The 144,179-nt window shown below is 35.5% G+C and overlaps 1 protein-coding gene across 6 annotated transcripts; it reads left to right on the forward strand.

The window, feature by feature from the left end:
• Positions 1 to 4,700: 4,700 nt before the first annotated feature.
• Positions 4,701 to 94,814, forward strand: Trappc8 (trafficking protein particle complex subunit 8). Of its 6 annotated transcripts, none has more exons than XM_076836910.2 (30): positions 4,701 to 5,212; positions 12,147 to 12,341; positions 17,148 to 17,231; positions 20,413 to 20,502; positions 22,622 to 22,796; positions 25,289 to 25,442; positions 27,943 to 28,036; positions 28,719 to 28,978; positions 29,416 to 29,531; positions 30,297 to 30,447; positions 31,629 to 31,729; positions 35,393 to 35,498; positions 43,126 to 43,257; positions 50,931 to 51,155; positions 52,095 to 52,203; positions 54,931 to 55,125; positions 55,518 to 55,648; positions 58,805 to 58,879; positions 59,377 to 59,503; positions 61,972 to 62,126; positions 66,433 to 66,875; positions 68,109 to 68,256; positions 69,589 to 69,685; positions 70,844 to 70,912; positions 71,003 to 71,061; positions 73,639 to 73,812; positions 78,379 to 78,480; positions 87,014 to 87,159; positions 93,124 to 93,213; positions 93,660 to 94,814. In XM_076836910.2, exons 1-30 carry the CDS (start codon positions 5,056 to 5,058, stop codon positions 93,892 to 93,894), a joined length of 4,395 nt encoding a protein of 1,464 aa, XP_076693025.1. In that variant the 5' UTR covers positions 4,701 to 5,055; the 3' UTR covers positions 93,895 to 94,814. The 6 variants fall into 6 exon arrangements, with proteins under 6 accessions (XP_076693025.1, XP_076693026.1, XP_076693027.1 ...); XM_076836911.2 differs by having other exon boundaries at positions 28,722 to 28,978; XM_076836912.2 differs by lacking the exon at positions 17,148 to 17,231.
• Positions 94,815 to 144,179: the final 49,365 nt, after the last annotated feature.

The following is a 144,179-nucleotide window of genomic DNA, read 5'->3' on the forward strand; positions in this document are numbered from 1 at the left end:
ATGACCTATGCCCAGCTAGTGATACCCATCCCCCCTGAAAATTGCTAGATTCAGGGAAAAGCATATGGTACAAGTGGAGCAGATCAGAAACTTTTTCTGGGATTGATATATGGATTTTGGGAATTAAAAAAAAATCAATTTTTGCTTAATTTGTTAAGCTGAGAAGATATGATCTGGTAATGTAGGCAGACCCTTCCATGTGGAGAGCTTCTTCCTGAAGAAGGAAACCAAACAGGGAGAATTAGAGATGAGAGATAAAGTCCACAGATGTTAAGTCCTGGGCTTTGTTTCCTAAAGCCCATATTCTTGTAGCTTTTCTCTTTTTTCTGAGAGCTTTAGTCCACTTTTACTCGAAGTTACATGAGTCATAACATTCCCCACTTTGCTTAAATTAGTATAAGTTTAATTTGTTTTGATGTTGAAAGAATCTTGACAAAAGGTTGTCACTGTGACCACTGTAAATATCTGTTTTCAGGGGTATTCACAGTTAAAACCGTACCTGCCAAAAGTTAAAAATAAAAGAGACCAGGATATACTAGGATTATAGATTTTAATAGATTCTTTTTTTTTAAATTAATTTTTATTGTAGGTTGTTCAAAACATTACATAGTTCTTGATATATCATATTTCACACTTTGATTCAAGTGGGATATGAGCTCCCATTTTTACCCCATATACAGATTGCAGAATCACAGTGAAGTTTTTTTTAACCAGAAACCAAGCAAGTTGTTGTTGTTATGTCCCTTCCATCTCCCATCCCCTTCCCCTGTGCTGGGAATTGAAATGAGGGCCAGTGAAATTACTCACTACAAACACACCAGGTGTGCCTATTAGACAAAATTTATTTAGGCTCCACAATAAAAAGGGATGATTTCTGCTACATGAATGCACGTTGGAAACATTTTATGAAACCTAAGAAGTCAGACACAATAGGCTTTATATTGTATGTTTTCATTTATATGAAATGTCCAGAATAGGGAAATTATAGAGACAGAAAATAGATTGGTATTGCCAGAGATTGGAGGTATGGGAGGATGGAATGACTGGTAATGCCAGAATTCTTTTGGAAATGATGAAATGTTCTGGAATTAGTAGTACTGATTGTGCACTTCAAAGGGTGAATTTTATGGTTTGTGAAATGTATCTCAAAAATCCACATAGGCTAAATTATCCTGGAAAGTTCTTTTCCTAGAGTTCAACACAACATGCATGTGGGCTTCACCACAACATCAGCCCAGCACCCCTGCATCTGGGTCCCATGTGGCCACACGTTGACGTTGACCAGCGAGGACCATGGAGACTAACAGTTATACACCAGAGACTCTGGAATGGTTAACAGCCCTCCAGGCAGTTGTTGTTCCTTCTATCAAAGTGAGGGAAGGATCTACTGGAATTTTGTTGTTGGAAAAGAAATAAGAAACAAATGACTATCACTATTAAGATGACCAACTTTAGAAGCAACTCTGCCATTCTTTACAAAATAAAGATATCCCCTGAATGAGAATGAAAAGCAGAAATCTCTTTTACTTCTAAAATGCATGAGAGATGATACTCTAGTTATCATTGCAATCTAAGAAGTGAGCTGTCACAAGCAGAATTCCTGACAAGGCTAACTCTGGGCATACTGGTCACTTGGACATTTCTGGGGACACCTTTAGCTTCCTCCAGTTTGTCACTCCTGGTGGGCTAACCCCCCAATCATATAGACATTCCCTCCATCAACTCTTTCTTTTAGGGAAGGCTCTGGATGTCATCTTCACTGTGACAAAAGCTGGATCACAGTAACAGCCTTGTTTCCTGCTGATTCTCCCCCCACCACACCTAAACAAAAGCTGAAAACCTTAAGCTAGGCAGGTGGGTGTTGGGTGTTAGCCGGTGGGTATTGGCCAAAGGTCAGGCATTAGCCAGCAGGTAAAGGAGGAAAATATTCAGGCAGGAAAACACTCCCAGTGTTTCTGGAATTACAGAGACAGGTGTGCATGTATCCGTGAGTGTGCACCTGTTTGTGAGCGATGCCCCAAGTAAGAGAACTCCTGTGGAATACAAGCCTTGTCCACCCCATAAATTTGCAGGTTTATGGCAGTGTTTAAGCCCCACTAAACATCAGGTGTGCAAGGCCCAAAAGAATTATCTTCCGTTTTCTTTGAGGGAACAAATTTCACTTAAACAATCACACAAGAAGCAAACTCTTTGTTGAAGAGAAGCTTCAACACAAAGATGCCTTTTGAAACCTTGTTTTGGAAATAACCCAATCAACAAATGGGCAAGGGAACTGAATAGTTCACGCTAGAAATATGATCGGTCAATAAATATATAAAAAATGTTCAACATCACAAGTAATTAGAGAAATGCAAATTAAAACTACATTGAGATTTCATCTCATTCCAGTCAAAATGGCAATTAACAAGAATACAAATAAATGTTGATGAGGATGTGGGGAAGAAGGTACATTCATACATTGCTGATGGAACTGCAAATTGGTGCAACCACTCTGGAAAGCAGTATGGAGATGCCTCAGAAAACTTGAAATGGTAACCACCACTTGACCCAGTTATCCCACTCCTCAGCATATACCCAAAGGACTTAAAATCAGTATACTACAGTGATGCAGCCACATCAATGTTTACAGCAACTCAATTCACAATAGCTAAGCTATGGAACCAATCTAGGTCCCCTTCAACAAGAAAATGTGGTACATATACACAGTGGAATGTTACTCAGCCATAAAGAAGAATGAAATTATAGCATTTGCAGTGAATAGATGAAACTGAAAACTGTCATGCTAAGTGAAATAAGCCAATTCCAAAACACCAAAGGTGGAATGTTCTCTCTGATATGTGGATGTTGACTCACATTAGGTGTGTGTGTGGGGGGGTAGTGGAGGTTCACTGGATTGAGGGGGAGAGAGGGATGGGAATGGGAAAGTCAGCAGAATGAATCGGGCATAAGTTTCCTAGGTTCATATATGAATACACTGCCAGTGTAACTCCATATCATGTACAACCACAAGAATGGAAAGTTATACTCCATGTATGTATTATAAGTCAAAATATATTCTACTGTCAGGTATAACTAAAAAGAACAAATAAAAAATAAAAAAAGAAAAGAGTCCAACACAGCTAGTTTTATCTTCTTCATAAAAGGAAATTGTCTTTTTAATTAAAAAAAAAACAGCTAATAAAACTGCTTTTCTTCTTTTAGTGTTATGGATGGAATCCTGAGCCTTGTGCATGCTAGGCAAGTGCTCTACCACTGAGTTATACCCTATCCTTTTAACTTTTCTTTCTTTCTTTCTTTTTTTTTATGTGGTTCGGAGGATCCCTTGCACATGCTAGGCAAGCGCTCTACTGCTGAGCCCCAACCCCAGCCCCCTTAACTTTTTTTTTCATTGAGTATTACAGAAAGCAATATATTTGCATGTAGGAGTTCTGTTACAAAACTGTATCATAACTTGTCTCTCTCAGTTGTAGAAGATTCTCACATTATAAAATGCAAGGGATTGAAATTAGATACATTCAAAAGGGATTATGTGTATATAAGACTTTCTAAATTGTATAGGTACAGGTAATTATAAGGAAATGAATTTTTAGATCTTAACTTGCAAGTGGTTTTCTTATTCTAAATTGATCTCTGGCCAAGTTGTCATGTAATTTTAATCTATTGTCCTTCCCTACTTCCCGATTCTCAATTTTTACAAAAAATCCTTCACTTATCATAAATTTTTGCCATAGTAAAAACCTGAGTGTCCAAAAGTAGGGCAATTTAAGATACTAATGTTCGGGAAGCCTCATTTAATAAAGGCTCCACAAACCCAGAACACAACTTTGCGTTTTTCCTTGCCTTATGTTTTTGGCACGTAATTCAGAGGGATTTCAAAAAACTCAGAGAGAAAATGGTAAAATTCATTTCATTCACCTCAATTTATAGGAACACTATAAAAATGAAAATTAAGAATGGAAACCAGTTCAGGATTCTACACAGTAAACACTGGTTTCCTGCACTTCCACCACTACGAAGTAAACACACTAACAGAGGCTAAAGGAAGAGGCTGAAGAAGAAAAACTCGGGCGCTTGCAGACACACCCTTTTCCAGAGAGTCACAAAAATGCAGTAAGTAGTTCAAGAGTTTCCCCTTACACTTGTGTTAATTGCAAGCACATTTTCTGTTCAGTGGCTGGGGCCCACATACATAGCAGTTCATTTCTATAAGTATGGTTGTGTTCAAAGGATACACAGTCTGTCCTGAGCAGCACCAGACAAACTCCTTAAGCACCCCGTGGGCAGCGCACCCTCTGGCAGAGTGAGAGGGCAGGATGCAGCGCGAAGGGCACATCAGTTGCTCACTGCAGCAGCCTTTTGGGAAGTCAAAGAGGACAAGCCTGAGAAGATGAGCCGGGGTCTTCATCACTGTGACTGCACCTAATTAGGGAGAGAACTTGATAGCTTGCCTGCAACACCTGGCTGGGCTCTGTCAAACACTAGCGCTAAGAACACCTCCTAAAGCCGCGTACCTGCCCCGCCCGGCTCCGCCCTTTCCGCTCGTAGCCCCGCCCACTAAGACTCTTCCGTCACACCACTTCCGGCTCAACTTCCCTACCGGCCTCCGTCGCTTCTCAGTTCCTTTACCTCAGCTCTTTTCCCCGCCCCTACCGCCTTCTTTGACAGTCACGTGAGGGGCGACCGCAGGGATTGCCGGGAGTAGTACTGCCGGCGGGTCAGGGTTCGGCCTCAACATGGCGGTTCCGGTCGGACAGTGACCAAGGTTTTGCTGTCGGGAGGACTGAGTGGCGATTGTTGGAATCTCCACCTATTAGGGTGGAATGTGAGGACGCCGGGGAGAGCGCTGAGGGGCGGCGGTGACGGGGAGGGGCTCTGTGGTGTTTGCCCTGAGAGCAGAGGCGGCGTCGTCTGTTCCTTCTACTTGTCTCCAGGCTCCAGTGTGGGGCCCCGCCCGGCCGGGGAGGCCGGCGGGCGGCGGCGGTAGCTGCTGCAGCCAGAGGATCTGCTCTGAGGGTGGGCCGGAGGGCGGGCGCCACCGCTGCTTCTGCCGCGGCTATGGCCCAGTGCGTACAGTCAGTGCAGGAGCTAATCCCGGACTCCTTCGTTCCTTGTGTCGCCGCGCTATGCAGCGACGAAGCAGAGCGGCTTACTCGTCTCAATCATCTCAGCTTCGCGGAGCTGCTTAAGCCTTTTTCTCGCCTCACTTCCGAGGGTATGTGGTGTCCTCCCTGTTTCTCTGGGAGAAGGAAGTTGGGGGCGGGTAGGGGAGAGAAGGGCGGTGTTTATGTTCCGGAGCCGGTAGAGTGGTGGCTGCGGCTGTGGTCCCGCGGTGCCCCAGGTGGCGGCCGGAGGAGGGGCCTTGCATGAGATTGTCAAGACAGAGCGCTCCTAACCTCCAGCTTTTCTAGGCATTTGCTTCCTCTAACAAGCCGCGTCGTTAAGTAATTGATATTAAACGAAAACCTGAGTTTCAAGAAGGGCACTGGGACTGTTCGCACGAGCTATAGGGAAGGAATCAGACACATTTGCAAGGCAGCAGTTTAGCAAGATGTTGCTTATTAAGTCGTCAATGTGTAAAGAACAAGGAAGATTTATCATCCTCCGCTGAGTGTTGGTGGGGTTCTTTTTTTTTTTTTTTTGTCTTTTTTGGAACTGGGGGGTCGAACCCAGGGTTTTGCGAAGGCAAGGCAGACGCTTTGCCACGGAGCTACATCCCAGCCCCTCCGCTGAGTGTTGAACTGGAGTTTTCAAAGTTATTTTGATTATTATTTAACGTTGAGGCTTATCGGTCTAAACTTCTGATTAACTATTTTTTTCTTTGAACATTTAAATATTAGGTATATAGTATAACCTCTCGAGAAAAAAAATGTGTTATATGAATAATAAAACTTGTAACAACTTTTTGCCTGAAAGATGAGGAAGTTAAGGATAATTGTGATTCATTTAGATATTTGAAGTTATTTAGATTTGTAGCAATAGAAAAGTTCTAAGTTTTGGTTTTCCAATAGTCGTTTAATTATAGAAACATGTGTTTTCTTTGAAGACTTATCTATTTTCTCTAGCTTTAGATTCTTCATTAAGGCAAAAGATACTGGTTAAACCATTCATAATTTTATTTGATCGGGTAATAAGTGTGGTTTAAACCAGTATCTTGCAAACAGAACATTGCAAAAAGTACAAGTTCTTTGTTAAGGTTTATATAAATGAAGGGTTCTGTAATAAACCTTTTGTCAAGTGAATGACTGATGTTGATTTGGTTAGGGTGACTTCTCCACCCAAAACAGTGCTTCACCATAAATTTCATGTATTTACATGCTACAGGTGTTCCTCAGAATAATAGCTCCAATTTTGCTCTGTATTTAAAGAGGGACCTGTCTCAAAAAAGAAAGAAAGAAACAATGCAAAAGCCTCAAAGTTTGGAAACTCTTGGATTTTCTTGTGTTTCTACCTTAGCCATTAGTCTCAGCTCCTCTGATGTTGAACTAGGTCAACAAGAACAACAACATTTTTACAAATTCTTAAAAAACACACGAGTGTCAGTTTGATTTTGATGTGTGTAGTCTTTCCTATGTTATTAATAAAAACAATAATGCTAATACCTGATACCTGGTTTTTGTGGCTTTTCTCTCTTAATATTCATTGAATCCTTCATTATTATTGTCATTTAAAATTTGAGGACATTGAGGCACAGTGGTCTTGTCCACAGTTTTACATTTGGGAAAGATTTAAAAAATATGCAGCGTAACTCAAGACATTGTGTTTCCAATCATCATATCTCCTGTCAATGTCGAGAATTACTTATTTATATTGAAGTACAGTCCTGTCCAATAGAAATATAATCCCAGGGACTGGAGATGTAGCTCAGTGGTAGAGCACTTGCCTGGCATGCAGGAGGCACTGACTTTGATCCCTAGCACCAGCTCCCCTAAGATAATATGAGTCATCAATATAATTAAAATGTTTTAGTAACTACATTGAATAACTAAAAGAGAAATGGTGAGGGTGTTTTTTTTTGGGTGTGTGTGTGTGTGTGTGTGTGTATGTATGTATGTTTGTGTTGGTGATTGAATGCAAGGCTTCTTGAATACTGAACAATCTCTCTGCTACTTTAGCTACAGATATACTATTTAAACTAATGTCACCCAGCCAGGTGAGATTAGTTTAAATAGTATATCTTATTTAAGTCTTTACCATTTTAATAGACATTCAGTGTAAGATATTAAAAGGATATTTTACATTCATTTTTATTGCTAGATCTTTGAAACTTGGCATGTTTTACACTTAAATTTCTACTTGGTGTAGAAATATTTCAAGGGCTCAGTAAGCCACAGGTGCCTTCTGTATTAACCGTGCAGTGATATTCAGTATCAGTACACTTCTGGTTTTACAGACTGAAAAGATTTAAGGAGCGAACATAATGAAGTATATGTTAATGATAGTTGGAGAGGTGGTGGATATGAAAGGGCAATCATTCCCTACGGGGGAGAGGATTTTGGGGTCAGAATGGTAAGGGCAAAAGGTATAAATTATGATTGAGTGGTTGAGGAACAGTGGGGAAACTGTTTCTGTTGGGGATAGTAAGGCAGAATACCAAGATAAGGAGGACCTTGGATTCTAGGAAGAGGATTTTTAGATTTCATATCTAATGGTAAATGTGAGGCAAGGCAGTGAAATTTTGGGAGGTAAATGAGTGGTGTGGTTTACAAGAATGATAAGAGTTGATATAAATTTTAACATTTAACATGATTAAGATATGGACTATGGTGGTGGCATTAGAAATTTGGATTTAATTTTTCTGCGGTTTAGGTTTCTTTCTGGTAAATATGTTTTGGGATTTTTTTTTTTTTTGGCGGGGGGCGGGGTACTAGGGAGTGAACTCAGGGGTGCTTAACCACTGATCCACATCCCCAGCCCCATTTCATATTTTTTACTTAGAGACAGGGTTTCACTGAGTTGCTAGGCTGGCTTTGAACTTTGATCCTCCAGTCTAAACCTCTGTGCCACTGGGATTACAGGCATGCACCACCACGCCTGGCATGTTTTGGGATTTTTAACAATTGGAACAGGCACCTTTTATGTTACCTGTGGTGATTCCTCAAAGATAGCTTTTGTTTAGGCAGTAAGACATGAAAATATCATTTCAGCAATATTATTTAAGAATATATCTATAATAAGTTAATACTTTCTTACAAAGAGAAAGGGATGTTAAAAAAAAAAAAAAGACGACTAGATTCCATTGCTGGCCTGCAGGTATGCTGTTACTTATGGTAAAAATTTGCTTTGAATGCCAGCATCAGGTATTGTCAATCCAGTGCTAAGTATTTTTGTGAGACTTATTTTTAGGTTTCAGTGGGAAAATGTAGTTTAAAGTTATAATTGAGAGAGGGTTGTTAGAACAAATTTGAGTACCATTTATGTGTATGACCTTAATAATGTTTAGGCTTGAAGTCTTAGTCAATGTGAGAGCCATTTTAGGCTTTTTATATACACTTTTAAAACCTGAAGTGTATTAAATTATTTTAAAAATGGTTCTTTGGGTTGGGGCTGTGGCTCGCAGTATAAGTGCTCACCTAGCATGTGTGAGGTGCTGGGTTCGATCCTCAACACCACATAAAAATAAATAAAGGTATTGGTATTGTGTCTTATGTCCAACTACAAATAAAAATATATAAAAAAAAGTGGTTCTTTTTAAAAAGTTTTTTTTTGTTTGTTTGTTTTGTTTTTGTTTTTTGGTACTGGGAATTGAACCCAGGGGCACTTAAGCACTGAGCCACATCCCCAGCTCTTTTTTTGTATTTTATTTAGAGATAGGGTCTCAGAATTGTTTAGTGCCTTGCTAAGTTGCTGAGACTGGCTTTGAACTCATGATCCTCCTACTTCAGCCTACCGAACCTCTGGGATTAGAGGTATGCGTCACTGTACCCAGCTATTTTTTTATATTAAATGTTGGAGACTTACTGATAAACTCGTTGTTCAGTACACATGTTGTGATTGTAATACCTTTTTTCCCCACCTGTGGTGTTAAGGATTAAGCTCAGGGCCTTGTGTATGCACTCCACCACTGAGCTGCATATCCCCTTAACATTTTTTGAAGAATCTCTACTGGCCATTTGTTTTGAAGAGTGGTAGTGTTAGTATTAATTAGCCAAGCCTTGTTGTTTTTGCTTACCAATAGTTCTTTGATAATTCTAAGCAGTGGTTCAACATATCATTTAGAAAGTTTATAAGTTTTAAGAAACTTTCACTTAAACACTAGCTTTTGAAATATATGGCTCTCATTTTTTTTTAATATTTATTTTTTAGTTTTAGGTGGACAAATATCTTTATTTTTATGTGGTGTTGAGGATTGAACCCAGCGCCTCATGCATGGTGGGTGAGCATGTACCACCGAGCCACAACCCCAGCCCCTGGCTTTCATTTTTGATAGGTGTTATTATTTCAAAATTGATTAGACTTAAAGAATGAAAAAGATTGGAATGAATTTTTTTTTCATAAATCTTGAGTAGTTTATGAACTAGGAAAACTGGCGATTAAAGTAGGAAATAATCTTTGTAAGATACTCTGTGCCTCTTGTTTTCTCAAATATTGTTAGGAACATTTCATCTTAACTACCATGTTGTTGTAACTAGGTAATTAATCTCCAAGGTTTTCAAGTATCAAACTCAGTAAAATTCAAGTCAACTTCTGTGTGTGTGTGTGTGTTGATGGTATAGGGGATTAAATTTAAGAATACAACTAAATTGAACAATTCTGAACCAGTGTTTATAAATCTCATAGACTGAAGCAAGGACTATAGCAGGGTGGAGGTACTGGAGTGAGAAAAGGGATTTGGGCACTGATTATTTTAAAGAAGACATTTTATTTTTTATACCAGTGGAGTGCTAGGCAAGCATTCTACTGTAGAGCTACATCCCTATCCCCCAAAGGAAGGTTTAATACATACATGGCTACTTAGGTTGTTTGATAATTATGGTCCAAATTTAAGGAAAATACTTTTTCAGTATGTTTCTAAAGATATCAGAAGTGTATCAGTACTCTTAGGATTGGTTGGTTTGTTTCTGTTACATAATTAGACCAGCTGGGAAGTTTAATTAGGGAGAGAGGCATGTATGTGTTTATTTAAACTAGGAAACATAACAATTACAGAAGAATGTAGAGAATTCAAGAAGCATCCAGCTCTCCATTTAATAAATATTAACCCTCTGTCATATTTGCTTTTTATCTTTTCCTTTAAAAGGAAAGCAAATATCATTACAGATGAGGGTGAAGTCCCCTTTCTGCATCACATTGGTCTCATTTCATCCTTCCATAACCATAGGTAACCACTCTGAATGGATTTGTGTATACGTGTGTGTACATATATTTACAATATAGGTGCATATCATGACTTATTTAGTATTTTAAAATTTTTAGTCTTGCTTTTGACTAAAAATTTTTAGAAATCAGTGGAGAGATCATAGGATATTTATAAAGACTTGAAGTATAGGTAAGTCTGACCTTTAAAAAGCTTGTTTGGTATAAAGCATTTTCCACTGAGGAAAAAGAAAATATTTTTGTGTGGGTAGGTACCCCAAACCAGTAATCCCAGTGTACTGCTGAGCTACATCTGCAACCCTTTCTACTTTTATTTTGAAGCAGGTCTTGCTAAATTGTCTCTTCGTATAGGATAATCCATGATGCAGTCAGAATAGATGATGATGGACCTCCTACTTTCTGAAATAAATCCTTAAAATAACCCCTTGAAGTAGATAGTAATCACATGCAACAGATGAGGAAATTGAAACATACAAAAGTTAAGGAAGTTTTCAGTATAATCCAGATAATAAGTGATGTGTTGGGATTTTAATTAAGGTGTGACTCCACAAGCTAGTTCTTTAATCTTTATAATGGACTGCTCCTAATATTACTCTGGAAACTAACCATCTTGTTTGATTATGTGAAAAAGATATGCTTATATTTTTAAACTGTGTACTTTGGGTACTGTGTTGCTACAGTCATTTCAGAATCTATTTCTTGTCCTGCAACTCTGAACCACTGTTTATAAATGTTAGAGACTGAAGCAAGGATGTAGCAGAGTGGAGGTACTGGAGTGAGAGAAGGAATTTCAGTGTTGATTATTTTAAAGAAGATGCTTTATTTATTTATTTATTTATTTGCTGGGTATCAAACCAGCAAAAAAAAAAATGTTATAAAATATGCACAGATGCATAATCTTTTATGAGTGCTTCTTAATCAGATTTAAATGGTAAACTTTTTCATAACAAGACTGATAAGTGAAATAATGTATTGATTTGTATAAGTTAGCTGCATTTGTCATGTAAGGTGAGCATTCTACCAGCTGAGGTGTATCCTCAGCCACAGGAGATGTTTTATTTTTTCTACCAGTTTTAGGGTTACAGCATAATTGTGCAGGAAGTATAGTTCCCACATATACCTGTTACTATACATGCCCAGTCTCCCTCACTATCAATCTTTTATGCCACAGTAAGAATTGATTTTTTTTTGTTTTTGTTTTGATACTGGAGATTGAATCCAGAGGCACTTTACCACTGAGCTACATTTGCAACCTTTTCTGTTTTTATTTTGAGGCAGGGTCTTGCTAAGTTGTCCAGCTTCCCTCCCGAGTCACTGGAATTATAGGCATGAACCACCTCATCAGGCTGAGCACTGATTTTTATGATAGTAAATTAAAATGAAGACGGAAGACTAAGAAAAGAATAGTGAAGTTCATTTACAGCATTTAACTTCCTTTTATTGATTACCTGTACTGCAATTTGCAGTGAGACATAGAGACCACCATAGACCTTACTCTGCTGGACCATTCTTAGGGTGAGGTCAAATTAGAGATTTGAATGGATGGTGGTTAGTTTCCAGCAACTCTAAATATAGAAGAAAGGAAAGTACCTACTGTAGGGAAATTATGAGCAGCAGCATAATGTGAGAGGAAGTAATCTTATGGTTAATAGACTATCTAGCTCTTTTGATATGGAGGGGAATATTATAAACCACTTGTATTTCTGAAAGTGTTCCACTTGGAATTCCTAGTTTCTGATTGGAGTAGGCTTTTTGTTTGAAAGCCATTAAACCAATTTTGATTTATTGTGCATTATAGAATTAATTTCGTGTTTTTTTCCTTTCTTTTAAAGTTCATATGAGAGATCCTAATAATCAGCTTCACATAATTAAAAATTTGAAGATAGCAGTGAGCAACATTATTACCCAACCACCTCAGCCTGGAGCCATTCGGAAGCTTTTGAATGATGTTGTTTCTGGCAGTCAGCCTGCAGAAGGATTAGTAGCTAATGTGATTACAGCAGGAGATTATGACCTTAACATCAGCGGTATGTAATAAGGTTTATTATTATTTCTTAAATGAAAATTACTTTTGTTAGAAAAAGTAATTCTGTGAAATCATTGAAGATCATTTAATAAATATTTAAGTATATGAAGTGCTGGAGCCTGGTCCTATAGGACAATATTTAGAAATAATCCCAGGAATTTTGGCTCTTTATTTTATTCTGGTACCTAATACCCAGAACATGTATTTAATAAATATTTAATCAATGAAAAACAGTAGATAACATTTTTTTTTGGTGACATAATAATATTATAATTAAATAAAAATATTGTTATTTTAATCTTGTTTGGTGATAAGTGGAGGAAATGTTTATAAAATATGCACAAATGCATAATCTTTTGTGAATGCTTCTCAATCTGATTTAAATGGTAAACTTTTTCATAACAAGACTGATAAGTGAAATAATATATTGATTTGTATAATAAGTTAGCTGCATTTGATATGATTTTTTTCCATTATTAAAGTCTTAAGTTTACTGAAAGAGGATGGGACAGGTTTTTAGAGGAAAAGTATCAGAAATACATCACCTGGTTACAGTCTTTCAACAACCTTATAAAATAATCTTTTTAGGCCAATATAATTTATCTAATGCTTTAATATCTCCTAATAACATATTAATAAACATTTTTCTGCACCTGTAGAGAATTTAAGTAGCATGTTTTACGTCACAAAGATAGTTGCGTTTGCATGGTTAGCAATATTTGTAAAATTATTTTGTTTAAATGTCCTGTAATTTCTTCTTTCTTTGCCATTAGTTTTAGTTTCAGTAGCTTAGGTTAATTTGGTAATTTAATTTTCTTATTTTTGGTGTGGGGGATAGACTCAGCGCCTTGTACATGGTAAGGCCACACTCTACTACTGAGAGAGATTCAGTTTGATTTAGAATATTATGATTATCTTTACTAGTCAAAAAAATCTGAATTTTAGGGTACATATTTGATAAGTACCCAGCATTTATTTTATTTTTGTGCTTTTGAGTATTGAACCCAGTGTTGCTCTACCACTGAGCTACACACTAGCTCTTTTTAATTTTTATTTTGAGACAGGATCTCACTAAATTGCCCAAGTGGCCTTAAATTTGTGATTCTCCTCTCTTCAGCCTCTGGAATAGCTGGGATTACAAGTGTGTAAGTTGGCCACTAGTCCCACCTGAACAATGTTTTCAACATGATGTGGAAACTTGAATATTTCTCAGAGAAAGTCGTGAAGTTTGAATTTTGTCTGCCATAGTTTGTAGTGTGAATGATAATGAATCAAATGCTAAAGTGTCTTTTAAGTTTTTATACTCCAATATCCTTAGTTAGTTAGATGACTTGAATAAATCACTTAGTGTTTCTAGACTTTATTTCAATCTTTGAAAACAAACGTTTCACTAATTGTTTCTTTAGACCTTTCTCAGACCTTTAATCTGGTAATTCCATTTTATGGGGTCTTAACATGTTTGTTATTCATTCAGCAAATATTTATTGATTTCCTGCTTTATGCTTTACATTGTGATATAGAGATGCTTTTTTTAGAGAGATATGACATGTTTTATCAGTTCTTAGTCTAGTAGGGAGACAATCAGTAATCATAATACATCTATTTGATAATACATTATAGTCACAATATGTTGTAAATACAGATATGGAATATCTGATATGCTAAAGTGCTAAGGGGACACAGTTATTACCTATCATATATTAAAAATGAAAGTATCGATTTTATAATATAAATATTTCCCTGACCTCCAAAGCTCCTCTCCTCTTTTCTTTTAAAACATGTTTGTCAAAATGATGTATACGCATAGGCATAATGCTAAAAAGACCTATATGAAAAAATAGCAATGCTCTGCTTTCTGCTGTCTGCCATACAATTTCCCTTAGTGTTTTCCTCTAGTATTATATGTTCTAAGTAATATTTTTATAGTGTTGTCTATGTTTTAATTTTAAATTTTATTTATTAACTTCTAATTATGTTTAAGGAGTTCTTAGCTTTATCACTTCTCTTCCTTTTTTCTTCATGTTCCATATACAGTTTCCATGATTTCTGCTTAATATTCACTGTGGTCTCTCAAAATTCCTCAGGAGAATTTTAAAATTTGATTAATTTGTAAAATAATATGTTTATTCTCCTTGCAGAAATCTTCCTATTTCATGTGTTTTTAGTAAGGATGATATTATCTGCAAGTGAACTGAAACTTGCTTTTTGGAGGGGCCAGAAACTTTTGGCTATTATAATAGTTTTGGTTTTTCAAAGGCTTATGTTCCATGTATTTTTTAAAAAATTTGGGGGCTGCGTTTGGTGGTACAACATGTAATGTCAGCTACTCAGGGGACTGAGGAAGGAGGAATGCAAGTTTGAGGCCAATCTGGGTAATTTATTGAGACCCTATCTGAAAACCGAAGAAAAAGTGCTGGGGATAAAGCTCAGTGGTAGAGCACTTGCCTGCCTGATAATTTGTAAGGCCCTAGGTCAATCTCAAGTAATGTTAAAAAAAAAAAAAAGTATATTGGCAGGTAGGGACTGGGATGTAGCTTAGTGGTAAAGCATGAACTTAACATATTGAAGCCTGGTTTGGATCTTTAGCACTGCAAAAAAAAAAAAAAAAAAAAAAAAAAGTTGAGGAGAGGGAGTGATTAGGAAAAACATTGAAAATCACTCATTGGGGAAAGATAATGAAAAAAAAGTTGATAAACACTGCTCTGCTGTCTTTGGGACTGTTTATTCTCCCAGGCTTACTCCATAGCTGTCATCCTGGGGATTTCTTTCCCTTTTTACGTCACTGTATTTCATTCATACCTTTGTGTGCATTTCATTGATTTGGTGAAGGAGATGTCTCCAATAACTGCCTGAGAAGAAAGGCAAATTTTTAAGGCAGTTAAAAATTTTGAAGCCAGGCATGGTGATGGACAACTGTAATCCCAGTGGTTTGGGAGTCTGAGACAGGAGGATTGTGAATTCAAAATTAGCCTTAGCAAAATGAGGAACTAAGCTACTCAGTGAGACCATATCTCTAAATAAAATACAAAATAGGGCTGGGGATGTGTGGCTCAGTAGTTGAGAGCCGCTGAGTTCAATCCCCAGTGCTCTGTCCCCACCACAACCCCCCCCAAAAAAATTGAGAATTGAATATCTGAGAAAATATATAAATTTTTTTAAAAGAGAGAGTGTGAGAGAGAATTTTAATATTTATTTTTTAGTTTTTCGGCAGACACAACATCTTTGTTTGTATGTGGTGCTGAGGATTGAACCTGGGCCGCACGCGTGCCAGGCGAGCGCGCTACCGCTTGAGCCACATCCCCAACCCATGAGAAAATATTTTTATTTCATATAGTTTATTGATTGTTTGAATGTATACAGTATTAGTTAAAAATCTTTTCCCTAAGAATTCATTCTCTTTTTTTCTAGCTTCTGGTTTTGCTCTTAAGAAGCTAGAACTATTATGATACATATTCTCTCCATCCCTTCAACTTTTAGAAGATTTTAGAAATTTATTATCCCTGCCGTTTTGAAATTCCATGTTGGGCCTGTTATGACTCGTCCTTCACTTTTACTTTGAGCCCACTCCTTTTTGCAGTCTGGCTATTTACACTCTTTAGTCTAAAGAAATTGTGCTCTTAGAAATTCTTCATTGCTTGCTTCCTGGTTGTTTTGTGCTGCTCTTTCTGGAAACACTGTTAGTAGACTGTAGAACTTCTTTAAGGGTCTTATCTTTTTTTTTTTTTTTTTAACATCTATTTTCTGAATTTTTCTTTTTTTGTGCCATCTTGTTCTTGGTATCTTAACCCTGAGGATGTTAATAAATTTTTATTAGTTTTTTATTGTAAAGTTTTTTCCTATTTTTTTCCCTTCTCTTACTTTTGTTTTTCAAGTTTGTTTTGATCTCTTTTATTTTGGAGACTTTCCTCAAACATTTAGTAAAAGCCCTTAGTGTTATTTTCTATTTCAAATTGAAACATTAAAACCCTGACTGGGCATAAGAAAAGCTTTATCAGTTAGTGGAATTGGATGATGAGGCTGGGAATAAGCTTGAGCATTGCCCAGTTTTTATTATTTATAGCTCTTTTCCTTGGGGCCATTTAGTTTCTCCAGGGAAGGATTCTCAGATCTGTTGTCTGGCTATCTGTGTATGAGGGGCCTTGTTTCTTTTAGTAGTTTATAAAGTGGGTTAGTAGTTGATAGGAAGAATGTAGTCATTATTTGATTGTGAGAAATTATTTTATCTAATTATGTTATCTGCATTCTCAGGGTCCTGCCAACATCTCTATACAAAGCATGATTGAGTATTATTTGCCTTTAAAAGCAGGTGGAGGCACTATTAGCTAAACTCTTTAGGAAGATTTTTAAAAGAATTCCAAGTGTTGAGGATAAATAGCAAAAGAAAACTATTTTTTTTGCTTTTTCCCTGATACTTATGGCACCTTCTTTTAGCTTTATTTATGTATTTATTTTCATACTGGGGATTGAACCTAGCATCCTGAGCATGCTAAGCACATGCCCTCTACTACTGAGCCACAAACCCAGCCCACAGATTTATTTTTGTGGCTTTGAAAACTGGGAATGAAATATGATAAGGTATTTAATTCATTTGAATAAAATTCCATTATACAGAATAGTGCTCTTTGGAGATTATTAAAAGGAATTTAATCTATTTTAATAAGGTGTTAATTATATGTCCAGAAGTATGCTTCTGATTTTTACTTAATGTAAGTCAGCATACTCTTCATCCATTCTGTTTAAGAAATAAATAGATGTTAGATATTTACCTCACAAGCCTAGCTTAACAGTGCCATATTTTCTTCATCAGATCGGTCAATTAAAGCTAGTGTTCCTTGGTACAGTAATTGGAAAGACACATTGATGGAATTGAAAGAATCCTCGTTATATACAGGTATTTCTTGTGGTGGTCTCAGTTTTCCAGATTGTTTTCTCTTTGCTCCTTGTCTATTGTCTCTTTTCCCACTCAGCTACTACTTTTCATGTTCTTCCCAATTAAGGTCTAATTTTTCTAAAGTGAAGGAGGTCTGATGGTATCTGTTCATCTTTTGTTAAATATCCTGTTACTTATTGTGTTTACTCTTGATTTACAACATATTTACTAAATCCAGGTTTTGTCCTTGAATAGTGAGTTTGGACTGTGTCTTATTTTTGAAAAGGAAAAATATACTACCCTTCTTTACCAAGACAAAGTACTTTCTGCACAGAGAAACTTCAGTAGGATAACAGGGTTGCTCTTTCAGTTTCTAAGAAAGAACATACAGAGATGGAAAGGGTATGCAAAATAGTGATTTTTATCTCCAAATAAATACTAGAGAATTTTTTTTTTTAAGGAGAAGAAATTGGCACTAAGTATTACAGTCTCCTGTTAACATGAACAGTTTTTTTTTTTTTTTTTTAAAGAATAAGTCTTTTAGGAGAGAGAGAGAGAGAGAGAGAGTTTTAATATTTATTTTTTAGTTTTCGGCGGACACAACATCTTTGTTTGTATGTGGTGCTGGGATCGAACCCGGGCTGCACGCATGCCAGGCGAGCGCGCTACCGCTTGAGCCACATCCCTAGCCCAACATGAACAGTTTTTAAAGTATCACCCCCCCTACTTTCTGCAAAACAAACAAACAAAAACCAAAATAAAACGTCATTTGAACAATTATAAAAACAGAATGATGTCCTTGATTTATTGGCATTTAGCAAAATTAAAGGAGGACAAAAGAACCACAGTGTATACATCTTCACAGCCCTTTAGGGGAACATATGGCTGAAAGAAAAACTTGCCTTATTAACCTGACTGTGGCCTATCTTAAGGATGAAAGCTCATTTCTGTCGTATATAATTTTAAATTATTCCTTTGCTTCTCACATCCTTAGTTGAGTACCCAGTATCTTTTTGCATCAGTATATAGAAAATTATTAATTCAAGAACTTGTATCTTTGCTTGGTTTTTCTTTTTGATTTAAATTTAAATCCTACATACATTTCCATGGTTTCAAAGTCAAAGCTATAAAACAGTGTATAGGAGGTCTAGGCACTGTCTATGTTCTTTTCCCTTTCTCAACTTCTTTCTTTTTCTTCTTCCTGTCCTGTACAGATAATTAATTGTATTAGTTTTTTTTTTTTTTTTTGTTTTTGTTTTGTTTTGTTGGCTTTGGTGGTACTGAGGGTTGAACTCAGGGCTTCATGAATGCTAGGCAAGCACTCTACCACAGAGTTACAACCCCAGCACATATGTATTAGATTTATTCTTCTGTTATTTTTTTAATGTAAATAAATACATGTATTGCTCTTTGTTTTCTTCCTTTTCTTACACAAAGTGCATACTTTTCTCTTACTTTTTTAATTTAAAACTTAACATATTTAAGAGAGCACTTGCAGCACATAGAGACCTTCCACTTTCCCCACAGCTGCTTAAGTGTGCTTTTTAATGGTCGTACCATAGTTTATATAACCTCTCTCCTCCTGATGACATGAGGGTTTTCTAGTATTTTTGTTATTGCAGGTAATGTTATGATGAATAGCTGTTTTGAAAGATCTATTTTTTAATTTAGAATTCTCAATCCCCACTATAAAATATATTCCTTCTCATGACAATGTGTCTATAATTTAAGTTTAAGCAACAATGATTCAAGAAGGTAAAGAGAATGATAATTAAAATATATACAAATCTGTAGTCACGTAACCATATTTGTGGAGAAACCTTCTTATTTAACTAGTTTTATTGTCTCTTTTTCTTGCTATTGGTACTAAATGAAAATATAATGTTAATTTTGAGGCAGAAACTATTTTTGACTTATTGACAGGATATGTTATTAGTGAGAACATTGGTTTTCTTTGTGAATAGATACTAGTCTATCACTCATTCTCCAATTTTTTGTCATTTTTTGGGTATAGATATATTTGTAGGGATATTTTTCCTCTTTTATAGTAGAGAACATGAAATATGCCTCCTAATCAGACTACAATATATGTGTTGTTCTCACATTGTATTTGTTGGAATTAAATTTTTGTATATTTGGCACCAGGTACACTGTTTGGTCAAAATGTATGGCTTTTTTCTTCAACCCTCCAGTCATTTAAGTGGTATTATAAGCTGAAAACATATTTGCTGTGTTTCAAAAGTTAAGATGAAAACAAAGAGAATGCAAGGTTTGTTATTCAGTACATGTAGTAAAAACAGAATTTCCTTTTAGTGAAACTGTGATTTAGATAATCTGCTTTAGCCTCATAAAGCCAAATAAGTTCAAATGAAAAAAGACTAGATGTAATATAAAGTGATTAGAATGGAGCAAGAAAGAGTTGGCACTCCAAGAATCATGTTATATACAATTATACAAAAAATGAAAATATGCAGCTTTGTATTTGATAAGGTAAGTGTCCTTTGAAATTCCCTTTGAAGAGGCTTTATTGTAGTCATACTCAAAGAATCAAATTCTAGAGTTTATCCACCACACCAATATTGACATTTTGAGCCAGATAATTCTTTGTCCGGGGATAACCTTGTCTTGTCCTGTGCATTGTAAAATGTTTTCATTTTCCTTACCTCTTTCTGTAGAGGCCAGTAGGCACGCCCCTGCCCCCCGGCCCCCCCCCCCCCCCCCCCCCCCCGCCTCCAGTTGTAACGACCAGAAATACTTCCAGACTCTGCCAGATGTTTTCTCAGGGGTTAAAATCAGTTGAGAACCAGTGCTCTAAAGTAGTGTTTATGAGTAGGATCTGCTTATGACAGTGTGATTAGTAACACTGAACTTTGGTTCTGAAATATTTTTATTCACATAAGTTATATTAGAGCAGTAATAGGTAAGTGGGTAGTGGGAACATTGTGGAGATTTGAGAATAACTCGATTTTATTTTCAAATACATATACTCTAATGTATGAATTATATTTGGGTGAATGACTCAATATGTGTGTGTGTGTGTGTGTGTGTGTGTATGTGATATGTATCTTAAGGGACAACTGAATATGCTTGCTTAATGATAAAATTATCATTTTTAAATATCTTTTAAGAATATGGAATTGAAATTTCATTTGTTGTAAACTGATTTTACTGAGGAATTCTAACTATATATTGTTAATTTTAGCTACTACTCCATGGTTTGAGTCTTATAGAGAGACCTTTCTTCAGTCGATGCCAGCATCAGATCATGAATTTCTGAACCACTATTTAGCATGTATCCTTTACTTCAATTCTCTTAAAATCAAATATTATGGACGTTATTACTCTCAGAAATAATTGAATGAAGGCAAAATTATTGAAAGGCTATATGGAGTACAGAAATTATTATTATTTTTGGCAGTACTGGGTACTGAACTCAGGGCCTGGAGCATGGTAGGCACACATTCTACTACTGAGGTGTATTCCCAGGCTGATAAGTAGTAATTAGAATTAACATTTATAAAAATAATTATTATTTTTGGTACTGGGGCTCAAACCCAGGGATACTTTACCACTGATCTACATCTCTAGTTCTTTAAAATATTTTTGTAACAGAGTCTCCTAAGTTGCTGAGGGTCTTGCTAAATTGTTCAGACTGGCCTTGAACTTGCAGTCCTTCTGCCTCAACCTTCCAAGTCGCTAGGATTATAGGTGTGTATCACTGTGTCCAGTGAGAAATTATTTTTTATTGATGATATATCAAGTTTTTGTTATTGTTATTTTGTTAAATGGCATACTTGATGTATAATTGCTATAATAAATTAGTTTTTGATTTATTTTGATTATAAGACTTATATTGCTTATTATTTTTCTAACTTGAGTATATCGTGCTTAATTAAATTTTTTTAAAATTTTAATTTGTTATATAAGACAATAGAATGCATTACAATTCATATTACACATATAGAGCACAATTTTTTATATCTCTGGTGTTATACAAAGTAGAGTTACATCTTTCGTGTCTTCATACATGTACTTAGGGTAATGATGACCATCACATTCCACCATCTTTCCTACCCCTATGGCTCCTCCCTTCCCCTCCCGCCCATTTTCCCCTTTGCCCTGTCTAGAGTTCATTTAATCTTCCCAACCCCCTCTATCTCCCCAGTGTATTATGAATTAACATCCTTAAATCTGTGAAATCATTCAGGACTTGTTTTTTGGGGATTGGCTAATTTCACTTAGCATTATATTCTCCAGATCCATCCATTTACCTGCAAATGCCATGATTTCATTCTTTTATTGCTCAGTAACATTCCATTGTGTATATATACTACAATTTCTTTGTCTTCATATATTGAAGGGCATCTAGGTTGGTTCCATAGTTTAGCTATTGTGAATTGTGCTGCTAAAAACATTGATGTGGCTGTGTCCCTGTAGTTTGCTGTATTTAAGTCCTTTGGATATAGACCTAGGAGTGGGATAGCTGGGTCAAATGGTGGTTCCATTCCAAGTTTTCCAAGGATTCTCCATACTGCTTTCCATATTGGTGCACCGTCAATGTGTGAGTGTGCCTTTTCCCCCACATCCTTGCCAACACTTATTGTTGTTTATACTCATAATAGCTGCCATTTTGACTGGAGTGAGATAAAATCTTGGAGTATTTTTGATTTGCATTTCTCTAATTGCTAGAGATGTTGAACATGTTTTCATATATTTATTTATTGATTGTATATCATATTCTGAGAAGTGTCCAGTTCCATGGCCCATTTATTGATCGCGTTATTTGGTTTTTTCGTGTTAAGATTTTTGATTCTTTATGTATTCTAGAGATTAGTGCTCTGACGTGCATGTGGTAAGAATTTGTTCCCAATTAGTAGGCTCTCTGTTCACCTCACTGATTGTTTCTTTTGCTGAGAAGAAGCTTTTTAGTTTGAATCCATCTCATTTATTGATTCTTGATATTAATTCTTGTGCTATAGAATTCTTATTAAGGAAGTTGGGGCCTAATCCGACATGATGGAGATTTGGGCCTACTTTTTCTTCTAATAGACGCAGTATCTCTGGTTTAATTCCTAGATCCTTGATCCACTTTGAGTGGATGAAATTGCACTGAGGCAGAATGGAGATAAGCATGATGTACAAGAATCTGTCATTATGTTGATAGTTATATAATTTTGATATTATCTATTTTAGGAATTTCCTATTGAACATGTAAATAACCTAAAAACTCTGAACAAAAAATCTTTAAGATTTAGAACTTTGATGACTTGGAGAAATTATTTTGTGCTTGTAGTGAAAATCTATGAAATCATATTTTTTTCTGGTTGGGAAATATCTCCTTAAAGTTTATCTTAATAAGATGATCATATTCTGCAATAAGTGATAATTACCTTAATAATATGGTTTACAAGGTATGTTGGTAGCATCATCTAATGAAGTTGAACCTATGGAACAGTTTTCAAAATTGTCACAAGAGCAGCATCGGATTCAGCACAACAATGATTATTCGTACCCTAAGTGGTTTATACCAAATACACTAAAATATTATGTACTTTTACATGATGTAAGCGCAGGAGATGAACAGAGGTAAGTTTTATTTTTAATTTTTTTCTTATTTAATGATTTAACATTAATTTGGACATGGCTTGTTTAAGTTTTGGATTTATTTTTTACATAAAAAGTAAAAATTTGTTGTAGTGTAAATTTATTAATAATAGAATTAGTTTTATCTTTTTTTCTGGAGTTACATCCAACAATTGAATCATTTAATGTAGCTTTCATATATTTACCCAAACTCTCTTCAAGAGCTATCTCTTACATAGTCTTTGTATATAAAACACTTGAGGTTCTATACCAGTAGACCTTAATTGTTATTGCTTACATTATGTAAAATTATTTCTCATTTCTTTTCCCTGTCCCAGTTTTGCCTTTAACTTTTCACTGCCTGCTACTTATAGGCACCTCGGTTTTCACTGTTTCCTTTCTTGTCCAGCCTTGGTTTTCTTCACATTCTCAAAAACATCCAAACAGCCAGGTGTGGTGGCGCACACCTGTAATCCCAGTGACTTGGGAGGCTGAGATAGGAGGATCACAAGTTCGAGGCCAGCCTCAGCAATTTAGTGAGACCCTCAACATCTTGTGGAGACTGTGTCTCAAAATAAAACATTAAAAGGACTGGGAATGTAGCTCATTGATAAAGTGCCTCTGGGTTCAGTCCTCAATACCAAAAAACAAAACAACAACAACAAAAAAAACCAAGCCTTTTTTTTATGTTTCCTTTAGTATTCGTTATTAGCGATTTGCAGTAATACTTTTACCTCTGGGATTCATGAGTCAGTTGTATTAAAAAAAATTCTTGAAAAATAAATATTAAAAGCAGTTTATTATTCTTTTATTTGTAGTTTATTTTGGTCTTTTTCAAGGTGTGGATCAAATTAATCTGTTGTTTTATTATTCCAATGTAAGTGCTGTACCACTAAGCCATGTCCCCAGCCCCTGTTATTCTGATACTTCGGTACCATTTAGGATATCTAATTTTATAATAATTTCTTACCTGTGTTATGAGCACAAACCATTATTCATTGGGTGCTGGGTATTGAACCTCGATCTTGGGTATGCTAAGCACATGTTTTACACTGGGCTACATCCTTTGCCTCATTTTTAAAATAAATTAAAATAAATTAAACTCAATAGAACCACAGAATTACTTTGAGGTTTGTCTTTAGAATTTTTGGAAATGTCTGTAGCCTTATTGGATAAAGAATACTATTTAAATAGTAATAATTTGAACTGTCTATTAAAATTAGTTTCTATGAGTTCTTTAGGGTTTATATCTTATGTATTAAATGGTGGTTATGAGGATATTTAAGTAGTAATTGAAATAATTAGATCAGTGGTTTTATTTTTAGTGGTATCATTGGTACAGTGAGCTGGAGTTTGATTTATTGAACTTGAGTATGTGTATACATATTTTTATATTTATATAATTTTTAATTAATTTTATTAATTTAGACTTTATAGAGTATGATATGATTTAGTTGTTTGCTCGACTTGTTTTGTGTAATATCAGCATTTGCAGTTGAATAATTCAGGTGTTTTTTTTTTGGTTCCACTCCCAAGTTAGCTGATTGACTGAAAAACACCCATTTTAACTGGTTTAGCCTTGTGAACCCAAAAGTTCATTTCTCATAGTTTGTACTATTTGCTTCTTAGGCCATTTTATAATTTGAATTGAATTATCTTCCCTGTGAGAGCAACCTAGTACACTAGTATATTTAGTATATTATTTTTTTTTAAGGTATGTAATCAGAATTTATTTTGTTGCACCTGAGAAACAGCTCATGGATTCATCTGCTATAAATTTTGTAAGAAAAATAGGTGGATTTTATGTAATAAATGCCTTGTTTTCTTCTACTTCTTCTGAACTCTGTCCTGTTTTGTAATATTTTGGAGGTCGATCCTCCCCCCTCGCTACTGCCCCTGCTGGATTGAACCCGGGCAGTTCACCTCTGAACTCCATCCTCAATCCTTTTAATTCTTTATTTTGAGGTAGGATCTTGCTAAATTGCTGAGGTTGACCTCAAATTTGTGATCCTCCTGATTTAGCCTCCCTTAAGTAGTAGAGATTATAGGCATGTGCCACTGTGCGCAGCTAATTTTCTATGTTAGCACTTTGGTTTGTTGAAAAATGTTCTCTAAGAATTCCTTCAGGTGCTGGTTTATGAGTTTAAGCTGGGTTGGTAAATGATAGTGTGTATTGTCTAATAGAAAGCTCAGAGGTGGATTCCTGTAAGGAAATTCTTTTTTTTTTTTTTTTTTTTTTTTTTAGTTTCCCCAAACTAGTTTGATTACCTAGATTTTCTTTTGAGTAACAGGAATATGTTTCTTTTGGATAACAGATTTTTTTACTCCATGGAACCTACTTTGGTAACTCCACTTTACTATTTAATCCTAATTTTGTTTTGCCTTTTTTTGAGTATTATTTTTATATTAAGATCTTTTATCTAAAGTCTGCTCCCCAATTACTATGATGCTCTTTCTTTTTTTCTTAAATTTTTTAATTTTTTTTTAAATTTCAGAGCTGAATTAATTTATGAAGAAATGAAACAGAAATATGGAACTCAGGGTTGCTATTTGCTTAAAATTAATTCTCGAACGTCAAATCGAGCATCAGATGAACAGATACCAGATCCTTGGAGTCAGTATCTCCAGAAAAGTAGTATTCAAAACCAGGTATATGTAAAACAACAACAACAACAACAACAATAATAATGAAGCAAACCACAAAAGTTGTATTTCAGTTTTATGACATAATAGTATGAATGTAGGATTTTTTTATGTTTTTTTTTTTAAACTGGTACAGTTACTAATATTTATTTCGTGGAATCTGGCTATCTGCTGTGAGCTTTTAAATCAGATTCAAGAGTTCATAACCCAATTGAGTCAAATGTATGAAAGATGATATATCATGAGCTCTGTAATGTTTTGAACAATCAATTAAAAAAAATCAGATTCAAAAGCTGTTTTTAACCAACTGCAACTCTTCTCAGGTGTATAATAGTGTTAATTGCTCTTTTTTCTGAAAAGATTAAAAATGAATTACACAATGAAAACTGAATTAGATTGGCTAGACACGAATATAATAGAATTTTTTACTTGTCCAGTAAATTTATTGTAAATGCTCACAGTTATTATCCACATGCTCTGGGGTTGCTGTCTACATTTTCAACATGATGTTCTTTTGGATTTTGGAGCTCATGCCTTTCAGTTGGGTGGGCTTTTCCTTCTAAGCTTTCCTTTGGTTTCATTTTCTTCTGAATTTTTAGGAAGTGTTATTTTTCTTCCCTCACTCCTTTCTTAATCTGTAGTCCTGGACTTAATTAATTGTCTTTTGACCAAAGTGGGTAGGAGTAAGGTTTTAAGTGTTTTCAAACATCTAAGTTTACAGTTGTATGCCCTTGGTAATAGGGAAATGCAAGTTCCTTTGCTTAGGTAGATAATCAAAATTTTTTTTGTTGTTGTTTAGGAAAATAAGCTGTATTTTGTGCTCTTTATGTGACATTATTTTAAAGACATCAATTATAAAATGAAGTATTGATCTTCTAATTGAGTATTGATCTTCTAATTGGATATTGTTTAAAGATTTATTTAAGTTGTTTATATAATATGAAATTTTTAGTCTAGACATTGTGCTATTCCAATATTTCACTCATTTAAATATTGAAATATTTGCTAACCTTCTTTGAGATACGTTGGGGAAAATTCTTTAGGCAAAAAAGAACCAGTTGTATGTTAACAAGTTTTGAGTTTTAAAAATAGCCTTTCAGGGCCATCCTCAGAATAGAAACAATACTGAAAGTTTTGATTTAGAGTTTAGCCATGTAAAGGGAAATGTAAATCAAGTTGTCCTGTTTGAGAACTTTTAATGGAAGACATAGATATCAATCTCCGATCCATGTTATAGTTTCCTTTAAATCTATGAAGTACTGATAGCACTTGCTATCTCCTTAAGTAACCAGTTGTATTTCAGAACAGCTTGAAGTTGAGGGTCATCCTAACATTTTCACTGTTTATTCACATTGGTCCTTTTGTGGGGGGCATATCAGTTTTTCATTGTCAGCTTTCAAAATGTAGAAGGATAGCTCTCTGTCCCCTTTTATATTTTTCTAGACTAACTATACTCAGTTTTTTGGTCTTTCACAAGAGGTTGTTTCAGATAGTTTCCTTAAGAAATTATAGTTTACATATTTTCCTCAAAGTGTGGCACTCAGAATAATTTCGTATTTACTGTTCTCATGGAGTAGCTTGTGTATTTTAATTTTTCTTTGTTGACTGAGAAAGCAGTGCCTTTGTACCAGTGAACTTTGTACCAGTGTACTTTGCATTTGATATTTTTTCAAAACACTTGAATATATTCATAATCCACTCAAACATGCTAGCACTGTGAACATGACTTAGGAGATTTTATACTCCTTTGTCTTTTTGCCCCCTGACTCTAGTAGTACATTCCTTGCCATCATTCCTTTAGATTCATAGACATTTGTATATACCTATATATAATATCTGTGTATATTCATATGTATATATATGTATATATCACATGTAAATAAATTGAGATAGAGGTCATTTAAATTCAGAAGAATTAGACTAGTAAATTGAGTGGTGAAAAATTTAAAACTTTATCAGAAATGCCTTTATGGCTGTCACATCCCAACTACCTTTCTTTCAAATTCTACTCATCAGATATTCCAAGAAACCTTCTCTCACCACTTCTGGGCTTGTTCATACTGTGTATTCAAAATCTCCACCATCCACCCCCACCCCATCCTGGACTGTTACTTAATTCTTAATTAAGGAGTTAAGTGGATTGGAGTGTTAGAATAAAATACATAAGGCTGGGTATGGTGGTGCATGCCTGTAATCACAGCTACTTGAGGGGATCACAAGTTCAAGGCCAGCCTGGGCAACTGTTTCAAAATAAAACAAAAATAGAGTTGAGGAATGTAGCTCAGTGGTAGGATAGTTGTCCAGCTTGATTGAGGTCCTGGGATCAATTCCCAGTCCTGCAAAAACAAACAAACAACAACGACAAAAGAACATGGAAGAAGGTAGAAATTTAGAGGACTAGAAGAAAAGACTATCATTAGCAGAGTAATCATACTTGTTGATGAATTTGGTGGTATCTTAAACATGATAAAATGATTGTTAATGCTGTTTTATTTTATTTTGCTAGGAATCATATGAAGATGGCCCTTGTACTATAACTTCAAATAAAAATTCTGATAGTAACTTGCTTTCATTGGATGGATTAGATAACGAAGTCAAAGGTCTTGATATACTTTCTCTGAATTCTCTTTTGATAGAAAACATAATGTTGTCAAAGCATGCTAACCTTTATAGATAAAAGATGGGGAAATTTTTGTAAAACAAAAAGATAATGAGCAGGTTAGCTTTTCTTCTGAAGTGTTTATTGAATCCTTTGAGTTTGATTTTTGACCTTTAAAGTTTGTTTTATAAGAATAATATATCAGTTTTTTTTAAAAAAATATTCGTGGAAAGCAAGGGAAGATGTGATGTATGACATTAATTATTTCCCCAATTTAAATGATTTTGAGAGCTGTATTTCTGTATTTTTAATTACAGTTTTGGTAATAATAGCTCTAAATATTTTTTGTTGTAATTTTTCTTATGGCTTAGTTGTGATATTTTAAAATAATTCTTTATATTAATTTAAAACTATTTTTCTTTATTTCCCAATTTATCTGAATTCTTAAATTTCTATTATATGTAGCAAGTATAAGCTCAAACCCTTTAAATGTAGGGGTGAAAATGTTAACGATTAACGATTAAATGTTAATCTTAGACATCTAAGGTGTATGGAGAGATTGTAGGGTTCCAGTTTTCTGTTTTTCTTTTTTTTTCCTTTTTTAAGTTTAGTAGAGTGGGGTAGTAGTTTTCCCATTTTCTCTTGCATTCTGAGAGTAAAAGAAAGATTTTTTTTTTTTTCAGTAGATGGCTTACCAAATAACTTTAGAGCTCACCCACTTCAGTTGGACCAATCCAGTGACCCTTCTAACAGCATTGATGGCCCAGATCATGTAAAATCTGCTTCATCATTACATGAAACAAAGAAAGCAAATACTGGAATAATTCATGGTGCATGTTTAACACTTACCGATCATGATAGAATTCGACAATTTATACAAGAGTTTACATTTCGGGGCCTTTTGCCACATATAGAGAAAACAATTCGGCAATTAAATGATCAGGTAACACTTAACTTTTTGGATTTTATTTTTCAAATTTAAGTAAATACTAAAGAATGTAATATAAATTATTTAAAGAATTTTAAGATTTTTGTTTTGCAGCAGGCCATTGTTAGGACTTACTGAAATTACTATCAGTGATGAAGCTCTATTCAGTCCTAGAAGAAACTTATTCATTTTCAGTTTTTTACCAGCATATTAGTTTGTGTGTGTGGTCCTGAGAACTGAACCCAGGGCCTCATTTGTGCTAGGCAAATGCTCTACCACTGAGCTACATTCCTAGCTCTTTAGGTAGTTTTTAAAGAAAAAAATCAGTGTTATTATAATCATTGTTTACCCACTACTAAAACTTTTTAAAGGTTATTTAAAAATTTTTTTGTATGTAAACAAAAAATATTAAATCCTTCTTATTTGTCAACATATTTAATCTTTTTTCTTAGCTAATATCAAGAAAAGGTTTGAGTCGATCTTTATTTTCTGCAACTAAAAAATGGTTTAGTGGCAGTAAAGTTCCAGAAAAGAGCATTAATGAGCTGAAAAATACATCTGGGTTGCTGTGAGTAAAATATTGCTGTTTTAAATCTTTCCTGTTTTTTGTTTTAACTTTGTCTAGTGTTTGATTATGTGTTGTCATGCAAACAATAACTACCTTCATAGTTTCTTAGTTTCATAACGTCAAACATTCAGGTAGATAAGAGCAGTGACTGTAAGTTAGTTATTTAATTTTAAAAAATATGTAATTTGGACATCTAAAAATAAACTCTAAAGATAACTGGGAAAGTCACTTTGTTTTGAGACTGTTTCCCTATTTGCATGAAGATGGAATTAGATTAGATATTCGTTAATAACCCTTTTGTATCTTAAAGGTTGTAGTCTATGATTCTAACACATGGCACATATTTTATAAATTTTGTTTTATAAAAAAATCTTGTTTTAAGGGAGAATAAAATTAATCTATTTGGATTTTAATTATTTTTCCTGATGTAATTCCTGGAATTAACCATTTTATTCACTTTATAACTTTATCATGGAGAAAATACTTGTCTGCTGTTAAGAAATTCCCACAGTTATAAATTAAATAAAGTAACTTTTTGTTTCCAAATAGTTCTGAAACTTGACACTCTTCTTGGGGGAAGAATTCTTGTTAAAGAGGATCAGTTTTCTTCATATTCTGGATAGTTGAATAGCTTGTTATACATTTTATATTTAATGGAGTTGAGCGTAATAAATTATATATATATATATATATATATATATATATATATATATATATTTTTTTTTTTTTTTTTTTTTTTTTTTTTTTTACTTATTGTATATACAGGTATCCACCTGAAGCACCAGAACTTCAAATCAGGAAAATGGCTGACTTATGTTTTTTGGTGCAACATTATGATTTGGCTTACAGTTGCTATCATACTGCAAAGAAGGATTTTCTTAATGATCAAGCAATGCTTTATGCAGCTGGTGCCTTGGTTGGTATTTATTTTTTTATTTTTGCTTTGTGGGGAATTTAACCCAGGGCCTCATACATGTTAGACAAGTGCTTTACCACTGAGCTACATCTCCAGCCCTTGTTTGCATTTTAAGAAAATAAAAACTAAATGCCTATATTTTGATGTATACAGACTTCCTCTCCAGAGAAGTACACCTCAAGCCTTGCATAGCATTGGGCTCAGTGCAGACTACACTTTTTCCCATGTTCACCCTACATAGTAGTTTTGCCTGTTAGGAGGTCCTTTTCTTTGTTTCCATCTCTGCCAGGATTTACATGTTGGTATTTTTTATATTCCCTAAGATAACCTCCAGTCATACTAAGCTGCCTTTCTAGATTATGTAGGTCACCCTCCAACATGCCATTAAATAATTTTGTTAGTGCTTTGATTACACAGATGAATAGGCCTCAGAAGGACTGTCCTAACCATTTTTTTCTGAGGTTTATTACTCTTAGGGCAGCTTGTACAACCCCAGTTATTTTCAGGTATGCATATATCATGTTATAGTAGACATGCCTTTATTTTTTACTGCTAATCTATTTCTTTCATATAGCTGCTATCTCTATTTAAATAGCTTAGAGGTAATATTTATCAGATAATAGATAAAATTGGAAAAAAGATGCAGTCATACGTTGCACAACAAGGTTTAAATGGACTATGTTGGTGTCATATAAGCATATTGCTTTAAAAAATTATACCACCTAGTAATATTGTAAACCCATTATTCTGTCCATACTACAAGGAAACACGTGAGTGCAATTTCTCCAAACGTATCCTTGCCGTTAAATGATGCATGACTATATTGTCTTTGTATAATTCCATCATTGGTCTATTCTGTGCTCTTGGAAAAACTGGGAGGAGGTGTACCTGAAATCTTAAGCTAAGTTCACTTGATGTTTTATTTACACCAAGAACCAAAGTTAACTAGGTCTTCTTGGAAATCTCATTTAAATATTTAATTAAAGACTTGAATTTGACTGGAGAATTTTAAGATGAAAGCATATAAATATATTTTTTGAGTCTGCTTTAAGCTATGCAATTTATTTATATGTACAATAAGAAATTCTAACAAATTTCATTCTAAGTTTTAGCTTCCTGAATGTTAAATTATAAGACTTTTTCTCCTTTTGAAATAGTATACATTTTGTCTTTTCCCTTAGGAAATGGCAGCAGTGTCAGCTTTTCTTCAACCAGGAGCACCCAGGCCATACCCTGCTCATTACATGGATACAGCAATTCAAACATATAGGGATATCTGCAGGTAGGTGACTATAATATTTATATTTTGCCCATTTAGAGGTAAGTTTAACAGTTTTTTAAAAAATTTATATTTCGACATTTATATTTCTAAATTTTTTTTCTTTTTTTTTTTTAGAGAGAGAGAGAGAGAGAGAATTTTTTAATATTTATTTTTTAGTTTTCGGCGGACACAACATCTTTGTATGTGGTGCTGAGGATCGAACCTGGGCAGCACGCATGCCAGGCAAGCGCACTACCGCTTGAGCCACATCCCCAGCCCCTATATTTTTAATTATAAATAGTTCTTTTTGTTTTTCATGCTTTAGACTCTCAAGTTAATGTAGTGAGACAAATTGAGGTGAAAAAAATTAATATTTTATTACTACGTCTTTCTTATTTGGTTTTGATTAGGAATGTTTAGCTTATGTTATATTGAGGGTGCATTATATTGTAGGGACATTTCTGAACATACCTACTATTTAGCCAGGAATTAGCTATTTTGAATTTTCCTTATTAATTAAGAGTTAAGTAACAGTCCAGGGTAGGGTAGAGGTGGGTGGTGGAGATGAAAAATATTTTGAATGCACAGTACTATTAAAAGTATTTTGAATACACAGTATTATTAGAAGGAGATTATGAACAAGCTCAAAAGTGGTGAGAGGAGGTTTCTTGGGATATTTGATGAGTAGAATTTGAAAGAAAGGTAGTTGGGATGTGATAGCCATAAAGGCATGTCTGGAATTGTGATTTTTAGAAATAATGTTGTGGTTACATCATTATTAGTGAAAGGATATAGATCTCTGTCTAGGTCAAAGCAATTATATATTTGGAAAGTGTTGACTGATAAATTTGGAACAAGGGTTTGATATAAATTAGTGTGAGGAGGGGTTATCATTTATAATGATTATTCTTAAGCTGTAATTAAGATGTATATAGTAGTAAATGGGAGATTGAGTAGAGCCTTGACATTATAAAAGTTATTTTTCAGAATGATCAATCTGACATTTTTTTTTCCCTTGTAGTGCTGGGGATCAAACCCAGGGCCTTGCTTGCTCATTTTAGGCAAACATTCTACAACTGAGCTACACTCCAACTCCTTTATTTTTCTATTGTAGAATGGATGCATTGGGGAAGAAAGAGATACGAAAGCCATTTTGAGTCCTATAATGTTTATCACTTAGAAGTAGTAATTGTAATAGCAATATGTGTACAATATAGCAACATTCCTATTTTTTAAAAGTTAATGTTTAATTGAGTGATTGGTACCTCCGCTCACTATGTCCAAGTAATTTACACTTCATTTAATCATTAAAACAAACCTATAACATGGTAGGTGGTATTATTTCTGCTTTATAAACAAGGAAATGGAAACTTCAAAAATTTAATTTACCCAAGGGTATAAAGCTAATAAGTGGTAGAACCACTATCAAATCCTACCTTTTATACATTATAATCTATTCAATAACATATTAAGAGATTTTAGCAGAAGATATTGTAGCCCTGTGAAAAAGGAACTACTAAAAGGGATTGAGAGGAGAGATTCTAAAGGCAGAACTAGTACAGTGAAATCAGAATAGTACCAGAGAAATCAGAATAGTGAAAGTTTCAAGAAGTTTGAATATTTGTTCTCTGAAAAGATCTTCCTTGTCTTTATGAAGTATAGAACTTGTGGAGATATGCAGGTAGAATGCCTCAAAAGAAAAGACTGTGTAGTGACCTAGATAAATGTTGGTAATCCTTTCCACAACAGACTATATGTGTTTCTGAATCCCTATATACTGTTATGCATTATTTACCTTATAATCCTCATTCTAAATTGTCATAATTGATAAGATTTGTCAGCAGTTTAGTAGTTGGGATAAATTAGAAACATTGTATCAATTACATGTAGCAATTTTAAGAAGCTCCCTGATCTTGGAAATATTAAAATGTAAATAAATTTTCTTCAAATACAGTCAGCACAATATTTAGCCCTCTTAGAATTGCCTCTTATGAATGCCCTCTTAGAATTCTGTGTTCTACTTTTGAATTGATGAGATTCTATTTCTCTTATAAGACTTTTGTTGAATTTTTTCTTTTGGCTACTGGGGATTAAACCCAGGGTAAAAGCATGTGCTGGTGCACACCTATAATCCCAGTGTTTCGGGATGTTGAGGCAGGAGGATCGCTAGTTCAAAGCCAGCCTCAGCAACAGCAAGGTGCTAAGCAACTAAAACCCTGTCTCTAAATAAAATACAAAATAGGGCTGGGGACATGGGCTCAGTGGTCGAGTTCCCCTAGTTCAATTCTCAGTACCTTCCTCCCCCCAAAAAGGCATGTGCTGTATTACTGAGGTATACCCCCCCACCCTTAATTTTTTTTTCTTTCATGAAGCCATCCTTCTCTCTCCTCAAAACACAATAAAAATCAGTTATTGACTGTTTATTCTCTTTTGTATCAGTTTCTACTTTTAATATAGAATTGTGTCCTAGAAATATTTGAATTCTCAGCCTTCACTCTGCTGATACGATGTTTTGTTTTGCTTTTTGTGTGTGTGTGCAAATTAAAAAAAATTGCTTGAATTGACAGATTATTTTAATAAAGTCCTGGACTTGTAGCCATTGGCAAAATGAGTAAGGAATAAAAAAATAAATAAAAATAATAGTGTTAAGACCTGAGAGATTTTATAAAATTTATTTAAGGAAAGTAAGTATTATATATGAACAATACTGGTAAATAGAAATTAAGTCTTTTTTACTCATTAATAATCTTAGGTATTTATAAATTCTAACCCTACATATAAAAAATATGTTTTGTAGAAAGTTTATGACAGATCACCACAAATAATTTGAGACTAATATATTTTATTCTAAAAATATTGTTCACAGTGGCATTCCATAGTGGGTTTGAGTTAATAAGCTTTGGTTGTTATTTTAAAGTCAAGTAAAATTCTGATATAAGGAATAGAAGTTAAAAGAAAAATCTTTTGCTGATATTTTCCAAAGAAGGATTCAATCTTGTCATTTCACAGAAGAAATGTTTTCATTTAGTTTATTGTTTTTGAAAATGAATAATCTAATTCTGGATTTCTGATATAGAAGTCCACAAAGAAAAACCAACTGATTAGGTATTTTTACCAAAAAAAAAAAAAAAGTTTGACTCGCATCACTCAGGCAACTCTGGTCCTTCGCTGTCTCCAGTTTAAACACATTACAGTGGTAACTACCATAGGGAAAATGTCTAAATAGTCCTATAAGTAGCCAGTAAATGAAACAAAAGTAACTAGAGTTTGCAGTGAGAACCAAAAAAAAAAAAAAAAAAAAAAAAAAAATACCCCAAAACAACAACAACAACAACAACAAAAAATATTGTTGACATGCTTATATTCTTTTGTGTTCAAATCAGTTTATGTTAACTGGCTATTCGTTCATAGTTACCAAGTTAATTCTAGCTTTTTTACACTCAGGAATGGTAATTTTGCATTGTATTCTTACTACAAAAATTTGTGATTAATAAAAGTTAGGTGAGTTATGGGAATTCTCTGTATTTTTTTTTTTTTAACACTTTTTTGATATGTGGGTAATAAGGATGTAGACTGTTTTTACTCAAAGTCTATAATTGTAATCTTTTGCTGAATATATGTTAACTTTGATGTGCTAAGGTATTGTTATTGTTGATAATATTTCTCTCATTTATTTTTCTTTAGGAATATGGTATTGGCTGAAAGATGTGTATTGCTTAGTGCCGAAATTCTAAAAAGCCAAAGCAAATATTCAGAAGCTGCAGCTCTCTTAATACGGTTGACTAGTGAGGTACTGAAACTGTGTAACATTTGATTTAATATACATTATTTTGTAAGCATGTATCTTTTTTCATGAGAAGGTGTACAAAACATAAAATTAGGAGCAGCATCCCTTTGGGATTTATAACATAGCTTTTTAAGTTATTTGTTGAATTAATTTTAAGTATAATTTTTATAAATTGAATTTATTTTATTTAGACATTTTAACTCCACACTGTATTATTATTAACCACAAATATGTATTGGGCATCTCCTATGACTTAGGTTCTATCTTATATGTAATGGTTTTTGAAACAACATGTATTTGCATCATTCCTCAACTTTAAAACAATGGCCACTGATGAATTTTCAATCTTGTTTACGATTAGTATGAATTTTTTTTTGGTACTGGGGATTGAACCCAGGGGCGTTTCACTACGGAACCACATTCCCAGGCCTTTTTATTTTTTATTTTGAAACAGGGTCTCACTGAGTTGCTTAGGGCCTCACTAAGTTGCCGAGGCTGGCTTGGAACTTGTGATCCTCCTACCTCAGCCTCTTGAATCGCTGGGATTATAGGCATGTGCCACCGCACCCGGCTAGTATGAACTTTTAAAGAAAATCATCTTAATCGTTTAAAAAATTTTATTATGAATATTTCAAAACTGAGAAATGTAACCCATTTATAGTTGCTATTGAAGGTTATACAATAGAATTATTGAATTGCTTTCACCATAGATGTGTAAAAACGGTAGTATTCTTTCGTAAGTATGGTTAAAGACATTTTGTAGAATACTCAAGAACAAAGGAACATAATCAAATATGTATTTTACCCCTTAAATTATCACTGTTCTGTTTTCACTCTATACAGTTTTAGGACACTCTTGTTCACAGTTGTGATTTTCACACTCAACCTATTCCAAATCCTGACTTCTTGAATTTTAGATTAGTTTGGCCACTTTAAAAATGACATATCTACTTAAATGTTTTCAAGATATCTTAAGTTAAAATATCAAGAAATTCAATTTTTTTTTTTTTTTTTTTGTGTGTGTGTTTGTGTGTGTTTTGATGCAGAACTGGGAACAGAACCCAGGGCCTCATGTAGGCTTGCAGTCTAGGTCAATACTTTACCAGTGAACTATCATCTCAGCCCTAAATTTGAAATTTCACATCTGATGTTATCACCAGCAAACTCTGTTTGTTCTAACAGAAACTGCTTGAAGTACTCCTGTATTCATGCTTCCTGTTAGTAACACAGTGGTGTGTGTGTGTGTGTGTGGGGGGGGTGTGTTTCATTTTTTTAAATATATTTTTGATTTTATCTCAAAATGGTTTACTAATCTCCTAGTCTCCCAAGTCCTAGTTCTCATCCTTAATATCTTTTATCTGGACTAGGACTTTTTTCCTTTTGCTTTACTAAATTTACTTGTTCTTCATTAGTCCTTTATTAGTCATGTCTTTCAGATAGTCTTTCCCACTACCGTAGGTCTCCTTTCTGCTCTCTCACATAGTGCTATAAATCTTGACTTGTTCTGTTGTATTATATTGGAAGTTATATCTAAGATGTTAGCTGCTTGACTGCAAGGAATTGGTCTTCCCTCTATATTTTTATCCCTGGTAACTAACACTTGTCTTGACACATGGTACTCTACAAATGTTTGTTGACCTGAATTAGTAAGTTCTTTCTAAGAAGAGGGGTTTGAATGTGTTGCTGTGTTTTTCACACTAGAGATATCAGTGAATATAAAAATTAATGGTCCAGGAGCTTGAATAGAATTTTTTTTTTTTTTGCTTAAATGTTTTTAATTACCTTTCTACCTGCATATGTGAATAAAATTTCTTTTTTTTGGTACCGGGGCTTGAATTCAGGGTTACTTGACCACTGAGCCATGCCCCCAGTCCTTTTTTGTATTTTATTTAGAGACAGTGTCTTACTGAGTTGCTTATTAGTGCCTCTCCATTGCTGAAGCTGGCTTTGAACTCATGATTCTCCTAAGTCTCTTGAGCCACTGGGATTATAGGCGTGCTCCACTGTGCCCTGCTAAATAAAATTTCTTTAGAGTAAATTCTTCTGCTTGCATTTTAGCCTTGTTATTTTCTGTTGTTCTTTTCAACTCTTGTTTTCAATTTTCTTTCTCAAGTCCATTTGATTTATTTTGTCATGAAAGTCTAGAAAATGTATCACTGTCATTTACTGCTGTAGGGTAGTGGGTGGGAGCAGGTACTTTGAATTTTGCCAGAAGTTGTGATTTACAGTGGCTTGTTCTGCTATAGTTCTCATATTTTTTTGTGACAAAAATAAAGATTACTAGGCATAATGTGTATAAAATTAATATTAAATCTTAACTAGTAATTTATGTAATGGCACACTTTGCTATCTGTGTGTATTTTATTAACTAGAAATTATTAACTAGAAATTTTTTATTAACATGAAAAACATACTTGTCTCAAGAATAGAGAATATAATCATATACTGTTGATATAATTGAATTGCGTTCCCTAAATTTTTGCCAGTACCAATTGACAGCTATAACACTGGGTGAAAAAGTTGTGCTTTGAGTTGATTTTTTTAGAACTGCAAATTTATGGACAGATTATTGTTTTATGCTTTGGGATTCTCAGAATGGCAGTGCACAGCCTAGTCTAATGGGGGAAAAAAATATCACGTTTACCACTATGTAGCATAATATATCTAAATTTGGTATTTTGAGACATTCTTACTTAAGTGTTTTTATGTTGAACACTAATCTGGTCTTATAATTCTTTTTATGTGTCACTACATTTAAATATCTTACTTTTTTATGTGTGTGTGGCACTGGGGGATTGAACCCAAGGCTTCACACGTGCCAGGGAAGTGCTTACTGCTAAACTATATATTCTGAACTACATTTAAATATGATAAATCAGTTTTAGACATAGTAATGGAAGTTTTTTTGGGGGGGTGCCGAGGATTGAACTCAGGGGTGCTTGGCCACTGAGTCACATTCCCAGCCCTATTTTGTATTTTATTTAGAGACTGGGTCTCACTGAGTTGCTTAGCACCTCACCATTGCTGAGGTTGGCTTTGAACTAGTGATTCTCCTGTCTCAGTGCCAGGAGACATGGGATTACAGGCATGTGCCACCATGCCTGGCAGAAGTTTTTTTTAAATAAGTTTTTTTTCATCTTGGAAGCAACTGTTCCTGTTGGAAATTGATCAGCTGATAGTACCTTCCCTAGTAACTTCACAATTATGTGAAGAAAAAAAAATCTTAAAATATTAGATCCATTATTTGTTTGAAATTTGATTCTATGCAGTAGCTGCAACAGATGCCTTTATCAACTTTTTTAAATATATTTTTTAGTTGTAGTTGGACACAATACCTTTATTTTTTATTTGTTTTTATTTTTATGTGGTGCTGAGGATTGAACCCCAGCGCCCTCGCACGTGCTAGGTGAGCGCTCTACTACTGAGCCACAGCCTTAGCCCTCAACTGGTTTTATGGAAATATTTATTGAGGTCTTTTTTTTAGTCTCTTTTAAAGTTTGCTATAATAATACCATAGACTAGGTAATTTATAAACAGTATGAATTTATTTGGCTTATGGTTCTGGAAAAAGGGAAGTTCGTGGCACTGGTACCTGGTGAGAGTCTTCCTGCTGCCTCATCCCAAGGTGAAAAGCAGAAAGGCAAGGGAGTTTGGGAGCAAGAGGAAAAGAGAGGGCTGAATTCACTTTCATGACGAATCTAATTTCCCAGTCACCCATACCTGTGATAATGACATTAATTCATTTATAAGACCTCTTGTGGCTGGATGACCATTTATTAGGTTCCACATCATATCACTATTGTAGCAAGTATTAAATTTTCAACATGTGAACTTAAGGAGATGGGGGATACATTCCAATTATAATAAAGTCTATGCTTCAGATTTTTTTTCAATACATATCCTCATATTTTAAGTTACCGTTGCCTTTTCAGATTTTGTTAAAATTATCTCTTGACTGTGGCAAAATTTTCCTACGCTGAAATTCTTGCCAAAATGATATCACAGGTTTCTTTTTCTTAGTTCCTCATATTGCACATATGCTAGTCTTACAGATATGAACTATTTAAAAACTTTATTTTTCAATTCATTCAAAGCCTTCACTTTCTAGATAAAATCATCCTTTGTAAAAGTCCTTTGATTTCTTATCCATCAATATCAACGACAGACTTTTTTTAGGCCCATTTTATCTTTTCAGAACAATGTTTTTACTATTTTGGGTGTCACTGTAAGAGAAGCTAATGAAGACTAGAGCTAAAGTGAGATATGAAAGTAGGGTATTCAGCATTGCAAACTGATTCTTTCTCAGTCAATAGTCTGTTGCATGTTGGAGTCAAAATTTTGTTTCAGCTAAATTAATATCTGATATGAACTTGCAGGTCTCTCTTGAATTGGTTAGTTTTTGAGTGTTAAATTTGAGAATTCTTGGGTTTATTATTGCTAGTTCTCAACTGGATTATATATTAGAATCGTCTAAAAACCATCACGGAAACTGAGGGCATATTCTTTATGTATTTATAATGAACAGGATTCTTGTCTGTCCTACTTTTGCAGTTTAATGAGGCTTTATAGGAAATTAAAAATAGGTATATATATTTATGCTTTCTGTGCACATATTCATATGTTAAGAATAAACATATAGAACTTAAAGAAAAACTGTGAAACTGTTGAAACCTAAACAAAGTTCTGAAATAAAAATGTTAATTAGAGGGAATTACATCTTCTAGATATTAGAATGTATTAATGAGGCTACAGAAGTTAAAACTGTTTATATTTGATAGGAATAGACACATTAATGGTATAGGATTGGAATTTCATACTGCATATGATTTAAGATATCATTTAAAAATTAGTGGAGAGGGCTGGGGATGTGGCTCAAGCGGTAACGATCGCCTGGCATGCGTGCGGCCCGGGTTCGATCCTCAGCACCACATACAAACAAAGATGTTGTGTCTGCTGAAAACTAGAAAATAAATATTAAAATTCTCTCTCTCTCTCTCTTAAAAAAAAAAAAACAATCAGTGGAGAAAGCTAGGTTATTTATAAATGGTATTGTGACATCAGACAAGCTATTTTGGTTGGATTCCTATTTGTTTTTTATATGATAACATATAAAAAAGAAACCAGTGTAATATAGAAGATACACAACACACACACATGTTATTTATCTTGAAGAAAATACTAAGAGAACATTTTTAAAAATCTGGTAGTGATAATATCCTTTCTTAGTTTGATGCAATATCTTGAAACTATAAAAGCAGAAATAGTGTACTTTACTACAAAAGAGTAAACTCTTTCATGTTAAAACTGGGAAATAATATTTGTAAAATGTATGCTAAAAGACTAAAATTGACTAAGTATCCAAAGGGCTGTGACAAATATGAAAATCCATTTACAAAAAGATATTAACAGGCAATGCCAAGGCTCCCTAAATGTATAAAATGATTAATAGCCTTACTATTACAGGAATACATATATAGGAGCAGAGGTGTCATTTTTCTTTTATTGGACAAAAATTTTTAGAAAGAGTTTTTGACTTAGTGAAGTGAAAATGTGAACTCTTGTTGATGAGAGTATATAATGGTACACTTTTTTTGGTAGCAGTTTGACTGCATTGGTCCAAATTTGAAATATATGCATGGCTTTCATTAACTTAGTGGTTCTACTTCCAGAAATCGAACTAGTAAAAATGTTTGAATAATTAATCAAAATGTTTTTATAAAGATACTTATTAATTATGAAATAATAATTGGGGCTATATTAAATTATGGCACATTTATATAATAGAATACAGTGTAGATTTAAAAGACATGAGAGATGTAGATGTTTTGGAAAGATGTCCATGATATTAAGTGAATGAACCCAAATATGTATTAAAAATGTGTAGTTTTAAAAAATATATGTATTAGGCATATACATGTACATATACATATATGGAGAAAGATACACACACACTAAAGCTATGAATAGTTGTTATCTCTGGCAAATGAGATAAAGCATGGGATGGGAAAGAAAGACGTTCATTGTTTTCTTTAAACATTCTTTAGCTGGGCATGGTGGTGCACGCCTGTAATCCCAGCTACTTGGGAGACTGAGGCAGGAGGATCACAAGTTTGAGGCCAGCCTCAGCAACTTAGTGAGGCCTTAAGCAACTTAGTGAGGCCTTAAGCAACTTAGTGAGACCCTGTCTCAAAATAAAAATAAATGAACAGATAGATAAATAAATAAATACAAGCACTGGGCATATGGCTCAGAGGTTAACTGCCACTGGGTTAAATCCCCAGTACCACCCTCACCCCCCTCCCCCAAAAAAAAATCTTTGAAAAAATATATTTTAATAATTCTTTTAAAGTAATGATTTTCCTTAAAATAAAATTTATTCCCAAGATACCCGAAGTCATTCTGATGCAAATTTTTTGTTAAGAATCATTCCTGATTAAGAATCAATTCCTGATTTTTCTACTTAATAGATTGGATATTAATTTCTTAGAGAAATCATCTGATTGTTTAGTTTTTTTGATGAGGGGTTTGAAGTAATAATAGCTGCCAGTTATTGAATACAATCTAGGTGGATTCCTCAAATGTGTTTAAACTCTAATATTTTAGGATTGCTACAGAGCTAGTTTATAATAATGGTCTGTGAACACTTTTTGATGTAACTATAATTTGTTTAAATTATTGCATTTAAAGTCAATGTTTTCTGTTTTCAACTTTCCCTGGGGAAAATAATGGCAGCAGAACACATGGAAGGGCATGGTAAGTTCAGCTTGAGAATAGCTGAAAACCTAGAGAAAGTTTCGGTGAAAATGTTGTTGATACTGAATCAGCAACCTTCAGCACTTTCTCAGTTCTTTATAAAGTGATGACTTATTTAAAAGGTTGTTTTTATATAGTGATTATGTTAATATAGTGTGCAGTTTTTGTAGTCATTGTGTTTGTAAGGGTCAGTTGAAGCAGAAACTGATTTGAGTTGTACTATTTGCTAATGTATGATTGGTAGGTGAAGAGAGACTATTTGGAGATCTTCATGACTTTTTAATGAAAAGCAGTCATTTAACCCTCTCAAATTATAGCAAAAATTGAGGATTCCTTTAAATACAAGAAAACTACAGAGAATAAAATAGTAGATAAGATATTTTGTAATCTGTGCACATTCATTTGTATCTTTTTTTATCTTGGGTTGATAGAAATATGCCATTAGAAGTCACAGACTAATTTCTGGAAGAAATTAGAGTGGTCTAAGTCCATTTTTTCTATGCTTTTGTTATTTTACTTTATATTTAACCAGTATAGCTGTATTAAATTCCCAGTTTCTGCCCCTTTTTTGGGGGGCATTTGGGAAGAGATTACAGTTCTTCAGAGATTTATTACATGGTACATATTATTATCAGGCATCTGCTTACGCAAAGCAAAATAATTCATGGTGAAAGTTTTGGGTTTTGGCTTTTTAAGTGAAATTTGTGCTTTTTGGAAGAAAACAAACAAAATTGATTTGCCCCTTTATCTCTGTCCTCATATATTCTTAAGTTAAGCTTTGAATATGCCATTTGCTAAGAGCGTAAATGCTTGTTTTTTAACCAGTTATCTTTTAATTTTGTGAAACTAACCATTGTTTCTTCTAAACATTCAATAGGATTCTGATCTTCGAAGTGCACTTCTTTTGGAACAGGCAGCACATTGCTTTATAAACATGAAGAGTCCCATGGTTAGAAAATATGCATTTCATATGATATTGGCAGGCCATCGGTTTAGTAAAGCAGGACAGGTGAGTGTATTTTCTTTAAAATGAAAAGGTTCTATTTATTTATTTTAAAACATGTCATTTGTCAATTTTTTATGATTGAAATTAATCGTAAAAGCTGAAATAAAACTTTGTTCTGAATTATTCTGTTGGTAAAAGTATAGCATTTGGGGCTGGACCTACAGTTCAGGGTAGAACACTTGCCTCGAAGGTGTGAGGCCTGGGTTCGATCCTCAGCACCACATAAAAAATAAACAAATAAATAAATAAAGATATCATGTCCATCTACAACTTAAAAAAAAAAAAAGTATGGGTTCGGATTTAGACAAATATGGGCTTAGATCTTATTCTGTTCACAGTTTGACTTTGGCCAAGTTGCTTATCTTCTCTGAACCTGTTATTTTATTTATAAAATTTTGCAATTTTACCCAAATTTTTAATGAGGCTAAATGAAATTGTATATGTTAAGGGCCAGATACACTGTGCATTCAAGAAGGGCTGAATGTTCCCTACTTGAACGTCTGGTCTTCTCTTGTATTTGAGAATGCTTTTAATGGTTATTGACTAAATTTCTAATGTGTAGAGTTCTGTTTCTTGTCTCTCAAAGCATTTGAATTGGAGGGATCTTTATTTATACTGAGAGATTTCTATATCCCTAGTTGGAGCGAGCTTTGCTGGAGGGTGAGCAGCATTGAGATAATGGTTTACTGTAAGTATAAATAGAGATGCGTATTGAATAATAATCTCTATATTACAGGAACCAGAAATTGAACATATACCCATAAAATCAACATGGTGTTGCCTTTTAAGGAGTTTTCCATCTAGGAGAGGGGAATAGGATTTTTAAAAATTTAGTTAATACTGTAAGTTTTTGGTGGTACTGGGGATTGCATTCAGGGACTCACATGTGTTAGGTAAGTGCTCTACCACTGAGTTACATTCTCAGTCTTAATATGTTTTAATGAACATACTTAACATTTTTATAAGTCTTTGCTAACAAAACTTGCCAGTGCTGTAAATGTTATTTCAAAGGTACAAAGAGGGCTGGGATTGTGGCTCAGTGGTAGAGTACTTGCCTAGCATATATGAGGCCCTGAGTTGAATCCTCAGCATCACATAAAAATAAACAAATAAAATTATGTCAATGTACAATTAAAATAAATATATATATATATATATACACACACACACACACACACCTTTATTTAGAAAAGGTGCGAAGAAAGATATTTAAAAATTCCTCTCAATTTTATGTGAAAGTTTTCTCTCTCTTTTTTTTTTTTTTTACTTTGTACTAGGGATTGGACCAGGTTACTTCACCACTGACCTATATACTTAGTCCTTTTTATTTTAATATGGTCTTACTAAGTTGCTGAGACTCTCACTATGTTGTGGAGGCTGGTCTTGAAATTGGAATCATCCCTCCTCAGCCTCCCAAGGTGCTGGAACTACAGGTGTACACAAAAAACTTGGCAAATTCTTCTAATTTTTAGTAAGCAACTTTTTTTTTTTTTTTTTGTACTAGGGATTGAACCAGAGATACTTAACCACTGAATCACATCCTCATCCCCCCTTTTTAAAAAATATTTATTTTTTTAGTTGTAGTTGGATACAATACCTTTATTTTATTTATTTATTTTTATGTGGTACCGAGGATCATACCCAGGTCCTTGCACCTGCTATGCGAGTGCTCTACCATTGAGCCATCATTCTAGCACATCAGCCCTTTTTTATATTTATTTAGAGACCGATCTCACTGAGTTGCTTAGGCCCTTGCTGAATTGCTGAGGTTGGCTTTGAACTTACATTGCTCCTGCCTCAGCCTCCTGAGGTGCTGGGATTACAGGCATGTGCTACCACGCCCAGCAATAAACAACATTTTTATATTGGGTTCCTCCTCTATTTTTGGAGCCTGTGAAAAAGTAGGAAATATGTGAACTTATTGTATTTAAATAAAAAACCTTTAAAATGTTTGCATAAAATTAATTTTATAATAATTGATATACTTTATCAATTAGAATTTCTCAGACTCTAAAGTGGGGAAAAAACATTAAAAACAAACTTATTTTTCATGACCCTACTTCTATAGTAAGTGAAAATGCCTCTGAAACACGTAGTAAGTGAAAATGCTTCTGAAACACATTCTACTGTTTGTCTTTGAAAGTTTTGTATTTTAAAAATGATGAATTAATAATATTAAGCATGTAATCTTTGTTTAGGAAAAAATATGTCTTTTTCTATGTATGTGTCCACTTTTGTGAATATTTTTATTTGTGAGAATGGTAGTGTCATTGGAACTCTAAACAGTTGCTTGTTTTTATCTTCTCAAATTATAGGGTTTGTTGCTTCTAGGAAATGCCTAGCAAGTTAAAATGCTGCATTTGTGTAGGTTGAGATATTTTGCTATGTGACTTTATAATATCTAACTGTAGTTACCTTACCCTGTGGAGTTGATGATTCCAAGTTGTCTGGGTTTGTTGTTTTATGCCACACTGTATACTCCAAACCCAGAAAAACTCTTTCAAAGACAGTCTGTGGAACCTGAGAGTATGACTAGGAATAAGGATCTGCTGGATTAGCCAATATGTGCTCTATTGAAGTTAGAAGACAGAGCACATGGATTACATAATTTTGACTAAGACCATCTTATTTCTGAGAAACACTAACTTTTTCATATTTCCGCTGAAAACCCAGGGTGTGTAGGTAGGCATAAGTGAGGTGGAGAGAAGAGATTACCTAGTAATGCCATTTCTCTTAGTCCTGTTTCCGCTTCAGTGTTCTTCCTGAATTCTTTGTCTTGTTCAAGGACTGTTTATTCTGAGTATTAGCAAGTCCGGGTGTTTAAAATAAAAAAGAGAACTGGCATTATGAAAATTTAGTCAGTGAAAAATGTTTAGGAAAGTGCTGAGGAAGGTGGATATGATTTTTAAGTATAACCTGGACTATTTTACTTTCTGTTTTTACTTTAAAAGATAGATTTTAAGACCGGTGCTGTGGCACACACCTGTAATCCCAGTGGCTTGCAAGGCTGAGGCAGGAGGATCGTGAGTTCAAAGCCAGCCTCAGCAAAAGTGAGGTGCTAAGGAACTCAGTGAAACCCTGTCTCTAAATAAAATGCAAAATAGGGCTGGGGATATGGCTCAGTGGTTGAGTTCCCCTGAGTTCAATCCCCAGTAAATTCCCTGCCTCCTACCAAAAAAATAAAGACAGATTTTAAATCTTTTTTTTTTTAAATATTTATTCTTAAATTTTAGGTGGACACAGTATCTTTATTTTACGTTTATATAGTGTTAAGGATTGAGCCCAGTGTCTCCTGCATGCTAGGCGGGCTCTCTACCACAACCCCAGCTCCAGATTTTAAATCTTTATTTAAAAATTTTAAATCTTTTTAGCTACTTTTCCAAGAAATCTTAAAAAATGCACTTGAAAATGCACTTAGGCATTTTCAGTTGTTTTCTATATCAGTGTTTACAATTGTGTTGCTTTACCAAATGCTCATACAGATTAGCTTGTTTTTTCTCCCAAGAAATATTATTTAAAAATTAGTTTGAAACAATTTCGAACTTAGAAAAAAATTGCAAGTTCAGTTCAGAAATTGTTTATCTGCACCAAATCAAGAAATTGGCAATGATACGGTGCTCCTATCTAATCCTCAGACCCCATTTATGGTTTTTTAAAAATATGTTTTTTAGTTTAGATGAACACAATATCTTTATTTATTTTTATGTGGTGCTGAGGATCAAACCCAGTGCCCCACTCATGCTAGGCAAACGCTCTACCGCTGAGCTACAGCCCTAGCCCCCCCATTCATGTTTTGATCATTGTACCACAAGTATCCTTTACTAAAAGATATAGGATCTTTTGTCCTTTTTTACTCAAAGAATTCCTTAACTTCATGAACTTGTCACTTTTGAAGATCATAGGCCAATTTTGTAGCATGTCCATCAAATTAGGTTTTCCTGGTATTTTTTTTTTTTTCATTAGATTCATTTCAAGTGGGTATCTTTATGGAAATGTCACAAAAGAGACACTATTTTGAATGCTATCAGGTGGCATGTGATTTGGCTTTGATTTCATTAACAATCCAGTCAGTATTTCTTAAAAAGCCCACAAAGACATCTCTGACTATAATTAGTACAAAGTTTATAATTCCAGTTTTGGAAAGCAGTAAATATAAGAGTGTGCTGTGAGCCAGATGCAGTGGCACACACCTATGGGGATTGGCTAACTTCACTTAGCATAATCTGCTCTAATGCCATCCATTTCCCTGCAAATGCCATGATCTTGTTACTTTTTAGTGCTGAGTAATATTCCATTGTGCATAAACGCCACATTTTTTTAATCCATTCATCCATTGAAGGGCCTCTAGGTTGGCCCCACAGTCTAGCTATTGTGAATTGTGCTGCTATAAACATTGATGTGGCTGTGTCCCTGTAATATGCCGTTTTTAGGTCTTTTGAGTATAGTCCGAGAAGAGGAATAGCTGGGTCAAATGGTGGTTCCATTCCCAGTTTTCCAAGGAATCTCCATACTGCTTTTCAAATTGGCTGCACCAATTTGCAGTCACACCAGCAATGTATGAGTGTACCTTTTCCCCCCATCCTCACCAGCACTTGTTGTTTGACTTCATAATGGCTGCCATTCTTACTTACTTAGAGTAGTTTTAATTTGCATTTCTCTGATTGCTAGTGATGGTGAGCATTTTTTTGTGTATTTGTTGATTAATTGTGTATCCTCTTCTGAGAAGTGTCTGTTCAGGTCCTTGGCCCATTTGTTGATTGGGTTATTTGTTTTTTTGTTGTTTAACTTTTTGAGTTCTTTGTATATCCTAGAGATTAGAGCTCTATCTGATGTGTGAGGAGTAAAAATTTGTTCCCAGGATGTAGGCTCCCTATTTACTTCACATATTATTTCTCTTGCTGAGAAAAAACTTTTTAGTTTGAATTTATCCCATTTGTTGATTCTTGGTTTTAATTCTTGTGCCATAGGTGTCTTATTAAGGAACTTGGCGCCTAACGCCACGTGATAGAGATTGGGGCATACTTTTTCTTCTATTAGACGCAGAGTCTCTGATTTGATTCCTAGTTCCTTGATTCATTTTGAATTAACTTTTGTGCATGGTGAGAGATAGGGATTCAATTTCATTTTGTTGCATATGGATTTTCAGTTCTCCCAGCACCATTTGATGAAGATGCTATCCTTTCTCCAATGCATGCTTTTAGCACCTTTGTCTAATATAAGGTAGTTGTAATTTTGTGGATTGGTCTCTGTGTCCTCTATTCTGTACCATTGGTCTACCAGCCTATTTAGGTGCCAGTACCTTGCTGTTTTTGTTACTATTGCTCTGTAGTATAGTTTAAGATCTGGAATAGTGATACCACCTGTTTCACTCTTCCTGCTTAGAATTGCTTTAGCTATTTTGGGTCTCTTATTCCAGATGAATTTCATAATTGCTTTTTCTATTTCTGTGAGGAATGCTGTTGGGATTTTGATTGTAATCACGTTAAATCTGTAGAGTGCTTTTGGTAATATGGCCATTTTAATAATATTAATTCTGCCTATCCATGAGCAAGGTATATCTTTCCATCTTCTAAGATCTTCTTCTATTTCTCTCTTTAGGGTTCTATAGTTTTCATTGTATAGATCTTTCACCTCTTTTGTTAAGTTGATTCCCAAGTTTTTTTTTTTTTTTTTTTTTGAGGATATTGTGAATGGGATAATTTTCCTCATTTCCATTTCAGAGGACTTGTCACTGAACAATATCACCTTTCTTGTAGATTCATATGTATGTGTCCAAAGAAATAAGTCCATGTTTTCTAAAAGGCCTAGAGAATGTATTTCAGGTAACTCTTTCTTTTTGTGTTTATCCTTTTGGTGAGTTACTGAAAGATGGTGGTTCTGGTTGAAAGGTTCTTTAGAGTTGTTCACACCCCCACCCCACCCCTTAATTTTGATTTTCATCTGAGATTCCTGATATTGAAAACCAGCCTTCAGCTTTGTAATCCTCTTTCCTTTTTCTAAAATCACAAGATTCTTTTGCTGAAGCATCTTTTCAAAGTGGCCACTTTATTCATTCACTGGGTCATGATGGCAGGGTGGTTGGTACCTGATGAGTCCAGAGCCAGATCTAGAGAAAAGCTCTCCATTATCACTTATGAAACTTGGGTTTTTTTCTTTGAGATTTTATTTTTATGTAAAGATATGGCAAGTCTTTTCTGATTTTCTGTTAAAAGGACTGCTGTACTCTACCTGCTTTTCAAGCTTGCTTGCTTTTTCTTTTTTCAGGAATTGAGGATAGAACCCAAGGGTGCTTTACTACTGAGACACATCCCCAGCTCTCATTAAGTTACTGCGGGGGGTCTCGATAAGTTGCTGAGGGTGTCCTTGAATTTGCTATCATCCTGCCTCAGACTTCCAAGTGTCTGTGATTATAGGTGTGCACCATTGTGTCCAGTGCTTTCTAAAAGTTCTCTGTAGTATGTGTGGTTAATGCAAATTTTCACCTCCTGATTTTTTTATTATCTTTTCTATGAAGCATACTATTGTACTCCTGTAAGAATGTGGTGATATGTACCTCTCTTGTGTGTATGGTGACATTTATTGCCATAAATGTTGCAGTTTTACTGTAATCCTTACAGATTTTGGCATTCTGCACTATTTCCGTTCTGAGCACATTTCTTGTGTAGCATATAGTCGGTTTTAATTCCTTGCTGTTCTCAGTATTGCAGTAAGTGTGCTGAACAACAGGTTGTACACATTAATTCTTGTAGAGACCACCTTGAATAGGAACCTGTGCTGTCATCTGATGCTGCCAGAAAACCCTGCCATGTCATGCCTAGGCAGTATTCACTGTGCTGCTGTCCTAGTCCACTATTTGAAAGGTATAGTGCACTACCTCATGGTTGTCAGGGCACTGGCCAGTGAGTTATGGTTGGCAGGCTGGTGAGGATCAGCATGTCAGGGCTGATATGTGAATTTTAATATAAAAAAGTAAGGTTTACTTATATTTCATGTAAATCTCTATGTGACATGGCCCACATAAATTAAATGCATATTTTTGGTTTAGCCAAGGGGGGAAAGTTTAGCATTTTTTCAGTTGATAGAAAAGAAAGTTCTTTGAAAATATAGTACACTATGAGTACTGATTTTCATCATAATACTAACAAAATCTACCCATCTTAGATGTTGAAAACTGTTAGTTTATATAGGCCCTGCCTTCCAGAAAGAATTTGAAATAAATAAAGCAAAATTGAGAACTGAGCATTTTCTTTTAAAGTTTACCTTTTTTTTTTTTTTTTTTTGTGTGGTGCTGGGGATTGAACCTAGGGCCTTGTGCATGCAAGGCCCAATTGAGCTATATCCCCAACCCTAAAGTTGACCTTTTAAGGTGGCGCTCAGAGAAGTAGTGAGTAGAGGTCAGACTGGTCTTCCTTTCTCTTTCTTCATCCCTACACCTCTGCACCATAAACATACCCTCTCACACACCCTTCGGATGACTGAGGAATCTTTATATTCTATATGTGATTATATAATTTTGAAGAGGTTATCATAAATACTAGTTTTATTTTCTCTAACATCCTATTCTCTATTAGAGAAAGAACCACTTACTTAATTTTGTATACATGTGTGTGAGAGATTTATTTTATCCAGTCCAAGACAAATATGGATTGTACTTTGTTTTCTTTGTTTTCTTACAGAAGAAGCATGCTTTACGCTGCTATTGTCAAGCCATGCAAGTTTACAAAGGAAAAGGCTGGTCTCTTGCAGAGGATCACATTAACTTCACTATTGGGCGCCAGTCCTATACACTTAGGCAACTGGACAATGCTGTGTCTGCTTTCAGGCATATTTTAATCAATGAGAGTAAACAATCTGCTGCTCAACAAGGGGCCTTCCTTAGAGAATATCTTTATGTTTACAAGGTAAATTCTGTTTCAGGAATAGACATTAAAATTATATTGAAGTTGTTTTCAGCAAAAAAGCACATTCAGCTGTCTTCTAGAAGTATAATAAAATGGTCTTGTTAGAGTATATATAATTATCCATCTTAATAAAGTTATGGCAGGCTAGGTTTCTTATTCAGACATCAGTTCAGTGTCCCTTTCAGAGATTTTAAGAGAGAATTTTATATTTCTATAAACATTCGATTTGTGACTATTCTTGAAATATTTAAAAAGAAAAGATGCCACAAGCCTTCTTGACTGTTTGTTTCTTCATCCTGTTTTTATAGAACCACAATCAATTTTACAATAGTGGATTCTCTTAAAATCCTTTGAAAATACACATATTACTTTCGTTTCCTTATGAAAGATGAGGAGGTATGGATCTGTGAGAAGTAAACAAGCTATTATGGCATAACCTAGAAAAATTAATAGGAACAAAAAAATATTTCACTGAGGCAAGAGCATAGAACATATAAAGCATTATTTTATAGAGGAATAGGAAGTTGTAATTTCCCCCCCTAAGGCCTGTAAATAATTATTTTATTTATCTGATATAAAACGACTACTCTGTTAGACTTTATTAATTTGAAATCATTTATATTGGAATTTTGGCAGATAGAATGCTAAAATGAGTCATAAGAAGTAAAATACATACCAAAATAGCATTTGAAAGTGTAATATCAAAAGGGAACTAGCTAGCTAAGTAACCTTAGGAAGATCTTTGAAGGCAGAATAAGTGATATTTGAAGTTATTCTCAGTTATAAAATGTCTGACTCTAACATTAAAACTAGTAATTATGTCTTAATATTTTGCTTACATGTTTTTAATATCTAACACATTAAAAAATGAAACATATGTGAAGAAAGTATAGTTTTCTTAAAAACTATTCTTTTTGCCTTATTTTATATTTCTCCCAGAATGTAAGTCAGCTATCACCAGATGGTCCTTTACCACAACTTCCTTTACCGTATATTAACAGTTCAGCAACACGGGTTTTCTTTGGCCATGACAGACGACCAGCAGATGGTTAGTAAAATTTTATTTGGTCTAAGTTACCTAATGGATATTTTTCTAAAGTTTCCTTTTTTAATTTAAAAAAATGTTATGTAGTTGAATATTTTAAAATAAATAACTTCATACAACTTTATCAGTTATTTTTTAACTTTAAAAACTAAAAACAATAAAAAAATTATAATTACAACAACTTCTCTCACATGGAAAGTACTTATGTTATATAAGTTATATAATCTTGGTAAGCATTTTTGGTGTGAGATATTTCATTCAGTGTATATAAAGATTTAATGTACTTTAACATTGTCTAGTTATATAGATTATTTCCATCTTTTTGCTTATATAAAATTGTGTTGTGATGAGCATCTTTGTATAAAACTTGTTTAACTGTTCATTGTGAAAAATTTCAAATGTACACAGAAGTATGTAACAGTTCTTGTCTAAGACTTTAAAAAACATATAGGATTACATTATTTCCTAGGATTGAGCCTTGGAGTGGCACTCCTAGACCAAAAGTATAAAACGTTACTATTAAGGTTCTTGCTGTACATTGACATAAACTTTGTAATAGTAATAGTAAACCTTACTATTAAGGTTCTTGATGTACATTGACTTAAACTTTGTAATCCTAAATATTCTTATATTGAGCTTAATGTTTCTCCTTGAAATCTAATTTAGTGTTCCTAAAAAATATTTATTGTGTTTATAGCCACTTTTTAAAATTTTTTTTTTTGTACTAGGGATTGATCTTAGTAGTGCTTTACTACTGAGCTACATCCCCAGGCCTTTTTATTTTTAATTTTGAGACAAGGTCTTGCTAAATTGCTTAGAACCTCACTAAGTTGCTGAGACTAGCATTGAACTTGCAAGCCTCCTGCCTCAGCCTCCCAAGTCACTGGGATTATAGGTTTGTGCTACTGTGCCTGGCTTTATTGTTTTTATTTTTTATTTTAATTTGTTATATATGACAGCAGAATGCATTACAATTTGTTATTACACATATAGAGCACAATTTTTCATATCTCTGGTTGTATACAAACTATATTCACACCATTCGTGTCTTCATACGTGTACTTAAGGTAATGATATCCATCTCATTCCACCCTCTTTTCTACCCCTCCCCTTTGCTCTACCTAGAGTTCATCTAATCCTCCCATGCTCCCCCTCCCAACCCCACTATGAATCAGCCTCCTTGTATCAGAGAAAACATTCAGCATTTGGTTTTGGGGACTGGCTAACTTTGCTCAGCATTATATTCTCCAACTGCAAATGCCATGATTTTATTCTCTTTTATTGCTGAGTAATATTTCATTGTGTATATATACCACTTTTTTTTTTTTATCCATTCATCTACTAAAGAGTATCTGGGTTAGTTCCACAGTTTAGCTATTGTGAATTGTGCTGCAATAAACATTCATGTGACTGTGTCCCTGTAGTGTGCTGTTTTTAAGTCCTTTGGGTATAGACCAAAGAGTGGGATAGCTGGTTCAAATGGTGATTCCATTCCAAGTTTTCCAAGGAATCTCCATACTGCTTTCCAGATTGTCTGCACCATTTTGCAGTCCCACCATCAATATATGTGTGTGTCTTTTCCCCCACATCCTTGCTAACACTTATTGTTGTTTGTCTTTATAATAGCTGCTATTCTGACTGGAATGAGCTGAAATCTTGGTTTTGATTTGCATTTCTCTAATTCCTAGAGATGTTGAACATGTTTTCATATATTTATTGATTGATTGTATATCGTATTCTGAGAAGTGTCTGTTCAGTTCCTTGGCCCATTTATTGATTGTGTTTTTTTTGTTGTTTTGTTTTGGTTTTTTTTGGTGTTTAGCATTTTGAGTTCTTTATATACCCTAGAGGCTAGTGCTCAGATGTGCAAGTTGTAAAAATTTGGTCCCATTCTGTAGGCTCTCTATTCACCTCACAGATTGTTTTTTTTTTTTTTTTTGCTTAGAAGAAGCTTGGCGTTATTGTTTTTAATAGCAAAAAAGTGAAACTAAAATTCCTAATAGCAGAGAACAAATCAGTATTTTTACATAATGGATTTATGCTTCAGGACAAGAGTGAACTAATTGTATATGTTTCAATGTGGATATGAAAAATTTATTTATAAATGTCAATATGTGTATGAAAAAATTTATAAATTTGGGTATAAAAATTCATTTACTGTAAATTTCAAATATGCAAACCAATACTATTTATTGTTTATATTTAGTCTCATGTGAGAATAATAGATTTTAACTTCAGAATAGCTCTGGGAAGAAGTTATGTCAGTGGGAGTGAGGAAGAATAATTGGATTTGGGGGGACTACAGAGAGGACATCAGCTATATCTTCAATGTTCATTTTATAAAAAAAAAATCAGGATAATGTGACAAAAGTTGACATTTGTTATATTTCAGAATGTAAGTATTTGCTACATTATTTTTCATTCCTTTTCTATATTGTTTGAAATATTTCATAAAGAAATTGTTCATGGTAGATAAGGAAAATACTTTCAGAGTCAAGAGAAAAATAATGTTGTCAACAAAGTTCCAGTTAAGTTATAGTTAATAAGAGAATATTTTATTTGCTTAGAGAAATAGAAATAGGCCAGAGTGAATGCATACATATTTATTTGGATACCCCTGATTTTTATTTGAATTGTATTTTGTTTGAGGACATTCACAAACATATACTTCATTAATTTGCATTTCATGAACATATTTAATGGTGACTTTTTTCTTTCTTTTTTTTTTAGGTGAAAAGCAAGCAGCTACTCATGTAAGTCTTGATCAAGAATATGACTCTGAATCCTCTCAGCAGTGGCGAGAACTTGAAGAGCAAGTTGTGGCTGTGGTTAACAAAGGAATAATTCCATCCGGTTTCTATCCCACACAATATTGTTTGAACAGTTATTCGGATAACTCCAGATTTCCACTTGCAGTTGTGGAAGGTGATATGCTTCAATTTCATTTTTGGTTTTTTGTTTGTTTGTTTTACTTAAAGCAGATTCAAGATAATTTGCTGTATGCCATACATTTCCAGAGGCTGAGGATGCAAAGATAAATTAAAAACCAGTAATTTACTGAGTTGCATTTATAAAACCAGTGAGGGCTCTAATATAGGTATATGCAATGTGATGTTAGGATATAGAAGAGGAAATAACATCCTTTAGTAGAGAGAAATTGGAAAGCTCTTTTAGAAGAGGTAATTTAAAAACTGAATAAATGGAGCTTTATAAACTAGAGGACGGTCTAGGCAGAAATGAAAGCAAGGTCTGTTTTTAAAGCTTAGAGTGAGGGGTGAAATTTATCAAAGTTATTAATGTAGGTCTTTCTTTCATAGAACCAATTACAGTGGAAGTGGCTTTTAGAAACCCTTTGAAGGTTCCACTTTTGTTGACTGATTTGTCATTACTTTGGAAGTTTCAGCCTAAAGATTTCAGTGGAAAGGATAATGAAGAAGTTAAAGAACTAGTAAGTTATTAAAAGGTATTTGTAATAAGTACATTTCAGTTAGAGTCTGACAGATGCCATAATAATATTTCTGCTTCTTCTGTTCTGTGAGCTATACGCAATCTTTTTTTGCTTATTTTTTCTTTGTTTTAAAAAATTTGTATTTGTTAGTGTTGAAAACTGAGAATATAGAACTACATAAGATATGAAAGTAAAACTGTATATTCTTAATATTTAGAAATAACCAACTTTTAACATTTTGCTGTCATTTCAGTCATTTCCATTTGTATCTTTTTGGCTTGGATTTGGAATTTCCTTATGTGTTGCTTTTTTCATTCTATGTTGTTTAATATGCATTTTCTGATATTCAAACATCTGAATATTTTATTTTTACGTAATTATTCAATATGTGTATAAAAAATTTTATACTATAAATTTAAACATGGGTATGAAAAAATTCATTTACTGTAAATTTCAAATATACAAACCAATTCTATTCATTGTTTATATTTAGTCTCATGTAAGAATGATAGATTTTAACTTCAGAATAGCTCTGGGAAGAGCTATACCTATGAATCATCCATCATCTATGGATGATTCATAGTATCTATCCTCCTGTATTGTAGTTGTTTTGGAGGTTTCTGTTTGTATATTATCACAATAGTTCAGTGGTTATTTTTTATTTTTTTTAATGGGGTGCTGGGATTAAACCCAGGACCTCTTGTATGCTAGGCAAGCTATCACTGAACTACACCCCTATCCCCTGTGATGAATATTTTTGTGTGTAACTTCTTAGCCTTCAGAATATTTCTGTAAAAAAGATTTCTAGGTGCAAAGTTATAAGAGTTTTAGGAAATAAATATTTTAATTCTCAATTTTGCAAAAGGTCATACCAACAAGCTTCTCATTTGCAGCATGTGGCATTGGGTGTCTCATTTTTGCAGCTCTGATTATTATTATTTACAAAAAAAAACTTGGTTGATCTGATAAAAATATCATCTTACTAATTTATTATCCATTTCATTGCTTTCCAGTGAAGTCACTTATTTGTATTTCCTATTTTGTGCATTGTCCATTTAATAAGCTTCATATATATATATATATTTATCTTTTTCTTTTTTATTCGTGTCTATGATAAACCTTTTGTATATATTGTACTAAGGATTGGACTCAGGGACGCTCGGCTACTGAGTCACATCCCTAGCCCTATTTTGTATTTCATTTAGAGACAGGGTCTTACTGAGAGTTTTAGTGTTTCATCATTTCTGAGATTGGCTTTGAATTCAGAATCCTCCTGTTTCAGCCTTCCGAGCCTTTTTAATGCAGGAATGATTTGAACAAATGGTATCAGCTGATTATAGCAAATAACTTAGACGTGTGTGTGTGTGTGGGGTGTGTGTGTGTGTGTGTGTGTGTGTGTGTATGTGTGTGTGTGTGTATTTTTTTTTTTCTTTCTATTTTTCTTTTGAGACAGAGTCTCACTAAGTCATCTGAGGCTGACTTTGGATCCTCTGCCTTAGCCTCTCTAGTAAGCTGTGTTTATAGGCATGCACCCCCTGGGCCTGTTTCCAAATATATTTTTTTAGCTAATAATTTATTAGGTTATTCACTATTATCTTTTATACAGTTTTCACTGTTTTGTACTCCCCCCACTCCCATATATGTATGTGTGTGGATATATTTTTTCAACATATAGACATTTATTTTTTATCCCCACAAAGTACTTTACAGGTGTAGGAACTTCAGAAGAGCTGGCCTCCATGCAGGGACTCAGCATTACTGATGGTTTTGATCTCGTGGCTCCTCTAACTATATATGTGGTTTCATGATTGAGGCAGGAAAGGAACACTAAAACACTAGAATCTTACACCAGAAAATAAATGCTTTAACCCAGACTATATGTTTTATATTTTGAGTCTGGGAGATATCCCAGTATTTTGGTTCTGATCTGTGAAGGGAGAACTAGAAAGATATCTATTTGGATTTTTAATTTGAATTTTAATTATTTAGACTGTTTTTGTTCTTGAACTATTTTGATTTTTTTTTCTAAAGATTACATTATTTAAAATGGCTAAATGGTTAAATTCATTGATGCTATTTTGTGATTATGAGAGAATGAACTATTGAAATTTGGAAAGGTTTTAAGAAAGATCTATTAGTTTTATAAATATATTAATCTGTTTAGCATTTCTTATTTTAAAGGAAGTTTATTAAGTTATATTAAAATATACAGTACTCTTAAACAGTTGCACTTTTTCCTATAAATTTCAAATAAGATTTCTTTTTGGGGGGTGGGGGTGATGGGTAGTTTGCTAGTGATTGAACTCAGGACTTTGTATATGCTAAGTATGTGTTTTGCCATAGAGCTAAGGTCCACAAATCCCAAAATCTAGATTTATTTAATGGGCTTCTTCTGGTGATGGATGCAGATGCTGAACTGGAATTTAGGGAGACATAATTTTTATATTTTGTGTCAAATAATTAGTTTGATGGTAAAAGTAAAATAAGGTTTATGAGAATCAAATTTACCTTCAGTGTGAGCTAATTAGCTCTGCTTTGCCATCTGACCATAGATATTTTCTCTTACTAATGTCAGTGGTTTGGAGGAAGAAGGTCTGCCTTTCTCCCACTGCGCTTGTTGTCCACATGTCTTTTCTGCATCATGCCTATTCTAAGTATAATCTTCCTTTTCTAAATATAATTGGCCAATTTGGAAAAAGATGTGGTTGGACAAAAAATGGAGAGATTTGTTCTTACGGCAATATTAAATACCATTGCGGCCATTATTAACTATGAGGAGTTCAACTTTTTCTCTTAGGGTTTTATCCTCTTGGTGGTTGTATCTTCTTCAGTTGAGTTGGTAGAACAAAATGAAATGTACATATCAAGTACCCACTACAGCATGACCCCACTTTAGGGGTGGAAATAAACACTTTTCATGAAGCTTAGGAAATAGTAAGAACCTGGAAATGGTGGCACAGTGGTAAAGCACTTGCCTAGAAGGTGTGAGGACCTGGGTTTGATCCCCAGCACTACACGCACTTACAAAGAATCTAGTAATGATAACTTTAATTAGTTATTATTTCTTAGTATTGGTATATAGGAATGTTAATAATTCATTAAGTGTTAATAATATTTTATTAGAATGTATATTTTTAAAAATAACTTATTTTTTAGATTACAGGTGAACCTGAAATGATTGGAACTGAAGTTATTTCAGAATTCTTAATTAATAGTGAAGAATCTAAAGTGGTAATTGTTTTTATCATTTTTCTGTTTTTTGCTTTGCTAAATGAGTAAACTGAATACATTTAAAAATAAATTTAATGTATCTCAATGAAATTATTTTATATCCTAGTATTTTTAAGAACTAAAATTTAGATGATCAGGAAACTGAAATTACTCAGGAAGAAATTGGTGGGAAAGTAGGTTTCTAGTGGTCTTTGATTAATTTCCTAGGAAACCTGGTGAAAAGTTTTCACTTCCTTATTAGTTTCAGTGTGGTAATTTCACATGATATTTATTTGAACAGCATATTTAGATTTTTATTAAAAGTATTATTGACGCTCTTGTATAATTGTTGAACTTAGAGATTTTCTTTTGAAAAAGTTGCTTTTCAATAAGAAATAATTGATATTTGAAAAGTTTTAGGTCATGAGTTTTTATTTCTGCAACATTACAGAATTTAGGTATTGCACTATTTAAGATATTATGAAAACATAATAAGAGTGACTTAAATATCTCCACAGGCAAGACTAAAGCTCTTTCCCCATCACATAGGGGAGCTGCATATATTGGGAGTTGTTTATAATCTTGGCACTATTCAGGGCTCCATGACAGTAGATGGCATTGGTGCTCTTCCTGGATGTCATACAGGTAAAGTTATAGCATTGCTAAACAATTAGAAACTAATACCTAAATCATTCCATAGAATAAAATGGATGAAAATGAGGTATTTTCTAAATAGGGCAAATGTACCTTTAGATAAAGCATTTAGGCAGATGTAAGAATGACCTAATTTATTTTAACCTCTATCATAGCTTTAAAAAATAAACAATTTTTTTCCCTTCTATTTTCTTTTGATAATTCTTTTGTTATTATCCAAATGTAGTAAATTCTTAGCAAATAAATTCTAACCATTTATTAAGATGTCTGCTGCCAATACAGAAACCACTTTATTGTATTCTATTTTTGAATATATCCTTTTAAAAAAGCATTGAACAAATTAAAAACCATTGTTTTTCACTTCATTGAATATTAAACCCTTGAAATTTTGTTTTCTGTCCTGATAAAAACTGAGGTTTTAGTGTTAAATTGATATTTTTGATGTCCTATAATAGAATGTTTTACAATTTTTTGAATATTATAATATATACAAACTTTATTATCTTTTTTTTTTTTTAAATTCAGGAGTCTTTCAGGATCTAATATTACCTGATAATTCAGATATGTGATTATATGAGTTTAGGTTGAAAATATGCTAGGAAGGGAGTTCACTATAAAATTCTCTATCCCAGCCCTTTATTTGAGTGGATCTATCTTATAACAAATTAAAGTGACTAGTTATTGATAGATGTGAATTTAGCACTTAAAAGTTTTTATTTCTGCAACATTACAGAATTTAAGTATTGCCCTATTTAAGATATTATGAAAACATAATAAGAGTCACTTAAATATAAATATTGGGAAGTTCTTCTGGAACATTTGGAAAACTTGATCTTTTTAACCTCCTGTTGAATATTTCTGTTGCCTTAATACGTATGATAAATTCAATACAAAATTAGAAAATAAGTGGAATGAACTCATGACTAAAAAGCTGTAAACAAAAAAAAAACACTAAAATTGAGCAAGGTGTACTGCATTTTTATACTATATTTATATTTCTTGTTTGACAAGTACCAGACAAATTGTTTGTAAATAATTTTGCTGTTTTATTACATTCTTAAAGCAAGATAAGTGGGTGTTAAAACTTTTTGGGGCGCGGGGGTGGGCGACTTCCCAGGGATTGAATTCGGGGGCACTCAACCACTGAGCCACATCTCCATCCCTTTTTTATGTTTTGTTTAGAGAGAGGATCTCACTGAGTTGCTTAGCACCTCACCATTGCTAAGGCTGGCTCCTGCCTCACCCTCCCAAGCTGCTGGAATTATAGGCATGCACCACTCTGCCCAGCAAGAACTTTTTGAAGCTCTTTTCCCACTGGTGCAATCTGACATCTTGACCTAGTACCACAGAGTTATGGTTGTCAGTAAAATATAGCTAATTGTTTCATTTAAAGGCCAAACATAGGCATTAATATAATTTATATGTAATTGTACAGCATTAGTAGGAGGAAATTATGAATTAACTATGATTCTTAAAAACTGAGTTTTCATAATTTTTTTTTTTTTGGTACTGGGGATTAAACTCATGGGTACTGGGGTACTGGACCACTGAGCCACATCTCCAGACCTATTTTATATTTTATTTAGAGACAGGGTCTCACTGAGTTGCTTAGCGCTTTGCAGTTGCTGAGGCTCACGATCCTTCTGTCTCATCCTCTCAAGCTGCTGGGATTTCAGACGTGTGCCACTGCACCCAGCTTCATGATGTTTTAGTGTAGTTTAGTATTATGTAAAATGCTAGTAGGGAACCAAGTCAAATGAAATGTAGTGTGGAAAATGCTACATTATATATCTGGCTTTGAACCCTTTAGAGTAACTTTCAGCACATTAAAGGCTTTGAGTAGTCCTGCAGGAAAGAGAGTTGTGTACCCTTTTTCTTTTCTTTTTTTTTTTTTTTTTTTTGTTAAATACATACATGTACTGTATGGAAGTCTTTGGGGAAAATCTCACATGAATATTAAGAAAGTTAAAGCTGTCTATGCTATATTTAATTTTCTTTGTTCAGTCTCTTGAGAAGATATGTTTATTTATAGTCCTGAAATTATTCAGGTTACTATATATTCAAATATGAGGAAGTGAAAAATTGACCTGTTCTGTGTTTTCAATTTTTTTTTCATTTGAATATCTATTTTGTGATAGCCCAATTAAATATTGGACCCAAGATATTCTCAGAATTCTTTTGATTAATAAGCATTATGGTTTAGAAAATACAGGTTTTAAAGGACTTCTTCAGTGATTTGTAGTCTTTATGCAACATAAGTAAATCCAAAAGAAATGAGAAATTAAGCAGCATAATATAGGTGGTATTAAACATGGAATTAAAATATACTTAATTCTTTGATTAATCATATTAGTCAGTAATTGAATTATCTGAAATTTAAGTATTCATATATTCAAGTTAAATTCTTGTCAGTTAATATATCAGATTATTTTAGGGCATTTGGTTGTTTTTTATTTCAGGAAAATATTCCTTGGGTATGTCAGTCCGAGGGAGACAGGATTTAGAAATTCAAGGTCCTCGACTTAACAACACAAAAGAAGAAAAAACATCTATTAAATATGGTCCTGATCGACGTTTAGACCCTATAATCACTGAAGAAATGCCACTATTGGAGGTATTTCACTTCTTAAAATGTAATGGACTCAGTAATTGATATAGCTGGAAGATACTTTAAATAAATTAATTTTAGACTTTGAAGTTGTTAATATTACATTGAACTATACTTTTAAAGTCTTGGTAGGCAAATTTTAAAGAAATTTAATTTACAAAATAAGGTAATTATATAAATTCATATTAAGTCACAGCCAGGTTATAAATTTATAAACTTTAAAATAATAGAAATTGGGAATACATTTCTAGCAAACATTTTGGTTATTAAACTCACTGGCTTTTTTGTAATTTGTCAAAATATTATGTGAATTAATGCTTGTAAAGTATTTAAGCAAAATAACAATATTTTGGGGGAAAAAAGCAGTATTTCCTTCACCCTCTTATCTCACCCTATCCTATTTTCATATAGTATCAAAGGAATTTTAGTTACAAAATATGTCAGAGTAACAAGAGAAGGAAAAACATATTATTTAGTTGAAAGACATTTTAATATCAGGGAAATTAAAGTATTATGGGACAACAAGTCTCAAAGAAGGGGCATTCAACTGCTCCAGAGAATTTAGGAGCAAACATTTTAAGCATCTAGAAGGATTTGCTTTTGGAGGTGGAGTGTAATGGGGATTGAACCCAGGGGCACTTAATCACTTGCACATTCCCTAGCCCCTTTTAAGTTTTTATTTTGAGACAAGCCTTGCTAAGTTGCTTAGGGCCTTGAACCTTGAACTTGAGATCCTTGTGCCTCAGCCTCCCAAGTCACTGGGATTACAGGCGTGTGCTACCACACCTGGCAGAGAATTGCTTTTGATATGACTGTAGTTCATCAACTTCTAGTCTTTATGACATTTTAATATTTCAAGTTTCTGGAAGAGAAAAACAGCCCACCTTGGATCAAATTTCTTACCTGAGTGCAGATCAAAAGTAGGGTTGTGTCATAGAAGTATATAAATATGAACACTGGAAGGAGACCCTTCTTCCTGCATCTTCAGGTTTCCCTAGTGGAGTGTGTTTTATCTTTTTGTGCCTTTCTTGTGCACTTAATTATAGTTTTAATAATTATAAGTAGAGTCATACTACACATGAAAATGGTGATGAGTGATATGTGTGTTTGTGTGTGTATATGCAGTGTATGTATTCTACCCATATTTGACACTTACGCAATTATGTTGCATTTAAATGTAAATAAAAGGCATATGGACTAGAGCATCATTTTCTGGTTGAAAAATATTTTGTACGTGTTTAATCTTTGATCTGCTGTCTTTGACCATGTTCAGGTTTTTAACTTACATGAAATCATATTGGATAGTTTTTTACTTTGTTGGATATAAGTTTTATATTTAACAATAGGCTTCCTTAGTCAAATTACAGATTAATTTATTTTTTTTTCACCCTGCTGGGGGTCAAACTCAGGGCTTCTTTTATGATAGGCAAGTGCTCTATCATTGAGTTATATCCCCATCCCCAGTTTTATTTATTTATTTTTAATATCTACGAGTTTTAAATCTGGAGAGTGTATTTCTTCTTCTATTTTTTTTGTACCAGAGTTGAACTCAGGGGCACTCAAGTACAGTGCCACATCCCCAGCCCTACTTTGTATTTTATTTAGAGACAAGGTCTCACTGAGTTGCCTTGTTTTTGCTGAGGCTGGCTTTGAATTCACGATTCTCCTGTCTCAGCCTCTTAAGCCACTGAGATTACAGGCATGGACCACCATACCTGGCAAGAATGTATTCTGGATAGCAAGGGCACAGAGATCAAACTTTGTTTCTAGTCCCAATACCATTAATAGGGTATGGGCAACCCATTGTACTATCTTTTTATTTACCAATATCCCTAAAGTACCCTTTCCTGTTGGATTGTTTTTGTATGCCTCCTATTCTGTTTAGTAATTATTACCTCATTTCTTTCTGTGTCAGTACTATACTGTTTAATCATTTTTTTTTAATCTGACAAGACAAATGTATTTCGTAATCTTTAATTTGTTTTTCATGCATCTTGTCCAAGTTTGTTAAGTTTCCACAGTAATAATTTTGATTAGTATTGCATGGCTATAACTAGAAGTTAAGAGACTGAAGAATAATTTAAATGATTTAGAATTTAAATGCTACTTTAGGGCTATTCACCATTATAGTTGTAAACATTTGTTTGGGATTATATAGGTAAGAATTTTTGAGATCTTTACTTTCGGAAGAGAATATTCTGATCAGTGTAGTTGAAGTTGTCAAAATAAATTATTCCTTTTTAAGTGAGTCTACTAGTTTGTAATTTTCATTAAGCTAGATCACTTAAATGTTCTTCAGTTATTAAGACTGTTAATGTACAAGTAGTTTTTAAAAGCAGTGCTTCTCAGGTAACATTGTCATGGATAGAGCTTTACTTTTTTTAATATGTGCCCTCATTGTGTCGCTCAGGCTGGTTTCAAATTCTTGGGTTTAAGCAATCCTTTCACCATAAGCTCTTGAGTAGCTGAGACTACAGGTGCACACCACCATGCCTGGATTTACTTTTAGACTTAGTTTTGTCCCTAATTATCTGTCCTTTGAAAGTTTCTTTAATTATAAAATGATGAAAGTTGAACCAGATGAAATTGATTTTAACCTCTTGATGAGCCTGGCACTGTGGCATATGCCTGTAATCCCCACATGACTCCAGAGGCTGAGGAAGGAAGCCATCCTCATCAAGTTCAAGGCCAGAATCAATTTAGTGAGACCTTCAGCAACTTTGTAAGACCCTGTCTTAATAAACAAGTAGAGGGCTGAGGTATAGCTCAGTGATAGGTACCTCTGGGTTTAGTCCTCAGTACACAATTTTCTTAATTTACATTCATCTTGTTTTTGACAACACGTGTTCTTTATTTAACCTTGCATATGATAGGTTAAAAAAATTGTTACAAAAATGGTGTTAAAAATGCAGATCTTTCAATAGATCTGCTTTCTACACACTGTTCCTTAAATTTAAAACATACAAATGTACATTTATATACCATTTTTGGAGGTGTGGAATTAGGATGAGTGACCTTTTCTGAGAGTACTGGGATGGATTTTCCAATCTAAGTTTGATTTGGTCTTTCATGTATTAAACTGCATTCAGAAGTTATTACCTTAAGTTTTCAGTTTTGGTTTCTTCCAAGTGAGAACCTAATGATAATTGTCATGTAATCTAAGAACAGTATATATCTAGTTTTTTTTTTTTTCTTTCCTTTTTTTTTCTTTTTTTTCTTTTTTTTTTTTATTAATTTTTATTGTAGGTTGTTCAAAACATTACATAGTTCTTGATATATTATATTTCACACTTTGATTCAAGTGGGATATGAACTCCCATTTTTAACCCATATACAGATTGCAGAATCACATCAGTTGCACAACCATTGATTTACATATTGCCATTCTGGTGTCTGTTGTATTCTGCTGCCTTTCCTATCCTCTACTATCCCTGCCCCATCCCCTCCCCTCTTCTCTCTCTACCCCCTCTACTGTAATTCATTTCTCCCCCCTTATATTTTCCCTCCTTTCCCCTCACTTCCTCTTGTATGTAATTTTGTATACCCCTGAGGGTCTCCTTCCATTTACATGCAATTTCCCTTCTCTCTCCCTTTCCCTCTCACCTCTCATCCCTGTTTAATGTTAATCTTCTTCTCATGCTCTTCGTCCCTACTCTGTTCTTAGTTACTCTCCTTATATCAAAGAAGACATTTGGCATTTGTTTTTGAGGGATTGGCTAGCTTCACTTAGCATAATCTGCTCTAATGCCATCCATTTCCCTACAAATTCTATGATTTTGTCATTTTATATCTAGTTTTTAGCAGCAGATAAAAAAAGCGTTATTAGTGATGCCAGGTTTTGGCCCCATGTCAGTTATTAATTAAAAGCCTGAGGTTGTTTGGAGTACTGTGGGTTTTATAATTATGGATATGTTATCAGATGCTCTTCATTAAGATCCATGGTATATGTTTTTATTTTAAGGATGTATATATTTAAGCTTTTTAAACTGACAGTGATAAAGATGATAAGAATGATTGTTATTTTATAGTCATGTTAAATTATAGTTTTTCTTGTTCATAAGCTACAAAGTTGTAGAATTTTTATAGCTTTGTTTTGTATTTTACCTTTAATAGCTCAAAATCGTGGCTGAGTAATATTGGTCTCTTTGTCTTACTGTGTTTTCTAAAATGGAGCTGTTTAAACAACTATCAGAGAATTAATGAAATAGTTGTAAACCTTTAGTAAAGTCATACAGCATCTTAAAAACATTACTCATTAGAAGTTCAAAATTTTTAACAGACAATATAATAATGTTTTTTCCCTCCAATGCAGGTGTTCTTTATACATTTTCCTACAGGACTTCTCTGTGGAGAAATTCGAAAAGCATATGTAGAATTTGTCAATGTCAGCAAATGTCCTCTTACTGCATTGAAGGTTGTTTCTAAACGTCCAGAGTTCTTTACTTTTGGTGGTAATACTGCTGTTTTAACACCACTGAGCCCTTCAGCTTCTGAAAATTGTAGTGCTTACAAGACTGTTGTGACAGACTCTACCTCTGTGTGTACAGCACTCATATCATCAGCTTCTTCTGTAGACTTTGGCATTGGCATGGGGAGTCAGCCAGAAGTGATTCCTGTTCCCCTTCCTGACACTGTTCTTCTACCTGGAGCTTCAGTCCAGCTACCAATGTGGTTACGTGGGCCAGATGAAGAAGGTGTCCATGAAATTAACTTTTTGTTTTACTATGAAAGTGTTAAAAAGCAGCCTAAAATACGGTAAGTATGATAAAAATTTAAAAATTTTACCACTGTGTTTAATATAGGTATACATATTTGAATCAGTGTTTGATATTTGTTTAATATGTATTTTTTATTGAGAAATTATTCTCTTCAAAAATGCATATTTTTATATGAAGTCATCCCAAATATATCTTAATTCTAGATAACCAAAAGTAGAAACTATTTAATTACATTGATCTTTTGTCTATAAACTGCATGATTCTTCTAAGTGTGACTAAGTTGTCACAATAATGAAACAAATAACAATGTATTAAAATATCAAGTCATTTGTAGATGAAGCAACCTAACTAAAGTCATTTGTTTTTAAGAAAATTACTTTGTTTTCCGTAGTGCCTCCCTCCAATGTATGAACAAAATATCATTATGGTGTATTCAGAACAGATGATTAGAGTGGAATTAAAGTGGGTAATCACTGAAGAAATCATACCTGATTTACCAGAACCTGTCGCCTGTATATTGCACAGCAGAACATTTTATATGTGATATTCCCTTCTCATTTTTACAAAATTAACTAGGAATGCTACATTTATTTTATTCAATGGAATGTCTAAATATCTTGTAAAAGTTTGAGGGTAAAAATGAGGTATTTATAAGTATGGGTACATTTTAAGTCCTCAGTAAATGGTAATTTTCCACAAGATAATAGAAGGGGAGTATTGTGGGCAAGGCAATCAAGGAAGGCTTTCTGGAATGTGGTAGTGGTGTAAAGAGCTTCCAAGGACAGTAAAGATGTCAGGATTTGCATATCAAAGGGGTAGGAAAGAGAGTAGTGGGATGTTCCAGGGAGTGACCATATCTATGAAAAAAAGATTTGTAACTTAGAAAATATAAATTGAATATAGTTTGTTCAGCTACAGTCTGAACTTAGTGTGAAAGAAGTAAAGGGAACAGTCTTTGAAATGTAAAACCGTATGGTGAAGAGCTCAGTAGTTGTACAGTAACATTGGAAATACTATCAGAGAAGAGGCATAATTGAGATATTACTATATGAAGCAAGTTAATAAGCCTAGAGTCAGGGAGGTTAATAGTTTCCTTTCAAATTGAGTAGAATTAAACTAAAGATGGGCTAACTAGTAATTTTACTTTATTGTATCATCTTTGTTTTTCTCAAATATGAATGGTCCTGAATTATCAAGTTTTAAAATCTTTATTTGTAATTAGTGAATGATTTTTAATTTTTAATTAATTTGCATGTATTTACTTCTTCAGACACAGAATCTTAAGGCACACTGCAGTTATTTGTACCAGCCGATCTTTGAATGTGCGAGCTACTGTCTGCAGAAGTAATTCTCTAGAAGATGAAGAAGGCAGAGGAGGGAATATGCTAGTCTTTGTGGATGTGGAAAATACCAATACTGTAAGTTAGTTTAGAGCTGGATTTTGTTTGTAACAAAACATTTGAATTGTTTGCCCTTTTTAAAGTATAAGTCCTTTTTTTATTTCACAGGACAATATAAGCTAGGAATTTGGGAATGTTCATATAGAATATAGGAAAAACATCTTAATTATCTATTAACTCTATAATCTTATCCCTTAGAGACTCTTCAAATGAAAGGGTCTGCTGATATTAATATAATACATATTTACATTATATATAGACCCTTATGCTAGTGATGTAATCTAAAAGAAATCTCTTAAAGTGCTTTCTAGTCTCATCATTGAGTATATTCCATTGACATAATTAAATTAATGAAATTCTGTAAGATTTCATACACAGTATTAACTTAGTAATCCTTTAGTTATATATTTCTAATAGTACTGTTCTGTAATATAAGGCATTTCCAAAGTTTCACTATTTTTATGCACTCTAAATAACAGAATGAATGTTCTTGAAGAAGGAAATGTGATCTCATACAACTTTAGACTCAGATTAATTCGGTAGTACAGATACTACTTGAATTGTTAGTATTCTCTTGCTTTTAGCATTCATAAATTTGCAAGGTTGCTTTTTTTAGAATATTTAATGTTAATATGCTAGTACTTTGATCTTCAAAAATATTAGTATGTTTATTAGTTGAACAAGAAAGTTTTTAGGGCCTGGGGCTCTAGCTCAGTGACAGAGTGCTTGCCTAGCATGTGAAGGGCACTGGGTTCGATCCTTATCAGCACATGAAAAAAATGAAAACAAATAAAATAAAGGCATGCTGTCCATATTCAACTACAAAAAAAAATTTAAAAAGTTTTAATCATTTCAAATATTAAAATAGCTCTTATTTAGGAGAATAAAAAAATTATGTACTGTTTAAATTGCTTCATGTACACGTAGGCTACGTATTAAGGCTGTATTTTGTTTTTGTTGCTTATTTTTTTCCTTGCCTTAATTGAATGAGGTCTCAGAAATATTAAAAGAAATAAAAAGTCCATGTTTTAATTAAAAATTGACAACAAATAATTTTTGACCTATTAAATATTGTCAGTAAACTTATTGTGCTAGTTTTTAATAATGCAGTGCCTTTCAGTATTTTTAAATTTACCACTGGGTGTGCATTCTAGTTAAAAATACTCATATAAAATGTATATTTTTCTGATTAAGAAAAGAATTTAAATAACTTCAACTTTCTGAAATGTGCACAATTACTTTAAGATTAAAAAAAATCTCATCTGGTATTAATTGGTATGGACTTGGGTAACATCTGAATTTTGTTCTTATTGGAATAGTTTAATTTAGTGCTCCTTCTCTTTTTCATAGAGTGAAGCAGGTGTTAAGGAATTCCACATAGTACAAGTATCAAGCAGTAGCAAGCACTGGCAGTTACAGAACTCTGTAAATCTCGCTGAAAATAAAGGTGTGTGCCTTTATCCCTCTTCAAAATAAATTCTGACAACATTGCTTGATTTTTCAAAGTAGTACCATAATATCATAAGATTATTGGTGCCATCCTTAAAATTATCTTTTTTAAGCATTAAATTGTGCTTTCCTTCATTGATGTGATTGTAAACCAAATTACCCGTTTTGATCCAGTCTTTTCCATCTTTTTATTTCTTTCCACATTTTTCTACTTTTATTTTTTCTTTCTGTTCCATTTTTTCCCCGATTTGTAAAATCAGTACCTGAGTATGTAATCACTATGAAAAATTTAAGAGTTTAGAAATGTATGTACTAGAATATGGATATTTCTGTTTTCTTCATTGCTGATAGACTGGTGAATAGCTATATCTATATTTCTACTACTTTTTGTGTATTTTTATATGTGTAACATTCAAACAAAAGAATATGCATACTGTGTCATATGCATTGACAGTTGCCCAGAATATTCCTATCAACTTGTCATCTTATGAATAATATAAGAGTGTCTTATGGTTGTAAGATTGATATGAAGCTGAAAATGATATTCACTTTTACTGGAAAAGAACTGAATGATGTATTTCAAAAGACATAAAAGTGTTTATATCCTTAGCCTCACGTTAATTCTCATATAATCCTTATAATCTTTATATAAAAGAATTAATTTAAAATATGGAAAATTCATGTGTTCAGAGTAGTTTATTATGTTTAATGGGGAAAATTTTTTTGTGGCTTCAATGCAAATTATGCTACATTTCTAACTTTGGTCATTAAAATGTACTCATTGGCATTTTAAAAGTGTCTGCAATAGTGGGAAAACACACCCACATAGCAAAGTATGTGCATTAGATTAGTGTCATATATATTAGAAAATATGGAAAGGAAATGAAGAAATAATAGAGTGGTGGGATTGCCGCCTCCCAGTGTGATCTTTTAAACTTGTTTATTTGGAACATCTCTCACATACATGTATTTTGAGAAAACTTAATTTTATCCTAAGAAGTCAATGAAGAGTGACTTCATTGAAACAAAAACAAAAATGTTTCTAAAGTATTAATTATAATTACAAATTGTTTGACTAAAAAAGTCTGAATAATTAATTAGATTTTACCATGTCATAATCTGAGGAATATAGTAAACTTTTCCCTTTTCTTCCTAGAGGCCAAACTTGCCAGTAGGGAGAAGGGAAAGTTTTGCTTCAAGGCAGTAAGATGTAAGGAAAAAGAAGGTAAATGCATTTTAGTTTTATACTTTCTTAAATGTTCATTTTATATTTTGTGGCAATGATATGATTAGTTTGTTTCCCCCTCTTTTTTAGCTGCTATGCAGTCCTCAGAATGGTATACCTTTGCAGATATCATCTTTGGAAATGAACAGGTATGCATATGAACACAATGGTATTTGACTTAAAAATTTAAAAAATTCTGGGATATTTGAATATTTTAGCAAAACTGTTGCTTTAGTAGTCCCCACACTGTGGAAGGTGAACATTTCAACTGTTGAGTTTTATAACCTGTGCTCAGTCCCTAAACAAACCAAAACTATAATATGAACCATACCATTTTAGTTATTTAGAATTATTTCTCTTTTGAAAATTTTATATGAGGTAAACATAATTCTTGGAATTTAAAAAAAGCAAAATTATATAAGGGAACTTCTTTGTTAGGAGAAATGGTTCCAGTACAATATATAGATATTAACCCCAGGATATTGGCATATCATTTTATGGTTCTGATACTCAAATAATAAGCTAGACTCACTAAGGCTATCTTGTAATTTTAAAGGTATTATTGTTGAGGGCAATAATACTCCTTTATAATTATGTATAAGAATCATCTTCAGGGTCTGGAGTTGTAGCTCAGTGGTAGAGTGCTTGCCCCTCATGCATGAGGCTCTGGGTTTGATCCTCAGTACCACATAAAAAAAGAAATAAACAAAAATATTAAAAAATATCTTAAAATTATTAAATATTATTATTTATATATTATATACATATTATATATATATAAAAGAATCATCTTGAGCAGTAGTTTTTAAGCTTTCAAAAAATGTTCACTGTAGATCTTGTTTGTTAGATGCAGATTCTGATTCAGTAGAATGGGGATAAGAACCTAAAGTTCTAAATAGTTATACTAGGTAATGTTGAGGTTATTAGTTTATAGACCCTAGTTTTGAATGTCAAGATTCTAGATGATTTTGTTAAAGTATAGGCTTTGCCTCCTCACCTCTAAAGCTATGGTTCATTGCATCTTGAGTAGTGGTTGGGAATTTGCATTTTTAACCAACCCTGCAGATAATGTGAACAGGTTATTTGGGGACTTGCTTTGAAAAACACTGGACACACATTATACAATTTTGTGTAATTGTATATTATTAATGGGATGATTTTTTTCTTTGTGTTCTCTTTGATAATTCCAAATAACTTTATAATTTTGTACTTCTTATCCTTGGCTTTCATTTGATACACCTCTGTGACAATCTTTGACAATTTAAGGAAGCAGCTATTTAGAAATATTTCATGGCTATAAAAGCCCAATGGAGATAATATGCTTTGAACTGTTGAGTTTAGTTTTGGGGTCTTCAGTTGTTTGTTTTGTTCATTTCTTTAAAAAAATCTAAAAATTCCAGTGCTGGGGCTGGGGCTCAGCAGTAGAGCGCACACCTGGTGTGTGCCAGGTGCCCGGTTCGATCCTCAGCACTACGTAAAAATGAATAAATAAAGTAAAGGTATTGTGTCCAACTACAACTAAAAAAAATATTTAAAGAAAAATCTCTAGAAACATCTGTATGGTTCTTAAATTATATTAAGGTTGTAATTGTTTATTGTATTTATAGTTAAATAACTTTGTATAAGACTACTGTAGAAGGTGGAAACTAAGACATCTCCCTTTTTTTCTTAAAAAATTTGTTTGTTTAGGGGCTGGGATTGTGGCTCAGTGGTAGAGTGCTCACCTAGCATGCTCAGGGCCCTGAGTTCGATCCTTAGCACCGCATAAAAATAAATGAATGAAATAAAGGTACTGGGTCCAACTACAACTGAAAAAAAAAATTGTATAAATATACATGACAGTAGAATGTATTTTGACATACACACAGGGAGTATAACTTCCCATTTTTGTGGTTGTACATGATGTGAAGTTACACTGGTTGTGTATTCATATATGAACATAGGAAAGTTTTATGTGATAACATTTCCCCTTTTGACACATCTGGTTGAATAAATAAAACTTACCAAGTACTACAGATTCAGGAGAAAACTGTGGGATAGTGTTTTATCAGAAAGTTTCACTCATAAGGGAAAAATATATTTATTTACTAATATTTATTTATTCACTAATATTTATTTATTCTTATCAGTCAAATATTTATTTTCTATCTTATAGCTTAAGTCTACATGATATATACATAGCCTGTTAATCATGAAACCATAAGTGCAGAGATTTTACTGTGAAGCATAGTATTCTATTAAGGGAAGTCCTATAGTTCTGAGTTCATTTAAAATTCTTTTCTCATGTTCTTTCATGTCAAGTGTAAAAGCCAAGTTAATGCCAACACCTGTTTGTATTCTGTTTCACTGGATATTCTCTTGTGTTCTTCTGTGTATTCAAATGAGAAACATTTTGCTATTTTAACAGTAAAATATTTATTTTCAACATTTTATTGTTTTATTCATCCTCCCTAGATATTTGGAAGTCCTTCAGAGTATAGATTGATTATTTTGGAGTGACATCTTTTAAGATGTTGAATAATTTGTACCATATCTTTTAACTGATCCAGTAACCATCCTGTATTGAACCAAATTGACAGGAAGTTACTAAATAAGTCTTTTGGGTATATGTAAATTATAAAATTGTAAATTTTGGCAGGGTATCTTTAAATGAATGATATAGAATAAGTTCTGACAAGACATTTAATTAAAAGAATTTACATACAGATATGATTTTCTTTTAACAGATAATAAGTTCAGCAAGTCCATGTGCAGATTTCTTTTATCGAAGTTTATCTTCTGAGTTGAAAAAACCCCAAGCTCAGTTGTCTCTGCATACAGAAAAACATTCAATAGAGGATGCTGTGAGATTGATTCAGAAATGCAGTGAGGTGGATTTGAATATTATCATATTATGGAAGGTATGTGCTACTAAATTATTTCAGCAAGCCTCAATTTTTTTCCCCAGTGTGAAGTACAGTTTTATTTAAGACAATGCATTTCCCATTTATAATACAGAGCTTACAAAGTGTCATGTTATTTCCTTTCCCTATGTGCATGTTCCATATTCAAGTATTGAGAATGTCCAGTAATTTAATACAGCAACTCTACTTAAAAACTGCCACAGAAAGATGGTGTATGATGGCCTCACAGATATTTGGTTCTCAAGCTGAAGAATAAATGTATACTACTGTTCATATATTTTCTGCTTAAATTTTTCAGATTCAATATTTCAGTCGTTTTATAACTTACTTTTTTCTTTTAACAGTTCCATACAACTTTTAAAACTTTTTGCCTAAAGAATTAATTCAAATTAGATGACTTTTTTCCTGTGTTATTCTTATCTCTGTGACTGAGAATATTGTGGATTTGGTAAGCATGTTAAGAGCAGGGGTTATTAAACTTTTGATATTTTTTATTCTGGAAATTTCCATATACTTTTATAACAAAGGAAACATAGCATCATGAGCCTTTGGGTACCATTATTATGTTTCAAGAGCCATTAATTTCTTGTTATTCGTGTCATCCATTTCCTTTGCCCCTCCCTTCTTTTTTTTATATTTACATTTATTTTTTTGTTTTTTATTTTTGTTACTAGGGATCGAACCCAAGGCCTCACACCACTTGTTCTACCACTAAGCTATACTCCTAGCCGTGTTGTATTTTTTTGGTTTGGTTTGGTTTTTTCAGTGCTGAGGATGGACCCCAGAGCCTTTCACATGCTAGGCATATTTTTTATGTATTTTTTAAAATGACGTATTTCATCTATAAATATTTCTGTATGTGCTTCTAGTAGATTTAAGACGTTTTTAGCATATGAAGACTTTTCTTTTCATTGCTAGGGATTGAACTTTGGGTCTTGTACTTGTTAGGTAAACACTTTACCTCTGAGCTGTACCTCAAGTCCGCAACATTTTTGTTTTAATATAATTTTTGTTTAATATGATATATTTTTGTTTAATCCCACAATATTGTTATGTCTCCCAACCAAATCATTTATAATTCCTTAATAATTTTCTAATTGTTCCTCTGTTTAGTTTCCCCAGGTTATTTGAAAATACTATTGAATTTTAAAATACCAGTGTTTTAAAAATTCAGATTCAAGTAGAGTCCACATGTGGTCAACCAGAACTAGTATTTAGGCAGTAGCTTCCCTTTAAATGAACAGAGCAGTAATATAAAAAAAACATTTTTTTAATAGCACACCCTTTTGTATCATATGCATATATTATTTTATTTTAAAAAAATAATACTATTGTGAAATTAAGGATGTTCTTGGACAACATCCTTACCTTAATTCTGTGACAAAGCTGTGATTTTGTGTCACCTACTACAAGAACTAGCGTAGATAGTCCCATCGTAGGTCATTAAATTGATTAAAATTTTGTAGAGTGTTATTTTTATTAAACCAGATGTTTTTAAATGGACCATTTTTTATTGTTGTTGTTGTAGAGTATTTGCCTAGCATGTTCCAGTCCCTGGGTTTGATGCCTAGCACTGCACAAATTCTTTAGGTATTTATTCTAAAGAATAAAAATCAGAGCATTCTAAAGAAATTTTTGCATATCCATGTAGCACAGTTCACAATAGCCAAACTATGGAACTAGCCTAAATGTCCATCAGTGGATGAATGAATAAAGAACATGTGATATATATACACCATTGAGTTTTATTCAGCCATAAACAATGAAACTATGTCATTTATAGTCGATTATGTTGAGCAAAGTAAGCCAGTCTAAGGGAGTCAAGGGTCATATTTTTTTCCTCATATATGGAAGCCAGAGAGGATAATGGAAAGTAAATGTATGGGGGGATGGTGAAGGGAGACCAGTAAAGAGATTGGGAGGTGGTGGGGAGGAAGACAGGGAAAGGGATTCAAGAGCAGGGAAAGGGAAAACACTGCAAAATGATCTTGACCAAATTATATTATTGATTCAGTTTCATTTTGTTGCATATGGAAATTGCATGGAAACGGAAGGAAAACCACATCGTTATACGAAATCACATATATGAGGTTGTGAGGGGAAAGGGGGGGGAGGGAGAGAATGGAACAACAACAGATGAGGTAGAGAGGGAAGATGGGAGGGGAGAGGAGGGGGGATAGTAGGGGGTAGGAAAGACAGCAGAATACAACAGTCACTAATATGGCATTATGTAAACATTGTGAATGTATAACTGATGTGATTCTGCAATTTGTATTTGGGGTAAAAATGGAAAAGCATAACTCACATGAATCAAATGTATGAAAGATGAAAAAAAATTATATTATTGATATGTGCATGTACAAATATGCAAAACCAAATTCCATTGTTATGTATAATTATATGCATCAGTAAAAATTTGAAAACAGCAAAGAGAAGGTGTATAATGGGGGAGATTTTTTATTAATAAAAATAAACTGTTTTTGAAACCAAGCTTTATAAGAGTGAACAACAACAGGTGAACTGTTGCTTAAGTAATCTGATAACTGTCATTGATTATAAAAAGTGTTTTATGTTAAAAAGATTAGTTACATCCTACTAGCTTGAAATTAAATGCTTTTAAAGCTGAAAATCAAGATGATCCTGTTTTTAGGTTCAACAGTATTGCCCCTTAAAGTAAACCACCATTCATTAAGTAAATATATAACAGACCCTTGGCATTCATGGCTGTCACTCCACAGGCTCATGCCATGTAACAATCTGTAATATTTTTGAGACAGGATTTTGAGTAATGTATGCTATATTCTGTTCCCATTTTTGAAATCCACAATAACTTCTGTTGGGGGAAAAGTTTGATTTTTTTTGAAAAATGGCCCTGAACAAAAGCCCACTACTAGTGTCACTGACAACATGAGGAAGAAAGCTATCTAAAGGTGTGATTATCCTCTATTGGAAAGTGGAAGTTTGAATGGGATATGAAGTTTGATAGTAGCTGGTACTTATAAATGTATTGATACTCAGTTGACAAGTGGCTGGTAGATTGTTTTATGAGTGAGAGCTCTAGAGAATGCAGAAATGACACATTAAATTAAAGAAGTCTTGAAAAGTCATTTTAAATGTGGAATAAGATACACAGAAAGAATAGGACTCTTGAAAAAAAATATGATTCAAGAGAAAACTAAGAACTTAAAAAGTTTTGTGAAAAAGGAAGTTGGAAAAAGAGGATACAACTCTTAACCAGTCTTTGCCAGAAATAAGTTTATTTCAAAAATTTAAACCTTTATGCAGAGAGGAGAATGCATGATGGGTGACTGTTGTTCAATTTTATGGGACTGTTAGAAAACATGTCTGACATTGTTTCAAGACCTTATTCATCAACCATTCACTCTTGAATTAAAGGTCATCTCCCTATATAACTCCTGGGTTTCTGGGTTCTGCACATAAGGATGCTGAAAAGGTTCTGGGATATTCTATGCCTTAATGCAATACATTTCAAAAAGTATATACCGTTAGGAGATTGGGTTTTAGCTCAGTGGTAGAGTGCTAGCCTAGCATGTGTGAAGCCCTGGGTTTGATCCCTAGTAAGATAAGTTCAGAAATTGGAAGTAAACACACATTTAGAAACTTTTTTTATTGATGTTGGGGGGGGTGGTACTAGGGATTGAACTCAGGGGCACTCGACCACTGAGCCACATCCCCAGCCCTATTTTGTATTTTATTTAGAGACAGCGTCTCGCTGAGTTGCTTAGCAGTTGCTGAGGCTGGCTTTGCACTCAGAATCCTCTTGCCTCAACTTCCCGAGCCACTGGAATTCAGGCGTGCACTACTGTGCCTGGCCTGGAAACTTTTTATAGCATTTTGACTGAGTAATTTTTTGTTTATTGAATCTAATAAGCTTAATTTTTTAAAGCCAATTTTTTTTAACTATGTTTACATGATGTGACAATAACAGTATATCAGAGCCATTTAAAGATATGTTCTTTGAAACAAGCTGTTAAAGAGGGAGATTTATAAACTGGAACAGTTAGTTAATATAGATGAAATCGGCTTACTGTCTTTAGAAGAAAAAAAAGCCTATTAAAGCATATGTATTTATATTTAAGGTGTTCCAAGGACATCACATTTCCATTGATAGGATTTATGATTACACTCACTAATTTTTCTCTGCTATGAGATGAACCCTAGGGCATTTTATAAGCAAGAATGTAAAAGGAAATCTTTTCCCTATATATTGGCAGTTCAGTAAGGATAGAGGGGCAAAACCATATGTTATGACATAATTCTTTTGAAGAAGTTTCTTAAGTAGAAAATTAGGAAAGATTTCAAGATTTATCTCTTTAAAACACCTAGGCCAGATAAATTATATTGAGTCAAAAGAGGTTTGGGGGGCACAGTCTTTATTGATTGAATGAATAAATAAAAGTTGAAATGCTGACACAACCATCCAAGGTTATTGATAATTTATACATATTAGCCAAAGTATTTCTGCCTTCCATCAAATGTTTAGTTACTTTCTTTTGCAGTTATTGCCAAAGAGGGTAACATTTTTCGCTTTGTGTTTTTAAGGCATATGTTGTGGAAGACAGTAAGCAGCTTATTTTGGAAGGTCAGCATCATGTTATTCTTCGCACTATAGGAAAAGAAGCCTTTTCTTATCCTCAGAAACAGGTAATAATGTAGTTTGCTCTGGGGTTTTCCTGTGAACTTGTGGGAGTTTTTAGTTTGATTGGTTTTTGTATTTTGAAGAGATCTGATTTGTTTAGGATTTTATATTGGGATTTGGGTTGGTTTGGTAGCAGACAACTTACTAAAATTAGAATTGATGGCTGGTGATGTGGATCAGTGGTAGAGCACTTCCCTAGAGTGCTGAGGCCTTGGGTTCATTCCTGAGTACCTCAAGAAAATAAAATTTAAAATGAACAGATATTAATTTTAAAGTTGATAAGCACCTATAAGAGTATTAAGATGCATTTATAAACTTGAGTTTTCCTAAGATATTCTTTATTAAATCTAGAATTCATAACTATGTAAAGAAGTGATTTGCTTGAGAGGAAGGGAAGCGTATTCTCTATATTTTATTTGTTATAACAGCACCACACCATTGTAGAACTCTAGAGGACATTATAACATGTAAAGGGTGGCCTCTGGAGTTGTGCAGCAATAGTGTTTAATATGATTTCTTACTTAAAAATACCATTTAATCTTGCTAAAAATTTCTTTTAGAAAATTTAATCACTAATAAATAATTTTGTCCAGTTATTTAAATGGTGGTTCTAATGTTGTGTTCATAAATAATTTGCATGCTGTGCCCCTATTATCTTTTATTATTTTTATTTTAAAATCGTTCCCAAATTTACAGAAAAAGTTGCAAGAATAATATATAGATTTCTCTCACACTTTTCACTCAGAATCACCAGTGGTTAACATATGTCTTACTTGCTTTATCCTTTTTTAAAATTTACATGTATATTAATTGTTTTCTTAATCCTTCTCAAGTAGTTATTGTAAACTGCAGACCTATAGCTCTCTGTCCCTAAATGCTACATTGTATATTCCTAAGAATAAAGACAGTAACATAATCAGAAATGACTGTCAAGATAGTCAGGAAGTTCAAAATTGATGCATAACTTGTCTGTGTTCAGGTATCACCAGAGATTTTGGTTATTATATCCTTGTAACTATTTGGTTTTTCCTGTCCAGGATCACACATTGCGTTTAGTTGTCCTGTCTCTTTAGTCTGTTTTAATCTGGAATAGTTTCTTACCCTTTTGTTGTTGTTGATTTTTACTTTGACATTTTTGAAGAGCCTGGGCAGGTAATTTTGTAGCATAGTATCTTGTTTGGGTTCTTCTCATGTTTCCTTATGATTTCCTTATGGTAGTGTCTACCATATTTCTCCAGAGTTGTTTTTTTTACTTTTCCTAATAGTAAATAATGTATGTGGAGTTCATTTGAAAATGTAAATGTCTGGTTTCTCTATTAATTTTAGCATCTGTTGGTAAGTCTATAACTTGAATCAGTTTTTACTCTTTTGATATAATAGTAATTTTCCATTAGTTTTCTTTTAAGATTTTTTTTTTAAAGAGAGAGAGAGAGAGAGAATTTTAATATTTATTTTTTAGTTTTTGGCGGACACAACATCTTTGTTTGTATGTGGTGCTGAGGATCGAACCCAGGCCGCACGCATGCCAGGCGAGGGCGCTACCGCTTGAGCCCCATCCCCAGCTCTCCATTTGTTTTAATGGAGATACTAAATTTAATCTCAAATCTGTTGCTTATTTTAAGGGAATTGGTTTTCTTACTTCAATTAATACAAAAATCCCAAGTTTTAGTTCTAAATGTCATACGCTTTTGATATTTTGGAGTGTCTAAGACAACATCAAGACAGCATTTAGAAAATGAAGTTGTATGTTTCTATAAACTTTACTCTAGTTTTATTCTCATTTTACATAGTATATATTGGCATAGCCCTTTTATTTCTCTGTATATCATTATTTCACATATTATTAAAATAGTTTATATTTCCCCTCTTCTCTTTCTCTCATATATATGTAAAAAAAAAAACTTGGTAATGATAGTAAATGTTATATATATTTTATACATATATCTACATTATATGTTTATATATATATCATATATATATATAGAAAATTTAAACTTGGAAGACAAGGCAATTTCTTTTTTTCATAGCTATATTGAGGTAAAAATTGAAGTACAATAAAATGCACATATTTAAAGTATGCAGTTTTATCAGTTTTGACATGTATGAAAACAATCAATATAAAAAGCATTTCCATTACTTTTTTTAAAAATTGAAGTCATGCAGACTATGGTTAATGCTGAGTAATGTTCCATTGTGTGTATGTATACCAAAGTTTCCCTATCCATTCATCTACTGAAGGGCATCTGGGTTGGTTCCACAATTTGGTATTGTGAATTGTGCTGCTATAAACATTGGTATGGCTGTGTCCCGGTAATATTTTGTTTTTAAGTCTTTTGGGTATAAACTGAGGAGTGGGATAGCTAGTTCAAATGGTGATTCCATTCCAGGTTTTCCAAGGAATCTCCATACTGCTTTCCAGATTGTCTGCACCATTTTGCAGTCCCACCATCAATGTATGCGTCTGCCTTTTTCCCCACATCCTTGGCAACACTTATTATTGTTTGTATTCTTGATAGCTGCCATCCTGACTGGAATGAGATGAAATCTTAGAGTAGTTTTGATTTGCATTTCTTGAATTGCTAGACAGAGATGTTGAACGTTTTTTCATGTTTGTTGATTGATTGTATATCCTCTTCTGAGAAGTGTCTGTTTAGTTCCTTGGCCCATTTATTGATTGGGTAATTTGGTGTTTTGGTATTAAGATTTTTGAGTGCTTTATATATTCTAGAGATTATTGCTCTGTCTGATGTACTTGTGGTAAACATTTGCTCCCATCTGTAGGCTCTCTATTCACCTTATAGATTGTTTCTTTTGCTGAGAAGAAGCTTTTGAGTTTGAATCCATCCCATTTATTGATTGTTGGTTTTAATTCTTGCGCTATAGGAGTCTTATTAAGAAAGTTGAGGCCTGATCTGACATGATGGAGATTTGGGCCTACTTTTTCTTCTGTTAGGTGCAAGTAAATGGATGGAGTTGGAGAATATAATGCTAAGTGAAGTAAGCCAATCCCATAAAAACAAAGACCAAATGTTTTCTTTGATATGAGAATGCTAACTCATAATGGTGATGGGAGCAATCAAGGAACTTTAGATAGGGCAAAGGGGAGGGGGGGCAAAGGGGTAGAAGTGATGGTGGAATGAGTTAGACATCATTACCCTAAATACATGTATGAAGACATGAATGGTGTGAAAATACTTTCTATACAATCAGTAACTTGAAAAATTGTGCTCTATATGTGTAATATGAAATGAATTGCATTCAGCCATTATGTATAACAAATTAGAATAAATACATAATTTAGAAAATCAAAGAAGCCTAATCAAGAAAAAAGCAAGAACACAAAATTAATATCAATGGAAAGGGAGCTATCAAAATAACCTTTCAGATGCTAAAAATATATTATGGTAATATTACAATTGTATGTCAACATATTTGATAATTTGATAATGATCTATATTAGAGAAGGATCCATGTACTGAGTAGAAAGTATATTCAGTCATTGATGGATGAAATATTCTATATATGTCTGTTAAGTCTAAATTTTTGATTATATTATGTAGTTGTAGAGTTTCTTGGTTTAGTTTTTATTTGGAAGACCTATCCTGTAGTGAGAGAGGTGTGTTAAAGTCACCCAGTACTATTGTGTTGTGGTCTGTTTGATTATTGAAGTTGAGAAGGGTTGGTTTAATATACACAAATACTCCATTGTTCAGGACATAAATATTTATGATTGTTATATTTCACTTCCCTTAAGCAATATGAAATGTCCTTCTTTGTCCCTTTGGCTTGAAGTCCACTTTATCTGATACGAGGATAGAAACCCCTGTTTGTTTATCTGATCCATGTGAGTGATGCTTTTTTTCCCCATCCTTTCACCTTCGGTCTGTGGATGTCTTTGCCTATGAGGTGAGTCTGTTGGAGATAGCATAGTATTATGTCTTGTTTTTTAATCCAGTCTGCCAGACTATGTCTTTTGATTGATGTGTTTAGGCCATTAATGTTCAATATTGAGATGAGATTTGTGTTTCTGGTCATTTTCGTTTATCTCTAGTTTTTAATTTGAATTAGTTTCTACTTTGATTGACTGTTCCTTTAGTGTAGTTCCTCCCTTCACTAGTTTTCAATTTTTTTAAAAAATTTCATCTTCATGGAATATTTTGTTGAGAATATCCTGAAGTACAGGCTTTCTGGTTGCAAATTCTTTTTAAATTTTTGTTCAACATGAAAGATTTTTATTTCATCTTCAAATCTGAAGCTTAATTTTGCTGGATATAGGATTCTTGGTTGACATCCATTTTATTTCAGAGCTTGGTATATGTTATTCTAGGACCTCCTAACTTTGAGGGTCTGGGATGAGAAATCAGCTCAGATCCTTAATGGTTTCCTTGTATTCGTAATCTGGTATTTTTCTCTCTCAGCCTCTAAAATTCTATCCTTATTCTATTCTATCTTATGCTAGGCATTTTCATCATGATGTGCCTTGATGTGGGTCTGTTGTAATTTTGCACATTTGGGATCCTGTAAGCCTCTTATATTTGATTTTCCCATTAATTCTTTAGATTTGGGAAATTATGTGACATTTCAGTGAAAAGATTGTGCATACCTTTGGTTTGTATCTCTGTGCCTTCATCTATCCTGATAAATCTTTAATTTGATCTTTTCATGTTATTCCCATAATTCTGGGAAATTTTGTTCATGGTTTCTTAGCATCTTCTCTCTGGGAGCCATTTTATTTTCAAGATTACATATTTTGTCTTCATTGCATAAGGTTCTGTCTTCCAAATGGTCTAATCTGTTAGTTCTGCTTTCTATTGAATTTTTAATTTGGCTTATTTTTTCTTTTATAAGGATTTCTGTTTGTTTTCAGAATCTCTATTTATTGAAATGATCTTTTGCTACTTGTGTTTGCTCTCTTTTATCATCCTTTACTCTGCAGATCAGTTTAATTGTGTACATTCTAAACTCTTTCTCTGACATTTCTTCCACTGTGGTGCTGATGGATTCTATTATTGGAATATCTTGGTTTGCTTGGGGTGATTTGTTCCCTTGCTTTTTCATGTTGATTGTGTGTCTTCCTATCTGACAGTATGGATCTAAGGCAGTAGATTTTCTACACTGTGGACTTATTAGTGTTCCCGAAAGTATCCAGTACCTTACTTGCTGAGAAGCTGCCTTTCAGTTTTCTTTGTCTCATTCCATGGAGCAGCCAGCAACATGACCTTCTTTATTCTACCATCTTGCTAATCTCCAACAAGGCAGTTTCATCACATTGTGATTAAAGACTAATATTGATGACCTACTGAAAATTGCTTAACTTGATGAAGCTTAGCTTATTACTCACTTATAAAACAATGATTAACAGTACTTTATACATTTTCCCTCTTGTGGTGTTCATAAAATAGAATCAAACCCTTACTGGGAAATTATTATACAAATTGTGTAGCATTGATTGTGAAGATACTTGTTGCTTTTAAGCCAGAAGAGAGAAACATTTTTAAATATTTTCTCAGGAAATGAGCTTCTGGCTATAGGTATCCTTTATTGGCTGTTGTTCATATGTTTTTCTCTTGGCAAATGACATATAGAATTTACTCAGTATAATTTATTTATTCAGTGCTGTGGATTGAACTCTCAGGGCCTAATGCATGCTAAGTTTATACTATCACTTAGGTCTTCTACCCTTATTTAGTATAATTTAGAAGTTTCCATTTTTTGGATGACTGGAATATATTCCATCTATGTGAACTCAGTTATAGTGATTTAGCATCTCTCTGTAGTGCAACTTCCAAGAAGATGATAATATAAAGGACTTGAGTCTGTAAGCCTGAATGACAGACTCTGGAAAAAGGTGAAATCACCAAGGTTAATGTCAGTTTTCAAGTCTCCTGAAAGGTAGGCAACTAACCCATCCAAAGTAGGCATATGTTAACATAGTTAGTGCATCACTCCTGTATTTTGAGTCTTTCATTGTAAATTTAAATTTGTTTAAAGTCTGAAATAGTGTATTTTATACAAGTGCTTTTTAAAAAATATTATATTTAGCTACAGGAAATTCTCTTATTTGGTACCAGGGAATAATGCAATCACATAGGTAAATAATATATATCATTTATTGTGTGTTTGGCATTTATCAAGCGTTGATTCAAATCAGTACTTCTCTTCACAATCCTGTGAGGTGTAGGGGGATGTCCTCATAATCTGGATCCTCTTGTTTAAGCAACAAAAGATACACAAAATTTAAATTTTAAATCATATGGTTAGAAGAAAGAAGATAACACAATTATTAAATGCATGGGCTTTAGGGGTCAAATAGAACTGTGTTACTTAAGATCTTGTGCAACCTTTAATCTTTCTGAAGAATTTTCCTCCTGTTTATTTATTTATTTTTAAATTTTCTAAGTTGTTGAGAGATCTTTATTTTATTCATTTATTTATATGCCTTGCTGAGAATTGAACTCAGTGTCTCACACATGCGAGGCAAGTGTTCTACCATTGAGCCACAATCCCATTCCCTTCTCCTGTTTGTTTTATCTTATTTTTTCCATTTTTTTTTAATTGGTGCATTATACTTACTTACACATCATGTTGGGAAGTCATTGTTAAATATTTGTACATGAACACAATATAACAATGTAATTTGGCCAATATGACACTCCCCAGTATTTTCTCCCCTCCCTCCTTTCCCCTAGTCCCTTTCCTTTACTGTTCTCCTTTTGATTTTCATAAGATTTTATTTGATCATTAGATGGTATTTTTTTAGTCAATTTCCATATATTTGTGTATCACACGAGTTTCAAGTGTTTTGCTTTTTACATTTTTTAATGGAATAAATTTCTAGACATTAAATTGTTGGCCCATATGGTTTTATACTTATCTGTTAACACTTACTAGGATATATACTCTTTGATTTTTTTATTTATTAATTTAAAATTTTAAAAAATATTTATTTTTTAGTTGTAGTTGGACACAATACCTCTATTTCGTTTATTTATTTTTGTGTGGTGCTGAGGATCAAACCCAGGGCCCTGCACCAATAGCATCAGCATGTTATTGGGGGGAAAAATATATATATATATGCACTATATATATGTGTGTGTGTGAATGGCATATTTATTCATATAATTTATTTTTATTATAAATTTTTATAACACACACAATGGTGATTTTTTAGTTTCAGTAGTTAGTGGGTTGACTCTGGACCTCATTATTAGAATCAGTACTGCAATGTTCATTTTTTAACAAATTGAATGCTGGCTTTTTATAACCACATAGATTTAGAGATCAGCAAACTTTTTCTGAAAAAGGCCAGAAAATAGATATTCAGGTCTTTGCTGGATAGGCAGTCTCTGTAAGTGGAATCCAAAAGCAGCTGTAAAGACTTGTGAATAAATGGATGTGGCTCTATTTTGATAAACCTTTCTTTACAAAAACTGGAAGCAAACTGGATTTGGAACATTGGCTGTAGTTTGCCAGTCTTTGGGTATAGGTCAGAATCATACTAGGCTAGCAGGAAATTAAAAATCAAAATTCTTGTGTGTGGGGAGGATAAATACAATGAAAATAATTAAAAAGGAAATAATATAGGATACTTCTATTTTCATTTAGATAATAATAATAATAATTAATATTTAAAAAATATTTATAATATGTCTAATGCTGGTTGTATTGACTGTTTACATGCTGTTAACCTTCAACCAATATAGCTAAAGCACTATAATCTATAGCAATATTCTTTCAAATTGAATTTTAAGTCAACCTTAGATTTTCAACTATTTTTTTAAAAAATATTTTATTAGTTGTTGATGGACCTTTACTTATTTATATGTGGTGCTGAGAATTGAACCCAGTGCCTCATACATGCTCGGCAAGCACTCTACCACTGAGCCACGATCCCAGCCCCAGATTTTCAACTATTAAAAAAGGTGCTATGCAATTGAATGTTTACACCCAAAGTTCTAAGCAATTTTACTGAATGAGAATCACTTTGATAAAAATCAAACTTTGATAAAAATCTAACACTCTTTGAACCCACTTTTTTATATGAAGAAATTAAGTCTTAAAATATTAAGTAACTTATTCAGGATCACAGAGCTAATTTGTGAAATTGCTGGAATTGAACCCTAACTCCAGCACTAAATGAATAAGTGAATTTATAATTTCAGATCCTGATTACTTTATTCTGAATTACAGTGCAGATGATAACAACTGTTAGTTAATAGCAGAAAACTGTTTTATCTTTTTTTTTTTTTTTTAATTAGTGAGAGAGAGAATTTTTTTAATATTTATTTTTCAGTTCTCGGCGGACACAACATCTTTTTGTTTGTATGTGGTGCTGAGGATCGAACCGGGCCACACGCATGCCAGGAGAGATCGATATCACTTGAGCAACATCCCCAGCCCAAACTATTTAACCTTTATATTCTCTTTACTGGTTTTAACTTCTTTTGTTTGTTTACACTGTACTCCACCCGCCCCCCCCCCATCTTTTTAACAAAGCAGTGTTTTTATTGTCATAAATCTTTTCTTGTCTTTTCCTAGGAATTACCAGAAATGGAACTGTTAAAATTTTTCAGGCCGGAAAACACTGCAGTTTCCTCAAGACCATCAGTAGACCAGCTTTCTAATCTCATTAAAACGAGTCTTCACTACCCAGAATCATTTAATCATCCATTTCATCAAAAAAGGTTTGAGGTTCATTTTATTAGAATGTTCCTATAATAAATGCACACAGAGTTACACACTTTGTGTATTATTATTTTCTTATTTATTCAGGCAATGGCATTAAGCCAAATACCTAAGAAATTTAGAATAATATCAAGTCCATAGAAATTACTTTTTAGTAATTTACCCTTTACCACAATTACTATATGATGCAGTTGTGCATGGACATTGCCTGGCCATTTCTGAGTTGCTAGAAGTTTCCTTTCTAGGAACAAGGAGAAGAAATAACATTCTTAAATTGTTTCAGTCACAACATGACTCTAGTATGAACTCCTTTAACAATTCAAATTTAGATGGTGTCTTCTGAAGATTTATTAAGTGCTAAATTTCATTGGGCAAGATGTATTTGTAATTTTGGTAAATAGACTGAATATATGAAGTTCTAAAATAAAATGTCTTAAATATGGTGACACTTCAAAAGTCTTCCAATTTGCAAAGATAAGATAGAGGCTTATTAGACTAAGCCTGTATGTGATAATTAAAGTTATGAGTTTTGGTGGAGTCACAGGGGATAAAGCTGGGGATGGGATAAGACAAAAAGAAAATGAACAATGATACCTGGGAGATGAGCTTAGGAAAAAGGAGCCCACAAAGAAGACTGTCTGAAATGGAGCAATTAAAGAAAGAAAGGACCAACTAGAAGAAAGTGGAATTTCAAAGGTCAAGTGGCAACTGTTCAAGATAGAGAAGTAGTGAACAGTTAAAAATAGTCTGGAAATATCAAATAATATATGGACCAAACTGTTTGTTCACTGGGCCTGACAATAAAGTTGTCATTTATGACTTTTGAGAAGATTGTCAGTATTTAGTGGGGTAGAAACATGGTAATCGTAGGTTGAGGAGAGAATGGGTGGTAAGGAATTGAATTTACTGTATTGACCACTCTTTCATGTGCTCAAGGATGTCCTTGAATGGGATCAGGGAATATCTGCTAACATCTGTGTACTAGATAAGATATGCATATGTTTATAGTCTTGGAAAAAATGATGTGATACAAGGAGAGTATTGGAATTCTTAATACCTAGAAAAATATACACATTGAAAGATGACAGGATTAGCTTTGGACTAAATTTATGTTGAAATGGAAAGAAGAAAGCAGGAAGAAATTTTAACAAGTATGCATTATAGAGCACTTACATCTTAGGGAGTGTTTATAGGAGCAAGGTGAACTACTCAGAGTAATCTGAGATAAGAGAGTCAAAGGTAGAGAATTTGGAAAAGGTGAAGTTATACCTATTGAGAGGATTGACAAGCTGCCTGAGGACACACGGGAGTTCTGGACAAAATTAAGACCTTGACAAATGTTTAAGATAAAAAATATTTATAAGTTAACTTAAATGGTTCAACCCCCACCCTTTTTTGCATGTTTTTTGAACTTTGTTATATAAGCTGTATTACACAGAATATATTTATTTTATATCCATTTTTTAAATTTAATATGTCAGTAAGAGTCAACCACTGCCGAAACTGTGGGATTATAAGTTTGAATGTAGGAGAATTCATTTATTTACCTTACTTTTGATGGGCTTTTGGATTATTTTCAAATTTGAAGTGCTTTGATTTCTGCCACTGAATATTTTTGTGTACCTGTCCTGGTTCATGTGCTTATTCCCCCACCCTCGCCCCGTTTTCAGATTTGCCCAGGGACTTTCCCAAAGTGATTTTACCAATTTGCAAGTCCTACTAGGAGTATATAGTGGGAGCTTCTTCTGTTCCATACCTTTATCCATACTTACTCTTATCAGATTTTTAAAATTAGCCATTTAAGTTAATTTAAAAATAATTTTGATCTTCAATCTTTATTGAGGTATTACTATGCAAAACTCATTTTGTGTGCCTTTGTCTGAAATAGATGCACCACTGGGCTCACCTAGGGAAATTTAAGAAATACAGATGCTTAATGCTTCAGTTCTACTGCAGAGATTTCAGTTTGATGGGCCCAGGTTAGATGCTGGGCATCTGGATTTTTTAAAGTGCTCTAGGTGATTCTAATGTATGGCCAAAGCTGAGGGGGTGGGAGGGCTTTCATATTTATTCTTATTGAACCTGTCTTGGCTTCACATAGCTCCATGCACAGTTTTGTTTCCTTGATTTTTTTTTTTTTTGAGGTGGGTTATTGTTGTTTTTAGTACTAGGGATTGAACCCAGGGGCACTCTTATCATTAAGCTACATCCACAGAGTCTCACTAAGTTGCTTAGGGTCTTGCTAAGTTGCTGAGGCTGGCCTTGAATTTGCGATCCTCCCGTCTCATCTTCCCTCGTTGTTGGGATTAATGTATGTGCCACCATACCTGGCATGATACTCCATTTGATCCTGTTCTACTTTATCCTTATTTATTAATCCTATCTTACGTCATGTGTTTTCTAAAAATCTTAGATTCCATGATGATTTTTCTCAACCTTAGTGGGCTTTACCTTAGAGGTTAGGATATTTAGGAATTTGCCACAACGTCTAGTCTATTGGAATTAGAAGACACCATACGATCTAGGCATTGTAGGGAAGTATGTAAAGCAGGATAGATCAAACCAGAAGAGTGGTTACACGAAGCATCGCAGAATCAAAACTGTCTTAGAAGTATGTGAGAAAAGTGCAGGCCAGCTCAAGGATAAAATAAATACAAAATGTGGCAGTTTTTTCCAACCTTGGCTGCATATTAGACCCAAAACTCATGGTAATTAAATCAGATTCTCTGAGAGTAGGAATCAGGCATCTGTATTTTTTGTTTTGTTTTGAGTGCTACTGGGAATTGAACCCAAGTTTCAGGCCTCTGTGCCACATACATTTGGGGCTTAATCCAGAGGAGCAGCAACCACCCTCTTGTCATTGCATATTTCTAGGGTACAAAAAGTGAATCAAATTACAGGTATACATTTAATGCTTCTGATTGCATCGAAGACATTAAAATTCCACAGGGAGAATAGTCTCACCTCCATAGTCAACATGGATGATACACAATCCCACAGGGAAGGTAAAGGGAATAAATAACTGCTGAACAATTATCACGGTAACGAAGATTAGGAACAATTTTGAAATAGAGACCTGAGTGATTACTCATCCTTGTGAAACTAGAGAGGGTAATTGAGAGAGCAAGAGAAATAGCTGGAAAAATAGTGGTCAGAGAATGGGTGACTGAAAATTATTTCAGAGATAGCTTTTATGGGTGATTAAAAAAAGTTTGTGATATGGTCATGAAAATTGGGTGGCTGAGTTTTGAATAGTACTACAGATTATGGAGATGGCAAGTCAGGGATTTGAGAAGTTGTTGAATGTGAGTCATGTATCTAGACAGTGAAGTTATCCAAATTAACAAGAAGACTTGAGATTGAAAGGGAGAAAGCAAACACATGGCAAAGCTTTTAAAATGAAGCCAGCAGATAATGTGAGAGGGGAGAACTACGGCAGTGTCCTTACTTAGTGCTATGTATCTGCTTGATGGCTAGAACAGGTGAATTTGCATGTTTCACCCTACACATGCCTCATCTGTACCTAAAATATTTCAAAATGCCCATTCCTTTCTCTCCTCCCAAAGAATCCCTGCTACTATGTTACTATCACTGCTGTGAGTTTGTCAGCATAAGGACAGAAGAAAATATGAAAGCTCTGGCATAGCATATGACAAAAGAATGAAGGTTTCCTTACAGGAGAGGTAGGAGGAGAAAATCGTCAAAGATTGGTGTTGAGAACTATATCAGTAACCCCAAGATGTGGAAGATGTTGGGAAAATATAGCATATATCAAGGTGTGATGGCATACCAAATATCAAATACCCATAAGACCAGCTATTTGGAAAAGTGAGGCAGATTTCCATTCAAACTGCAGGTTAAAGGTCAGCCTGGGATACTTAGCCAAGACCTTGTCTCAAAATACAAAATAAAAAGAGCTGGGGATGTAGCTCAGTGGTAGAGCAAACCTGGGCTCAATCTCTATACCACAAAAGAAAAGAAATGCAGGACATATTACTATAAGGAAGGGCTATCCAGAAAGTTGTATGCCTAGCCAACTTTTAGATGAAGTTAGATGTAGAAACATAGAAGAGATTGAGGATATAGGGTTTTGGTATTCCAGAAAAGAAAAGTAGAAATGTGGGAGGGAATGAGGCAGTAGGAGGCTTGGTCATGGCAGTAGAACGTTGAAGCAGCAGAGAAATGAGAATATAAGAAAGAATAAATAAGATAACAAAGAAATGAATTATGCTAGGTTAGGTGCCATAAGCTTTTCAAAAATCAAAACTTATATTGGATGGTGTGTATGAAGGTTTAGAAAGTGTATTTACTGGTCATTCTCAGTACTTAATGTGTTTTATTTTACCCAGTTACCACAAAAAACCCAGAAGAATTAGGCATTATTATTATTATTCCCAGTTTACAGTTGAGCAAAGTAAGATACAGGGTTGCTGTTGAGCTAATATTTGAACTCTAATAAACGGACTCTAAAGCCCAGGCCTTTAATTATAATCAAATAATTAAATGCAGAGTTTATGGAATCATTGTCAGCAGTTTGGTTTCTGGGCAGTATTTGTGACTTGTCAGTTTAGTAGTTCAGAAAGACTACTTTATAAAGCAGTGGTTTTCAAAATGTTGTTCCAGACCAGCAGCAGTAGCATCTGGGAATTTGACATACCAAATCAGATAATTCTAAGAGTGGAACTCTTTTTAATGTGCCCCACCAGATGATATTTGTGCATGCTCAAGTGTAAAAAACACTCATTTGGAAAGACTGAATTGCATCAGCGTGGAATCCCAGCTACTTGGGAGGCTGAGGCAAGAAGATCACAAGTTTAAGACCAACCTGGGCAATGTAGTGAGACCCTGTCTCAACATAAAATAAATAGGGGTAGAGATGTAGCTGTGGTAGAGCACTTTTCTATCATTTGCAAGGTGCTGGGTTTGATTCCCAGAACTGCAAACAAAAGGCTCCTGCATACGTCAAGACACATGGTAACTTGAACTTGGAAATGCCTGAGAGACAGACTTGACAGGAATTTGTGAAGAAGATTGGAAAGGGGGACTATTGAGGCAGTAGGAGGAGTCAGTCTGATGCCTAAATTTTGCTAGGATAAACGTGGGTGCTCTTTACAGAGGTAGTTAATGGAGGAAGAGAATAAGGAATGGAGAGACCAGGAAATATCTATTTGGATATTTGTTCACATTTGTTCACATTTCTTCTAGTAGCATTTAAATAAGGCATAAAGAATTTGACATTTGAGGATCAAATGGGAACAGAATAGCATAAATTCCTGGGTTTTTGCTTTGGTCTACATTATGCAGTTGAGGTTTAACTTAATGAGATGCTATAGACTGGAAACCTACATATCAGTTTTTGTTACACTCCCCACCATGTGAGAAATTTGTGGGGGAGCTTAGGGCACAGCACCAATACAACCTAGGGTAGTTTTTTGTTTAGGGATACTGATACTTAGTATTGAGGCATTGTATTAATATATTATTACTTGCAAAGTAAATTATCTTAAATCATTTTGGAACTTGATTTTTCCCTTACTTGAACATGTATATTTTTGGTACCAGGAATTGAACTGAGGAACACTCAACTCCTAAGCCACGTCCTCAGCCTGATTTTTTATTTTATTTAGAGACAGTGTCTCGCTGAGTTGCTTAGCACCTCACTGTTGCTGAGGCTGGCTTTGAACTCGAGATCCTCCTGTCTCAGCCTCCTGAACCACTGGGATTATAGGCGTGTGCCTCCGCACCCAGCTCTTGAATAAATTTTTAAAGTGCATGTGTTCTGTTAAGATTCAAATGTGTGTGTTGGTTTTGTTTTGTGGTGCTGGGAATGGAACCCAAGTCTAGGCCAGTTCTGTTGTCTGAGCTATATCCCCAGCCCTGTTAGATATTCGTGTTATTTTTAAGAAAGCTGCTTTTAAGAAAAAATACACAGCTAACTTTTTGTGTTTATTTTTCTTCTATAGCCTTTGTTTAGTACCAGTCACCCTTTTACTTTCTAACTGCTCTAAGGCTGATGTAGATGTGATTGTTGATCTCCGGCATAAAACAACAAGGTAAAGATTTATTTAGTGAAAGTTTATTTTGTAGCTTAAGATTTAATGTAATTTTAGAGCATTTTACTTTTTAAAAAAATTATTCAGATAATTGCCTTAACATTGATAGAGAAAGTTACTCAATCATGCCCTAATTTGTGGTGTGGTATTACGGAAGAGTTTCAGAGGCATTAAAGTTTTCCCCTGCTAATTTTCAAATCAAATTCCATCATTTACTAGCTGCTTCTGTGGGCATTAAATGAGATAATCTTCTCAAAGTATTGTGCTTAGAAAGTAGTAACTGTTAAAACATGGTAAGCATTATAGTAATGTGTTGTTATTATTAATAAATAGTTGTCTTCATGAAATAATTTCTAGAAATAAAAGTATTAGATGAAAGACATCATGATAATGGGACTGTGGGGGGAGAAAAACCCCTGCAACTTACCATTTTCCTTCTCCTTTAGTCCAGAAGCATTGGAAATCCATGGATCATTCACATGGCTTGGACAGACACAATATAAACTTCAGCTTAAAAGCCAGGAAATTCACAGTTTGCAGCTGAAAGCTTGCTTTGTTCATACAGGTGTTTATAACCTTGGAACTCCTAGGGTGTTTGCCAAGTTATCGGACCAAGTTACAGTGTTTGAAACCAGTCAGCAGAACTCCATGCCTGCCCTGATCATCATCAATAATATCTGACAACTTGCAAATTTATACTGAAATCTACAAGAATCAGTTTAATTTTGCTGAATGGTTTTTACAGCAGTATTTGAAATACCTAACTTTTTGGAGGTTGGTGTCTGATTGCTGCAAAATACTTCAACCTGTCACCTTGTTGATGATGTAAAGCACGTTGGACTGATAATACTTAAATTCTTTCTTTCTTTCTTTTTTTTTTTTTTTCTTTAAACCTGGTAATAATTTACATGCTCATAATACAGATTTCAACATATCCATGCACCTTATTATGCCCCGTCTTAAAAAACAAACAATGTCTAAGTCTGCTGTTACAACTTGTCAGTGGTATGAATATTAAGAGATGATTTTGAGGAAGGAAAGGCCTTATTGGCAATACTCCTGTTAAGCCATTAGTCTATAAATTCCAGCTTTACTGTGAAGTTCTGTAGAGTTTTAAGTACAGTTTTTCCTTGTCTTGCTTCACACAACTCTCCAAAATCAGTTTTGAACTTTGGTTATAGAGTCTTCATATTTCAGTATCTGGTGGTCCCTATGGCTTATATATAACTTTGTAAAGAAAAAAACATTTTTTTTCCTGATGATTTGAAAAATAGTTTTGAAAGGAGTTTGACTTTTTTCCTCATTCATCTCAGTATAGAGTGCACTATTTCGCAATATGAGATTTTTGTCATTAAAATCATTTTATTATATTACTTTAAAAATTGAGTTGATCTGTTTAAATATAAATCTACTCAAGTTAATTAAAATAAGCTTTTAAAAAATGTATTATATTTATAACAAATGTACTGTAAATAGAATAAAGACATGCTATTCACTGTATAGATTTATTAGATGCCTTTCTTAAAATCTGGTTTTCTGAAGACCTAATATATTCTTTATTTAAAATAAATGCCAACCATATACAGCAGGTACCAGCACAATTTCCTGTGAAAGCTTTATCGTCATTGTTCCTGAAAGTGAAATATGGTCTTTGTTCTTAAATTTCTTAAAGTCCTTGATGGCCTTATTATATATGAACAAATGAATGTTGTCTTTATATGTTTTGTGTTTGATGCCTATTTACAAATTTGAATAATCCACTTTTTCTAGTGGAAAGGAAGATCAAAGTTTATTGAACCTATTGTAAATAACTACCTTGCTGACTCTGATGCTGGTTGTGACAGACTAGATAGTTTTGTCTTCCTGCTGAGGAGAAGTAAAAAGTTAACAAAAGAAAACCTCTTCCTGAAGTGTTGCCATTATAATCAGTCATTGGTGGATCAAAATCCAGAGGAGGAAATGCCAGAGAGGTGAGGCCAGCATATTTAGGACTGTTTGCTTTGGGAGTTTTTATCATTCAGGAAGCAGTGGCCTAGAGACGCAGTCATATATTTCACATATTTTGAAGGTAAGAACTGTATATATCAGGAGAAATAATATAAATTGAAGTAAGGAGAGAAAAAAAATGGAAAATGGGGAAAAAGTTAAGAGAATACTAGACTCAGTAAAAATGTCTTGTAATGTTTGAGTATCTAGGAAGAAAGGAGGGAGAGGGATAGGATAGCAGCAGCGTTGAGAGAATCTCTGATAATTGTCCAAAATTTTGCACGTTCAAGATGTTCAGTAAATCCCAAAAAACATAAATTTAAAAAAAACCTATATTCAGATGCATCCAAGTGAAACTTCTGGAAATGAAAGACAAAGATAGAAATAATCTTAAATCCAGAAGATAAAGTCTACTACATTTTTCTCTCCTGCCCGCAAACTGGAGATTGAACCCAGGGCCTTGCACATTTTGCAAGGTAAACACTCTACCACTGAGCTACATTTCTAAATTTTATTTTGCAACAGGGTCTTGCTAAATTATAGGCTGGCCTCAGGTTTGTAATCCTGCTTCAGCCTTCCACGTAGTTGGGACAGGTTTGTGTTGCCACTGTGCCTGGTTTGTTTGTTTTGAGGGGGAGATAGATATGACCCCCTGACTCACATTTGGCAAGTATCCTACCACTGGGCTACAGCCCCAGCCCCAGCCCCAAAACTTACCTTTAACAGTAGCAATAATTAAATTGATAGATGACTTAACAAAAATGATGGAAGCCAAAAGACAGTGGAAAATCTTCAAAGGGTTGAAAGGAAATAATTACTAAGGCACAGCTCTACACAGAGAGATTATCCTTCAAGAATGGGCGTGAAAAATAAAAAAGAATGGGAGTGTAACATTTTCAGACAAAGAATAAAAAACAGCATTCACTTCCAGGTGGCCCTAGGATAGCTGTCCAAATCTAAATCTTTCTATTCATTCTCCAAATGATTATACAAATAATAAGTGCAAATGAAACCAGACATAATTCATCCTTTCAGCATAACAAGAGAAAGAATACTACAAACTTCAAATTTTCCATAAGTGAAAATTTTATTGCTAAATTGCAAGAAGCTATCTCAAGTTTCTACTGCAAGCCTTTGTAGAGAATGGAGGCCAGAAAGGCAGGAATCCAGAAAGATGGTGCAGAAAAGAGAGACAAGAGCAAAGGGAAGAGGATAAGCTAAAATCACTCTAGAGAAAGCTTACTGTTGTATTTTTGGGGTTTGGACAATGTGAGAATAAGGGAGGAGAGAGTATAGTGACAAAGCATTCCTTTCTGAATTTTGGAAGGTTACTCTGAAACCTAACAAGTGATTCCTGAAACCAACTATGTCCACTAGAGGGCACTTGGAATGCAATTTGGCATCCATGCTGTAATTACCATTTGCCTTCAAAATTAGCAGTATGTGACACTTTGTAGTTAGTAATTCAAGAAAAATGTGACTAGTTTTTGTTTTTGAATGACATTTTGGGGGGTCAGTTCCCCCTAATAACAAGTAATTGGAATATTCTCACAGAGAATCTTGTAGTTATTTTACATCATTCCTATTGGACTCCTGGACCAAGCATTTCCCATTCCTTGTTTTACTGTTACGTACCAGTGATCCACTCGGTATTTAACAAAATCTTTAAGATCTGTGGTGATGGAAGTTTGCTGCCTCAAAGCACCACACAAAACTTCTGAAACTAATACCAGACATCCGGTTTTCCAAAAGTCCTTGGGTGACCTTTATCATTAGTCATTATTTCCTGACCTACTTTCTCACAGTCTCTGTCTCATCGTTTGATTCCTACACCTCACTCTATCTCTCTTGATCTGCTTTGTGAAACAGAAAATTCATATCTTAATGTAATGTAACACAGGTCTCCACAGAATACATACAGCAGGAAAAAAAATTTCTAATATTTTGCGTCTTCCCTCCCCAGTATACTCATCCAAATTCTCCAGGCCCTTTCATGAAATATTGAGTACCATAACTCTTTTGGCCAGTGTCTTCCAGTCAGTTTAAGAAAAGCTTTAATTTTAATGGTTAATCTTTTCAAGCAGTTAAATAGCATTCTGAATTTTGTAAAGTTCTTATCTCTATTGAGAAGCTTCAACTGGGGAGGAAGGTGGCCAACTTCTCCCTTTTTCTATTGTGCTTCTCCTTCCTGTCTCAATACATCTGGCTACTTCTGAATCTTCCAGAACTAAGGGGAAAAGAGTAAGTAGGAGAAGCAAAGGTGAATGAGGGTCTTACCTCACTGGTACTACGATGATCCATCACAGATGGCCTCTGAGCACTCTTTTTTCCCCCTCTCTCCACTTTTTTTTATTGGTGTATTATAATTGTATAAAATGATGAGGTTTTTTTGTTATATATTGCAAAATATAACTATAATGGCCAGTATCATTCCTCAGCACTTCCTCCCTTCCCTCTTCCCGGTCCCTTTCCTCTACTGGTGTCCCTTTGATTTTTTTTTTTATATTTATTTTTAGTTGTAGTTGGACACAATACTTTTATTTATTTTTATGTGGTGCTGAGGATCAAATCCAGGGTCTTGCACATGCAAGGCAAGTGCTCTACTGCTGAGCCACAACCCCAGCCTGGTATCCCTTTGATTTTATTTTAGTTTTTTAAAAATATTTTTTAGTGTTGATGGACCTTTATTTTATTCATTTATTTATATGCGGTGCTGAGAATTGAACCCAGTGCCTCACACATGTAAAACAAGCACTCTACCACTGAGCCACAACCTCAGCCCCTCCCTTTGATTTTGATGAGCTCCCCTGCTCCCCCACCTTTCTTTCCGTTTTTCCTCTTTAGTACCATACATGAGAGAAACTTTAGTTCCCACACATGAGAGAAAACGTACAACACTTGATCTTCTCAGTTTGGCTTATATTGCTTAACAAATGCTCCCAAGTTCCATCCATTTTCCTGCAAATGTTATAATTTCATTTTTCTTTATTACTGAAGAAAACTTCATTGTGTATATATACCACATTTTATTTATTCATTCATCTGTTGATGAACACTTAAGCTGGTTCCATAGTTTGGCTGTTGTGTGAATTGTGCTGCTATAAACATGGGTATACATGTATCACTGTAATATGACTTTTAATTCTGAGAAATACCGAGGATCAGTATAACTGGGTCCTATGCTGGTTCCATGCCTGGTCTTTTTTTGGGGAAGGGGAGTTTCCAGGAATTGAACTTACTGAGTCACATCCCCAGCCCTATTTTGTATTTTATTTAGAGACAGGGTCTCACTAAATTGTTTAGTGCCTCACTAAATTGTTAAGGCTGGCTTTGAATTTGTGATCCTCCTACTTCCGCCTCCTAAACTGCTGGGATTACAGGTGTGCACTACCACGCCTGGTCCCATGCTTAGTCTTTTGAGGAACATCCATACTGATTTCCATAGTGGTTGTACTAATTTACCCACCAACCTTGAGCGCTCTGGTCTTGACAATTGTTTAATGCTAACTATCAGGGGATGTTTTCTGTGTTCTTGGGAGACCCCTGTCACTGGAGATCTCTCATCTGAAGTTCACCAAGTGTGGGCAATACCTCCTTGCTAGAATGGCTGTTTATGGCTGTCTCTGTCTCTTAGAATTCCAGTTTCCTTTTAAATCCAACTGCAGGGTGGCTTTCTCTTGTAGCCCACCCATATCAATACAAAGTCCCAGCAACTACAAATGCAGACTATTCCAAATGTACCCACTTCTCTTTGTTCAGAGGAACTAGCTGGTTTCTTGAGGCTTTCCAACCGAATGCCTGGTGTTAACACTGTTCTCTATAGTCTCCCTGGGCTCCAGGTCAAACTGTTGGTGAAGTCCCTTTGAAGCCCTCTAAGCCTTCATCCTTTTTATACCCTTGAGATGAATGTTGAGTCACCTGGATGCTGGATACTAACTCTTTGCAATTCCTTCATCAGCTGTATAGTACATCATTTTTGGAATGTGGGAGTATTCTCTGTCTTTTCTTGGACTTTAGGACATTAGTGAAAATTAAGATGGAGTCCAATTTTTTTTAGTCCAGTTTTAACTATCCATTTATTTTGCAAAACAGGTAAGGTTTATTCGTGTCATTATTACTGCATTTTGGCCATTTCTAAAAAAGTAATAAAACCAATTGACCCATCGAGGACTTTATTGGGTTTTTTGCAATATAAATTTCGTTAATACACTGGTTATATTTTTATTTTCCACTTTTTTTCAGGTCCGTCTCATCATCTTGCCCCTGTGATGTCTATCTTGTGCTCTTGTTACATAGATGGGAGTGCTTCTCTAAGTTTTTAGAAGTTTTTATGAATGTATCTTTTGTTATATTCTCTCTGCTCTGTGACCACACCATTCATATAATTTCCCTGCAGAATATTAGAGAAAAATGGAATGGAAATGGATACTTCGAAAATGAAAACAACATGGCCAAGGGTTTTATATAAGAACCCTCGAGTAATTTTAACCTTTGCTGTTTTTAAACCAAGGTTAACAGCTGTAGAGGTTGCTGCTGAATATTTGCCTTCACCCAAACTCACTGAGATTTTTTTTCTTAGAAAAATGACTGGTCAGTACAATTTCTTGTCCAGCCTACCTTCTCTGTTTTTCTTCTGATTCAAACTCCAATAAGCGACACTTTCTCCAAAACTTCTTTTTAAAACGTATTCATTTACTGCAGTGCTAGGCATTGAACCCAGGGCCTTTATGTTTTCTATCCTTTCACGGACTCTTGGGTTAATGATCATAGAAAATCATAGGGAAAGTGCCTTTTTTCCTGAATTTTTAGGATATGTAATTAAACATTTAAGAATCAAAACAACAACAACAACAAAAGAATGGAGCTTTAGGACTAGTTGAAAAAGAACAAAGAAATGGCAATATAATAGAAGGTTCCAGAGTAACAAGATAAAGTGAATTTTTAAAATAATCATGTGTAATAAATGAAAGCTAACCCTAATGTTATTCTTTAGAAAGCTACTCTTATTATGAAAAACAGAATCATAGGAGGTTAATTAACATCTAGGAAATCTCTCTTAGTCTAAATTGAATTGCAGTTTGGGAAGATTTAAAACTCTTAAGTTTAATGTTTGAAAAATTGAGACTGCCTAGCAGCTAAATTTTTATGCTGCATATGTCACATGAATATATCAAGTCAATTGAAATGGACAACTAAAACTCTGATTTGCAAAATAATTATTGCCAATGTAATAATGTAATATACATAGGAATTTGGAAGTAGATGCTTTATACATACCACACATTTGCCAGTTATAATTATTTTTAATATATAAGCTTAGATCCACCATATTGAACAAGATTATCAATCACAGATACCCAGCCAAGATTGATTGTTTCATATCTCTCCCTCCCTCCCTCCCGCCCCCTCCCCTGCCCCCTCTCTCTCTCCCCTCTCTCTTCTTTAGCCCTAGGCATCACCACTTAAAGGTCCTATAGACATTTGTATTTTTAATGTTCTGAGCTACCCTTTCCTCCCCAAGCCCTATTACTCCTACAGGCTTCTCTATCTCAGTACCTGGTGCTACCATTCAGACTTTCACCAAAGCCAGGATACTGAAAGTGGTCTTAACTTCTTCCTCTCCCTCATTTTCTACATCTAATCTAATTAACCACCATGTCCAGTGATACTACCTCCTGTCACATGAATTCATCAACTTTTCTTCTTTTCCATTGCCACTATAAGAGTGCAGGTTTCTGTGATCACCAATCAGGCTTACTTTGAACATTACTTAATGGGGACACACTTTCAGGATACTTCATCTCCAATCTAGTTTCCAAATTATCCTTCCAAAGGGCAAATCTGATCTAGTTAATTCCCTTGTTTGAACCCTCTTTTTCTTAAAGCAGAGTCCCAAACTCTTGCCAGATGGATTTAGTTTAGATTCATCTTTTATCACAACTCAACCTGATGTTCAGTGCTTGGGCTTTTAAAAATGTCAGCTTCTTCAAAGCATCATGCTTTCTCTTACTTTGGGGTCATTGTATAAACTCTCCCCCTCCCTGGAATGTACCTTTCCTACACAGCTCAAGCCAATCCTAGTTGCCTTTCAGGATTCCAGCTCTGCCTCTTCCTGAAGCCTTCCCAAATCCTCAGAAGTAGCTTCTCTAGCCCAGGCTGTTGCCTGAAACATTATGCCTGGCTGAGACTTGCTGGCCCTCTTACAATTCCCATTTGCTTCTTTACCTTGGTAGAAGAACCCCATATATTTAGTTGGCACATGGTTTGTTACAGTAAAGTACTCTATTGATATGTGGCCATGTGTCTAGATTCCAGCCTATGGCATATAATTGGAAGTATAACATGTGACTTCTGAAAAGTGTCTTAAAAGGGAAAGAGTATGCTTTCTTTTTTTACTTTTGATATTGGCCAGAAAGCACAGTCTGGGATGGCTGAGAGCCATCTCTAGGCACAAAGAAGTAGTAGTGTTGAGAATGGAGCAACAAGGTAGCGAAACCCATAGTCTTGATGATTATAAAGTCTACATAGTAGCCTGGGGCTATCTACCTGTTCTCTTGTGTAAAAGAAAGAAACTTTAATCTTATTTGACTTTAATCTTATTGAAGCCATGGAGTACTTTTGATGAACATAACCTGACTAATGAAACTCTGTTGCCATTATCAGTTGTGTATGTTCTTCCCTGTGTTAAGATCCTTGAAGGCAGGTGTCTTATTCAAGGATAAGACATTCTGGCCAAAGATTTTATGTTCAAAAATATTTGTTCAATGAATAGATCAACCTGGTACATATATGGAGACAGACTGATTTGGTGTGCCATATTTTATTCTTTAGCAGCCCCCTACTCCCTTCTTTTTGCAGTGTTGGAGCTGGAACTCAGGCCTTACACATAAATGAATGTGGTATCATTGAGTTAAATCCCCAGTTTAACCCCCATTTTTTTCTCTCTTAAAATTTTTATTGTACGTATTTATTGGGTATAATGTGATATTCCAATATATGAATACAATGTGGAATGATCAAATTAGGCTAATCAATATTTCTACATTTTCATCACCTCAAAAGTTTGTCATTCCTTTTTAAAATGCTTTTGACAAAGTCCTACATGCATGAAATATAATTTGCTCCCTTTCATTCTCCAGTGTTTCTTTTTTCTTTTCCCTTCATTCACACCTACCTCCACCCCAATTCTTCTTCCTCTACTTGTCTTCCTTCTATTTATTCATTGTTTAATTGGTGCTTTATAGATATACATAAAGGTGGAATTCACTTTGGTATCATATCTGTACATAGTGTAATTTTGTCAAATTCATTCTGCATGTTCTCCTTTTCCCTGTCCCTCTTTCCTCCCTCTCAATATTCCACTACTCCACTGATCTTCCCTCTATTTTTCTGGGATCAACCCTGCACCCCTACTATCCCCAGCCTATGCCCTCCTGCTCTCCCTGCCCACCCACTTTGCTCGGACTTCCACATATGAGAGAAAACATCCCACCCGTGTCTTTCTGAGTTTGGCTTATTTCAGTTAGAATGATGGTCTCTATTTCCATCTATTTAACAGCAAATAACATCATTTTATTCTTCATAACTGGGTAGAACCCCACTGTGTATATATACAACAATTTATTTATTCATTCATTGATGGTCATTTAGGCTGGTTGCATAACTTAGCTATTGTGAATTGTGCTGCTAAAACATTGGTATGCATGTATCACTCATTTTAGATCAATACCAAGGATAAATACCAAGGAGTAAGATAGCTGGATCATTTGGTGATTGAGAAATCTCCACACTGCTTTCCAAAATGGTTATACTAATTTGCAGTCCCACTGACAATGTATGTTGTGCCTTTTCCCCAACATTCTAGCCAGCATTCATTATTACTTGTATTCTTGATGATTGTCAAGAATCAATTGTCATTCTAACTGGAGTGAGATGGAATCTCAGTGTAGTTTTGATTTGTATTTCCCTGATTGTCAGAGATGTTGAATATTTTTTCATATATATATCCACTTCAATTTTTAATACAGCAGTTAATTTGGTTGAGGGGAGAGCGCTGTTATTGTAGACAGTTAACCTCTGAATTCTCCATCTCCCAGAGTCAGCTTTTTAAAATCTTATCTTTGATGGGGTTCCCCTCACCACGTCCAAGAATACCCCACCATAAGCCCACCCTGGCTGTGCTTGTCTGGACAGCTGCTGCTCTGGCCTTCAAGGCCACCTGTAGCCATTGGGCAGGTAAGTTTTCTGCTGCAGTTTTTCCCATGATGCTTTTCCCATGATGGACCAACCCAGCCCCTTTCATAAGGCCTAAAACACAGTCAGTACTATTAGCTTTAGCAATAAACAAGAACTAAGTAAAGTCTTGCTGATGTTGACAAAACCCCAAACCAGTCTATTTTTAATAATAAAATGAAATCATTCAGAATGATGAAATTTTCAAATTTAAACAAAAGTTTAAAGTCTAATTTTTATCCATTCATTTGTCTCAATAGTCTTATGGGTTGATTGTGGGGCAACATAGAGTCCAACTGCAGTTTATAATATATTTATAAAATAGTTTCTATAATGGACCACAAGCAAATCTGCCTAAATTTCACTGCAGAGGGAGACACGAGTTTTGTTATTCTGGATAGGAAGCAACCAGCTCTTAGTTCCAGAAGACAGATATCTTATTTTCCAAGACTGTTAACTCACTATATGAACATCCAGGAAAAGGTAGTCTGAAACAAAAAGATGAGTAAGCTTCCTGCTTGCATGGCCTGCAGAATTGCAAGAGACTGTGGAGAACTGTTTCCCTATGGAAGGCCCAAGGCCGCAGCTATTGTGTCCCTTAAGAACACCCTTGAACATTTAAGAAGCTGTCTTGAGCCCAGTGTGTTGTCAGTGTTGCATTCCTGTAAAACCTGAGACTCCAGAGGCTGAGATAGATCAAGGCCACTTGGGCAACTCAGACCTCTATCAAAACAAAAAATAGAAAGGATTTGGGATGGAGATCAGTGGTAGAATGCCTGTGAGTTCAATCCCCAGTACTGAGAGAGAGGGAGGGAGGGAGGGAGAAAAAAAAAAAAGAAGAAAGAGAAAAAGAAACAGCTGTCTTGACTAATGAATGTTAGGTGTAGCAAATAGTGGGGTTTGGTGGTTTGCACTATTCCTTTAGACCTAGCAGCACTTGGGAAGCTAAGGCAGAAGAATCTGTTGAATCCAGGAATTCAAGATCAACCTGGGCAATGTAGTGAAAGCCTGTTTCAAATAGAAACAGAGTAGCAAGAACACTTTTAGAATGTACTCCTGGAAAACTACCATAAAAGTATAATCTTCAAGGAAGAAGGAAGTGTTTCATCAGGAAATTGTTAGATTGCTAGCCAAGGACCAAGGACTATGAGTAGCTTTGGGAACCACATTTATGCCCTGTAGTGTAATATCATAAACTGAAAGTCTGCACTGGGCATTTATTTGTTGGTACCACAACCACAATTGATGATAACCAGAAATTCTTTGCAGATAAAGAAAATCATTCTGTAATCTGTGTCCTCAAATGACCGAGAAAGCAATTCTGGGGTTCCAAATATTCACAGAAACTTTTCTATTTGGAGAAGCTGACACCTGTTTCACAGCTTGTTATTTCCTTTTTCTTACTTACCATTTTGGCTTTGCATGCATTCAAAATGTTCTATATTTAGTGTAAATTTCCCCATTTGAGACTGGATTATATTATTGAGGATTTTTAACTCTTGCCAAGTAAAGTAGCTTTACCTTCAGTACCTTATTTAGGATAGGAATATCAAAACACTCATATTTTGTAGTTGTTTATTGGCTTTTTTTTTTTTTTTGGTGGTGGTGGTGGTGGTTTTTCTGTTGTTTTTAAATGTGTGCTGAGGATTGAACCCAGTGTCTTGTACATGCCAAGCACACACTCTGCCACTGAGCTACACCCCTAGACCATTTTACGGTATTTTTCATTTTTTTTCTGGGACAGAATGATATAACATAGAAGGACACATATTTTAAAAGAAAGAGAAAAGCTGACCTGAATTGAAGAAATTAAGTTCTGAATTTTAGTCAATTTTTAGGTGATGGGAATTTAAATTATATGTTCTTCCATTTGCCAATTAGAAAATGTCATATACAGGTATGTATATGTGTGCAATATGCATTTACTATTTTGTAATATTAAAATACATGACCCACAGTAGCTATTTTGAAAATGAAAATTCGTTTCAGTGATCAAAACAAGGTCCCTATTTAGTTGCAACTGATTGTGCAGTTTTATACAAATGAAGTTCTCTAATTTATTGACTTAAATTAAATTTAAGTTTTCATGTGTTAAATTTTCTTAGAATGTGGAATCTTCTTCTATGGCCATTTTGGATGTGAAGCCAGGTGTTGCAGGGATTGCTATCTGGTGGCAGAGCAAGACTGGCTGCCATTGCCAAGAGCGTTCATAAAGTAGCGTTCCCTTGGTCACGTTCACTGTCTTGTTTCTTTTTTTTTTTTTCCTACATTTTTTATTGGTGCATTATAGTTGTACGTTATGATAGGATTTGTTGTTACATATCTGTACATGCATACTATAGTACAGTATAATTTGGCCAATATCACTCCCCAGCACTCCCCCCTCCCTCCCCTCCACCCACTCCTTGGTCCCTCTCCATTGCTCTACTGACATCCCTTTGATTTTCATGAGATCCCCACCACCACCTTTCTTTTAAGTTCACTGTTTTAATTCCTTGAATTCTCAGAAAGCTCTTTCACCAAACACTGAGCTCTATCACCCGTATAAACTGAGGTGTGTATGCACGTGCGTATGCATTCTGATGAATGTGTAATGTTTACCTCTTTATTAATTTACAGAAAGCAACACCCCTATGTAGATCAGAATGCTGGGGTCAGCAGATCAGTCCTTTGCCTTCTTGCAGGCAAACTACAAAGGAAGCCAAATGCTAATCTAAATGTTTAGAAAATGTAAAGGAGGATTTCTGACTTGAATCTTTAATGGTACTGAGCTATCTCAGTTCATGGAAGAAGACACAGAGAGAATAAACAATTTGTGGGTAAACTAACGATTGAAAATGTGTCTGAAAAGTTTACAGATATCTAATCCTACAATCTAGAGTTGTCTGAACAAGAAACCGGAAAGTGATCTTAATTTAGAAAGGAAAAATCAAAATATGTGAAGCCTGGTTTTTGAGAGAGCCTGATTAAACACAAGGAGACTTCGTTTTAAACCTGTACAACTTGTTTCCAAGGAACTGGAGCTTGGTAGCACTGTTTAAGAAGAGGAGTTCCTAAATCCAGACTGAGGCCAAATGGGCACGTGGAGTCTGCACCCTTGTGTCCTGATACCATCCCATTGACATCAACCTTGATATGAAATTCAGACCTCTCTGAAGCTTCCTCACTAAAAAAAATAAAAAAATAAAAAATAACCATACCTAGTATTTTTGACAATTTCATGATTTGAGATTCTGGTGCCAGATGTTAAAATCATAAATATTTCTCTAAGTTATCCACCCTCCTCAACAAAAAATCCCTTTTATATTAAAGAGTATTCTTTCCTAAAAAGGGATCTCTTGGTACAGATCTTGAGGACAGCTTTATTCCTCTAATTTACAATGATTTAAATAAACATGACTGAAACATATCTTAAAAGTCAATAAGGTTCAGCTCAGGAATTTCTGTATAAAACTATTTTGATCAATACTCTGGACAAGTAAAACCAAGTCATTTTTCTGGCTGGATAGAAAATAATAATCCCTAAGTTTTCCTTAATCAGAAACATGTATAAAAATTAATATAAATCACATTTTTAGGAAAAAAGCAAAATTGATTGGTCCAGCTGTGAGCCTATAATCCTAGCTACTTGGGTAGCTGAGCCAGGAGAATCTTGAGTTCAAGGTCAGCCTGGGTAATTTAGCAAGATCCTGTCTCAAACTAAAAAGGCCTGGGTATGCAACTCAGTGCAGAGCACTTGCATAGCATGCACAAGTTCCTGGGTTCAAAAATAAATGAATGAATGAAGAAAAAAAGAAAAGAAGAGAGAGAAAGAAAATTAAATAAGAAATTTAACTGCACCATTAAAACTGGTTATGGTCCAGACTGCATTATCATATCTAAATACATTTACAAAATGATACTATACATTTTGAACTTTCTTTTGAAAAAGTGTAAAAAGTTTATTATATAAAAAACATAAAGGACATTCAACTTCCCAGGATGTTAGAGGAGGATGGTGACCGAAATCGTGCCACAGAAGCCTAAGCTTTGGTCCTTGAAAGGATATATTTCTCTTTTGTCCTTTTATCTTTGCTGTCTTTAAAGAAATGAAACGAGGGATTGAATCAAGCATCTCAGGGCATTTCAGGTGATGAGGGTTTATCCCAGGAAACTCAAGAATGTCAAGAAGCAGACAACACCATGCCACTTACTAACCCCTGTAGCCCCATGGACCTAGAATGTCCTTGCATTTGGGGTCCAAGGAAGCAGCTCATCCCTTAGTAGCCTCACCCACCCCTCCTGTTCTCAGGTATATACTCAGTTTCTGCTTCCAGCACCTGCGGCAACTCCAGCTGCTTCTACCCTTGCCTAAACTTCTCTCTATCCTTCCGTGGCTTCTGCTTATGGATTTACAGGCATCTCCCTGAGAAGTTTTCAGGTCTTGCTGTTGACAATTGCCTTTTCTCTGCGTGGATCTATTTCTTCACAGTGCTGCTGGAAAGGAGTCTTAGTCCAGGACACCTCATAAATGAATCCCCTCTGCTTCTATATGAGGGAAACTCATTTGGCTACTGTTTCAAGAAGAGGAGGGTGTTAACTGGCAGACCTAGCTTTGTATTAGTGCCATGTCAGATGGGCCATCAGAGGCAGGGTAAGGGCACCCTGCAGGAGTGGAATTTTAGTTGAACATGACATTTTGCTTTTCTTGTGCTTTTTATGCTTCTTATGAGATGAATTGTTCTCTTTTCTATTAAAGTTAAACCTGTAGTCTCGAGTTTCCCAATGTGTAACAAAAACCTGTTTACTGTAAACTAAAACTTAAATTTCACAATGTGTGATCTGATGTAGCCATTTTTTTTCTTGCTATCATTTTTTAAAAAAAAATATTTGTTCTAATTAGTTATACATGACAGCAGAATGAATTTCAACTCATTGTATACAAATGGAGCACAACTTTTCACTTCTCTGGTTGTACATGATGCAGAGTTGCACCATTTGTGCAATCATACATGTACCTAGAGTAATGATGTCTGTCTCATTTCACCATCTTACCTACCCCCATACCCCCTCCCCATTATGGATCAGCATCCACTTATCAGAGAGAACATTTTTGGGATTCACTTACTTCACTTAGCATGATATTCCCCAACTCCATCTATTTACCTGCAAATACCATAATTTTACTCTCTTTTAATGCTGAGTAATATTCCATTGTGTATATATACTACAGTGTCTTTATCCATTCGTCTATCAAAGAGCATCTAGTTTCACTATAGTGAATTGAGTTTCTATGAACATTGATGTAGCTGCATCACTATAGTATTTTGATTTTAAGTCCTTTGGGCATAAACAGAGGAGTGGGATAACTGGGTGGTTTCATTCCAAGTTTTCTAAGGAATCTCCATACTGCTTTCCAGAGTGGTTGTACCAGTTTGCAGTCCCACCAGCAAAGAATGAGTGTGCCTTTTCCCCCACCTTCTCACCAACACTTATTGTTGCTTGTATTCTTGATAATTGCCATCATGACTGGAGTGAAATGAAATTGCCATTTTCAGTTACAAAATCATATGACTAAAATATAGCCATTATGAGCTCCTCTACACATATAACATATGTCCATTTTGGGAGCAGAAATGCAGACTTTGATATCTATGCCACAACCCCCAATTAGACACTCCCTTTGTCCTAAATCTTCCAGTCACAATGTGGATAGTGTCCTCAACAAACCAATCATAACTATAGCCCTTCCCTTTCCCTGCCCCAATTTTAAAATAGCCAATCACCTAGATTGTAAGCCTTTTGTGAGAAGATGCCTCAAATAGGACCAAAAGAAGAAAATGCAGATCATTCCACAACACTGGTATCAGGATCTGGGCTTGAAGAAAAACAGATAGAAAGGGTCTGGAAGTTTCTGTTCATAGTAATCTATCTGCTCCCTATGTAGGAACAACAGTCCTATGCTCATGTGTGGAGATGAGAAGACAATTGGTATGCTTTGAAGTTCTATTGTAAAACAACTAGGAATCTGTGACCAAAGAAATAGAAACAGCAAGTTAAAATACTGAAAGAGGTTGATAGAAATTGGGTATATTTTCAGACATTAGTTGGCATGAGTGTGGGTGATAGGGAGAGGAGGGTATTCAGATAAGCAGGGGTTAGAATATGATTTTGACACACATTTCTGAGTTCTGATTCCATTTTTTTTTTAAATCTTCAGTTCAGTTTTCCAAGTAGATTTTCCACTAAAAGAAATTTTGGGGTGGTGGGGGGCAGGGGTGCTGGGAAGTGAATATAGGTCCTATACATATGAAGCATGTGCTCTACCACTGAACTGTACACCTTTACTCTCAAACAGATATCTCTAATAATAAAAGCTAAAATCAGCTTTCTGTATCAAATTAGTCTTGTTTGAGCCAGACTGTTGTGACATACTGTTTCCTTCTGGGTCTAACCACCTCTGGATGAACAGAAAATTGGGGTTTTGGAAGTGTACAGTGGAGGTCCAAAGCCTGGAGTAGTTCTGAGTAACTCTGAGACCTTTCTTGACCTCCCCACTTCCCTACAATTCCAAGGACATGAAAATACTGAATAAAAATCTTTTTCAAAATGGAAATAAAGAATAGAGTAAGATTTGGTGTTATAGTCTCATTTTGCTGCTTATAATAAATGGGTAGTTCCATTTAGATTAAATTTTTGTTAATTTATTGGGCAAACATTTCAAAGATGATTAGTTTTTATTTGGGAGTGATTTGTGATTGGCAGCTTTCCACATTTTTTCTGTCTCAGTCTTTGTTTTCAAGCAATAGTTAGCCATAAAACATACCCATTTGGGGATGGGATTTCATATAGAGGATTATAAAACCATACAAAAACTATTTAAACAAGAGGACTTTAAAAAAATAGACCAAGGGCTGGGGATGTGGCTCAAGCGGTAGCGCACTTGCCTGGCATGTGTGTGACCCGGGTTCGATCCTCAGCACCACATACAAAGATGTTGTGTCCGCTGATAACTAAAAAATAAATAAAATTCTTAAAAAAAAATTTAAAAAAATAGACCAAACTATAAATTTAATTTGTAGCCCCCCATTTTTTTTTTTTTTTGTATTGGGAATTGAACCCAGGAACACTTAACTGAGCCACATCCCCAACCATTGAAATTTTTTGAGACAGTATCTCACTAAGTTGCCTAGGGCCTTGTTAAATTTGCTGAGGCTGGCTGTGAACTTTGGATCCTCCTGCCTCAGCCTCCTGAGTTGCTGGGCTTACAGGTGTGCACCACAGCACCAGCCTCCAACTGGCTATTTTTGAGAAAACTATTGTAGTTTTAGTGTGATAATAGATGACCCTGGGTTTTTAAGGTGCTACAACCTCCATGTGATCATCACAATCCAGAATCGTTTTTCAGCTTTATAGAACCAGCAACTTGATTATGAATGCCCCAGAGATATTTTGTCTCCAGTAGAAAAGATTCTTATTGTTCAAATTCAATTAGCATTGTAATTGATTCATTTTTAGGGTGGGAACTTCTTTTCCAGTGTTAATAATATTCATGACTAATATGTAGTAAGAAGTTATCCCAATTTGGGGGATAATAATGAGATACTATTGTTGTAGTTTCCGTGGGTCAGGGATTCAGGTAGAGTGGAGGAGATGCCTTGTCTCTGCTTCCCAGTGGCTGGTGTCTCACCTGGGAGATTTGAAGGGTGAGGGCTAGAATTGCTGAAAGTTCATTCTCTCTTACATCTGGTAGTTGATGCTACGCATTGTCTGAGACCTTAGCTGGGCCCTTGGTTGGAACATTGATAAATGACCTTTTGATGTGCGTGGGCTTCTTCACATCATCATCATATCATTCTAAAACTACCACTCTGGGCAACTGAATTATTTATCAGATCATTTAATTTTTATGTCTCAACAAATAAAGTCGATATTTTTTTATAGCTTTCACAGATAAAGTAGGTCCATAATTTGCCATCTGGAAGAGAAATACAATCATCCCTTGGTATCCTCAGGGGATTGATTCCAGGACCTCTTGTGAATACCAAACTACACAGAGATTCATGATGGTATAGTATGTGCATATATCATTTAATTTAAAGGACTTGAACCTTTATATTAAAGCCTTTATGTCAACCTACACACATCCTTAAAAATTGTTTAAATTTTCTCCACATTACCTATAACACCTAATATAGTGCAAGTGATATGTAAATAAATAGTAATTGTACTATTTTTTTAGGACAAAAAGACACCCCCCACAAAAGTCTGTATGGACTTAATACAGACACAAATTATTTTTCCTGAGTATTTTTGGTCCACAGTGGGTTGAATCCACGGATGTCAAACCTACAGATACAGAGGGCTTATTGTACAGGACCTAAGTACCAATGCTACACCTCCTCTCCATGTTGGGTATAGTGCATGTCATAAAATTCAATCATAACCTCAGTTTTTTCAAAGTGGAGTTTTGGGTAACTGTTATCAATTTTCAGGGTTTAGCAAACAACCTGAAACTTATTGGACTGGGGATAGCTCATCAGTGGTACAGCACTTGCATGAGGCTGTGGAATCAGTCACCACCATTTAAAAAAAAGAAGAAGAAGAAGAAGAAGAAGGAGAAGGAGAAGAAGAAAAGAAAAAAGAAACTGTCTGCTTTTCCTGTTAAGGAGGATTAATTTTGTTAGGCTTGATTCTAAATCACATGAATTTCCCGGCTTAAGAAGACAGTACTTCATGAACCCAGATCCTGTCTGGATCCATCCACATAAGCTTCCTTAGCTTGCTTTATAAAGTATCTTGATATATATTATTGAGCTATCTCCCATGTTAGTTTATTACAATTTTATCATTAAGTTAGCTGAATTAATTTATTATAGATAATTATTTAGCAAAATATCTACATTAAATTCCCAAATGTATTGGTAAAATAATATTTTCCAGAAAATGTACCCTGGTCCTCTTGAAGGACATTAATTTGCTTGTTGGAGCTTAGAATACAATGTCCAGAAGTATGGTACCCTGGAGTGCTGAGTTCTTTGGACTTAGGGAGATTGTAATGGCCACAGAAGCAAGGTCTTCCCAAATTTCTGGCCTCCTGTCTCCTGCCCTTTCTCCCCCAAATTGATTCATTGAAAAACAAAACCCCTCTCTTCTAAGGCAGATCATAGAAACTAGAACTCCTCTTCCTTGAAGTAAGCCATAAAATCTAGAAAGTTCCCTCTCTGACCCTCTCCACCTCCCTTCAAAACCCTCCTGTGTCTTGTTTCATTGCCATGAGGAAGGAATACTATACAAAAATGCCAAGAAGAATATGAACAATCAGACCTGGCTAGATTTCCCTCTCTGCCCATCACTTTTAGATCATGCCCTTTTATCTAATCACATCTCTAATATGGGTTCCATCCTTCATCAAAACTAAGCATAAAAAAGATTTTCCCTGGATCTTTAGGTCTGCACTTTTTTAGGGCTCCCATGTCACATAAAACTTTGATGAATAAATGTGTTATGCTTTTCTCTTGCTAACCTGTCCTTTGTTATAGGAGTATGAGCTGGGACCCTTAGGTTGGGTGAGAAAAGGAAACACCTCTCTGTGCCTATGTCCTCACCCACTCAGTTTTAGAAAAGCTTTTTGTAGGTTAGCCATTTTCTTTTCAGCAGTCTGGACTTATATATTGTGATGAATTTTAAGACTTTAATTTTTAAAGGTTAACATTATTTCTCTATTCCAGGGAGCCAGACAACGTTGATTGCTGGAAAAATGCACACCCACACCCACACTTTATTTTAGAGACAATGTTCTGTTATTCCTTGCTCTGAGCATGACACACTTCTGATTGCTCCACTAAATTTTCAAATTGATGTCTTTTTTCTTCTAGTGAAATGAATCTGAACTGTATTCTGTCCTAGGTAAAACCCTATTCAGCTTTTTTTTTTAGTTGTAGTTGGATACAATATCTTTAATTAATTAATTTATTTTTATGTGATACTGAGGATCGAACCCAGGTCCTCACCTGTGCTAGGTGAGTGCTCTACCGTTGAGCCACAACCCCAGCACCCCCATCCTACTTTATAAGATGCTGTTCTCCTATTGTACTTACTGGAGTTCATCTGTAACAATAAGTAAGGCATTGATTTATGTAAGGAAATCTTTGCAATTCTGAGAAGTTTCCAGTTATGACAGTAACTATGTTTTATATTCTGTTGCTTAAAATGAAATCCTTGAAGATTTTAAGTTTTTCTAAGCATTTTTATAAACCAGATATAGCTAAATGCATTCATTTGTTCTACAAAAAAAGAAGAAAAAGAGAGAGAATAAGAATTGATGTTTTAAACTTCATTGGAGTTGTTATAAGAATTATTTTTATTTTTATTATATTACACTTTATTATTGTACATATAGTTAAATTAAAATATGCAAGGTGTTTAATATCGGCCCTGGTACATATTAAGCTCTTCTGGTAGCTATTTCTTACTGTTCCATCATTATTATGAAATGACCCCTGAGAGCCAAATGTCCAAGTTCGCACATGTTGTCATAGCCAGCTAGGTTTGGAGTTCAGATCAACTGATTACTGTTCTCACGCTTTCCACCTTATCACAATCATTTATATCAGCTTCTGGGACAAGTCCCAGCTCCACCTAATAGGGCAAATTATAAGTCATGGAACAGGAGCACCAATCCTGTCTAAGCAGAGCAGAGGGCTCCTGGCTTGCTCTGCCACAGGGACAGAGGAAAGCCACAAGTGGAAAAGACCAGAATTAGTCCCGAATTTGAATCGTATGGCTTGTGGGTACCAGAACCCTTTCTCCCAGTAGTCTGGGACAGCTCTCAGGGTTACTTGGAGGGGTGACTTACAGAATTGCAGATTCTACCCAGAGGAAGACCCAGGGAGCACAATGTGGAGTAATAATGCTTTGTTCAAAGTTCATTCCAGCGAGTACAGAGGACCCCGAAACCAGGAGTTTTTTGACAAAGATTTGTCCTTTCTAAGTTACCACCTTCTTTCTGGTAGCACATCCTCTAGTTCACCAGGCAAATCCTGTGAATTCTGGTTTTTACCACCCATGTTTCAAAATTTCATAGAGGTGACCTGGGACATGGATGGAATTGAAGATTTTGATTTGATTAGAAAGTGGTAAAACCCAACAGATGTAGCACAAGTATTCTAAAGCAATTAGCTGGGACGGCCAGAGCTATGAATGGAAAGTCATTATGCAAATATAGGACATTAAATGTTTGTCTTGCTTGCATGGGTAATATCAGGTCCTGTTTTAGACCCAAAGGAAAGGAGGATAGATGCAAAATGTTTTCTTTCAGCACAATTTACCCCATTTTGACCCAGCTGTCCCCCACTAAATCAGCCAGCTTTTGCTTAACAACGAAGACCTGCCTGTGATTTCTGATGTGAAGGGTGTTCATCTTGTATTCTGGTCTGGCTTCCTTTCAGAGTCTCCTTTCTCAACATGGCAGGTTTTTCCCCCTAGTAAGTTTTCAGGGTTAAGAAGACTCAAGAAAATAAGCAAGGAAAATAATGTTTCAAAAGTTTGGTCCTTTTCCCACACGGTTCCCTTCTCATCAGGTGTGACACCTGTTTGTAGAGACAAAGGGTGTCTGTTCTGGCTTGTCGCCTCACAATTCAGGTTGTGATAAATGATGTTTATTCCTCCTTCTTCTCAGTCTTTTCTCCCCAGAACCCTTGGATACATAGTGTTACCTTGCCAGAGAACTGCCTTGCCAGATGGGGAAAGAAATAGGAACTGTAACTCATTAGTCCAGCAATTACCTGAATGAAAAATCCCAAGGGAAATAAGCAGCGCTTGTTTTCCAGAAGGTTCAGGGTAGAAAAATGCTGTTGTGATGTTTCTGAATATTCCCCATAAAATCCATGAAGAACTGCACCAAGTTGGGAGGCATATGGAGAGGAAGGCTTTGGAAGGAAAGAGGAAAGAGGAATGTCAAGAGGAAGCTGAGCAAGAAAGTGCAAATCTTGTATACAGGATCAGGGTTTGGGATGTTAGTCTTGCCACTTATTTGCAATGTGAACTTGCCTCAGTTTCCTCTCGGGAGCGGGAGATAACGCCATCTTTGTTCTCTTCAAGTTTGATTACAACAAATGGAACTCCTAGTAATATTAAGTTTCAAGAGCCATATACTAGAGAGGGTCCAGGTGTGGTCACACTGTATCAGTAGGAAGCAGCTTTCTCCCCCCCCCCCCCGTGTGTGTGTGTGTGTGTGTGTGTGTGTGTGTGTTGGTGCTAGAGATTGAACACAGGGCCGTGTGTGTATTAAACCTGTGTTCTACCACTGAACTATATCTACCTAGACCCATCCTAGCCCAACACTGCTCTCTTCTTGCTTTTCAAACATGCAGCCCTATTTCTCCTAAAACGATCCCTCCCCCAAAAGTACTTTCTGGTGACTGAGTTTCCCAGATGCAATGTTTCTTCTTCCTGAGTGCACCCCGGTGAATCCATTCTCACTATCCAGTACCCATTTATTACCTTCCATGCTGACAGCATCTTCTGGTCACTTGTTCTGTTCTCAGAGATGTTCACAGCCCTTTGTGTCCAATCCTCAGTTGCATTTAGAAAACCTGAAAAAAAGTTTTGGGGTAAACACTATATTAGTGCCACTTAGATTCTGCTATTGACATTTTACTTTATCACACCTTTCTATTTAGTCATCCTCTATTGGTTCATCAAGTCACCTTATATTCTAGACACAGTTCAAAACAAATTGAAAGCACCAGAACGCTTACCCTTTCAGCATACAGATAATTATTTTCATTATCTTTCACTTTTCCTTTAGGTAAAAATGAAATGGACAAATATTAAGTGTACGTTTGCTGTTTTTTTTTTTTTTGACAAATGCATACAACCATGTAGTTTAAATCCCTGTTGAGCTATTATTGTGGATTGGATATGAAATGTCCACCAAAGACTCATGTGCTGAAGGTTTGGTCCCCAATGCAGTAATGTTCAAGGTAATTGGAAGTAATTGGAAATATGAGGCTCTGACTTCATCTATGGATTAATGCATTGATGGATCAATCATTTGATGGCATTATTGGGAGGTGGTAGAGCCTGCAGAAGGGGGTGCCTAGTTGGCTGTGGGTCTTCCTTGGGATCCATCTAAGTCATATTATATTCAGAGTTTTTGAAAACCCCAGGTTGGGCCACAACTATCATCTGTAGATGATCAGAGGAGATGCAGGATTAGAAACTTTCCCCTCATTTCTTTCCTTTTTAAATATCCCTGTAAGCATAGTGAGTAACCAAAGTGGCCATTTGATTTACAGAAAGGTCTGGATATTTCCTAGTTTAATTTGTTCCCTTTCAGAGCAATATTCCAAGAACAGATAGAAGCTGTTGGAGAGTGGGTGGAAGCGGAAGGTACTTAGAAATGTTCTGTTACATTTTTCAAACAAAGTCATTGACGACAATACAGAGAAAATGAGATTCATAGAAATGTATTGGGGAAGAATTACATTAAGTGTCTCATAAATTTAATGGCTATTGTTTTGAACTACCTGATAGATTTTCTGGTATAGAGATTGCCGTGAGGCTGAATTTCTTGTTTCAATGAGAGTCGTGATTAGCATTCAGATAGCTCCCAGGCACCTCTGAGAGTGAAATAAAAACATTGCTCTGGAAAGTCAGTTATGGTGAAGCTCTCCACTTATGCATTTATTATCCTCACCCATGTTGAATTTTTATTATTTTAACTATTTCAAGTGATTATCTTATGAGCAAAATTGATGAAATCATGGGTGTATATGCTATGTTTGCAATTTGTGATTTTTTTTTTGTATTGTTCCCCTTACTTTTGTTGGGTTATAAACATAATACAACCTGATTTTTGACAATCATTTGTTTTCTCTCTTTTTTCATTTTTGTGGTGCTGGATATTGAACCTAGGGTTTCAACATGGTAAGTACCAGCTTTACCACCGAGCTACATCCCAGCCCTGTTAGTTTTCAATTACAGGGTTTTAAAAATTATAATAGCTTAAATAATTTATTTATAAATAAATATGCTATAGTTTGAATGTATCCCCCAAAAGTTCATTTGTTGAAAACTTAATCTCTAAATGCATATATTAACGAATTTTGACATGGGCCTTTGAGAGGTGATTAGGGTTAGATGAGTTCATGAAGGTGGGGATCTCCATGATGGCATTACTGACTTTATAAGAAGAAGAGAGAACCTGGGCTAGAATTACTGTTCTGTCTTGCTGTGTGACATTCACCATTTTTTGATGCAGCAAGAAGGCCCTCACCAGAAGCCAGCATTATGTTCTTGGACTTTACAGTCTCCAGAACACTGAGCTAAATAAACTTCTAATCTTTATAAAGTATCCAGTCTGTGGTATTCAGTCATAGCAACATTAGATGGACTAAGACAAAATAATATAATGATATCTGAACTATATAGGGAAATATATCACATTAAATTTCTTATCTAGTGTCATTTACTAGCTAATATTTATGTTCACATTTTAAATAAATGACTTCAGTTTTTTTTTTTTTTTTTTTTTTTTTTTGTGGTGTTGGGGGTTGAACACAGGGCTTTGTGCATGCAAGGCAAGCACTCTACCAACTGAGCTATATCCCCAGCTCCTGATAGCCTTTCAAAAGAAACTTTTAACAGGAACTAGAGGATCAGCTATTTTTCATTGGCATACTTCTCTTTATAGTTTAATAAAGGAATTATAAATCTCCAGCCAAATACAATGATTTTTGCCATAATTAGCTTCTTACTCTGAATGGTCCAAGTGATAGTTTACTCAGAGTCTTTAAAAAATACCATGATGAGTCAGTCATAAATTCCTGGTGAACACACTATTTCTTTGCTATAGAAGAGTGTCGTATTAGTTTGAGAGGGCTGCTATAACAAAGTGTCCCAGGCTGAGCAGCTTAAACAACAATATGAATTGCCTCACAGTTCTGTCTGGAGACTGGAACTCCAAGTCAAAGTATCAGCTCTGGTGACTCCTTCTGAGGGCTCCAAGAGAATTTCTATTCCACGCTTCCCTCTTGAGTTGTCTTTGTGTTCATGTGCTTTACCCTTATACATGTCTCCAGCATCTCCCTTTTATGATGACACCAATCACATTAGGCTAGGGCCCAACCCCATGACCTCATTTAACTCAATCACCTTTGCAAAGGCCCACTTTCCAAATCAGATCACACTCTGAGGCACTGGAATTAAGACTTTATCATATGTATTATGGAAGGACACAATCTAAATGGTCATGAGTGTCATTTTCTAAACTTTCTACAAACTCTCACAGAGCCCAGTATCTAGGAGTACAGTTGGTAAATGATATGGTAGGTATAAGCTTAACTGTTTAAGAAATTGCTGAAGTGTTTTCGGGAGGGCTGTATACCCACTCGTGTTGCCCCAAATAGCGAATGAGGGTTCTCATTCCTCTATATTGTCACCAACATTTGGCAGGGTCAGTCTTTTTTTTTTTTTTCCTGGTACTGGGGGCTGAACCAAGGGGCACTCTATCATTTAGCTATATCCACAGGCCTTTCTATATTTTATTTTTCAGACAGATATTACTAATCGCCACGGCTGGCCTCTAACTTGTGATTCCTCTGCCTCAGCTTCTGGGAATATAGGCGAGGGTTACCATGTCCACGTGGCCCCTTTTTTAGATCATTGCCATTTGAACAGCTATGGAATAGTAACTTCTAGTGGATTTAGTTTACATTCCATGAGTGATGAGGCTGAGCATCTTTCCGTGTGCTGTTTGGTCATTCGTTTAGAAGAGTTTATGTTTCTTAGACAAAGATCCTGAGTTTGTGTCAAAATTTATTAATTTGCTAGGGTCAAAGGAACGGAGAAGGGGGGATTAAGTAGGAAAGAGAACGATTCTATAAATAACTAATCTCTTTAAAGTTAAAAGAATTTGCAGTTTTAGTTCCCATCATGACTCTAACTGTAGTTATAAAAAGCCTGGCAGGGTGGCTAGGCTTGCTGATGACCAGTCAAGAAAGCAAAACCATCCTTAAGCAAATGTCGAACTGATCAGTGGAACAATACTTTCCTCTGCGAAGGGAGGTGTTGATTAGGTCACTTGACAGGAAAGAGGGAAAAGTGGTAAAGCCAGAGCAGAGGCACAGCACCAAGGAAGGCAGAATTTTAAAGAGGTTATTATTGCCTGTTGCTATTTTAGTCTAAGAAAGCAGGTCTTCCATTTCTTTTTTTAGGAGAGGTGGGTGGTGCTGGTGAGTGAACTCAGAGGCACTTGGCCACTCCACATCTTCAGCCCTATTTGGTATTTTATTTTAGAGACAGGGTCTCATTGAGTTGCTTAGTGCCTCACTCTTGCTGAAGCTGGCTTTGAATTTGCCATCCTCCTGCCTCAGCCTCCCAAGCTGCTGGGATTACAGGCGTGAGCCAGGACGCCTGACCCAGTTCTTCCATTTCTTTAGGGGCTACTCTTTGCCTTTATAACATTATAGAGCACAAGTCAGTTGAATTGTTTTTGTTTTGTTTTGTTTTTGGTACCGGGGATTGAACCCAGGGCACCTTAACCACTGAGCCATATTTCCAGCCTACCCCCTTTTTAAAAATATATTTTATTTAGAGACAGGGTCTCGCTGTGTTGCTTAGGGCCTTGATAAGTTGCTGAGGTTGGCTTTGAACTCCTGATCCTCCTGCTTCAGTCTTCTGAGCTGCTGGGATTACAGGTATGGGCCACTGAGCAACAGTTCAGTTGAACTGTTTTGCATAATAAAGTTAAGGTAGGTGGAGTTTCTATGGACTGTCTGAGGAAGGCTCCCTCCAAATTCAGAATGGCCTGGAGGAAGGAGGGTGGCTGAACTCCTGAAGAAACAGCCAAAGGAGATTTAAGAACAGACCTGACGAAATTCTCAAGTTTTTAGAAATGCTGCCTGTGATTACCTTTGTTGACTCCAAATTTCAGTAAATTCTGCTATACTGCACATACTTTATATGAGTGTGAGTCTGTTTGTGTTTGTGTGTGTAAACCAAGGACAAGGAGCTGAATTTGACATTTAGGCTGGTACACAAGAGGTAATAGATAGCTGATGAGTCCAACCAGAGCAGGACCAGTGAGCCCATGAGAAGATAAGTCCATGGAGTGTGCAGACAGCTTTATAGAACATTAGACCTACAAGTTGTGGGCAGGAGGGTTTCAGATAATTTTGTTTGAGTCAACAGAGTGATACTTGTTGACACTGGAATTTTATGATTATTGTGCCCTTATAGTTTTTTTTTTTTGGACCAGGGATTGAACTCAGGGGCACTCAACCACTGAGCCACATCCCCAGCCCTTTTTATATTTTATTTAGAGACAGGGTCTCCCTGAGTTGCTTAGTTCCTTGCTTTTGCTGAGGTTGGCTTTGAACTTGCGATCCTCCTGCCTCAGCCTCCCAAGCCTCTGAGAGTATAGTATTCACCATTGTGCCTGGCGGCCCTCAGAGATTTATGTTGAGGTCAATTATTAATGAAACAAATATTTCAATGGAAAACATTAAGATTCATATTAGTGAAGGTATAGTGCTCCTGGGATCTATTCCCAGTACAGAAAGAGGGAGAGAGATAGAGAAAGAGAGAGGAAGAGAGACAGGCAGACAAAGGGGAAGAAAGGAAGGAAGGAAGTTAGTTCAGTTTATTCAAGTTTTTTATTCATTTTAAAATTAGAACATTTGTTGTTTGCTAGTGAATTATAGGCATTTCTTATATATTTGGAAAATTAATATTTTGTCTGATACATGGTTGGCAAATATTTTATCCCATTCCATTGGTTGCTTTTGTACTTTTTGTTGTGCAAAAGCTTTTTAGTTTGATTTTATCTGGCTTGACTATTTTTGCTTTTGCTATTTGAGTTTTTACTGCCATACCTATGAGGCTCACTAGAGAGTCCTGATATATATTTGAGTTTGTGGCAAAATACTACAAATTGAACCATGCTGACAGACATTGGAATTCAGTTGCAGCCAGAGTAGAGTAACCTCATTAATATTCCAGGCATTCATAAAGGACATACTTAGGAGTGAGGGTCATATAATAAAGCAAGTCCTATTCTATCTAGTCTACTCTGAAAACTCAAAAAGCAAGCCTTGTCAAAATCTACTGGGTAGCCTGAGGTTGAAATTTGAATCCTGCAGGTAATGTCTCAAGCTTTCCTCAGATCTCTTCAAAAAAGCCCATGTAACTTCAAGGTGATCAGTTATAATTAACAGTCAAATAGAACAACTTAACATTATTTAGAATGAGATATTCAGAATATATAAAATGTGTTTCCAACAAGTCCATTGAAGAATAAAAAATTACTGGACATATGAAAGAATAGGAAAATGTGAATGATAGTTAAAAGTAGGTAATTAAATAGATACTGAAAAAGTCTAGACATTAGATTTGACAAACACCTTAAAATCTGTTTGAATATATTCGGGGACTTGAAAATATGGTCTTAATGAATAAACAGAGAAATGGAAAGTATAATAAAGACCAAATGAAAATTCTAGAATGGGAAGGCACAATAACTGAAATAAAAAATTCACTCAATAGGGTTAATAGATTAAACCTGGAGGAAAGAAGGGCAACAAATATATAGTTTTCTGGGTTGGGGTTGTGGTTCAGCGGTAGAGTACTTGCCTAGCACGTGGGAGGCCCTGGGTTCAGTCCTCAGCATCACATAAAAATAAATAAGTAAAATAAAGATATTGTGTCCATCTACAACTAAAAAATAAATATTAAAAATGTATATTATATATGATATATATAATGATATACATATTATATGTATATATTATATATGTATATTATATATATTCTACTGCTGCATAGAGTTGCTGGGCAAGAAATTACCACATATTTAGTGACTATAACGGTCACTTTGAATTGTCAACTTGATTGGATTAAGATATGGTAAAGATTAAGAGAATTATGGGTGTGTCAATGAGGGTGTGTCTAGGAATTGGCACGTGGGATAGCCAACTGAAATGAAGATCCTCCTAAGTGTTGGCAGCACTGATCAATATAGGATGATGGCTTGGATGGAATGAAAGTTGGAAGAACAAGGAAGCAGCAGATGTAAGCTCAATTTTTCTTGCACAGGTTCTTGATTGCTACTGCGATCATCTGAGGATATAGGACTTTCACTTCTTCACTCTTCCAAAACGGACTCTGTCAGTGATTCTCCAGAAGCCTTTGGTCTCCAACTAGGGTAGCACCGTTGATCCCTTTTGTTCTGGGGCTTCAGCCTCTTGGACTGCACAGCTACTGGTTCTTCCAGCTCTCCAGCCTGCAGGTGGCCATTGTGGACTATCCAGTTTCTGGTCTTGTCAGCCAACTAATAAGTCCCTTTTTTATAATTATATTTCCTGTTGATTCTGTTCCTTTAGAGAACTCTGACTAATACAGAGGCTTAGAGGAATACCTATTTCATTTTTTTAAAATATTTTTTTAGTTGTGTATGAACTCAATGCTTTATTTGTTTTTATGTGGTGCTCGGATGGAACTCAGTGCCTCACACTTGCGAGGCAAGTGCTCTACCACTGAGCCACACCTCAAGCCCTACCATTTCATTATTTCATAGTCACTGTAGACCAGAAGTCCCTGCATAATGTAGCTGAATTCTCTACTCATGATTTCACAAGACTACAATCAAGTGATGGACTCTCTCAATATAACAGTACGGTGATGAGAACCTTTGCTAATGATGCTTGATAATTCCTTATAACTTGGAATTTCATATATAAACTTGGTTTACCTTAGAAAATGTAGGCCTTTCTGTAGTTTTTCTTTTCTTTTTCTTTTAAGGTACTGGGGATTTAACCCAGGCTTAGTGCATACTAAGTTAGCATTCTAACACGGAGTTATAGCCTCAGCTGTCCCTGTAATTTTTATTAGGAATTATAATTATCCAGTAAAATTTCAAATCACTGTTACCTCTGTTGATGTGATGAATAGCAAACACTGCCAGCAACAATCTGGAGAAATTTTTGTCTACTCTGAAAGCTGAATCTCAAAGAAAATAGTCAGATGGAACTCCTACTCCAGATAGCAATCTACAATAATATCTGGAGACATTTTAAATTTAGCTTTTACAAAGAGGATGACATTATTATTATTGTTATTACTTTGCAGTGATGGGGATTGAATCTAGAGCCTCACACATGTTAATTGACAGGATTTTTGAGATTGAAGAACCACAATTGCCTCATCATGCATTAGTATGTAATCATATATTATATATCCAAACATGTGCCTCTTCCACCGGTATCCAAGAGTTTGTTGTCCTCCTGCCTCCTGTGGTCAGTGTCTGCTTATCTTCAAAGTATGGTTGGAGGAGCAGCAGCTCTGTTGTCCCCTACAGGTGACTCATGCACATGTTTCAGTTTGGGAAGTCCTGCTTGTAATTCTGGGGAAAAGAGAAATTGGATTCATGCACCGTCCTGAGTCATCCACTTGATGTCTGCTGTCTAACTGCTTCCACGTCTGCCATGGGCCACTGTTCACTTTCCTGCTGGTAACCCCCTATAATTCCTGAACCACAGTCTCCTGTTTCTTCCATATCAGTAATATTTCATTTAATTTCCCTGAAGTCTAATATGAAAAGCACCAAAGTGTAAAACCATCAAAGGAGGTTTGCAAACCACTTTGCAAAACCCCTTAAATCTTAATCCCCTCTCCAAGGAGGGTCTTCTTGAAATCTCTCCTTGCTTCAGGAAGCCCTGACAGGGCAGTCATTTGACTCCAGGTTGTCTGCCCTGCTTAGCCATTCTACCTTGTATTATAAAGTTTCTTACTCATCACAAAGTTCATGGCCAACCCATCCATATTAAAATATTAACAAGAAAAAACATGTTAATATTTTAATATTACGTGTATTAATATTATATTTAATTTATGTGTATGTGACACAGGAGCCTTCAGAAATGAAGATACAAAGAAACAGAAAATAAGGATTTTTTATGATAAGTTTGAAGAAGAAGTAGACAGTTGTGGAGAGATATGATTAAAGGGAAAAAGGGAATAATTTAATGGCAATAAATTGGGTAGCCTAGGAAGACCGGGCTGTTCATATTATTCTGGGTCCCTGGATGACATTTCTTCCTCATGGCACATGAGGGTCTTGTCACCTACTTCAGAGGAGGGCAGGGAATTCTTTCATGGCCTGTTTCAGGGAAGAACAGCAAGAGCAGGTCAGAGTGTCCCTCATGCTTCTGTTCTTCCCTCAAATGCCAAGGTGCCCTGTTTTGGAATGGTGCATCCTGAATCCCATCGCCATCTTGAGCAACTTGTGAGATGTGGTATTATTCCTCAGCAGATGTCCCAAGTCTGACTTAGTTAGTCTTCAGCAACACCAGCACTGAGTGAAACTGGAAGGTTGAAATTTGAGCAGCTTAAAGTAAGGTGTCTGTGTAACCCTGACCCCACAGGACTGTTCATTATGGGCTTTGCCACTTTAAGTCTGTGGTTTCCAGGCCAGTGTTGGACAGAAATGGCTCTTCAGCCTTCCTGAACTTCTAATGGATAGCTAGGAGTCCATTGGAAGTTAGCTAGAATCAATTAATCCCCACCCCCTCTCCCCCCCACACACAGAGTATGCTTCCAAGGACAAATACAGATTTTCACAGATGTCACAGTATTAATCCATATAACTTTTCCTACGTGCCAAGCTCTCAGCTTGCTTGCTCCAGCCTACAACAGAGACGTGAAAACAATAAACAGTGCAGACAGCTGCCCTTTGATCCACGCGCTCTCTTCAACTCTGCCTTGGAAAATATAAAAGAGCAAAACACTAATACTCATTCCTAAACCAATTGTAGGTCCAGAGATTATCTAAAATGAAAGTTTTTTTCTTTTTTCTTTTTTTGGGTCATGTAAAATTCTCAGTCAAGTTTTTGAGGAAACTCTCTAAAAGGAAGAGAGCTATAGCTAGCATCTATCATCCCAGGACCCCGCCAAAATGTGGAGGCATCTTGGTTTTCTTCTTCCTGTAACAAAGCAATTGTAAAGACACACAGTTGTTCCTGAAACCAGCTTCTGGTTTGATATCATGAAAACCCTCAGCCACTGTGGCCAAGAAAATGGTCAGTTTTCCTGTCTTTTTTGTTGATCTTATTTCAGAGTCTACTAATATTAAACATTATCTATTTCCCACATCACCATTCCCTGTCATTAACTAAGACAAATTACTCTTTACTACAGTGGTAAACTGTCCATTTCCCGTACAAAGTCCCAAAACTCTGATAATAAAACCCATTTGGCAGCAAAACTGCCCTGTTCTGATCTAATTTGACTACACCACCATGCCTGTGTAGACAGGAGGCTATGCATGCTCTCCTGTGCTGTGCCGGTATTGGTGATCATTTGAAGTACAAGTTTTAATGTGTTTGATCACTGCATTATGATAGTACACATCCTGCTAGGAATGCTCTGCATTGGGTATGTTGGGTTCTCACTGTATTCCTTTCTTAAAAAATCTAGAAGATTCTGAATTCTGAAACACACCTGCCCCTAGGGTTTCAAATGAGAGGCTATGGATTTCCATTTGCAGAGGGTTCTTAGTCTTCTTAGTCTTGACATCTGCAAATACCAACATTTACTTTAGGAATTGAATATTTATCTCAGTTTTACCAAGAAGAACATTCTCTCTAACATGCCTTTCAAAATTCTGCTTATGCTACAAACACACAGGAGTGGCTAGATAGGGCCATCGCTCCTCCTCTGCCTCTCCTCTTTGTCCTGTTTCAAAGTCTAATTATGTCTTTGTGAGGAAGAGTCACTTCTGTTGGGATCTCAGGTGTAAATAAATTCTCCCATTATACAGGACCTGGACTAGTCCCTGTAATGCCATTAACTCATCTTCTAGGAGTGGGAGCTCAGAGGTTTTCCAAATTCAGATTTATAGTGTTATCAATTTCCCAAATTCCCAAATACAATGTTGTATTGCAAGCATAACCGTGTGCTGCATAGCAATGTTTCAGTCAAGGATGGATCACATATGTAATTATGATATTGTCTGGGGACATCACAGCCATCTCAGTTTGTGTAAGTACACTCCATGATGTTCACACAACAGTGAAATGACCTACAGATGCATTTCTCAGTATGTATCCCTTATTGTTAAGTAACATATGACTTTATTGACAGTCCAATAGGAGGGACCTGCAAGTCTGGGTTGGGATAGAGTGTTGGTGCTTCAAAAAACTATTACATCATTGAGACTTTGATTAGCATTGGTATTATCAATTGAAAAGATGTTTTTAATGTAAGAGATGCCAAGCTGAAGCCATGCAGGGTAATGTTACTTGCTTAATTTTGCACATTAATTTAGCTGCTTTGATTATAAAAATTTCCTAATTTTTGGCAGGCTATTATGTTGTTTTCTGTAATTAAAATGTCATGCAATATTGATTAAAAATATCATGCATGTTAGCTCTGTAAATTATCCTCTATTTGGAAATTCAGAAAGGGAACTTTGATCCAAATGCCTACCCAAAAAATACTATTAAGGTTTTATTACATAACAGATCCTCCTACTTAGGGTAACAGATCTCAGGCATAAATAAGATACACAAAATTTGTATTTTTAAGATACACATAATCTGGTCAGAGAAAGATGTGTTAGAAACTCATAAGATTAACACTAAAAATGGAGTATGTTAAAGTACGGAAGATACAAAAACTTAGTCCTACAGGGCACGGAAGGCAGTACTTGCCTTTTGCTCCTTGGTGTAGACTGAAACAAAGCTAAATTCAGAATCTAAATAAGTATCTATTTTACTTATATTTACATTTAACATTTCCATTACAGTGAAAAACTGGAAAGATCTCTAAAGATTCTAGTTCCATCTCTGCCACAAATTTTCTAATAAACATCTTTCATCAGTCAACAGGGGAAACTTGTGACAAAAACGTATTCCCAGAGTCCCCCAATACTGACTCAGAACTTGATGGTGGAGCCTGGGATCTGCCTTTTACTTAACAAGCATAACATATTAAACAGAATAAAGGTTGAGCAAACCTAGACTTTATTGTTTTGTGAATACTTTTACAGATCTGAAAATTCAAAGCAAAATTCGCTTCACCGTGGATAGAATCCTATCCAGGTTTTCTCCTTGTGCGAGTTATGATTTTGATAATCTCGTCTTGAAGGCATTGTACCTTTTAAGTCATCTGATTTATGTTTAGAACATTCTTTTGTTATTGCTGTTGTTACTAGACTATTTTTGGTGAAGTTTGGGTTTATAGGTGTTTTAGGCAGCTTTTTTGCTGCTGTGACTTAAAGACTGACCAGAACAATTGTAGAGGAGGAAAAGTTTATTTAGGGGCTCAGAGTTTCAGAGATCTCAATCCACACACAGCAGGCTGCATTCCTCAGGTCTCAAGATGAGGCAGGATATCATGGCACAAGAGTGTGGCAGAGGGAAACAGCTCACATGATGATCAGGAAGCAGAGAGAGAGTATTAACTCTAATGTAAATATCTTGAAACCTGAATTTGTGTTTGCCATGTTCAAATATTTAGTCAATTTGCCTGGCTGAAGCGTGGGATTATAATATTATGAATGAAATCTCTAAATCAGAAGACCTTTGAAGCATGTCTTATATATGATTTAATCCTTCACAATGCCTGAATGTGGATCATGGATGAATAAAGAAAAGAAGGAAGGAAGGAAGGAAGGAAGACAGGTAGGCAAGCTCCTTATCTTTGTTCAAGCAGAGATAAGGTAGTGTGCAAGAATGAGCATTTTAGAAACAATGGACCTTTCTTAGGAAAGGACTGAACTGGGAGCATCAGACTGGAGGTAGTCAAGAGGTTAAGTTTGAGTCCTTTCAAAATCTGAAGAATGCCAAGTGACCTACGGTGAACTGAAATGGGACTTGCTTGTGATGGTGTAACATATACCCACAAATTTGTTGACATGTTAAAATTCCTCCCTTACAGAGGCTTTTCCCTCTCCTTTGAATGGGAGCTGGATTTACTGACTTGTTTCTAACAAATGCAATGTGGTAGAAGTGGAGCTGTATAATTTCCAAGTCATAAAAGCCATCATTACTTCTCCCTTTCTCTCTGGTATTACTTGGTTTTAGGGAGTCACTACCCTTGCTCCAAGAAATCTTGGGTGGGCCCAAGATTTCTGCAGAGGCCCATGTAGATAGGGCCTGAGGTCTCCTGCCGAAAGGCAAAACTGACTTGCTGGCCGTGTGAATGAATGAGGCATCTTGGAAAAAAGGACCTCTAGATGGCTACAGCCTAGATCAACATCTGTCTGAGCATCGTGAGAAATCTTAAACTACAGCAACTCAGCCCAAGCCACCCCTGAACTCCTAATCCACATAAATAGTGAGAGATCCTAAATGTTTATTGTTGTTTTAAACCACAGGATTATTTTGGGGTATATTTGTTATGCAGCAGTAGATAGCTAATACACCAGGCCAAGGCTGTATCTGCTGCACTGTGTTGTGCTGCCTTTGGTTTGGTCACAGTTATCCTCAGGCCGCTGAGGAATTGATGACCAATGATAAGGACAAGTGCGGGGAGAGGATGCTGTCCCTCTTCCACGGTGTGGTTCCTGAAGCATTTGTGGTCTCATCCTCCTGCCTTTATATATCTCTATTTTTCCTTTTTCTATTGGGTCTCCCTCTCTATTCCTTTCTTTTCTTCCTCTGTTGTATTAGCAGGCACCATTGGTAACTCCCCAGCTGCTACTCTTGTTTTCTCTTAACGGAACACCAGTGGAGAGTCACATACCCAGATGAGTCTCAGCTGATATGGCAATGACATTCTCCTTATCAGTGGTGGCTCTAAGGGGACATGAGGCCAAGGAGAGGGAAGGGAAAGTCTGCTGGATAGTCTGGGGTCACATTTTCCTTCCACATAAAAAAAAGGACATGTTACAAAGAGAAACCTACTTTCCTTTGAACTTTGAACAATATCATCAGAGGACATCGTGCTCAAGTTTTCTGCAGCTGCCATCAAGTTTTCTTCCTGAGGAGAAGGAAAAAAGAATGCAGAGATGTTAAGTCATAGCTCTGGCCTTGCTGGACTCCAGATGAGTCTGGTAGGGCCCTCCTCTGCGCTTCTTGGTAAGTGAGACATCATTATTTTTATTGTTATTCTACCTTAGCAGGTATTTGGTTACTTGTTGCTAAAAACATTCCAACCCATATAATTTTTCTTCTCTCTCTTTCTTTCTCCTCTCCTGGAAGTAATGTCAAAGAGGCTCCAAGTTTATTGCTATTTTCTGATTAAGGATATTCTCTGTAAAAATGATTTCTGACTTTTGGTCAAGAAGAAGAGAAAATAAGATTTTGTTGTTACCTTGTATAGTAAGAAACACAGAAGTGGGTTCTAATAGGTGTACATTTCCTATTATCCCCAATTGATAAAATTGAGATTAGGTAACTTGACAAGGTCACATGGTTAATCAGTATGGATTTGAACTCAGGAGTCAAATTCCAGAGTCTATGATGTTAACCTGCACTCAGGGCTGCCTTTTTTATCTGAGGATATCTGCTTTGGATGGGGCTGATGTGGCTCTGCCAGCCACACTCTCCTTTTAAGGGGTAGTTTAATATTCAATGTTGAACCTATGACACAAGTTAGGCCAATGAGTCCATCCCCAAAACTTTTTTTTCTGGAATTATTTGACAAGAGAATCTGTGTCGAGTGACGTCGCTAAAGCAACAGATTGTACCTGTGGTGGATGTGATTATCATCACACCATGAGGTTAAAGTCACTGTGGGGAGATGTGGTCAAAGGAAGGAGACAGGTGGCTCTTGCTGCTATTAGTTGAGTCCGCATCCTCCCGAGCCTTATCTGTATTGACTCTTTAGTTATGAGACAACATATTCTTTCTTTTTGCTTCAGCAAAAAGAAATTTGAGTGTTGTTTTATCACTGACAGGCTTGCTATGCACTGAATTGTACCCTTGCCCTATGTTGAAGTCCTAACCTCCAGAACTTCTAAAGTAGTTGTATTTGAAGACAGGGCCTCAGGAGACGTAATTAAGATAAAGTCAGTAGAGTGGGATCTAATCCAAAATGGCCCCCAAGGGGAGTTCTTCCAAATTCCTTCCAGATGTTAGTTGTTTGGACTGGCCTTACTTCTCCCTACCTGCTGCATCTGACAGGGCCAGGATGAAGCAAGTGACTCAGGTTGGATTAACATCCTGTTTCATGTGCCTGACTCCAGTGATGAGTTCCTATATGGACCCAATTGCCCAAGTAATGCCATAAGACAGCCCTAGGGCTATTTAGCATGCATTCCTGGAAAGTGAATCACCTCACCTTGGTTTCCTAAACTAGGAGAACAGACACTTCAAGTCCTAAGGTGGTTCTGTATGGGAAGAGCTGTTGGAAAATAAAGTCAGAATTGAGGCATGTGGAGCTGGGAAATATGCACATGGAGGGAGACACTAGCGCTAACGCCTAAAGTGATTTCTGCTCCTGTACTTTTCAAATTTTCAATTTCGTGAACCAATATGTTCTGTGCTCCTCACTTTCTTCCTCTTATTTTCTTCTCTTAGAAAAGAAGGTCACTTGTTTCATCATGGACTGGTTAGGTACAGAGGATGCTAGAAGACAAGCCCTACCCCAAACCACCAGAACCTAGAGGAACATCAGGAATTTTTTTTTTTCTGCACAGCCTACTCTTCTTGGTGCAGATGCACTGGAGAATTGCTTTGAAAGTTAGCCAGTTACAATTTTTTTCTCTCTTTTTTTTCCCTTTCCTTCTTATTTCCCATTCCTTCTGCTAGAGTCGCTTATGTCAGTTGGAATCATATTTTTGACTTTCACCATTTTGACTCTTGTTTAGCAATACAGAAGCCATGAACATTATTCAGCAGATGAAGACATAACCATGTGATGAGACACTGGGGATTCAAAGTTGAATGAGAAGCGAACTGAACTGTGTCTTCAGGAAGCCTTAAACAATCTGTGAGCAGTGGTGTACACCTGGAATCCTCAGACTTGGGAACCTGAGGCAGGGGGATTGCAAATTGGAGGCCTCGGCAACTTACTGAGGCCCTGCGCAACTTACCAAAACCCTGTCTCAAAATTAAGAAAAAAATAATAAAAAGAGTTCAATGGTAAAACGCTCCTGAGTTCAATCCCTGGTGCAAACAAAAAGGAGCTTTAAACATAGTGAACTGTGGACACTGTACTGTGTGACATGTGCCACATTTGGGTATAGAGTGAGATGCAGAGACGGGTTGCGTCCTCATTTGCACTAAGGAGTTAGGAAAAGCTTCCAGGAACTATAAAAGACATTCTGTTTTTCATGACACTGTGATTGTTTGACAGAAGGGCTCTGGTAACACTGAAAAAACACTATCAATATTAGAGGAAAAAAAGTAAAGCAAAGAAAACAAAATAGATCCTTCTAGCCCCCAAGGGGCTCTCTTTTTAACACTCAGCAATTAAATTTCTAATCAAAGTCATTGCTACTGAAATCAATTAGGTGAATGTTCCAAACTCTTTTCTCCTTCCATGAAAAGTTGTTATCATTTCTTTTTCTTTTTACTAAGCTTAAAGAGAATTAGGAGTTTATATGATTTGTGCAGACGGAATGCCCTATAGCCTTTCGTTAGAATGATGGACAGGAAAGTTGTTATTTGACTCTTCGAGAGTAGACAGTGCACATCAGCAGGTGAGGTGGCCCCTAGTCCTGGGAGGGAACCTGTTTTGGTTTCCTTTTCTGTTGTTTACATATACATGAAATATACACATCTGTCACTACTGAAAACACCCACAGCCCTAGAGTAAAACGGGCCTCGGGGGTCATGTAATGTGTGACTCAGACACTGTTTACCCCATTGAAATTCCACGTAGTGTTTAGAATTTTTTTTACTTTTTATTCATATTCTCCTTGCCACACCTATTTTTTTAATTAAAAAAAAAATTATGCCAAGGCCTGAGCAGTTGAGTATGCGCTCCCAGCTTTTATGCATTTATGGTCTTAGGTATCATGTTTGTTTTGTTCTCCTGAAATATTACACTAAAAGCCACTTTTTGGTTTTTTAAAGGAAAATTTACTTGGGGGCTCACAGTTTCAGAGTCTTAGTCCATGCATGGCTCACTCCATTCCATGGGCCCTGAGGTGAGGCAGAACATCCTAGTGGAATTGTGTGGCAGAGGAAAGCAGCTGGGAACATGGCACCCAGGAAGCACAGAAAGAGCTCTTCTCAGCAAGGACAAGATATATACCCCAAAGGTATGTCCCCAGGGACCCACCTCCTTGAGCCATGCCCTAGCTGCCTGCATTTACCACCAATTTAATTCCTACCAGGGGATTAATTCACTGATTGGGTTAAGGCTCTCACAACCCAATCATTTTACTTCCAAACCTTCTTGCATTGTTTCACACATGAGTTTTTGGGCGACACCTCACATCTAAACCATAACATTCCACCTGTGGCCCCAAAGGCTTGTGCCCCTTTCTCAATGCAAAATTCATTGAGTCCATTTCCAAGAGTTCCCATAGAATCAACAGTTCCAAGATGGCCCCAAATTCCAAGTCCAAAGTCTCCCTTAAGACTCAAGGCAAACTCTCAGCTCCTGTAAAAATCAAAAGCAAGTTACATGTATTCAATATATAAAGGTACAGAGGAAATGTTTCCATTCCGCAAGGGATGACACCAAAACAAGATCAAAATCCAGTTGGACAAACAAGTCCTGTAGTTCCATGTCTGGCATCTGGAACGCAAGGCAGCATGTTCCCTCTAAAGGGTTTGTGTATCTCTACCCCTGTGGCTTTGCTGGATGCAGTCCACATGGCTTCTCTCTTGATTGATTCGGGCAGCTTTTCTCTGCAGACATTCCATGGTACTGGCATTTCTTAATCTTATGGATCTCTCACTGTAGTTTTGGCTTCCTTCTCATATCTCCATGTATCACCCACCCAGAGGGTGCCTGCAGGGACTCTGAACTGTTGCACTTTGCCTGGCCTCCCAGGCCTTCCTTTAAAATCTTTGTGGAAGCTTCCATGACGCCCTAAACTCCAGCACCTTGCATTCCTGCAGAATCAGCACTGTATGATCTGCTGCCATCTTTTTTGGGGGTGGTGTACAATGGATTGATTTTGGGGGGTCGGAGATCCAGGGATTGATCTAAGGAGCACTCGACCACTGAGTCATATTGTTATGCTCGAATTCGGGACCCCCGAAAGACTACCAGAGACCAAGATTGATGTAAGCAGCAAAGAGGCGTTTATTGCGAGCTAGCTCCGTCCTCTGTGCGCACACAGCAACTGGGGACGCTGAGGGGCCCCAAGCCCAGGGTTTGCAGCAGTTTTATACAATCTCTGGGGAAGGCAGGGACTTCACATACATCACAGTATCTCTTAGCAAATCATCACACATCGCGGGAAAATCATAAAACAACTCTAAAACATGATTAGCACATTCACTGGCAGGAACAAGTTGGGTAGGGGTGATTGGTTAGTACAAGACGGGGATTCGTTTGAACCGATTGGAATAAGCCACGAGGGGAGTACTTGCTGAACTACATGGTTTCCCAACATGTTATCAACCACCATAAACTACTGGAAGGGTCACCTGGCATCCCAGATTATTTTCCCTGTCTCATGCTGATTGGTGGTTGCTAGGGGGTTGCTATGGGTTCTCACCTAGCCTGACTGAGTCAGGAACACCTGGCGCAGCAGATCTCTCCTGTTATTTGTAGATAAACAACTCAGCAGGGTGGGTACGTGCCTAGGAGTGCTTTGTGGGTCTTTCCAAGGACAAGGGTCATGCCCACTTCCTTGGACAGGCTTTGCTCTGAGGTAGAGGCTGGTTTCTCAATATCCTCAGCCCTTTTTTGCATTTTATTTAGAGACAGGGTCTCACTGAGTTGCTTAGTGCCTTGCTTTTGCTGAGGCTGGCTTTGAACTAGCGATTCTCCTTCCTCAGCCTCCCAAACTACTGGGATTACCACTGTGCCCAGCTGTACCATGGATTGAACCCAGGGGTGTTTAACCACTGAACCACATCCCCAGCCCTTTTAATCTTTATTTTGAGACAGGGTCTCACTGAGTTGCTAAGTCTGGTTTTGAATTTATGATCCTTCTGCCTCAGCCTCCTGAGCAGGGGTGCACCACTTCACTCAGCTGCTACTATCTTGAACAGTAGCCAAATCTCAGAGACTCTGGCTACAACAGCCTCAGAGCACCTTGAAACAACTTCCTAGGCCACCCTATGCAAGCAGCATGCCCCAGGATCTCCTCTCACAGGAATTTTTACTTTTACTCCCTTGAGCTTGAGATGGATCTTGCCAATTCCTGATATGCCCTCAAGCCGTCTTTTCTATTGTCTCCAGGTGAAGTCCTTAGCTTTAGTGACTAATTCTTTAGCAATCACAGTTTCCTTAGCTCTAGTTTTACTCAGTTTTCTGGCCAAACTACAAGTTTTTCAAATCTTTCATCTCTGCTTTCTGATCCTGATTATTGCAATATACTTTGCTAAAAGCTGCCAGCAATATCCACACCACTGTCTGCAGGCTGTACTGCTTTGAAAGTTTTCTCCACCAGATTAATTAATCCATCACACAAAGTCTCAGGACATGGGCAAAATGCAGACAACTTCTTAGCCAGAATGTAACATAAATGGCCTCTAATCCAATTTCCAATAGAGTCCTCTTTCTCCTCTGAAACTTCACAAGCCCTGTCTGTACTGTACATAGTCCTATTTGCATTTTATCTTGTGAATTCCTACCAGAATCACCCATCAAGCTTGGCTTACAATAATCTAAAGCATTTCCAGCTTGCATCTCTAAACTTTGCAAAATTCCTTCCACAAATTCCAAAAAACTCCAAAAACTTTTGATCCACATGGTCCTGTTAGTCACAGCAATGACTCCACTTCTTGGTACCAATTTCTGTTTTAGTCAGCTTTTTCACTGCTGTGGTCAAAAGACACCATGAGAACAATTTTAGAGGAGGAGCAGTTCATTTTGGGGCTCACAGTTTCAGCAGTCTCAGTACATAGATGGCTGACTCCATTCCTCGGGGCCTGAGGTGAGGCAAAAAGTTATGGTGGAATTGTGGTGTGACAGAGGAATGCATCTGGGAACATGGCACCAGGAAGCACACTGTGCCCGCTAACTTTTTAAAAAAATTATAATTTGAAAAATTTCTGGTAGCATTTTCTTAGGAAAATGACTAAAAACATTGTCATGGTTTTCTTGGAGAAGGTTATATGAATGCCTATGCTTTAAATGTCTAGAGATTTATTGACTTTGGGGATATTTGGATGACTTTGGTTTTAATGTTATGAAGCTCATTTAAAATAAATGGCTGTGCTTGTTCTAAAAGGGTTCCTTCCTACATTTGAGGCACTGGAGGTGTGGAACTATGTTTACATTTTGATCTGATATGTAGGATTCTGGGCTCACATAGTAACGTGAGCCTTAGTTAATATTCTGTCAGGATAATGGCACCTGATATTTCTGCACCAGGGAAAGTCATTTTCTTCCCATCAGAATCTATAGTTATGGTGTTAGCTGTCATCCGTGTACTTCTACAATAGTACACTAAAGTAACAGTACAAACCATTAGTACTAAAGAACATAAGCTCTAGAATGAGATGTACCTGTGTTTAAAGCTTCACTGTGCTACTGACAAGTTCTATAACATTAGGTAAGTGATCATTGGGGCTTTTTATCTGGAAAATAGTGTGATATTTACTGCAATTTTTTAAAATTACTAATGAAATAAAATGCTTAGTAGGCCACTTATTATGTCATCTAATGATAGACATTCAAGACATGAAACTATTATTATTGTCTTCTTTTATTTCACTTTTGTTTCTCTCCCTATGTATTTCTGGTATGAAAATAGGTTTCCTTTCACATTTATAATGTTGATTTTGTTTTCATCTTTTGGCTATTGTGCCCTTTCAAATGTCTACTTCTTCCTTCCTGGTCTTTGCCCGTTCTTTGTTTTTTCTCTAATGATTTCACAGATTGTGTATCATAACCTTACTTTATTTTGCCCATTTTATTTCTCTTATTCTTTGATAACTTGTTTCTTTTTCGATTGGTTATGCCAACACCTGTGATCAAATTTTCTAACTCTAACATGAAATTTCATCCTGTTCTTGTCTCTCTTACGGTTTGGATATAAAATGTCCCCCAAAAGCTCACCTGTGGGATAATGCAAGAAATTTCAGAGGAGAAATGACTGGGTTGCAAGAATCTTAACCCAATCAGTGAATTAATCCCCTATAGAGATTAACTGAGTGGTAATTGAAGTGGTAGGGTGTAGCTGGAGGAGGTGGGAATTGGGGCTTGGCTTTCGGGTAAATATTCTGTATCTGGCGAGTGGTGTCTCTCTCTCTGCTTCTTGATCATCATGTGAGCTGCTTCCCTCCACTACACTCTTCCACCATGATGTCCTGCTTCAACTTGAGCCCTGAGAAATAGAGACTGCTGTCTATGGATTGAGACCTCTGAAACCGTGGGCCCTTAAATAAACTTTCCCTCTTCTACAATTGTGCTACTTGGGTCTTTTAGTCACAATGGCGAAAAAGTTGATTAACACAGTCTCTAAGGATGATCTTGGAATCAGCCAGCAGACCAGTCCCTTACTGAAGATGGACCTGGAATAAACCTGCAACATTTACTGGTTTTAAAGGACAATCTAAATGTCCCGGTCCCTCTGGAGGCCAATCTCTGAATGGTGATACATATGAAAGAAATATAAATCAGGCTCCAGGCAAGACATCACCGAACATTTCTTGAGAATTTGGAAGCAGAGAATTTACACTGCCCCCACCCCCGCCACTTCCTAGTAGTCATATTTAGATAATGCTCCTTTCCCTCACTTCCAATCTTCATAGACTCCCTCATATCTACTCCTTTCCCTGTCTTGTTCTCTCTCTTTTTTTTATTATTTATTTTTTAGTGATAGGTGGGCACAATATCTTTATTTTATATTTATGTGGTGCCGAGGATGGAACCCAGTGCCTCACACATGCTAGGCGAGCACTCTACCTCTGAGGCACAACCCCAGCCCCTCATTCTCTCTTTCTTGTATGACACCCTCATTCTACCAAACTAGTCCTCTTGATTGCCACTGCCCCCACCCCACCTCCACTTTTCCAAGCTCCTCCTGCTCTCTCCATCCCCCACATTTTTTCTCTGAGTATCTCCATGCTTTGATCACAGGTGTCAGCATAACCAATCGAAAAAGAAACGAGTCATCAAAGAACAAGAGAAATAAAATGGGCAAAATGGAAAATTAAGACGTTTTCTCATTCTCCATATCTCCTCTTTACCTTTGGCACTCATTCATTTTAACACAGGAAAGTGCTTAAAAGAAATTTTTGGTACAAAAGGACTGTAGACCTTATGTAAACATGACCTCATTTTTGTTCCTGAAATCACCTGCCCACAAAAGATAAGTTTGCAAATGAATAAGTAACCTCAACATTTGCTTCAGGAAATTCTTACAGACCAATTTATTGGAGACAATACATTGCTTATCCGGGCAAAACTTTATGTATTAATCAGATATTACTTATTCAAGTCTCTCTCTTTACTGTGACTACCTTAAATTATTATATAAACATTATAAAATGAAGCTTGCTTAAACGGAGCCACCATTTGACCCAGCTATCCCTCTCCTTGAACTATACCCAAAGGACTTAAAAACAGCATACTACAGGGACACAGCCACATCAATGTTTATAGCAGCACAATTCACAATAGCTAAACTGTGGAGCCAACCTAGATGCCCTTCAAGTGGATGAATGGATAAAGAAAACATGACATATATACACAATGGAATTTTACTTAGCATTAAAAGAGAATTTAAAACCATGGCATTTGCAGGTAAATGGATGGCGCTGGAGCATGCCATTTCTCTCTCTCTCTGCTGTGTTAATCAGAATACTAAGTGAAGTTAGCCAATCCCCCCAAAACAAATGCTGAATGTTTTCTCTGATATAAGGAGGCTGACTCATAGTGAGGGGGAACATGGGAGGATTAGATGAATTCTGGATAGGGAAGAGAGGTGGGAGGGAAAGGGGGCAGGGGATTAGCAAGGGCTGTGGAATGTGATGGACAACATTATCCAAAATACATGTCTGAAGAATCGAATTGGATGTCAACATTCTTTATATATAAACAGAGATATGAAAAATTGTGGTATATTTGTGTAATAAGAATTGTAATGCAAAAAAAAAGTACATGTATAAAGTCATGAATTGGTGTGAACATACTCAATATACCAAGATATGAAAAATTGTACTCTATATGTGTAATAAGAATTGTAATGCATTCCACTGTCGTGTATTTAAAAAAATAAAATCAGTAAAATTAAAAACAAAATGAAGCTTGTTTATACATTTTTATATATCAGGTTCATATTGCATATAAAAATATAATTTACATTTACATATAACATAAATACCTATGAAGTTTTCTGCCTTGAAAGATCATTTTAAACTGCTTGAGCTCAGACTCTATTTCCTAAGTTGACATGACGGAGTATTGGGCCTCCATTTTCTTCTAGTAGGTTCAGGGTTTCTGGTCTAAGAGAATCCTTCTTTTAAATGAGAAGAAATACTTTGCTCCATTTTAGGGAATATTTTTTTTGTTTCTGGGGTACAGTTTTGTCTTGTTTTTTTTCCTAAAAATAGATTGAGGAAAAGAGGAAATAGTGGAGAATGATATTGCTCAAATTATATTGTTAATTTGTCTGCATGTGCAAATATGTAACAACAAATCCAACTGTTACATACAAGTATAATACACCATAAAATAATTGTCATTACTTTTTTCTTTTTTGCAGTGCTAGTGATGGAACTTAGGGTTTCTTGCCTTACCACTGAGCTAGACCCTCAGTCCTGTTATTACTTTCTATTTGACAAATAAAAATTGAATATATTTGTGATATACCATATAATGTTTTGATATATGTATTATGTTGTGAAATGATTACATCAGTTGAATTATCATACCTATTGCAATTTCTTTTGTGTGCATGTGGTGATAATGTTTAAAATGTTTTCTCCTTAAGAAAAATTTGGTGTATATACACAATGGAGTTTTATTCAGCCGTAAAGAAGAATTTGCAGCAAAATGGATGGAAATGAAAAACATTGTGTTTAAGTGAAATAAGCAAAACAGAGAAGGCCAAGGTTTGTGTGTTTTCTCTTATATGTGGAAGTTTTCTCTCATATGTGGAGAAGGAAAAGAAAAGTGGGCTGACCCCATGAAAACTGAAGGGAGATCAGGAGAGTAGAAGAAACGGACCAGGAAGAAGGAGGGAAGAAGGGAAGGAGGAAATACTGGGGAACAATAATGGCTAAATTATATTGTTATATTTTGTGCATATACAAGTATGTGACAATAAATCCCATCATTTGGGGAGGGCACCAGGGATTGAACCCAGAGGTGCTTAACCACTAAGCAACATCCCCAGCACTTTTTATTTATTTTTTAATTTTGAGACAGAGTCTCACCAAAATTGCTTAGGGCCTTGCTGTGTTGCTGAGGCTGACTTTGAACTTGTTATCCTCCTGCCTTAGCTTCCCAATCCACTGGGATTACAGGAGTATACCACCAGCCCCAGGTCACCATTGTATACGATTATAATTCATCCACAACAACATGGAAAAAAATGTTTTCTCTTAGCAATTTTCAAGTGTACAATATATTGTAGCTCTATTTTTAACATTCTGAGGAATCTCCATACTGTTTTACATAATAGCTATACCAATTTACATTTCCACCAACGTAAAAAAGCCTAAATGAAATTTCTACATAACAATTTTGCTTTTTCTCCTACCTCTTCCTAAAACTTGGACACTCTTCCTGAGTTAACTAGGGCTTTCCTGCTGTTCCCTAGGGATCTGTATGACATTCAGACCACCCTTCCCACTTCCTCTCTGCTACACATACGTCTCTCACCATCATCCCATTAACGATCTCATCATTCCCTGGTAACTGTTGATTTTGTAATAGCTATAAAATTCTAGCAATCAAAGCAGAAATTCTGTTCTTTGATTTCTCAGAGTTCATGTCCAGAAGAACTTAGGGCCCCCGTGGGTCAGTATTGCTAACTATATGTTAAGATTTTAGCTTTAATCATTTTGGGTTGGGAAAGTGGGGGAGTAAAGGGTATGAGGGTTAAGATGAGGAAGAAAGAAGGAAGAGATAGGACCAAGAAGGGTAGAGGAGCCTGGTCCTTCCTGGTGCATACTGAAGCTGCATACTTGATGGCATGGTAAAGTGTGGAGTTATGACTTTCCAGATAAGCCTTCTTGTTTGATCTATGAAATCTGGAAAACTTGACCGTGGTTCTAATATTATAGGCAGAACTGAAAAGAAAACTTACCTGTGATCTCTCAACATCCAGAGAGGGGAATCAACCCTTCTGGTCCTTGAAGAAATAGTGTTTCTCCCAGAAAGAGTGGAGGCTCCTACTACTAGGGAAAAAGAAATGAGGCTTGCCCTGGCTAGCAGATGGTTTCAATACATTATATGTGATAATTTATTATAAAATGACTATTGCATACCAGGCAGAAGCAATGGGTGATATTTCACGATTTTTTTCCTCCGCATTTATTGATGCATGAACACTGTTTTCTTTTTCTTTTTTTATGTTTTATTTTGAGACAGGGTTCCACTAAATTGCCCAAACTGCTCTTATACTTGCAATCCTCCTGATTTAGCTTCCCGAGTAGCTGGGATTACAGGTGGACAACATGGAGCCTGGCTAGGAATCATATTTTTTGAGTAACTTATAGTCTGTTTTCAACTGCCTGTCAATTTAAGTTGTTATTGTGTGAAATTATGGTAGTGTGCATGAGAATTTACATCTAATGGACTGGCTCTGCATTATCCCCTGTGTCACATAATTATGGACCGTCATAGAGTAATTATTGTGGGATCTAATAATGAACTTCATTTATAATGGAGAAATTTCTTAATAAATAAAATATTGCAGTCAAATTTGCTGATGATTTTGGAGGTTTATAGCCCTTGAAAATTACTTGGGAAATAGCATTGACTTACTCGAGATAAAAATATGTTTCTCTTTCTGCCTGTGCTCACAGAATTTATGCAGTATCTGCAAAATTGAACTATATATGAGATGCTCTACAGTACATTTTAATTACAAGAGAACAGACTGTTTGCTTTTCTCAATCACCCTCTGACAGAATTTGTGTCATGTCAGCAGACGATTACTCTTTCTCCTATTGTGTTAGATTGATAGAATGTGCTTCAATCCTGCAATCTGAATCAGCATAAGAAAGACTGCTAGATTTCATCTATTTTATTCCTTTACATATTTCTCTGCCACGGGGAAGTAGTGAAGGTATTTGTGTGAGCATGTAAATCAGGAAAGCATTAATGGGAAGACATGAAGGCTCTGTAGAGGGAGACAAAGGTGGAGAGAACAGAAGTCATGCACATCTGGAAAGTTGCATTTTGGAAAGGAAATTAGTAAAGAAGAGGCAGAGGAAGCCTTTACTCAAGGGATGTGAGATAATATGTCTGAAAGAGAGTTGGAATGTAACAGAGGATAGATCTGAGAGGTAAAGGAAATCAGCAAAGTTGTCATGTTGTGGGGAAGCTGAGGCTGATTGATGGGAACCCTGAGCATTTGAGGTGGTGGAGCTGCTGTCTTGGGGATGCTGCTCTCGCTGTGAGGCTCTCAGGAACACAGAAATCCCCTCCAGTGAAGAAGGCTGACCAAGTCCTGTGCAGTGGGTTGAAGTTAGCTCTTAATTATACAGCCTTCTTTGCAATGGTCAGTGTCAATAGTTTTCTCTTTCTACTTCTTGCCTTTCTGCTTCTGTGACAGACACACTTCACACCATGGTTCAATTTACTCCTCAAAGAGTGACGGATGTGGCACTTTGAATTATACCATGAATCACAGTTTTGATAGACTTTGTAGAGTCCAAACGTTGGTAGATAAGGGTAGATTCTGGTGTGGTGTGTGTTTGGGGGAGGGGAGTCACTAAACTCTCAGGCTTTTAGATCACCAAGTAATCTGCAAAATATCAGTCTTCACCACATCCCTGAGCCTCATACTGTTGCTAATTTGTATCCCTGCGGTAGAGATCAGGAGTGGAGTGAGGAATTAGGAAAGGAATTACATATATTGATGGATCTGAGGGGGAAATAAGGGCCAGGGCCAAGACTGCAATCCTGTCTTACACTGTTTTCTGTTGATATAACAGAATAACTGAGTCTGAGTAATTTATAAAGGAAAGAAGTTTATTTTAATTCATGATTCTAGAAATCCAAGTGTGCACTTGTATCTACTCAGCTTCTGGTGAGGGCCTCATGGTAGACAAGTGGAAGGGGCAAGTGGGCATGTGTGGAAGAGGAGCAAGTATAACAACTTGTTCTCATGGTAACTGATTCACTCATGCAGAAGCTACATTAATCCCGTCATCCCACCCAATACATAATAAAGGCCCCATTGCCTCTCAGTAGTCTTATATTCACAAGTAAATTTCAACATGAGTTTTGGCAGAGATGGATCACATCAAAACCATAGCAGATTCTAATAGGTTGAAAGCTAGGGATAGACTAGGACCTGTTAAGCTGATATTTAAAAGTGACCTTGTGTTTCAATAGAATCTTTTGATGTGTCAAAGTGATAAAAATGTACTCCCTGTTAAAACACCTGCAGCAATGTTACATTTTTGGAGCAAATCTTGTGTCACAATTCAAGAGGAATTGAAAGAGGGAAAAGACTGACCATTAGAATAATTTAGAAATGAAACAATTGGGTCGTAAACTGGAGAACCAGGCTAGCAAACATGACGTGGTAATAGCATGTCTGAGAAGATGATGGAGGATATGTGAGAGAAAAGTGGAAGTCAGTTCTGGTGATTTCTAAATGCCATGTCTGTAGTTCTCTTGGGTCATTTAAAGATACAGATTCTAGGATGGGGATGTAGCTTGGTAGTAGAGCACACGTCTAATATCTTGGTTTGAATTTGAGGTACCCCCAAAAGCTCCTGCTAATACAGGAATATTTAGGGTGAATGATCAGATTATGAGAGCTGTAATCTAATCAATCTATCCTAGTTTGAGTGACTGGGTGGTAACTGTAGGCAGATGGGTCATAGCTGGAAGAGGTGGATCACTGGAGGAGTGCCCTGAAAGGGTGCATCTTCCCGGTGGCCTCTTCTTCTATCATCTATCTATCATCTATCTCTCTGCTTCCTGATTCCACCATGAGCTGAGCAGCTTTCCTCCACTGGGCCCTTCCCCCATGACGTGCTGCCTTACCTTGGGCCCAGAGCAGCGGAGTCGACCATCTATGGACTGAGACCAACGTGAGCCCCAAATAAACCTTCCCTCCTCTCTGTTGCTCTTGTCAAGTATTTTGGTCACAGCAACACAAAAGCTAATGAAAACATCCAGTGTGCAGGAGGTCCTGAATTCCATCCCTAGCACTGCAAAACAAACAGATTCCAGAAATTCTGATTGATCAGGTGTGACATAATAATATATAAATATTTGGTCTCTGCCTCTAGTACCCGGTACAGAACTCCTAAAACCCTTGTAACTTCCTGAGAGATAGGGGTGACAAGTGCACCCTTGTTCTAATATTTGGTCTTTGACAAGTGGTTCCTGACCCAGAGCTCCTACTGCCTTAGGATTTCCTGAGTGATAGGAGTATCCTTTGTTCTGACAAGGTGACTTTTGGTGGGTTCTTGGATAGAAGCTGGTCACTAAAAAGACCAAGGCATGATTTGAGGCTTGGAACTCTCAGCCCCACCTTCATCCTTTGGGGGGAGGGG

The sequence above is a fragment of the Callospermophilus lateralis genome, chromosome 17 (assembly GCF_048772815.1).
Source record: "Callospermophilus lateralis isolate mCalLat2 chromosome 17, mCalLat2.hap1, whole genome shotgun sequence".
Lineage (NCBI taxonomy): Eukaryota > Metazoa > Chordata > Mammalia > Rodentia > Sciuridae > Callospermophilus > Callospermophilus lateralis.

Bases quoted from the DNA above. Each gene is read 5' to 3' on its own strand.
- Trappc8 (XM_076836910.2), top strand. From the start codon at position 5,056: ATGGCCCAGTGCGTACAGTCAGTGCAGGAGCTAATCCCGGACTCCTTC. The intron at 5,213-12,146 runs GTATGTGGTGTC...TTTCTTTTAAAG, and splicing joins TTCTCGCCTCACTTCCGAGG to TTCATATGAGAGATCCTAAT. The intron at 31,730-35,392 runs GTAGGTGACTAT...ATTTTTCTTTAG, and splicing joins ACATATAGGGATATCTGCAG to GAATATGGTATTGGCTGAAA.